General features: G+C 36.5%; 9 protein-coding genes and 1 long non-coding RNA gene across 10 annotated transcripts in view; 4 read left to right on the top strand and 6 right to left on the bottom strand.

Annotated features, from left to right (window-relative positions):
* Window positions 1-2632, bottom strand: part of LOC144441356 (fatty acyl-CoA hydrolase precursor, medium chain-like) — an 8331-nt gene extending 5699 nt beyond the window's left edge. The window contains exon 1 of the mRNA XM_078130912.1: window positions 2261-2632. Within this exon, the coding sequence (XP_077987038.1) occupies window positions 2261-2632 (372 nt within the window). The remainder of the gene's footprint in view (window positions 1-2260) is intronic.
* A 1276-nt stretch (window positions 2633-3908) lies between these two features.
* LOC144441027 (fatty acyl-CoA hydrolase precursor, medium chain-like) lies at window positions 3909-8941 on the bottom strand. The gene is made up of 8 exons (XM_078130539.1): window positions 8565-8941; window positions 7511-7670; window positions 7066-7143; window positions 6785-6903; window positions 6316-6489; window positions 5212-5849; window positions 4544-4731; window positions 3909-4275 (listed from the first exon to the last, which is right to left on the bottom strand). Exons 1-8 carry the CDS (start codon window positions 8934-8936, stop codon window positions 4205-4207), a joined length of 1800 nt encoding a protein of 599 aa, XP_077986665.1. The 5' UTR covers window positions 8937-8941; the 3' UTR covers window positions 3909-4204.
* A 3596-nt stretch (window positions 8942-12537) lies between these two features.
* LOC144441390 (queuine tRNA-ribosyltransferase catalytic subunit 1-like) lies at window positions 12538-16639 on the bottom strand. Its single transcript, XM_078130955.1, has 8 exons — window positions 16409-16639; window positions 15542-15610; window positions 15213-15430; window positions 14696-14811; window positions 14207-14345; window positions 13528-13603; window positions 13099-13293; window positions 12538-12684 (listed from the first exon to the last, which is right to left on the bottom strand). Exons 1-8 carry the CDS (start codon window positions 16637-16639, stop codon window positions 12538-12540), a joined length of 1191 nt encoding a protein of 396 aa, XP_077987081.1.
* A 219-nt stretch (window positions 16640-16858) lies between these two features.
* LOC144440866 (dolichyldiphosphatase 1-like) lies at window positions 16859-27093 on the top strand. Its single transcript, XM_078130300.1, has 8 exons — window positions 16859-16958; window positions 18889-18989; window positions 19222-19306; window positions 19982-20078; window positions 20733-20837; window positions 21626-21716; window positions 22015-22142; window positions 22564-27093. Exons 1-8 carry the CDS (start codon window positions 16859-16861, stop codon window positions 22586-22588), a joined length of 732 nt encoding a protein of 243 aa, XP_077986426.1. The 3' UTR covers window positions 22589-27093.
* Window positions 27094-40898: 13805 nt separating this feature from the next.
* Window positions 40899-41696, bottom strand: LOC144441355 (uncharacterized). The gene has a single exon (XM_078130911.1). It carries the CDS (start codon window positions 41694-41696, stop codon window positions 40899-40901), a length of 798 nt encoding a protein of 265 aa, XP_077987037.1.
* An 8873-nt stretch (window positions 41697-50569) lies between these two features.
* LOC144441354 (uncharacterized) lies at window positions 50570-51133 on the bottom strand. Its single transcript, XM_078130910.1, has one exon. The coding sequence runs from the start codon at window positions 51131-51133 to the stop codon at window positions 50570-50572; it is 564 nt and encodes a 187-aa protein (XP_077987036.1).
* A 4495-nt stretch (window positions 51134-55628) lies between these two features.
* On the top strand, window positions 55629-78823 carry LOC144441110 (uncharacterized). Its single transcript, XR_013481226.1, has 5 exons — window positions 55629-55738; window positions 55893-56135; window positions 74135-74308; window positions 75883-76010; window positions 76587-78823. It is a non-coding gene; the product is annotated as an uncharacterized LOC144441110 (long non-coding RNA).
* An 819-nt stretch (window positions 78824-79642) lies between these two features.
* On the top strand, window positions 79643-86169 carry LOC144441353 (uncharacterized). The gene is made up of 8 exons (XM_078130909.1): window positions 79643-80504; window positions 80629-80684; window positions 81249-81533; window positions 81884-82063; window positions 82510-82796; window positions 83455-83929; window positions 84913-84970; window positions 85388-86169. Exons 1-8 carry the CDS (start codon window positions 79643-79645, stop codon window positions 85711-85713), a joined length of 2529 nt encoding a protein of 842 aa, XP_077987035.1. The 3' UTR covers window positions 85714-86169.
* A 5922-nt stretch (window positions 86170-92091) lies between these two features.
* On the top strand, window positions 92092-92820 carry LOC144441352 (uncharacterized). The gene has a single exon (XM_078130908.1). The coding sequence runs from the start codon at window positions 92092-92094 to the stop codon at window positions 92818-92820; it is 729 nt and encodes a 242-aa protein (XP_077987034.1).
* Window positions 92821-95794: 2974 nt separating this feature from the next.
* LOC144441351 (uncharacterized) lies at window positions 95795-101457 on the bottom strand. The gene is made up of 9 exons (XM_078130907.1): window positions 100596-101457; window positions 100416-100471; window positions 99567-99851; window positions 99037-99216; window positions 98300-98586; window positions 97191-97665; window positions 96685-96751; window positions 96500-96553; window positions 95795-96144 (listed from the first exon to the last, which is right to left on the bottom strand). Exons 1-9 carry the CDS (start codon window positions 101455-101457, stop codon window positions 95795-95797), a joined length of 2616 nt encoding a protein of 871 aa, XP_077987033.1.
* Window positions 101458-107218: the final 5761 nt, after the last annotated feature.

The following is a 107218-nucleotide window of genomic DNA, read 5'->3' as shown; positions in this document are numbered from 1 at the left end:
ATATATATATATATATATATATATATAATGTACATCAACATCTCCTGACGAGTGATTTACTAACTCACGAAACAGGCTTGGAGAGACGATAAACCCTACTTGATTTTCTTCTACCCTACACATATACTCCGCTCTGCGTGCAGACGTATCGAGCACTGTGCTACGGATAAATCTTACCACTGACTTCATATATATATATATATATATATATATATATATATATATATATATATATATATATATATATATATATATATATATATATATTCATATAAATATATAATCAATGCTGAAAAGAGTATATACTGAACAAAAAATCCGGACTGGTCTCGAAATATCGCCACGAAGGCAAATACTCGCTCGCTAACTATAGAAGTAAACTCCTGTAAAGAATAGTTTGGTCCAAAGTGTAAAACCACATTAGCTTTCGATTTCTAGGTGAATGCGTGTGGGATTTTTTTTACAATTAGTCTGGCGGCATCTAGTCTGTCTGCTAGACCTCGGATGTTCTTCCGATATAATACGACACACGACCGAACATCGCTATTGAGGATGGCAAGCCTTCACTGCGAACTTCGTTGGCTTATAATATCGAAAAAAAGCCCGAACGTCAGCAGCAAGACTAGGCGGCATCTTGACCTTCTACCCTATAATATGAGTGATCGTTTGTGTTGGGAATCTGCAAACATCTTTTTTTTACCGAACAAACATTGTATAATCCATACAAAGCACGGATTATTTTCTAGTATGTACACTCGATGGTGGCATTACAGTTGATGACGTAATGATAAACACGTACTGAGAGTGCACATAGGCACAGGCAGTAACACGTCTGTGGCATAGGTAACATTTGGATTACGCTGTCGAACACGTAGACCGGTCATGTCTGGTGTACCAAAGTTGGTTGTCCTTTCCGTGGTGTTATACGCCTCGTTGGTTAATGCCAATGCAGGCGCTGAAAATCCACGAATTGAAACTAAGGCTGGTACAATTTTTGGTAAAGTAGTACAGTTTAGTCATGCAGACACCGACATCAAGCGACCCGTGCATGTCTTCAAGGGTATTCCGTACGCCGAACCTCCAGTTGGAGAATTGAGATTCCACCCAACCGTACCGAAAACATATATATATATATATATATATATATATATATAACGGCTCCTGCGTATCTTACTTGATATTGTGTTATTGTGTTATTTACCGCTCTGTATACCTATGAGCACTGTTTACTCCAGTATAGACATATGAAATATACTGAGTTTATATATATATATATATATATATATATATATATAATTATTTTGTAAGTGTTTGTGGAAAACAATATACGTCAGCCCAATTGTACTGTAAAAGTTGCTATACTTGCATAGATGACTTTGGTCGTGCAAATGAAATGAAATGCATTGTCATTCACTGCAATCAACCCTTGATTTATTTTATCTGTACATCTGTATATGTATGTGTTCATTCATGCATTCCTGTTTGATTTGTAATCAGTTACACTTTGATCGAACATTGAGTGGGATTATGACCTCATACCACTGAAAGAATTAATGATCTGAGTTATACGACGTAGATAAAACTAATCTGATTAAAGTCTGATATAGTTAACTTAGCACAATTTCTTCATTTTCTCGTTTTCCTACGCTTAAATGTTGTTTGCTCTTTTTTTGTTCCGTAAGTGAGTTAACACCTAGTCTTGCTGCTAGAAGTTCGGGCTTAATTTCTTCCGATACGATAAGCGAACAAAGTTGGGGAAGAACACGCGAGGTCTAGCAAGACTAGTGAACGCCTTGTTAGTATAGAAAAAGGCACTCACTCATGGAACAAAAAAGAATGTAGGAAACAGAGGTAAATAAAGATTTCGAGCCAGACTTAATTACGAATCATGGTTGAGAATGGGCGTGGGGGTTTAAAACTTTAGGAAGGAAATCAACATTACCACATGTTAATTGTGTCATGAATAATTAATTATAACGACATCAATATATACCATTCGTATTTTATTCTCTAGGACACCTAAGCACCTTGCCCTCTCAATGTCTCATCTAACGTACGTTCGCTCACAATGCTGAATGCGGTGAAAAGCTACATGTATCATAGTTAGTACCACAGGCACTCAAATCAATGTGTAGGAAAAAAAATTTGTATTGTATGTAAATATTTACGTACATATTTTTTTTTAAATCATACACATTCATTCGAGTGCCTGTGGTAAGTACAATGCCATAATAATTGTGTAACCTGACATTTTACATACCACAGGGATAGGAACATAGACATTGAGATGAAGACAGTCTTCGTCAATCGTCTCATTCAAAGGAAGTACTGGCATTTCTTGCTGTGGACATGCTGGTCGTTGAAATGTAGCGTTGTAATCTCCTTCCCATGATGTTTTCGGTACGGTTGGGTGGAATCTCAATTCTCCAACTGGAGGTTCGGCGTACGGAATACCCTTGAAGACATGCACGGGTCGCTTGATGTCGGTGTCTGCATGACTAAACTGTACTACTTTACCAAAAATTGTACCAGCCTTAGTTTCAATTCGTGGATTTTCAGCGCCTGCATTGGCATTAACCAACGAGGCGTATAACACCACGGAAAGGACAACCAACTTTGGTACACCAGACATGACCGGTCTACGTGTTCGACAGCGTAATCCAAATGTTACCTATGCCACAGACGTGTTACTGCCTGTGCCTATGTGCACTCTCAGTACGTGTTTATCATTACGTCATCAACTGTAATGCCACCATCGAGTGTACATACTAGAAAATAATCCGTGCTTTGTATGGATTATACAATGTTTGTTCGGTAAAAAAAAGATGTTTGCAGATTCCCAACACAAACGATCACTCATATTATAGGGTAGAAGGTCAAGATGCCGCCTAGTCTTGCTGCTGACGTTCGGGCTTTTTTTCGATATTATAAGCCAACGAAGTTCGCAGTGAAGGCTTGCCATCCTCAATAGCGATGTTCGGTCGTGTGTCGTATTATATCGGAAGAACATCCGAGGTCTAGCAGACAGACTAGATGCCGCCAGACTAATTGTAAAAAAAATCCCACACGCATTCACCTAGAAATCGAAAGCTAATGTGGTTTTACACTTTGGACCAAACTATTCTTTACAGGAGTTTACTTCTATAGTTAGCGAGCGAGTATTTGCCTTCGTGGCGATATTTCGAGACCAGTCCGGATTTTTTGTTCAGTATATACTCTTTTCAGCATTGATTATATATTTATATGAATATATATATATATATATATATATATATATATATATATATATATATATATATATATATATATATATATATATATATATTTAGTTGTCTTAAATTGTGATATATATATATATATATATATATATATATATATATATATATATATATATATATACATATTAATTTGAATATCATTTATTTTTTTATTTAATTATGTAAATAAGTCATTTAATATGTGAATTATTATTATAGTTATTATTATTATTAAAGTAGACATAACATTTCATGAACTTCTAACTGGCAAATATCATTAATAAGAAAATGAATTAGTGGCATGTCTTATACAAATTGAAGTGTACGATGATTATTGCCTGAATTCCAAGATTGATACTGTATTCGCATCAACTCATACAAATAATAAATGAAAGCAGACTGAGACCATAATCAGTTTCTAATGTCTTTATTGAAAAAGCACGTCGTTCTACAAGAATGTACAATTAAACGAGATAAGAAACAAGATAGAAAGTGTACACAGTATTGTGTATTTTGTTAAAGGAAAAGTTCAGTAAAGATTATTTCTGCCTTGATCAGTACACTTGATTGATTATCAAGGATCCGGTAGCTATCACGTGACATGAGTTGGGTTAGAAATACCACTTACTCAACAAGTACAAAGAGTGCCAAGACGAAGAAATTGTGATAAAAGTGATATCATTGATATCACCAGAGGTTTTCCCATAAACCCTTGCAGGAAATGTATATGACCCTACATAATATCTAATGCTTCTTCACAAGTTATGAGGTGCTATTTCATCAAAAATATCGTATCTAAGTTGATATCAGTAATGACTGCAATTTTCCATTAAATGATTATCATAGAGTATAGTTGTCTTAAAGTTGCTTCACTCCATTCACTCCCGGCCAGTAGTGCGAATTCTGCCCATTACTTCACTTTGCACCAAGTCTGGAATGAGTGTCTTTTACGGCTCATTTGTCTCCTTAGAGTATTTATGCTCTGAATCCTCAGCACCACAACTGCTCGTGGATGCATCTGTAAGATGAACATTGCAAAGGTGTAAGAATTTGGTGCAAACGGTGCATGTGAATGTTTCCGACTCAGCTCCCACTCTTGCTAGCTACTAATCTAACTAGCCACATCTTCTCACCTCCCACACATGTTAACAAGAGAAAGGTAAAATTAATACATTTATCCAACTGTGACCAAAAGTAAGACGGACATAGCTCCCAATGTATTGTTATGTTCCATTGTTTCTTAAACCCATTCTAATGTCTCCAAAGAAATTACAGAAGGTGCTTACCTAAAGCTTCTACAAGCCCTGGAACATACTTATTCCAGAAAGCACATTCTCTAGCTTTCAAAGCTCTCTTTGTCTGCATACTTGTTGATATATCTTTGTAGTACATTTCTGGTACAGTGAATGCAGGCCATTCAACTGATTTCTCTTCAGATGTTAATTCGGCATTTTCTGATGATAAATTTGGGTTGCTGAAAATATATACAAATATATCAGAAAATATCAAATCATTATATTTCGATGTCAGCTGTTTCATAATATTTCAATTCTAAATTGATCATACAATAATAACATTAATGTAGCGGCAGAATCCAAACTGACATATGGTACTTACAAACGCTTTCTTCATCGCAAACAGGTCTATAGTTTGAGCTGGACATTTTCGAAATCGATAAATTTCTACTCGGTGATTTCATTTTGCGCTTGAGCTTTGCGTTTAGCACGAGTATTGTTCACATACTAGGAACAATGTTTAAAGTAAGAAATATTCTGTACCGAACAAAATATTGAAATATAATAATTATGTCGCCTATAATTTGCTAACTCACGTCACTAATGCATCCCCATCTGAAATCAATCCACAATGTTTTGCAGAGTAAGCCATTTTGTAACATATCACAAACGAAAATCATGTACAATTATAACACCTTATGTAATTTGCTTAGTAATACCCAGTTTTAGCAAAGTTTGTCCAGTATTTCATCATTTGGAGAGACACATCTAGGTCTTCTTGTGGCATTATCCAATCTCCCTTCTCTCTAAAATGGGATCCAAACACGAAGGCTAAATCTTCTGCGTGTGCAGCCTTGGCCCATTCTACTTTAAAGATAGACTTTGCCGGAATATGGGACATTGAATAATAGTATGTCTGCAACCCTGCCTCGGCAAGTCCGCGTGCAAATAGATCGGTTGGGCAAACCACCAATTCATCAGAAAATATCTGCACAAATGGATCGAAATAGTCAGTATTTGGATCGTCTACATGATCCCAGTCGAGGTAGATGATTTTTGCCGCTTCTAATATTTGTGGATGGTCGTTCAACTTGGATCCAAAATACACTGGTGCTGTAGACAGGGCTTCCTCAAATGTACTTCTGTTCAATGATATCGAAGTTTTTTCGAAAGCTTCCGGGTCCACTACCGGCATAATTAACGTCAATTCATCTGCCGTCATGCCAAGCATAGAATCTATCTTGTTTATACGTTTCTCTTGTAAGAGTTTCAATGGCATGTCTGGTAGGAAATTTCCATCGACGAATGGCGAAAATGGTAAAATGACAATCGTCTCGGTAACATTTGCTAACATACCCTGTAGGGAAAAAAACAAATGCTGTGAATATGTTTAAGTATGATGTATGTTAAGCTGTTCTTACACCAATTGGAGGGGGTAGAGTAGTGTGGGAATGGGTGGCAATAGTTGTCATGCAAAAATTAATAATTTTATTACATTGAACGAGTTATGTTCATAACATCTACACGTGTAGGACAACTAATTGTATAGTTTTTTAATACGAATTTTCATGACAGATATATGTGCATTAATTATGTGGACTGCTGTTTCTGACATTTGAACTAGGTTTGGTTGAAATCGGTCTAAGCATCTCAGAGATGTACATACGGAATTAGAACATTTGGGATTAATTGACCATGAAAGCAGAGGTCAAGGTCAAATGTATAAATTAAATTTTCCACGTTTCGTTAGTATAGAGGAAAATATTGTCTGGATCTTGCAGGAACAGCCGACGGAAGACATGGCAAGTAACTCTTATGCTTACCGTCTCTGGGTCCTGTGGTTCTAGAAAGTCTTCCATTGGCGTACTTCTCAGACATTCTAAAAGTTCCTCAGACGTTTCCTTTTCACAGTTTAATAATTTACCTAAACCATGGGCCAATTCGTTGACTCTCTTTTTATCACTCTGGAATTCTGCTTCTGCTAGAGCCGTACCACTCTGCAACCAAACAATTAAAAAGATTGCTGAACAATAGTATAACGCCACAAATCGCACATGGCAACGCAATGCCATCCAACTCCTTTGGATACCAATTAAAAGAGAGAGAGAGAGAGAGAGAGAGAGAGAGAGAGAGAGAGAGAGAGAGAGAGAGAGAGAGAGAGAGAGAGAGAGAGAGAGAGAGAGAGAGAGAGAGAGAGAGAGAGAGAGAGAGAGAGAGAGAGAGAGAGAGAGGGTGCAGCTATAATGATGACTCATCTAATCTACTAGTAATTTACAAGAATATGCTCTTTACCTGCATTATTCCACGTTGGAACAACCCTTCACTTAATGGTGATAACACAAGGAAACTGACGCCCATGGCTCCTGCACTCTCACCAAATATGGTGACTTTCTTTGGATCTCCTCCAAACTCTGAAATAATTTAATAATTCAAAATTATGTTGTTTCCTCATCTACACATACTTAAGGACAGCCCCACCAAAGTAAACTCAAACGATATTTTGCATGATTGTGTATAATTTGTCTACTGAAGGCATAGTTCGCTCAACAAATGAATAATATATATGGACATACCTGCAATGTTGTTCTGCACCCATTTCAAAGCTTCTATTTGATCCAGCATCCCAAAATTACCAGGTATGACAGAATCACCTGAAATATATGGGTTTTACACTTTTATGCTTGTTACTAAGTGATAGCTATCATGATCAACGTTATCTTCATAGCTCATCTTTCAAATAAGAAATGATAATTACTTGAGAGTGAGGAGAGAGAGAGAGAGAGAGAGAGAGACAGACAGACAGACAGACAGACAGACAGACAGACAGACAGACAGACAGACAGACAGACAGACAGACAGACAGACAGGCAGGAAGGCAGACAGACAGACAGACAGACAGACTTCGTGATAGACATACCAAATATTCAAGAATCAATATTCACATGCTCTCATTCAATTCTGACATAAAATGCATGCACAACGTTAACTTTTGTAAATATACTAAAAAGTAGTAACCACCTGTTGACAGGAATCCAAGTGCACCTAATCTGTAGTTAATGGTTACTAAGATGACGTCATTGATAGCAACGAATGGAATGCCATCGTAGTAAGTATCAGCTCCAGAGCCAATGTAGAATGCACCACCATGAATCCATACCATAACGGCTGCATTATCAGGCTGAATTATTAAGGAACAAAAACGGACCGATTATAGATTATAATTGAGTTAAAGTTGTACATAGGGTAGTCTTGAAGTCTTGATTTTAGAGTCTGATCTTCGGAAAGATGAATAAAGCTGAAAGGTGATGACAATACCTCTAGCTGTCCGGGCGCACCAATTTTGCACAGACCACACCACAGGCACTTCAATATATATATATATAACTCGGAGTTTCACGCATATTGCGATCATCAGACACTCTGTGTCGAGTGTCTGATGATCGCAATATGCGTGAAACTCCGAGTTACACCCAAGAAAGAGTTCCAGTACTACCAAAACTATTACGCTCTGCCACTGCGGTATAGAGCACTGTCTTAGCAGATTGATACTCACCGAGTTATATATATATATATATATATATATATATATATATATATATATATATATATATATATATATATATATATATATATATATATATATATATATATATATATATATATATATATATCGGGAAACAAGTGCAGGCGGGTATATCGTAACGATACCGTATAGCAGTAGGACCTAAACTATATATCGGAGTGGTAGTAGGGGTTAAAAAAAACTGAAGGAATTTTTAGGTCATTGACAATTTGCCTTCTACTGTCATTAGAGTTACAAAGCTGTGGACTTAGAAAACAAAGGTATTACGCGGTACAATACAACAGCACCCTATATAAAACTAACGATCCGAACCACAGGTACTCGAATCAATGTGTATGATATATGTATGATTTAAAAAAAAAATATGTATGTAAATAACTTATATACAATACATTTTTTTTCTACACATTGATTCGAGTACCTCTGATCCGAACTATATCACCGTCGGTAATACTTCCGTGATACAACCAAAATTTATTTAATACATACCACAGGGATAGGAACATAGACATTGAGATGAAGACAGTCTTCGTCAATCGTCTCATTCAAAGGTAATAATGGCATTTCTTTCTGTGGACATGCTGGTCGTTGAAATTTAGCGTTGTAATCTCCTTCCCATGATGTTTTCGGTATGGTTGGTTGGAATCTCAATTCTCCAACCGGAGGTTCGGCGTACGGTATGCCCTTGAAGACATGCACGGGTCTCTTGATGTCGGTGTCTGCATGACTAAACTGTACTACTTTACCAAAAATTGTACCAGCCTTAGTTTCAATTCGTGGATTTTCAGCGCCTGCATTGGCATTAACCAACGTGGCGTATAAAAACACGGAAAGAACAGCTAAATTTTTCAATCCGGACATGCCGATGTCGATTGTTCGACAGCTGTATATCGTAATTCAATGTAAAGTGACCTTTGACCTCAGTTCAGTACACTGTTAGTTACTGCAAATATATATAGTGTGGATCACCATGTTCATTAATGACGTGTAACTTATCTCAAAAATGAGGAAAAGGCCAACAGAACGATATCACATGTATATATGGCCTTGATGTGTGAATCCCACAGGGCCTATATATGTGGCAATGAAAGTCATTATATTAATACCTTTTAATTTACACGTTATCAGGACCTTTACAGCTTTTATTATACAAAGCATGGACCAATACACATAGTTGTTGACTGCGTAATGCTCAATAACGATTTGAACTGCACTCAACAAAAATAGCGCTAATGACGATGTAGCACGACTGGTACAGTTCGGGCAACGAGAACCGAAATCGTCTTCCCAGGCGTTTTTGAACAGACAGACAGACAGACAGACAGACAGACAGACAGATAAATGGACGGACACACTCCAAATCACACTCCTGTGATGCGATCATTTTCATTTTTAATAATTTCCATCTACACACCCAAGGAATGAAGTGGAAGAATTTACAACAGGTTGAAGACGTACCATGTTTACATTTTAATAGTAGTAATCTGTTACTTGTAATAGTTGATTTCACCCTATGATTATAGTTTTATAAGCTCTGCTTGAAACTGCAAATTTAATGCATGTATTTTATAACTTTTTTTTCATCTCTTTTATCTTATTGTACAGTGCTTCTGAATTTATAAAAATAGAGGAAGAATCACTTTAGAAATGAAACAGTGTTGATATCCCTGTCACATACCAATGTCTGGCAGGTTTTTATTTTAAGTCATTTACACGTACACACACACACACACACACACACACACACACACACACACACGCTTGCTCATTCTCGGTAACATAAAAAAAACAATCCGAGGACAATCAAAATGCAAATGTCAGATAAAATAAAAAAGGAGAAAGTATACACTGGTTTGTTATTTTGTATATACAATATTTATTTTGAATAAAAGTTGTATTTTGATCTAATAATCTATTATTTCTATTGAATATTAATACTTTTGATCTGTCAAGTTATTAACTGATACATTCCAAATACTCCAATATGCTGGCAGCTTGTCAAACACTTCTGAAGGCATTCTGTTTCCGATAAAAACATTAAGCCAATAGTTAAAAGTGTAGATAGGACATTCTAATTCTACTCACATAGAAATAATAAGCTCACCCTAGAGACTTGTCTTGACGTTACTATCTCAAGAAACTCTCTAGCCCAAAGACTTGTCTTGGTGTTACTATCTCAAGAAGCTCTCTAGCCCTGAGACTTGTCTTGTGTTACTATCTCAAGAAACTATCTAGCTCAGAGACTTGTCTTGACGTTACTATCTCAAGAAATTCTCTAGCCCAGAGACTTGTCTTGACGTTACTATCTCAAGAAGCTCTCTAGCCCAGAGAACTGTCTTGGTGTAACTATTTCAAGAAGCTCTCTAGCCTAAAGACTTGTCATGGTGTTACTATCTCAAGAAACTCTCTAGCTCAGAGACTTGTCTTGGCGTTACTATCTCAAGAAGCTCTCTAGCCCTGAGACTTGTCTTGTGTTACTATCTCAAGAAACTCTCTAGCTCAGAGACTTGTCTTGACGTTACTATCTCAAGAAGCTCTCTAGCCCAGAGACTTGTCTTGACGTTACTATCTCAAGAAGCTCTCTAGCCCTGAGACTGTCTTGGTGTTACTATCTAAAGGAACTCTCTAGCCCAGAGACTTGTCTTGGTGTTACTATCTCAAGAAACTCTCTAGCCCAGAGATTTATCTTGGTGTTACTATCTCAAGAAGCTCTCTAGCCCAGAGACTGTCTTGGTGTTACTATCTCAAGAAATTCTCTAGCCCAGAGACTTGTCTTGACGTTACTATCTCAAGAAGCTCTCTAGCCCAGAGACTGTCTTGGTGTTACTATCTCAAGAAACTCTCTTGCCTAAAGACTTGTCATGGTGTTACTATCTCAAGAAACTCTCTTGCCTAAAGACGTGTCATGGTGTTACTATCTCAAGAAGCTCTCTCGCCTAAAGACTCGTCTTGGTATTACTATCTCAAGAAACTCTCTAGTGTAAAGACTTGTCTTGACGTTACTATCTCAAGAAGCTCTCTAGCGTAAAGACTTGTCTTGGTGTGACTATCTCAAGAAACTCTCTAGCCCAGAGACTTGTCTTGGTGTTTCTATCTCAAGAAACTCTCTAGCCCAGAGACTTGTCTTCCAAGGCAACCCTTTTACCCTTGGTAGCACCGACTTCTGCTTTCAATTTGAAATTACCACCCACAGCTCTGCTAAATTTAAGTGGATCTTATATGTGAACCTGTGATGTAATGATGTCCAAACACGACTCAAATTCACAGGGTAGATTAATTTTGGTTTTAAGAGAGCTTGTTGATGGTAACTTCACATTTAGAAAAATCCCTGCTTCTTTAGAAGATAACACTAAAATATGTGCCTGGGCGCGGCTCATGATACAGCGACTCCTACCATTGGATCATCTACTACTTAGTTGTACAAGTATAATCTTTACAGCCTGAAAGTGGGTTTTGCAGCCCAAGGTTGTGTAGTGTGTACAGATCAGACATTGGGATGGCTAGTAAGCAATACTACCTCTGTTCACAAAACCCACATCTAGCATATAAAGGTTCGATCATACACACCTATGAAATTCTACAATACATTTGAAATGAATACTTTGAACACTCTTGGTGACAACCATCATTTGATTATACAATTATAATAAATCTTGATCAAGACCATATCATAATTTGGGATGATATATATACAATAACATTGTCTGTATAAAGTGTGCCAGGGTGTGATGCAGGAAAAATATTGCTTGGGTAGAGCCACACTGTATGGTGTATCGTATGTGCCACCTCAGTGGCCTGCTTCTATATGGAAGTGGTTGGTCCCTGGGGGTGGTACCAGTGGCCAGCTGTGGTAGGGGTGTGTGGCCAGTGCTGGACACCCCAGGCCCCATTTTAGACCCACTTTGACCAAAAATCAATTTTAGACCATTACAGGTTTCTACATATTCCTTAGGAGGCAACATTTTGGGGCAATTAATGGAAGTTATGATTTGGTAAAGGACAGTGGACCACATTTTAGACCAAGCAAAATAAATTATAATGCAAAGTGGACCCCGTTTTAGACTCTTCAGTTCGAAAAAACAGACCCCATTTTAAACCAAAGGGCTAGAAAACGCACCCCAAATGGCAGCACAAATATGTATACTAAAATAAGGGGAGTAGCCCCCCTGGGTTGGCCCCACTGTGGCGTACATTACAGTATAGGCTAGAGCTGGCAATTTCTCCATAGTAATAAAACTGATATGGTTGTAGGTACTACAAAAAATGTATATGATAATGTACCATATATAAAATGGGTCAGAAAACAGCAGTCTTGATTCAACCAAAGTACTAGTATTTGACTAGAACTGAAAATGTTTCTACATTTATGAGTTAAAATTGGTATAGAAAAATATTACATAATATTTTGAATAATAACCTTTTGGCTAAAACAAGTTGCTGAACTAACTCCCTAGTCTACTTGCTATAAATGAACATTTACTGATGCTAAAGACTCCCTAACCCACTGTGGATAATCCCCATCCGGATATGCAATTTTCATATAATCTTTGATGAACTGAGGGAACCTATCTTCCAATATGCTTTCTCGTATACTGCGCATTAAATTCATCTGCAAGAAAAGACAAAAATTCATGGATTTATTCAATAAGTACAAATAAACACCCTTTAATATTAAAACAAGACTTTTAGTTGTGATTTATAACTTACAACAAAAATTGTGACCATTATTTGGACAAAATAGCTATGAATTCCATTGCATAATAAGTTTTCACTAATTTAAATTGATGTATAATAGAACACTTATGCACACACACAAACAGACACACAAACAAATAAACAAATAAACAAACACAACACAACACACTCTCTGGATGTAAAATGTTGACAAAGTATGCCAGTAACACTGACCAAGAAAGACATATTTTGTACTGTCAGTAAATGACATTCTACAATTTCTTTGGTAGCTATTGTGTGTATGCTCTCTTGAACCCCCCCCCCCCCTCACTTTAACACACACACTCACCTGAAAAGCTATGTTATGTACAGTTAATAAATGACAAGCTACAGTTTCTTGTGTAGCTATTGTATGTAGATATGCTCTGGTGTGTGTTTTACATGTAGAACATTGGCACTTGTCATCTATTGGTCTGTAGTCTCTGGCAAACTGTTTACTTTTCAGATTTATTTGACCAGATAAAAGCAAGGCTGAACCAAATCTCTAAAAACAAAAGGAATAAAAATATCAGGAATTAGATACATTTTGAAATCTGCTGGCTAGAACATTGCTCTGGAGATCGGCACTATAGAAATTTGATTGAATGATTGATTGATTGATTGATGATTGATTGATTGATTGATTGATTGATTGATTGATTGATTGATTGATTGATTGATTGATTGATTGATTGATTGATTGATCTGAATTTAGTGAAGACATAGAAGGGAGACTTACAGCAGTTCTTGTTGGAAAGACACAATCAAACATATCACATCCCAATGCACAACATACAACTAAATCCACAGCATACCTGGAAGATAATAAACAGGAAAACATATCAAATGTAAACGTTAATCAGTATATAAGCACATTAATAACCTCTAACTCAAGGGTATCAATGGGTCATTGTTTAACAGAGTATTGATAGATACAAAGTAATTACTATCATTTTTATGTCTTAGTCTCCCTACATGTTAATTTTCATAGATGATTTTCTAGTAGTTACATCAACTAAATGTTGAGTGGTGAGGTTGTCCCCTTGTTTCCCTAACAATTGGCTCAAACTTAGAAGGTAGGGGTAGACCAAGGGCACATCATATTGCACATATCAACACTGTAACACATATGGACACTCCATTTTATACATTCTATACATATTTTATAGTATACTATCACAAATGTACACACAAACATTGGAATTTTTTTGAAAAGCAGGTAATATGCCAAGTTTTGAATTTCACTGGGTTCCAAACCTGAACTCAATGAAAATTTACAGTTTTACAAGATTTCTGCCTATGTTACCAAGTTTTCTAAACTAGTGCAGAAACATCATTTGGTGGGTGGGTGGGCTCTCATACATGCATGGGCAGACATAATGCATTTGGACTTAGGTTAATGGAATTTGTTTACTTACCCAACACCCATCAAGTACCTCGGTTTTCCTTTCGGTAAAAAATCAGTTGATAAGGTCACCATTCTCCAAAAATGTTCTTTTTCTTCCCCACCACTCAACCCACCTATAGCATAGCCAGGTGTATCTCTTTTCACCATTTCTAGTGAATGAATTGAACACATCATAGAAAGCATTGACTTCTTACGTAGGACCTTATGTAGATGAAAATCCACAATTTGACAGACAGAGCCTGGTGATAATACTTATTGTCATGCTCTTCACTAAAACAATATCCCTAAAGAATTGCAAAAAATTGATGACTTTTAAATGAATTGTTAACCATTTATTATCCCCATGATCACATGAGTTTGAGTATATGTTTGGTATTCCAGTCTTTCACACCCATGTTCTAACTTCATGTACTCATACATTGGCCTTTCCATTTATGGATTCTCACAGAAACTGAACTATATTCCTTTTTGCTTAATATTCCCTCTAAATCATACCTACCCTTTGCACATATCTTTCTTAGTTCGGGCTGCAACCCTCCCTGTACTATTGGAAATAAATTTTGTTCTGTTGGTCTTTTGTGGGCGCCAATACATCTATCCAGCCATCTTATTGACCTGTAGCAATGACAAGACATTAGATATTTACTCAAAATATTCTGTATTTTTGAAACAAGGGATATCACCTATCGGCATCATACATGTACATCTAGTCTTCCCTGCATTTAATGTGGCTTACAGTACTGATTAGTATAACAAGAATGTCAAGTTGACCGTCACATGGGTATACACTGAAATCCTGAATAACAATTATGAGTACTCCCCAAAATTGCAGAAAAGTACTTTGTATGTTTCATGATGATAATATATACATGTAGCCATCACCTTTTCAAAGAACAACAAAGCACACAAGCACTACAGTGCTATTAAATACCTACAGTATATGTTACATATTATGAAGTGGATGCTCCCTTCCTCACCTATTTAAGCCATTTTATGAACGGCCACATCTTACTTACCTATACATAGCTTCTTCTACTCTGGGTCCTGTTGTTGTACTGTGAACCACATCATCTAGCTGCATCATAATGTCAGCCCCTATGCTATTTTGTATTTCAATGGACTTCTCTGGTGTTAAAAGCATTTCAGATCCATCATGTGGTGATTGAAACTTGACACCATCCTCAGTTATCTCTGCTAGTTTCAATAAGGAGACCATCTGAAAACCTCCACTATCCTGTAAATTAATAATCAAATGTCACTAACATCATAGGGATTCAAGGGAAAGATATTTCCAACAGAATTTGAACAAGGAATAATAATGATACATATACTGTGTTTTACTCACAGTTAACAATGCCCTATTCCAATTCATGAATTTGTGAAGTCCTCCTGCTTTATCCAGTAATTCAGGCCCCTGTGAAGAAAACAACATGTATTATTAACTTTACTCATATCAATTAAGTGAATGATACACACTGCACACCTATTTATAAATCATTCACTAAATTAATTAATTATAAATTTATGATTAATATTAATTAATATGTGGTTTATTTAAATATACTTGATTACAAACCATTGTAAAATAAAAGGAATTGTAACAAAATGAGAGAATTTCAGAAAGGTAAATGGGAGTCTGGATTTGCTTGCAGCTAATCTTGCCTGATGTCTGCTGATTACAAGATTGCTAGAACTATAGAACTTAGAAGCGATGACTCCTTATTACCTTGCTCTTTACTCTGTGCACACATGCACATTTTATGTATGTAAGTATGTATGTATGTATGTATGTATGTATGTATGTATGTATGTATGTATGTATGTATGTATGCATGCATGCATGCATGTATGTATGTATGTATGTATATATGTATGTATGTGTATGCATGAATGCATGCACATTGTATACAAATGCATGGATGAATGAATGGATGGATGAATCTTGGAGTAATTATTCTGATGGATGGATAGATAGATGGATGGACGAATGAATGAATGAATGAATGAATGAATGAATGAATGAATGAATGAATGAATGAATGAATGAATGAATGAATGAATGAATGAATGAATGAATGAATGAATGAATGAATGAATACTGGCTAGGGTACACAACAGAAAAAGGAACGAGAAAAAAATTGAATTAATTATCAAAATTGATCAGATGCCCAAGAATTGTACAAGTATGAGTAGAAAACAAAAACATTCTTACTGGTCGCATTCCTAAATGATATGTGTTTCCTAAAATAATTTGGCAGTTCAATTCTTCTAACTGTTTGGTCGTCATTCCTTTCATGGTTCCTTGAGTTCCAACAGGCATAAACACTGGCGTATCTACAATGTGATGTGGTAGTTTTAATTTGCATGTTCGTGCTTTCGTTGTTGAACATTCTGCTAATATTTTCAGAGTCAAAGCATGTGTACTTTTACTGGAAGCGGCCATGTTGTAACCTTTGACCCATATACGCAAGGTGAAAGGTTAACACTAATATCGAGTTGAGTGAAAATATTATATTTTGTTACACTGAAATATATGACATTCGTCTGAAGCCTTTTTTCTTTTGTAAATTTTACAGAAATTTTGAATTTACTGTAGCAATTGGAAAGTTTTATTGAATGTACACTGGAGTTGCGATGTAACAGTCGAACATTTGCTTGCAAGATGGCGTCCTGTCTCGAGACAGGTTGGGACAAACCGGAGTGGGACAATTCGGAAATAAAGTGGAAGGCCGTATCTCTCACACATGTCGAGTATCCTGAAGGTTTGTCAACGTTGACTGATTTGCATCTTTCAGTTGTAGGCTTAGCGAGTAAGGTGTATTATTGCATCATTTTATGGTACTGTTGGTCAGGCTGTCGTTCACTGGACATCACGACAAATTAGAATGACGACCTCTATCGCTGGAAAAAAAATAACAGCTATACTACATCGTAGTCTAGCAGAAACATCCACTATGAACACGCCCCTTGAAAAAAAATGGAAGCACTTTTCTTTGAACTTGTCACTTAAACAGTTTTGTCACAGATATTACAATTTATATTGTATCAAACATGACAACGGTTGTGATAAAATGGTACACGCCCACCTGGCTTATATTATGCATGTTGTTATATGAATGTCGAAAATTGTTCGATCGATCCCAGCAGCGTTAATGGGCAAGATGTTTCATTTATCTACCACAAACATACATTTTAGATTTCAAACTTAATAAAATGGCATTTTGTGGAGAGGAAGATTTAAAATCCGTATAACTGCTGGCAGGTGAATGTGTCCCAGACAATGGTGTGATGACGAGTTGTTGAAGTTCACACTTAAATTCATATTTCCGATCAGAGCAGGTACATCTCCATCAATGTCTGCCTACAGGCCATACAAATTTCCATGTTCACAAGAGACTTTCACGTGATACATACATTGTATATATACATGTACTTCTTTCATACAAACCAATTCAGCAATCAGAAGTATATGGTTGGACTTCTCGGAAACATGCAGACTATTGTCTTTGCTATGATAATAACAACACATAATTATACCTGTGTAATTTTATATACAGTATTTTTAAATGTGAGATAATTTGACAAAGATTTGCAGCATTTGCCTAAGTGGCAACATATACTCATTTCTGTATCACCCAGTTGTGTGTGTGCAACATTCACTTTCAGAATTCTGAGTACCTGAAGTAGAATATTACTTCCTAGGCGCATCAGAAAAAATAACCACAACTTCCGCTCCACACGCTTCACATGCATTATTTAGTATCACGCATGAGAATAAGTCAACCCTCTTCCTCTTGTTCTATTTTGACCCTCTAGCAAAAATTTAAAATCCTATTTTGCAAAAGCAGCCATACAACTTCCATATTACAACTGTATTTTGCATGTGCATTGGATACATGTATGTAGTTTCAGGATTGGGTGTTTTCTTCAAATCAGGTGAAGCACTCTATTCTGTAGCCTCAACCAGCACCATACCAATACAAACTCTTAAGCTTTGAACAGTTTGGCAGTCATAATCTACATGTATGTACGCATGTATGCACACACACACACACACACACACACACACACACACACACACACACACACACACACACACACATACATACACACAGTGACACAAAAAACACACAGTGACAGTGACACTGACAGTGAGTGACACAAACAACACACTCATGCATGCATGCATATATACACATACACGCAGACAGTGACACAAACACAAACACAAACACAAACACAACACACACATGCATGCACACACACCTTTACCTGCATGTTAAGTACTCTTTTCAGGTTCAGATAGTCCTCCAAACTTCTATCATAGGTAGGATGACTCCTGGAGTCATGATAGCTTCTCCATGCTGCTGGATCTGTAAGTGTCATATGGTTGTACTAAATCTACCAGTACTATCAGTCATAGATCCAGTGATACAGGCCAGAGTCAGTATCATTCTACCTTTTAAGCCAATTTGATGTGATGTGCATTATTCCAAAGTTGGCATCTTTAAAGAATCCTACACATTGTGATTGCGTTTTGTTGAAACAGTCCTGTGCCCTTCTGTGTATTTACTGAGAAAAGGCTGTGTGCATGTTGATTGTATTTGAGCAAAATTTTGTTACTACATACTTATTAAAATAATTGTACATATTTTGTAACTCTAAGTTTTGTTTTCTGTTCATTCTTGTTAGGTGATTTCATTGGGAAGATTTTTGCCTACTTCAGTCTTGTCCCAGTTTTTCTATTGGTTTCATTTGCTACTCTTATTGCCTTTCGAAGAGAATTACACACAGTAAGTACCAATCACAATCAGTCAGGCAGTTAGTCAGTCAATCTGTATGTCTCTGTCTATCTCTGTGTCTGTTGGTCAGTTTGATCAGTCAGTCAGTCAACCAACAAATTAATCAATCAATTTTGTGTCATCAAAATGTATTAATCTTTATTTTGAAAATGTGTTATTTGATCCATAACATATAACATGTGAAATGTTCTGTTTCACTTCTCTATATAATGTATGTTTTCAGATTACATTTTTTTGCGGACTTCTTGCAAATGAAGCTGTGAATTGGGTGCTCAAACACATAATCCGACAACCGAGACCATGCAAAGGTAGGTTTACTGAAATAACAAGAGAGGTTCTTAGAAGGGAATATATGATTAAAATTAATATAGATACCAAAAATATGAAAACATCCCTACTTGGCACTATAAAAGCTGTAAGTTGAGAATTTGTTTGTTAATACCATCAACAATATCCTCACGTACTATCAGTTAGTTACTTTTATTTTTATGAAAGACACTACTTGTTACTCTAAGGAGTCATTGTTTTTTAGGAGTACCGTTAAACCAGACATTTTGAAGACACCAGCCTCACATTTGGCTTTAACAACACATTTTCACCAAACACACACAAATATTATTTTAGTAGCAAAATTCCTGCTATATACACATGTACCAAGAAAATGAAGACAACATATCTGCCACTTTAAATTTTGACAAAATATGTGCAGATGATTGGTCTGATGAATGCTCCTAGCCCATAGCAATGTCAGTTCCCTTGCATATACATGCCTGGTAACTATGGAAATATAGTGATGTAACATGTAAATGATGTAACAAAGGACCATACTGTTATATCATTTGCATTTTAAACTTGCATGCCGGTATTAAAAGGAAAGGTATCTGACTTACACCATATCGATGAAAGTACAAAAGTAGTTAACTTTGTTAACTTTTATTAATTGCTACTCATGAAATTTAACTTCTCTTTTGTCTTTATTTTAGGTCATGAAGTAGTCTTTTCTGAGTATGGTATGCCCTCTAGTCATTCCCAATTTATGGGATTTTTTGCAATTTATCTTGTCTTATTTGTATATATAAGGTAAGTGTTGTTGTATGCATTTAACTCAATGTGTTTCTGACCCGATGTTACATGTATTGTGGGCCTGTTTATTTGTTGGCCCTATACTTCATAGTTATGTGTTAAAACTTGGCCAACAATTTCAGTTAAGTACAACAACTATATTAAGCCAATTTTTGAGTCAATTGTGTAATTTTGAAAAAAAACATATGAAAAAATTAGAGTTCTTACTCATAACGTATCGTGAAGTTTATAATATTGCAATGTTGTTTTCAAGTGTTATTTTATACTCAATGTGTTTCTGACTTGATAGTACATGTATGTAAGCCTGTGTATGTTCAACCTATACCTTATAACATCCTCCTTATAACATGCGTTAAAACAAAGCAAACAGTTCTGTTAAGTACAACTATATTATGTCATTTATCGAGTCATTTGTATCATTATGAAAAGAAAAATATGAAACATTAGAGTGTGTATTCATAACTTTATCATAAAGCTTATGGCTGTAACAAGCTAATTAGTATTGATGGGTCTTTTGATTTCAATTTTACTTATTTTGCCCTTTCAGAGATTCCAGCAGATTTCAAAGTCTTTCCTTTCTCTTACACTGGCTGTTTGGGAGATGATGTATCAGTAATTTCAATTTTTACTAATTTTTTTCATTTGTCATAGAATTCAATACACCTGTAGTAGTTCAAGTAGTATTGTTGATATAGCATGGAAACACCTGGTATCAATAAGTGCTCTCTTGACAACTGTGTTAGTCTGTTACAGTAGGTGAGTATACAGTCTATAACTATATGGTACTTGGTGGTTACTATGTTTCATTTTGAAGTATCTGCATACTACTGTGGCAATTGTGGTATCGGCTTACTAAGATATTCACTTGCTAAAACCAGTGCTGTGTGATGTGGTAGATAACTCAATTGGGTGATAACGGCGATTGTGTTGTGCAAACCTAATCATCCTGTGATCAATTATAGTGTAAACATTGGACGTCTCCAAAATGTACACTGCAAGATCACAGAAGTCATAAAAAATGGCACCCTGTTGAGAGTGAATTGAACCATCTATTCAATAACTTATATCAGCATGTCACAACAATAGTTTTAGTTTATGTCTATCTTAGTGTAATAGCCAAAGCTCATTTCTGCTGTCATATACGTCATTCCAACCACAAAAACATACCAAGTAATGTCCAGCAACTATTACAGCCCTCACCTGGTATTTAGTTGGTATGATATCAAAAAGAAATCATTTTGACATAATTTTATGACTCGTGAATATTAAATAAATTCAAAACAAATATTTATGTACACTGAATGTACGGAATCTCCAAATGTATGTTTATTGCAAATTATATAGTTTAGATGATTATTGTTGATTTTGTTTCTGAATTTCCAGATTTTAAACCATAAACAAGGTCTCTCCAAATTGTTTACAGACAGTTACTGTCACTTTATTGTGTTGTCATAAATCACTAAGAAATTATGTCATGGAGTAAAACATACTTTATGAAAGATGTATGCTTGTTAAATAAATTATGACATCTATTGTGTTTTCAGGGTGTATCTTCATTATCATTCAAGTCAACAAGTACTCATGGGTGCAATAGTTGGAGGTCTCCTAGCTATTCCATGGTTTGTTACTACACAGGTGAGTAAAGTTTTTTATACTCCAGAAAAGTGAAAAGTGAAATTTATGCAATGTTGGCTAAAATTCACATTTTCCAGAACAAGTACATATTATGATAAGTCAGATGGCAGTCTGTTGAACAAAATATTGAAAAATGCTCTTGGTAAATACCTCAGTAATCTATGTTTCAGTGTGTTCTACAAAATTAAGGTCTTGTATGGTCCCAGTACTGGTCTCTGTGCCATGGCAGTGTTAACTCCAGCATGGCGTATAATGGATAAATAGTCTAAGTCATGTTAACTGTTGTTCATTTCCCCAGTTGGTGCTGACTCCATTATTTCCTGTAGTGGCATCATGGCCGATATCTGAGAGGTTGATGCTAAGGGACTCTACTCTCATTCCAAATGTGTTGTGGTTTGAATATACATCAGCAAGGACTGAGGCAAGGTGAGTAGATGAAATCTATTGCTATATCTTATTACTATTTCTGTAAACGCACTACATATATTGTTCTGTGCACCAGGAATTAACAATTTGTAGATATCCACTTGAATGTAAACCAAGATATCATCTCTTCAAAAAAAATTCTTTTGAGTCTATTTGTATTTGTACAGGAGATGATTCTCTAGATTAATGAAACATTATGAAAAAAAATATAAAGCCAAGAACATTTCACTGCTGCGGAAATAGAAGAGATTGTTAGTTTTATTGAATGGATTTCAGTATAATTTCTTATAAATGTATATGCTTGCAAAACTAAGAAGATTTAAAAAACTGTCTTTTTCAATTGCTTTTGCTTAAACATCCACAGATTACAATTAATTCAAAATGAAATATTATATTTTCTTAATATTCGTTCCTCCTTTAGAGCAAGACAGCGAAAATTACAGTAAATCTGGAAAGAAATAGAAGAATATTACAAGACAACCATGATTAGAAGATGCAAGAATCTGGTTTTAAAAATGTGTATCATCAGTACATATGAATGTCATTGAAAAGAAATAGAGTGAGTTATAAATCTAGTGATTGGAAAATGTTTGTGATCTGAGATTTGGAATGAAGATGTGAAGATCCACAGACAGGAATTAGATAGGTGAATCTTAAGCCAGGATGAAATTCATGTCAAACATGAATAAGGTATGAATGACATTATAATAAGAATAGTTGGATATGAATGAGCAATATGAATCCAAAGCTATGTTGATAGACATGTCAAACATGAGTAAGCGTTGAAAAGAAAAGAATATCTCTTTTGAGAATGCAATATGAATATGAATATGAAAATGAAAGAGAAAATTGCTGGTCACTTGAGAACGATATCTGCTGGTTACTTTATCAAATGAATCAAAAGAAAATGAATTGAGTAAATCATTGATAATGAGTTGTTTGAAGGGAGCACAACATTGGTGCTGAATGTTTTGTTTAATGAATTGTACAGCCACTTGAGTTTACTTGGTTTCAGAAAATGAATGTCAATATTTTGAAATTAAGTCTTGACCAAGTGTGCTTGGAGATAAGAAGTGTGCTTGGAGATAAGAATGTTATGGAACTCAAATATCTTCATTTCAAAAGGTATTTAACATGATCTCTGAAATCACTACAGGTGTGCTTTGGCATATGGAAACACAATAGACAAACAGCAAAGGGACATACTCCACAAAGGTACAATTTTTTTTTTGGTTTCAGTTTAGTATAATAAGATACCATTCATTCAGTTTAGTTAAAAATCATTGATTGTTAATAAATACAGAGAATAGCCTTCTGACTTGTCAGAATATATTATAACTTAAGTTGCACGCTAAGGGAACAAAGAAAAGGGTACTAGACTGCCAAAGTCCATAACACAATACTCTGAAATGTCCAGTGCAGTTGGTTTAAAGATGTCTTAAACAAATAAGTCTTTTTTGAAGGGCTATGTCGCGCTTCTCTGAGAAGACTCATAAGTGTATATTATGCTGCCTTCCCAAGTCCCGTACTGCAAACGGAAGTCTGAAAATTATCTTTTGATATAAAAAAAATTATGTTACTGTAATATGTCTGCAATATGTCTCTCAACAGAGTTAAAGGCCAATGATTCAATCCCAGGTTTTTGCTTTAGTTGTGTCATAAGGATTAACAGGGATCATTTCTGTGTTCAGGACCAACTTTATCTACAGCTCTATAAAATGACTTTTTCATACCAAAATTTTAATCATAATTCAAATTTGAATAATACAAGTATCTTGTCATGTGAAACTGAAATAAGAAAACAAAGGTTCCTTTCTCATGAAATTTAAAATTTATTGTCAAAGAACGGCACACAAGAAGCTAATGTTTCTTTAAAGAATTTAAAATCATGAAGACATGAATTTTTTTATTGAGATGTTAACAGAATGATGGGCAATTGTAGTTGTGAAGAACTTAAAAGATTTTTGAATATAATAAATACTCTTTGATGATAATATTGATTAAATAATGACTAACTATTTTGAGAATTGTTCAAGTTACAGAAAAGTCTTTGATTACTATAGGTAATATAATTTATTGAATTCATAACATTTTATAAGTTGATAAGACATTCTTTCTTTGATTTCATTTGAGTGTTTTGGTGTTAATATTTGAAAGTAGATGTTATGTAAAATGTAACTTAGTTATCTTGTTGTCAGTCCAGTAACGGTCAGGTAATGATGTGGTGTGTAATAATATAAGTGTAATTTTCATTAGACATTGGCATGGGGAAAGTGTCCAAAAATTCTCTCTTTTTTTCTTGAAAATGTATCCCCCTTTGAACTTATATTGCTAAAAGATCTTAGAATTAATGATTGATGAAGTCACTTTTGTGCCATTAGGATTGCTCTTGCCCAGTCTAAGGAACTACAAGATAATGGGATCTACAGTGAGTTATTTTAAGATTTAACTGAATTCAAATGTTGTCACTTGCCATTGGTTGAGTTGTATTGCTTTGTGCCTTCATGATGTCTTTGAAGTGATGACGTCAACCCTGTATATGCATGTCCCACCTCAGGTGCTCATGGCTCATACCTCGGCAAGGATATTATTTTCAGTTATACTTCTATGTTGGATGAATACTGTTACTGAAATGCATGCATACATATGCAGAGCAGTTTTTGGATGTTTTCAGGAGGGTTACAGGTGCCCCCCCCCCCCCTAGGTTTCTTAAGTCAGGCGCTTATCAGGTTTCTGGATAGGTAGGATTCATCCATGTTTAGACGGATATTGTACACTCTTGACTCCTGAGTTAGAGAAACTTTATAGGGTTTTCCTGCATGTATCGAGAAGTTGAAAAACAGATTTCTGCAGATTAAATATTGTGTTGCCAGATAGTAGATAATCAAGGAGCGTATTGGTCATTAAATGTACAACACCCTTCTCCCCCCCCCCCCCCCCATAAATGAATTTCAAACAGGAGGGCAACTGAAATGTATGTATGTAAGAAGAAATTGAAGCCACTATACATGCAACACAAACTTTCATATACATGCAGTGCAATATTGAAAAGATTTTTGTTATAATTTTTATGTAATTCCCATACCATTAAAGCCTTTAAATTCCATGTGACTTTGGTCAGCCATGTAAGTTAAATTAAAATCTATTTATACGTTAAAATACAATAACTGATCATGTACATGTTTATTTGACATCAACTGCTTGATTTTGATATTATATCCATATACAAACTTCAAGTGCTGTGAATCCATATATTGTAAAGTAAATTGAATTGCATAGAAACATGTCAACATATGTGTGTGCTATTGAGCTTCACCTTTCCCAGTCAATGTTAAGTTTATATACCAGACAAATTTTGTTTGCATTAGTAATACAGCCAAATCTCACAACTTGATAGTTTTATATTGCATGGAAATTTAAACATGTAGATGCCAATTAATTATCACAAGTTTATTTTCAATATGTTTGAATTTGTCTTTTTTGTCAACCATCAATTTGTCACTGACTTGTATGCAGTGCAGGACACATTCAGCTACAGATATGTATTTTTGCATCTAATTTGTATTTTTTCAGAAACAGTTATATGGTTTTGGAGACCTACCCATGTGAAACAATACAGGGTGTAGAAGCCAAGCTGGCTTAATTATGTTCACACTGGCTCATGTTCTGTGGAGTTATACCCTAGCCTGAGAAAAAATAGTTATATTTCACAACCAAGGTAATTTTTCATACCAGAGAACGTTGACGTTTCGACTACCATCGGCAGCCATCTTCAGATGGTAGTTGAAACGTCAACATTCTGTGGTATGAAAAATTACCTTGGTTGTGAAATATAACTATTTTTTCTCAAGATATTGTCCAACCTGATGAAACTATTCACGGATATACCCTAGCCTGTTTGTGCAGCTTCCTCCTTTTATTTCTCATAGCGGCCTTGTGTTCAGAATGTTTAGAAAAGAGTCAGTAAGCCACACCCCAAAAGTCAAACGCTTGTACGTAGACTTTACATCATTACATGTAAATTATTACATGCACACTTCACATGCCTCGTGTTCACACATGTACATTTACATAATGACTTCATTTGATCAACATCATGGTTGTTATTGGATGCCCATTTTCAATTTGTAATTACCATCATTTTCACATTCTCAACACAGGTGGTGGTATTAGAGATAAACAGAGTATCACAAATGCCATAAACAGGCAAGTTATACCCTCAGTAGAACCGTAAATTGTTTTGATACATAGCAGTCTCTTATGTGTGACAGCGTCATGAAATTTTCAAAAGACTAACTGTGGGTTAAAGAAGTGAGAATGTTTAAAATGTTTGTTTAAATGTTTGTAATTATACAGATTTCAAATACTATGAAGTTCTCTTAGGTAATAGTTAGTTTTTTGATGGCCACGTGAAGAACATATTCTTTTAAGTTTTGTTGGTAGTATTCTGTTCATAGATTGGGAAGATGATACTACAACCTGCTATCAGCAGAGTCAGGTAGACACAAACTAAAACTATTGTTACATGTAGTAGACTACTCAAATGGGTGATAGCAATGATTACATAGATATAATCATCCCAGTAATAAAAATAATGTAAACACTGAATGAAATTGAATGTGCAGTCAAGTGAAGGAAACTTGCTATAAGAGAAGCCACCCTACTGTGAGTGTAACTGCATCAACATCCATTGATAGCTTAGATCAATATGTTGCTGCAGTAGTTTTCATTTGTGTCTTTCTTGTTTTGTCGATAGCTTGATTTCCTTAGTACTTATAGCTGACATCAACTGTTTTGTTGTACCAGACAAGTGGAAATATAGAGTCAGTGATCTTTTTCAAAGAAATCATGTGATTTATATGTACAAATCATTGTGGGAGATGGTCAAATTTTGATTTACTTCTGACTTTTCAACTTTTTGATATTTATTGACAAATACATCAATTTTTTAGACATGTCTACTATTTCTGATTGATACTTATTCATTTTGATGAAAAGATTAAATAATTCTCATATTTCTTGAAATAAAAAAAGCATTGATTTTGTGATAGTGTGAGAATTTGATACAGCACTGTTTGTGGTTTCAAGTTAAATAGACCAGTTCATTGACATGTACATAAACCTCAGTGCCTTGTGACAATGGTGTGAATTTGTATCCCCACCAAAGAAATACACACATGTACACATGCTTGTACTTAACACATGTATGCAAACATAACAATAAAGTGTATTTATAATGCACCTGTCCTCTGGAGAGCTCCAGGCACCAACAATTATTACCCCTGGCATGGACCTATAATGGAACAATGGCCTTGTATACTTCCTCAAATCTGTGGGGAGTATATAGTGTATGCAATGTACACTGTGTATCTATCCATCCATCCATCCAAACATTCAGATAGACAGACAACACTTGGTAGCAAAGATACTGTGCAATCTCAAACTCAAACTCAAACGACATCTCAATAAAGGGTAACACACCTGGCTTTATCTTAGCTGTATTACTACAATATGCGATATGTCTGAAAATAAATTTATATTCTTGGCAAATCAGACCTAGAAGAGGCCTGCTGTACACTGGGGTCAGGTGATCTTAGAGACAAAGGAGCTAAATGCATTTTGAAACCATAGTCACAACATTGGTTTTGGCCAGGGTTATAGGTGTTAGCTCCTAATTTTGTTTGTTTCCCAGAAGGCACCACCCCAGCATACAGCAGACTTCTTCAAAGCTAGATTTGCCAATTTCTATAACTCAATTTTAGTTTTGCAATGTAAGGCCTATAATTAGTCCCTGAACCATAAAGAAATGCAGCCAAGATCAAATCAGCCTCCCATTTCACTGACAGATTTGACAATATCTTCAATACTACCATGTACTAGACTATTTTTGAATGCTGCACGGTGTTGGTGAATTGGTATTGAAGATCAAACAATGCCACTTTTATTTGTAAATAGTGAAAGTGTTAGGTCACACTGTAAGATTGTGTAGAAATACATAGTCAAAGTTACTATCAAATATACAAAAAATGTACCTTCATGGTATAAAAAGGAATTGTCTGTATATCTTTAGAAAACACAATCCGTACAGATGTGAATGTTGCATTCAAGTGGTCTTTAACTAACGTGAAGCCGAGTCATGAGTTAGTCGGTTTACTTCATCTTCAAGGAAGATTTTCACAAGATTCCTCTCAGAGCTATGACGAATCTGTTCTATCATTTAATTAAATATTAAAATTCGGTCTCTGAAATTTCTATACGCTATACCATCAAATTTTAACTCAATGAGCACAAACGTGATATCGATTTCCGTTTAACCTTACTAAAGTTCAAGACTTTGACTACTAAGTCACCTAACTCTTCACGAGCAAGAGCTGCAATGAGAGTTTCCTTAATCTCTGATCCCTGTAGCACTGCTTTTCTTTCCCAGAGCAGAAACATCTGATAAATCTGTTCAGTTAGATCTGTAGGGTGTCTGACTTCAATCCTATCGATTTCGGGTTCAGAGATGCCAAGAGTTCTTGCTAGCGATTTCCACTGCGTTGACAAGACTTGCTTGGAGAGAAACCAAAACATCTCAATGTGTTCTACAAGTGTGAGAAAGGGGGAGTAGATTGAGGACAGGAAAGGGACAGAGAACAAATCAGAATTGGAGAAGAAACCACACCACGACTGTATTTGAAAAAAGAAATAGGGCCAAAATGCATCCTTTCTCTCACATGCTTAAATCACTGCCTAAGCTATCAAATAACCACTTTCCCTGAGTTCTAAACACTGCCCGCCTTCTGTGCACAAATACTTGCACTTCATATTCTTTCAGGAAAAGACCTTTTCTTTCTCATATCTTGCTTGCTATAAATTCCATCAATCATGTGTCTGAAAAATATAGTTGTACTCACCACTGCCACTACTCAGAATGTCCGGTAGTACCACTTCAATTTTCTCACTAGTATTGTCACTAACACAAGCAGTGGTATTGTTGTTCGTGTCTGGTTGTTCGTTTGGCTGTAATTCACTCTGAAACAAAAAAAAATGTGTTGTTCAGGTTTTGTCAACAACAGGTAAATTTAAATCACACAGAGTGTTGTTTAGTATCTTTCAAAATATTCTAACTCTTTGAAAGGTAAACATTTTGTTAAAATGACATGGGAAATTAAAATGTAAAATCCATCTGTACTTTTAAAGGGATGGAGGTAAATTACCATTTGGCATTCAAATCCTTTTGGGAAAGACATTTTCTTGTAGAGTCAGGTATTTTGGCACTTGTTGTATTTGCAGCATCTGCATTCTGATGTACATCTGAGGAACAGCAGTACAAGAATTGGGGTCTTGACAAGCAGTTTCAAGCCTAAAGAGAATCTATCATAAAATGTAACTTTTGTGTACACGTTTCTATACCTTTGGAATCCTGAACTGTAGTTCACTTTCGAGTTCTTCACAACGATAGAACTCCATAGTTCCCCTTATAACGGCAGGACCGAATGCACTTTGAACCATTTTTGGAGTGATACACACTATCCAGTGGTTGTCCCTTGATGCGTAAAATGTGTTACTGGTCTTCTTGGTTTCCATAGTGAATGATTTACAGGGATTTACAGAGATTGAGTCACCACTAGTTATCACAATGTCATGACTGTGTGTGACGTCATAATCGTAGTATGATTGGTAGCCTTTATCTTTCCACGTCTGTAGCCTGTCATCAATAGTTCCTCTCTCGATGACGTCAACCAGAAGGGAGCATGGGTCTTTCCTGTGTTGCAGTAGAAGAAAATTCACTATGTACTGTCCGGCTTTGAGGGAGTTTATTTCTTCCTTGAAGTAGTTTGTAACATTCCCTTTCTTTGATGGGGACACCAGCACTGCACCATAGCTGGAGGTAAGAACAATTGATTATTCAATTATAAAATGCAAATAAGTATGCAAAACAGCAGTCACCTGTTAATTAAATCATGGCTGTATTACTGTTCATTAATTCATCCATAAATTCAAGTAAGGTGTTTTGACGTTCGGTAATTTACACACTTGGTACCAGCAAAATTGCCAATGTAATGTACAACTCTGTTACTAAAAATAAGTCTAACTATAAAATGCACTGCATCTACATTCCCTTTTTGTTTCGCATTCATTGTGATTGATAGATGCCTAGTATGATGTATCTAAATGCAATGATAACTTGTAACTTTAACCGAAACATCATATTTTAGCTTCAACATTCAATTTCCATGCATACAATCGAAGCTCACTTATGCTACTCCTCAAACTATATTGTATCAATGGTTTCCTATTTATCCTTCTATGCAAAATCCTGTTATGCTAAGTCATATGTTTCACTTTACTGTCGACGACCATCTTTAAGATACTTACTCGCATAACTGGTCCACATGGAATGTTATGGTGTTTTTATCATCTGTCACTGTCGTCTCAAGCAACTCTGTCACATCCTTCCAATCCTCGTCACTCCCACAATTAGATAAAATCCTAACTTCAAGATCATCGTCATCGTCATCGACCGCGGACCCCGTGTGATGTGCTGGCGATTGTAGACTCATGGTAGCAGGTTCCTTTAAGTCTATTTTCACTCGTTCACCATCGTCTCCACGGAACATAACGAGAGGGCCAAGGGCAATATTGTTATTGGACTCGTCACTTAGCGATCGCAGATTATGTACCTAAAACCAAGAAGAAACCTCATTAAAGATTTACAAAAGTTCAATACAAACTCGTGAATTTCAACACTTTAGTCAAGCGTGTTTTTCAACATGATTACCCAATGGATGAATTTATAGTCCTGGAGTTGTGTCATACTGTCACATTTGAATGTTCTGAACACGAGTACAGTGAGCTCTTCATATACTCAGTAGTGATCAAAGACTGGCCCATCCATCATAATCTGAATGTATATACATGTTAGTAGATAGAACATGAAACAGTTTCTTTCACCTTCGAGAATTACCAGAAGAACGTAAAGCTCTTACCTCAATGGTAGTATTAATATCATCACTAACTGCAGCTGAAGGCATTTCAACTGATACCACATTGTCCTCTGTTGTGTAAGTACCACCTTCTACAGTGACTGCGATCTCCTTTCTCATCGGCTGTGAAACCACTGCATACATGGAACATGTAGTAATCTGAGCCATTGTGTCGTTCCCCATCTAAGAAATAACCACAGGAGCAAGAATAGTTAAATTTTCAAGACTCTGAAAGTGCAAACGACTACTCGGGTCTTCGGAAATATATCTCAAGCAATTACAATATATATTCAGTAGTTCCATCATAATCACAAGGGTCACATCTTGATCACAAAGGTGAGTCTGAATCATGCCAATTTAACAGATTTTAAAATCCACAGCCTTTCCATTTGAAATGATTTTTGGTTTGTTTTATCCTACCTTGGTAGATTCTATATGCTGCCATTCTTTGCCATCCGCACTCTGCAGAAGGACCATATTGCGTGATAAATCACAGGAATTCAAAGAGCATCCCAGATTAACAGGGTTCGTGAACTTTGCTTCAGGCGATGAGATATTGATGACGTCAGATTCCAGTTGTTCGAATTCTCTGAGTTTAGGTCTCACTGTTAACATCTCTACTGACAACTCCATTGACTTTTCCAATGCGTTTGGTGGAATACGCAGCCAGAATTTAGAAGGAAGATAGTACATGTCCTGAAAATAGAGACATGGAAACAAATGTATTCGCGATCGGTTGGTTTTCCTGCACTTCATTGTGATAAGTACATATTAAAGTAAATGGTTAAGGTGTAAATAGATCTGCCTCCTGTGATCCGGAGATCAACTCTCATCTTTTTCATTTTGTGAATAATTGCACAATGTAATATATTATAAAAGCCCCCTCCCCCCCCCCCCCCCAAAGGAACTCTTATCGAGAATGCCTTGAAACATGAGCATTACCATAGATACATTTTTGGCAAGAGTGAAACTAATGATATGAAAGATATTTCGATAATAACTCAAGGCGACAACATAGTAAGTGTGACGTACCTCTGACTCGCCATTGGGAATCAAACGAAGCTTCAACTGTCTGCTGTCTGTACCACAGCCTGGAAAATATAGAAGAAATCGAAAAGTTAGCTTTAATACTGATTACACAAATGAATGTACTATATTGAACTAGTTCATCATCTCTGTTCTGAGTTGAGTACATCTATAATGCTGAGACTAACTGGACACCAGATATGAGAATTCTAGATTATTTCACTCACCTGTTTCACAAGAATCCACATAACACAAACGAGCTCTTTGGTATTGCTTAATAGCTTCTATACCTCTTTGGCACACTTCCATTGGAGGCTCCATTATTGGGTTACCATCTAACGAAAGTGATTGTAGCTTGTGAAGTGAAGTTAGCACTGCATACCTCAAGTATCTGATGGAATTGTCACTTAACTTTAAGACATGAAGCTCTTGTAATCTGCTGATGTCATTTGGAAGTGTCCTCAACCTGTTTTCATCCAGATATAAGTCATTAAGTTCCACCAATGAGAACAGTCCTGATGGGATGTCTTTGATTTGGTTATTTGTAAGACTTAACTTCCGAAGTTTCTTGAGTTTACTGATGTCTTGTGGAATATTGGTAAGTTGGTTTTCATGCATTCGAAGTTCTCTCAAACTGGCAAGTTTAAAGAGTTTGAGAGGTATTTCTTTAATCTGATTAGCTCCTAGATCCAGCTTTGTGAGCTTCTGCAGTTTTCCTATGTTAGATGGAATGTTGCTTAGCCGATTTCCCTTCATATGCAATTCATATAACTGTGTCAATTCAAACAGTCCTCTTGGCATTTCTCTGATTTTGTTGGTTTGGAACCCAAGTTTCTTAAGACTTGTTAGTTTACCAATATCTTGTGGGATGGTGCTGAGTTTATTGCCATTCATGCGCAGGTCTGTCAATGCCACCAAGGAACATATCTCGTGTGTTAATTCCTCGATTTGATTTCCACCAAAGTAGACTCTTTGAAGCTTCTTTAGGTTGCCAATTTCTTCTGGAATGTTAGTGAGTTCATTACCATGCATGTTTAGCTCCTCTAGACCCTTCAACTCACACAATTCCCGTGGAATTTCGTCGATTTGGTTGTCACTGAAAGACAATTTCGAAAGCTTCTCGAGATTACCAATTTCTTTTGGAATATTAGTGAGTTGGTTTCCCTGCATTTGTAGCTCCTCTAGAGTCTTCAATTCAAATAGCTCCAGGGGCATCTCTGTTATTTGGTTGTCATTTAAGAACAACCTACGTAACTTCCTCAGCTGTCCAATTTCTTTTGGAATATTGCTAAGTTGATTTTCTTGTAAGTAGAGCTCCTCCAGTTCTACCAATTCGAACAATTCTGAAGACAGTTCTTCTATTTGATTGCCGCCAAAATACAACTTCCGAAGCTTCTGGACGTTACCAATTCCTTGTGGAATGCGGTTCAGTTTATTCTTATGCATATAAAGCCCTGTCAATTCAGTCAAACCAAACAATCCGTCTGGTATTGCATCGATTTGATTTCCACCACAATACAGTTTCTTCAGGTTTCTCACCTCGCCGATTCCTTGTGGAAGGCTTGTTAGTTGGTTGCTATGCACATCTAGTTCTGTCAGGTCTCTCAAATCAACCAAAGTAGGTGGTAGTTCTTGGATCTGATTGTTTCTTAAGTAGAGCTTCCGTAGTTTCTTCAGTCGACCAATTTCCTTAGGTATAGAGGTGAGCTGATTTTCATGCATCTGCAATTCCGTTAATTCTGTCAACTCGAACAACTTTGGTGGCATCTCTTGTATTTGATTCGATCCTAGGTACAGTTTCTCGAGCTTGGTTAGTCGTGAAATTTCTTGTGGAATATTTGTGATATGATTTTCATTCATATGCAACTGTGTTAATTCAGTCAGTTCAAATAGTGCCTTTGGCAATTCTTTGATGGCATTACTTTTGAGACGTAGTTTCTCTAACTTCTTCAGTTTAGCTACGTTTTGTGGGATTTCTGTCAGTTGATTCCTGTCCATATGAAGTTCACTTAAGTCCGACACTTCAAACAGTTCTTCTGGCATTTCTTGTATTTGATTATCTCCAATAATCAGCTTCTGTAGCTTCTTCAGATTGCCAATATTTTGCGGAATACAGTTTAGGTAATTCCTATGCATGTAAAGTCCAGTAAGTTCCGTCAACTCGAAAAGGTCGGTTGGAATTTCTTTAAGGCGGTTGCTTCCTAAGTACAATTTCTTCAGCTTCTTAAGTTTACCAATATCTTTGGGAATACTTGTGAGTTGATTTTTGTGGAAATGAAGCTCAACTAATTCATTCAATGTGAACAACTCAGCTGGTATTCCTTTGATGTTGTTATTCGAGATACCTAATATCTGAAGCCTTGAGAGTTTAACTATATCTCTCGGAATTTCAGTGAGGTGGTTATTGTGCATATAAAGTTCAGTTAACTCTAGCAATTCAAACAGTGCAGGTGGCATATCTTCGAAGTGATTATTTGTCAAGTCCAAATGTTTCAAATTTTGTAGACATGATATGTCTTCTGGTAAACGCGATAGTCTATTCTTGTTAAGGTATAGACGCCGAAGATTTTGAAATTGACCGATGGCAGGTGGGAGATCTTCCAACTGTTTGTTCCGCAGGTCGATTCGCTCGTCCTTTACATCGAAATTCCCTTCAATGGTAAGCATATCTGGGGAAAACAATACTTTGTCAGAATACTGAAATTGTATGTCTATAAATGTCCTCAATCATCCAGGTATGAAGTTAATAATGTGACTAGATTAACAGTCAGCCTGGAGAAGCGTCCAGAATATAAATTGAAACTGTTGCCACTCAAAATGACAGCTAGTCCAAAAAAAATTGTAATTACTCCATTATTACTTATATTGTACATTTTATTCAGAGAATGGGGTCTATTCATTCGATTAGTCGGACTAAATATTATAGTTTTCATCCACTTGCACATTTGAGCAAATATGGAAACTTCATTTTCAGCAAAATTGTGGTTCAAAAACTATGTTGACTGTAGACAGCAATATATAGGCATTGGGACAATACAATGATATTCACAGTCATATTATGCCAAGCTATTCAAGAGTCGAGGACTGATAATGAACTTAAAAAGATAGTTTGTTTCGAAACAGTAGTTACTGTGGAAAAAGCTGTAAAATTCATGCAAAGTCATTGAAATATTCTGCTTTCATGTTTGTCGTAAAGTGTTGGCATAATCCTTCTATTTATGTCTAGTACAGTTAACGTTTTGTATGGGATATGCACGTAATGTGTTTATGAAGATAACCTCAAATGACCTGTAACACCTGTATCTAATGTGTCATCGATCTGGATACTAGATATCGTCCTAAACGGTGACACTGTAGAGTTATTTATCTGAAGTCATGGTAGCATGACAAAAATCTTACATTGTTGTTGCTGAAGCTGCAACTGGGACTCTGTTCACTGTTTTAGTAGCTTTATTGACTTAATCCTGGACAGTATTGAATCGCCTGTGTGTAAATCTATTTGTTTAGCTTTGTATGCAATCATGGCATAATAAATCCAATCAAATGAGTTTTGGGTACGTACCTTATAATCACCAATCACGATTAAATTGACTTCTAATTAACATGTACGATGTTTAATTATTGGTATTTTGACAATTTTCGAACAAGTAATATTTTAGTTTAGCGATAAAACTGTGACAATGATGACACATTGCCCTGTCTTTTCCATTAGCCCTGGTATAAAGTATCGCTAGAGATAATGCTAAAGCGCATGAAGTACAGGGTCGACCTCTAAACCATTGTTCAGTTTACAAGGTTATCACTGATTACATCACCGACCTCAGATCTATAGTTCAAACTATTATATGTTTCATAAGTCTGTTTGTGAGATGTGATCAAAAGTCTTGCAGAGATGTAATTTAAGAATAGTTGTAGAAAGGTATATCATAACTTTTCAAAGTTGATATGCCAGGCCAAGAAGGTGATTGATATACCCTGCATTTCGGGAAGGGCATTGTACATGTAAATACCCAGTAAATGTTACATCAATTCACTGACTGTCTGCTAGGTTAAAAATCACTAGAGGCAAGTATGCAGATGTTCTATGTAAAATGGTTACACATTTCGTTCTCATACTTATTAACATGACCCTAAATGCACCGCCGCACTATGATAGGCTATGCAAAGAAGAGATGCCGACTACCAACTTCGCATGCCAAAAAACAGCTCCCTGTAAAGACTAAGTAAACGTATAAGGTACATATTAGGTTGATCATATGTTGAATCGATAGATTGACATGATATGATATTAATCTGAACGATTCAAGAACAACACAAGAACACAAAAGCCATTGCCATGACAACAACGGTTGTATAGGCTAATACAAGCATTTGTATTAAATACTTATACGCTACAGTATAATTATTTATATGTGCAATGGTAACCATGCAAATATGAAGACAAGTATTTGATGCAATCCCAATAATCGAATAATGAAATCTGTAATAGGAAATCAATTTCCACTCACACGGACAACAAGTCTGTGACAGGAAAGAACGATACGAATTGAATGAATGATGTTTCTCATATATAACGAAACAATGTACAATTTGAGAGTGCCTGGCACTACAGTCAAAAATTCCACTTTACATGTGAAAACGTATGCCTAAAGTTTGTATTCTGTCCGTGGAGTTCGATTAATTCTATCAGTGGTATGTATACTATCAAACAATATTTAAACTATAGAACAAGTTACCTAATGTTCCAAAACGATGTGGCCTGTTGATGTCGGATAGAAGACTTTGACGCTGGAGTGAACAAGTGTTTCCCTGGCCGAAATGTCACGATGGCGTACGCGCCTTCTTTATATTTACTCCTGGTCGAGGTCCTCACCTTTGTATAGGTGTAACACAATGTGTTATTTTATCATGAGCCTGTTATGTGGGTTCGCAAGCAACGATTTTGTCTTCTTCTGACGATTGTGTATAATTGCTGATGATTTGAATGTCTCAAGTTATTTAACTGTCACAGTCTTGTCTTCCATGTGGGCACATTCAAATTAGAGGGTGGTTCACCGAATTCAAGTTTGATCTTCGTCAATATGTGGAGTTTGATATATGAACAGATAGCGAGACAGTTCCTATGATCTTTGACATCAGAGGACATTGTTCATTATAGATAAAGTCATCTGTGGTTGCTCTGGTTGCTAGGTGTACAGATAATTCTTACTGGTACTAAAGGAGACGTCATTATGTAAGACCTGTGGGTCGGAAGAATGTAGGGGGGGGTCATTCAAAAACTAACAGCTGGGGAGTGAGGGGGTGGGGCTACTCAAAATTTTACATGTTAAAAAAGCATCAGAAAGCAGTCTTTTAGTCCTTAAATTTCAAAAATCTCCAGGGACAGTAAGGGGAACCCCCTCTCGTACTAGCCCCCACTTGGCTCCCTCAAACTTTGAACTAATACCACCTAATTTCAAATTTTACTAGCTACTTTGGGAATAAACTGCATTCATTGTTACCCCCCTCCTCTTGAAATATGCTATATCCATCATGTTATATGGAAATTCAAAATAAAAAGTTTGATAATGTATGTATGCATGTATATGTATGTATGTATGTATGTATGTATGTATGTATGTATGTGTTTGTATGTATGTATGTATGTATGTATGTATGTATGTATGTATGTATGTATGTATGTACGTGCATACGTATGTATGTATATACGTGCATACGTATGCATATGTATACATGTGTGTACGTGTATGTGGTGTTCCAATGGAACAATCAACCTCAATTTGTATAATGTTTGTAACACCATTCATAGTTAATGAGTTATGATTGTAAAATGGTGAGGGGGTTATGAAAAAAATTTGAGTCAAGGAGAGGGGTTACGAAAATATTTCAAGCCAGGTAGGGGTCACTCAAATTTTGTTGATTTTCAAAGCAATTCCTCCGACCGACCCCTCCCCCCCCCCTTTTCCAGGTCGTAAATAATGGCGGCTCCCTAACAAGCAAAATGCAGAAATATATTGAATCAATTATGCAGAAATGTTTCATTTCAAGTCTTCAATTTGCGAACGACCACCGTTTTTCTGAACTTCTGGTCTAATGGATCGAATACTTGTCTGTCTATTGGCCTGTGTAGTGGTCGGTCTGAGGATGTCGATACATACTCCAGAACATTAAATGCTTTAATAAACCAGGAATAGTAGTTGTGGTGGGGTGGGTACTGGGACAAATTTGACAGAGGTGTGTGTCGCCGAGGTTCCAAAACATCTACCCATTTCTAAGGAAATTATAGTTATTTTTCAGCGAAATGCTATGAAGTGATTTTCGGCCCCTGTTGACCATTTATACAAATGACTTCTCGAGGATATTACCATGGAATGACATCAAATGCCATACTATAGACAATTGGCGGGCGTGATTTCAAGTGTTTGTGATTTTGAAAGCCATTTTGTCTGACGAAAACTTTATGCGAAAACGTGAACTTATGTTTCGGGGATTTCCGATTGATGACTGGTTTCAATGGAGAGGCACAATCTCTTCACCTTCCAATGGGAATATCTCCCAGGTTCAAAATATCTCAAAAGTCGTCCGTGTAAGTCGTGTTCCGCCGACAAGAGACTGAGTGTGCATTAGACTGATCTCATGGAATAACTTGCTAAAATGCTGGGCGAGGGTAAGCGTTTTAACTCACGTGACGTTACATGCATTATTCATCGATGGAGGATTGATTTTTGTCGGTATGTGTGTGACTCGCCAAATCACAGGATTGACCCACAAATCAATAGGTATGTAAATAGAGTCTAATTAGATGTTATTCACCAATAAATTTTCTTCGTGCAGCCAAGGAAAATACGAGCGACCTAAGGGGCCTTTGTCATAACGAGTCGATAGACGAGTAGTGACAACCCTTTGCTCACGAGTATTTTCCAGCTGAATGAAGAAAAATATTGGACAATAACATAATTATGCCAGTGCCAGTAATATCACAGAAAATCCGGGGAAAGTAATGACAATTTTGAACGTTTGGAATCATATTTCGAACACAGCAGAACCAGTGACGTAGACATGTGTTCTCGTGGCATAGATGCGTGTTGTTGTCACGTAGAACGACCAGAGTATCATGCGACATTCCATTTTTTTTTTCAACTTCGCTCGTGTAAGGTGTAATATGTATGAAAAATAATCTTATCAAGGGAACTTTGTAATTTTGTGAATATTAAGAGCCAGACGGGTTATCGAATTATTTATTAACACGTACGGTGGTGAGTAAGTTGCACCGTTGCCGCAAAGAGGTCTGGTGTTTATTCGATGCTATACCGGGGTCTGGTGTTTTACGACAATGACGTTCATGCCATTATTTTATTATTCAAATTTATGTTTAAAATTCCTCTCTTCAGACAAAGATATAATATAAGTAAAATGTATAGTTTGTTTTGTTGTTGTTTCAGATGTCTTTATGAAAAATGTTATAATAAATAGAAAATAGCTATGTACGTTGCATCCGTATAAAACAGAAGAATTAATGCATAAAGATGTGAAATCATTTATGAACATACATACACACATACATACATACATACATACATACATACATACATACACACACACATACATACATACATACATACATACATACATACATACATACATACATACATACATACACATGCATGCATGCATGCATATATACATACATACATACATACATACATACATACACACACACACATCCATCCATCCATCCATCCTTCCATCCATCCATCCATCCATCCATCCATCCATCCATACATACATACATACATACATACATACATACATACATACATACACACACACACACATATATGTTTATTTTGGGCCACAAACCCGACTAGTTTGAAAAAAACTATTTTTGTGGTCCAGCCAGAAGTTTAAATTTAATTTTTTTATTTACCGATGTGTTTACTTAACTACTACATTTTCAAGCCACAGAGATAATAATAATAATAATAATAATAATAATAATAATAATATTAATAATAATAATAATAATAATAATAATAATAATAATAATAATAATAATAATTTATTTATAAAGCGTCAGTATCCACAAAAAATGTGATCAAAGACGCTGTAAGCAATTCATACAATACAAATAACAGTTAAAAAGCAGTTTTAAAAAGTAAAGTTTTAACATTGGATTTAAAAGCAGATAAGGTAGGTGACTGACGGATGTTGAGTGGGAGATTATTCCAGAGAGTGGGAGCAGCAACACTAAAAGCACGATCACTATATGTCTTAGTACGTGATCGAATGGGGCAGAGTTTGAACTGATCAGCTGACCTTAAATTACGACGTGGAACGTATAGTTCTATCAAGTCAGAAAGATAAATTGGTCCAAGCCTATGAATGGATTTAAAAATAAGAACTAAAATCTTAAAAACAATACGTTCAGAAACAGGTAACCAATGCAACTGATATAAAATTGGAGTGATGTGAAAGGTGATTTTGGAACGAGTTACAATTCTAGCAGCAATATTTTGAATACGTTGAATACGATTGATTAGGTACTTCGGAAGCCCAAATAAAAGTGAATTACATGAATCTATTCGAAATGTAATGAATGCATGAACTAATTGCTCAGTAGCAGGTTGAGATAAATACTTTTATGTGAACGAAACCGCTGCCTCTTGGGCGGTGCCTCTTCGACCGTGCCGTGAAAGAGGCTGTGGTTTGCGATGATGGCGCATGTGAAATGTGTCAATATTATAAAATACAAACACTCATGCTAATCAAGATGTAACCTTCTTTCCCGTAGCTTATTATAAACTGGCATGGATTCTTCAATTGCTATTTGAAATTCGCGCGGTAACACAGAAATGTCAGCATCATTAGGTTTCCATGGTATCTTCTGTTTAAAACCATCACTTTGTAAGAAGTCACCAAACCAACTTTCATAATCATCGTACGGATCGTCGACCACCATATACTTGGGAATGCTATTGCGATCCCAGTGTAACATACTCTCGTTGAAACACAAGCCAACGGCGTGGCAGTATTTCTCGAACATTCTCGCGGGATCACGTTGAATATCATCTGCATCCACAACAACGATTTGTCTGTCTGTCACGGTCATGTTGATGACGTAATCATACACCTCGCCAAACGCTTTAAAGTTTTTAAAATCGGACGGCCAGGGTTTGTCACAGTTGATGGAAGACTTTTTCGTGACCTTGTACAATGATAAAAACACCTTGACGGGATGACGTATTAGAAACGTGTGTTGATATCCAGTCGGTAGGTACTCCAGTTTGGATGTAACAGTATGCGCCATGTCTTTCAATACCACGTGATTTTCTGGAGGGGTCTCCTTGTCAAGTCTTCGCTTGATATCTTCAAATTTAAAATTAGGCTTGATTGGTATATGCCCGTATAATTGGCTGAGTCTATCCTCACCAAAGTAGTAGGCATCATGATATATTTCGAAGTATGTTTTCACTTCCGGTGAATTTGCCATCACTCGACAAAAAGCTGAGGACAAACTACGTGGTGAAGACCATATGATAATTTTTCTTCTGTCGTCCATGATGTTGAAGTGCAGTTCCGAAATATTGATTCCTGTAAGGGAGGTGCTCTTATTTAAGTCGGCGGTAATCACATGTGTTGCCCGCGGTTGTCAAAAACCGCCCTAGTCTTGCTGCTAGACGTTCGGGCTTTCTTTCACGAGTATAAAGTTGGCGTCAGATTCAGATTCAGATTCAGCTAGCGTCATATTGAGCGTCAGATTCAGCGTCAGATAGCGTCAGATCCGAAGACACCCGACGGACTCAATCAAACATGAAATAATACTGTTGAGACTACAGGGAAATATTCCGCTTCACAGCCTTTTGATTGAAGTTGGAATGTCTCTGCTTGCACAATTTTTATTTGGGAAAAATATGTGAAATAGAGTTGAAATACTTGCAACCGAGACATTGATAGCCCCAAGTTCAGCCACTGCATGTTCGTTGGTTGATACTTTTTGCCAATAATGTACATGGTGTCAGTAAAAGCTAAGTTTACATATGTAATATGTTGTCATTTTTAAAAATTGAATTTAAAATTTAAAAATTGTGCAAGCAGAGACATTCCATCTTCCATCAAAAGGTTGTGAAGCAGAATCTTTCCCTGTAGTCTCAACTGTATTATTTCAGTTTTGATTGAGTCCGTCGGGTGTCTTCGGATCTGACGCTATCTGACGCTGAATCTGACGCTCAATATGACGCTAGCTGAATCTGAATCTGAATCTGACGCCAACTTTATACTCGTCTTTCTTTCGATGCTATAACTATAAGCGAACGTAGTTCGCATGTGAGGGCTTGCCCGAACAGTGTAGAGAATGTCATTTTCAGACCGGACATTCCATTGAGATTACGATAAGCGGTGGGTTGGGCCATATATGCATATATATACTTTAATATATTCAATCTCTGCATGCAGGTGTTGACAAACACATTTATGTCATTACTATGTCTTATCAGTTTATGGTAATTGTGTTTGATGAGTGTGTAGCTCGGATGTTCCATCCTCGATAGCGTTGTTCGGCTGTGTGTCGTATTTTATCGGAAGAACATCCGAGGGCTAGCTGATAGACTAAAACCGCCCGTGCCTGCCCTTGGAATATTCATAGGGTTATTACTATTGTTTCGTGTGAAATTCATGTTAATTTTTGCCAACATATCTCATTGTGTTCCCCATCATCTGAGCAATTAAAAAATATATGTTGGCAATTTTTATTTCAATATTGAGGGTAATTTTTGCAGCAGTTTCATAAATGATGTAAGATCATGGTCTTTCTGTATATTGATGGCAAATTAAAATATGTGAACTGTACGATTGCTTTATATCTGTATACATGTACTTATGGGCATCCTGTAGACTATAAACTTGTAGACAGTTGTATAATTTTGCATTTTAATCACAATATTATAAATTCCGGCTTCTTTATTTGCATATCATTTGCATATTATGTATGATGCTTCCAGTTTATTTGATTTCCTGTATTGTTTGATGTTGGTGATTGCTATTCTTTCAAAAATGTATGCCAACCATGAATTATTTCAGTTACTATGATATGAATACTCTGGTTGGTTTTTATCTTTTAAAGCACTAGTAAGTCCACACCTTGACTATGCTTCCCCAGTGTCTTCCCCACATATATACGAGTAGGGATATTGCATTTTTGGAAAAAGTGCAGCGTCGGTTCACCAGGATGATTCCGCAGCTTGGTGGCTTGAATTATGAGGACAGTTACGCATATTGAAACTGACAACTTTAGAAACTAGATGAATTAGAGCTGATTTGCTTGAAGTGTATAAACTTTTCCATTTACATATTCTCCTTGATCCAGTTGTCTTTTTCAAAGTATCTACTTCGACAACAAGGGGATATAGATTGAAATGATTTAAAGACAGATCCGGATTGGATATACCAAAATATTTTTTCAGTCGACATGTTGTAAACATTTGGAACTGTACAGTTTACCAGAAAGGGTTATTGTCATTACTACACCAATTAAATCATTGTAATTACTTAGCAATTCTTTTAATCCAGATTGGATATACGTAAATATTTTTCCAGTCAATATGTCGTAGACATTTGGAACAGTTTACCAGAAAAGGGTTATTGTGACTACATCAATTAATCATTTTATAGTGTGTATTGATAACACCTCAGAACAGTAAGGGGTCTATAAAAGCCTCAATGGTTTCCTTCCCCATGTACATTCATGGGTACATGCATCGTAAAAAAAATAAAGGCATTCATTTATTGCATAGAACGACCCTTGCCAAATGATATGTCCTTTTGACCAATTTCGGCGTATTGGTGTGGCTTGTTATCAAGTGTACATACACACATTAAAAATATTCCTTTTCAGATCTGGCATCTGGTTTTAATACGTATCTTCACATGTAGTATTGAATCCTGGACAGGTACATTCTACACAGGATATAGAGTCCAAGTTTAGGTCTACACAAAATTTGAAATTTTACCTCTCAATATTAGCATACAAGTTACATAAATTGGACCTCTTGCAAATATTAGATAGAAAAGAAACATCACTCAGTAAAACACCTTTAGAAACATTCAGAATGTTTTACCCCCACTTTGGACCAATTGAGATACTTTCTAGAGCAATGGAAAAAGTCAATATGACAGTTAGTTTAGAACGTTTTTGTTATTTGTTCTGTATGCAGTTCTTCCTCTACGTTCTGTATAAATATCATATTAAAAAGTAAATGAATCGTTGTTAAAGGCATTTCATGAGTGCTTATTAATTTCCCACTTTGCAATGGTGTCAAAATGAGATAGGCTTAGTCATCAAGTTGGCATGTGACTACTTATTCCCAGCAATGAAGGTTATTTGTGTATGAGACGTTTACGTTGAGGATTTGAATGTCAGATTTTCTTTGAGTACTAAAACACGCGGAATGATAGCTAACAATGCAATAAAATTTGATTTAAGATACTATTTTCTGGTGGGTTGGGGTTGGGTGGTACATTATAATCTGTCTCTGCTGTTACTTTCAACCTTTATTCATGACTGACCAAGAGGAAGTTCGTTGCGTAATCGAATGTAAGAGTGCCTTCACGCTGAATAACTAAACTAAATATGCATATATTCATATTGTTCCTTTGAAATATTATAAAAGAAATTCTTCAGATACTGAATTTATCATCTTTATTTTATACTACATTGTCCTTGATCTTGTTTTATTTTAGAATTTCGATGAAATAACGTAATCAAATGTAACAGCGGAGAACACGTCTATTCATGTTGTTCCTTTGAATTGACATGTAACGCCACCCAAATAGCTATACTAGTAGAAACGTAGACAATGCATACGACATAATGGCGCGAGTAGTTTTGAATACAAATAATTGGGTCTATTCACTCGAATGCATAACTTTGTATAGTAACAATTCAATTGATGCTATGCTATTGATCAACAATATTTTTATATCAGATGTAAACTGAATGCCTTCAATAAAGGCAAAACTTTAGATTGCTGTTCCTTCACGCCTTGTCGAAAGAAAAATTCTGCGGTACCAGACATGATATTGCATATCCATTAGTTACTACATCAATAAATAAAACGTAGCTTTGGAACTCATTTTTCATATCCTCTTCTGTAAAAGTTGAGTTTGCTGTATTTTCAACCCACTGTAACTTTCACTAGAGTTTAGTTCACTATACGAAATGTCATATTTGACCATGTCTTTCCACCGTGGTAAATCTTTAGCAGAGGATGTGTAAATGTGGTGAATATGAGACGAAGTGACACCTTTGACTTAATTCACCTCCGGTGACCTCTTTCCTGGGGCTGTGAACAGTCAAAAGTATCACTTTGTCTCGTACTACCCCTTGACAGAGATGGTAGTTAGGTGGGTCACAGGTAGGGTAAAGGTTGGGTAAAGGTGGGTAAATTTGACTTTTCGCATAGTTAACCTCAACTGAATCTCTTCTTTCGTGCCAGTAAAATCAGGCAATGATTTATATTAGTCAGGTCTACCACTCAAGTAGTTGTTTTGTCAACTATTTTTGTCCTTGTTACGACGTCTACTCAAATAAAACCTACCTAAGAGTACCCATTCATTCTCATTCAGGCTACTAGCCTACCATCCACAGACACCACCACGATCTAGGTTAGTGTAATCTGTTCACCTTACGAGATTCGCCAAGTTTTATTACAAAAGGGAGATGGATATATTCACTTGTTTCAAAGATGGTAAATGTAATTTGCTAGTTAAACTTCAGTAATTGTACGTGTATTAATGTCGTACAGCTCGATTTAGTTTTAGTGGAGATTCACGATTAACCCTGGGCTTCGCATCACCGTTTCATAGCTGACCCCCACAGGCTACCTGTTCCGAATATATGCATGAACCCTTTATTGTTTTGATACTGAGAGGTATGGCATGCAAAAATATACATGTACAAGTATACAATGATATTTTCTCTATTTTATCGATTAAGTAATATATCTATTGCGATCAGAAGTGCTTATTTTTAATCAGCTCACACATCCATATAACACCAGAGGATGAGTGCATCCTTAAGTGTGCATTCTTAAGATCTAGCCTAAGTACTGAAAATCACTAAGGGACCGGTCAGTTTCTCGAGCCTGGGGGGGGGGGGGGGGGGGCGGTGGATTCTTAAATCGGGCCGACAAAAAGTCACTGACCCCCCCTATCTGTAAAACCAAACACAGGCTGACCCCCCTATCACTTAATTCTAAAACATAATGACCCCCCCCCCCCCATATATAATATTCACATGACAGGTATTTTTTTATCGTGACTCAGTGTGGACTGCTTGACTGTCTTGCATCTACTTTATAAGCTAGATCCCGGGTTAGCACTATCATATTTATAATTATTGACTACACAGGGTAAATATATTCGAAAAGGAGTTTAATTATAGCATCTTGGCAGTGAAAGGTAGGGAAGCTTGAGAAGGGAATATGTACATCTCTTATTGGGGTCCTAGGGGGTCTCCCCCTAGAAGCCCAGGAGGTTTTTAACTCTGAAAAGTCAATTTTGAGACTATTCAGACATTTTCAGAAAATAATTTCCAAGCTTTACAAGACAGCACCAACATGTAAAATGCAACTACATAAGGTTGAAATATTTTTGAAATATAGTTTTTGATAGGATCTTGACAGTAAGAGGTAGGGGGAAGATCTCTTGACTAGGATGTGTACACCTCATGTGGGAGGGGGGTCCTAGGGGGTCTCCCCCTAGAAGCCTTGGAGGTTTTTAACTCTGAAAAGTCAATTTTGAGACTATTCAGACCCTTTCAGACAATAATTTCCAAGCCTTACAAGACAACACCAACATGTTAAAAGCAACTATATACATAGGGTTGAAATACTTTTGAAATATACTTTGATAGCATCTTGACAGTAAGAGGGGAAGAGCTTGAGACTGGGATATGTCCACCTCATGTGGGGGGTCTGAGGGGGTCTCCCTCTAGAAACCCTGGAGGATTTTTACTCTTAAAGCCAATATTTAGGCTATTCAGACCCTTTCAAGCAATAACTTAATCCATGCTTTACAAGACAGCAAGTATCAGAAACTATTCTTTATAACTTACACTAAGGGTTGAAATATGTTCTTAAAAAGTTTAAATGGCATCATTATATACATGTAGTAAAGGTCAGCACATCTAATGGTAGTATCATTGGTAGGGGAGATTTGGAGTTTAAGGCAATTTTAGACTATCTTGGCAAACGTTTCAGATCTTGAAAAGACAATATCATATCAAATTAGAATAGGGTGAAAATATTTAAGAAAAGTTTAATACCATTATGACAGTGAAAAGGTTGTTGGTGCATCTGATTGTTGGTTGAATGTATGCGTGACCTCTGGGGGTGAGGGAGTCCTAGGGGTTTTTCCCCTGGCAGATCTGGAGTTTTTTGCTTGAGATACTAAGGCAATGTTTAGGTTATTCATAACCTTTGAGGTAATATTTCCAAGCTTCGAAAAGCTAATGTAAAACGTTTTTAAATGAGTTTCTCATATCACATAAAATGGACACGTAACATTAGTATATAGGGGCATTAATATTGCATGTTGTATAATAAAGTCACCGGTATGTTAGAGAACTTTAGGTGGTCATACCTAGTGTATAATAGTAACTGGAATCTGATGAGATGTGGTGATTTGTAGTGTCAATAGCATGACGAGTAGAACAATTTAGATTAACTTCATTTATAAACTATCTATGAAAATTACCATTACGAAACCTTCAAGTTCACTTTTGCCCCAAACTGCAATATAAGCGAAGCATTGATTGTGAAACAGCCAAGTATTTACATGACATGTTCTGTAACTAGTGTGGTAGGTAGGTAATACCGGTACATGATATGTATATGAATATGTATAGTTAGGTTTGAACTAATAAGTAATGTTAATGAATTCATGTAAGAAACAGGGACAAGAACAAATATTGACATGTACCACATTTGAGACAAGGCTATATGCCATTGTAGAAAGGATTTTTTTCTTCCATCACAATCTAAAACACAATGACCCCCCCCTATCCACAATTTTCAAAACAGCATGACCCCCCTACTGCCAATTTCAAAAACAGGGTGACCCCCCCCCCCTACCAATCCACCGCCCCCCCCCCCAGGCCGAAGAAACTGACCGGTCCCTAATTATCACTAATAACTCATTACAATTACAAGCTATACGGTATTATCAAACTTGATGACACATGCACCTTGTTATCATTAATGTATGTACTAAATTACATTTTATTTAAAGTTTACATTCTTAAGATATAACCTAATTACTGCAAAACCACCAATTATGTAAATAACTCATTAATATTGCAAAGGATAACAATAGGGTTGGATAGGTAACTGAATAAACATTCTGCTAATGAACACCTATACATAGTTTATCCACTTGCCTAACCATCTTTGCAATATATATCCTCATTTGGAAGTTGCTATGGGTGTGGCCTTGTTGCTAGGGCCAGGCATATGTAACACTGTCCAATTTTTGTATGTTTATCCACATATGGCCCTTAATTCTATGTTTGCCATTGTAAAATCTTTAAAATGATTGGTCTGCAAGTCTGTTAAAAATTAAAAATAATTTTTTTTAAAGATAGTAAGTTTATGAGTACCTGTTGGTGATACTTTCAATTCATAATCATATTTTAATATTCTGCATGACGTAGAAATGGCAAGTAAAGTCAGAAGGAACATTTGAATTGTTTGTTTTATTGAATTTGCCCAAATTTCAGCGATAAACAAATAATTTTCATTCAGATATGCACTCATGGGTTTCCTAACCCTGGCAAAGAGGGCGTCAATTTAATTTTTTTCATCTAATTGAAGACATTTAGGGTCGTTTGGGTCATGAGAAACAGAATTAAGGCTGCCCTTACATATACCTACCAATTACTGTTATCTTTACCATATACGTAATGTTCTGACTGTTGCTGTGGACATGGTCTTGTTGGTAGGCATATTTGCATACATGTTTTGATATTTTTTTTTGCCTGACTAACCAAAAATGTTGTTATCTTTACAAAATATACTGGCATTGTTGGCTGTTGCTAAGGCCATATCAATGGAAGTTGACTATAATCACGGATTCATGGGTTTTCAATGCCTAACCAATGGTTAAGAATAGGGTCTTGGGGCCAAATTTTATTTTAGCCCCCTCAGACTAATTTTGAAGTTAAAAATTGCCAACATGTATTTTTTTATATGTGGTCCTATAATGAACGTAACCATATATGTTTCATAAAATTAACATACATTTCACACGAAAACCCATATGCCCCTGCACTAGTAGTCACAATAACCCTTTCTGGCAAACAACGATTTAGCAGGCCACAGTGTGAGAATGACTTGTTGACATCTTCTACACCACTTGCACAACGATCACATGGTACTTTTTATTGGAAGAGTGTTTGCATTAAGGCTCCTGGTGTACACCAATCTGACCACAGTCACGTGTAATACGTTTATTCTACAAGTCACCGATACCGGTACCGGTATTTTTTGAATATCATAAATAACTATAATAACATCATTATTTTGTAGTATGATCATTCTAGACTAGAATATCACCATCCTGGAAATGGTGGAAGTTTAAAGTTAATTTTTTTATTTATCGAAGTGTTTGTTTAGCTACTTCATTTTCAAGCCACGGAGATAAATACTTGTATGTGAACGAAACCGCTGCCTCTTGGGCGGTGCCTCTTCGACCGTGCCGTGAAAGAGGCTGTGGTTTGCGATGATGGCGCATGTGAAATGTGTCCATATTATAAAATATACACTCATGCTAATCAAGATGTAACCTTCTTTCCCGTAGCGTATTATCAACTGGCATGGATTCTTCAATTGCTATTTGAAATTCGCGCGGTAACACAGAAATGTCAGCATCATTAGGTTTCCATGGTATCTTCTGTTTAAAACCATCACTTTGTAAGAAGTCACTAAACCAACTTTCATAATCATCGTACGGATCGTCGACCACCATATACTTGGGAATGCTATTGCGTTCCCAGTGTAACATATACTCTCGTTGAAACACAACCCAACGGCGTGGCAGTATTTCTCGAACATTCTCGCGGGATCACGTTGAATATCATCTGCATCCACAAAAACGATTTGTTTGTCTGTCACGGTCATGTTGATGACGTAATCATACAGCTCGCCAATCTCTTTAAAGTTCTAAAATCGGACGGCCAGGGTTTGTCACTGTTGATGGAAGACTTTTTCGTGACCTTGTACAATGATAAAAACACCTTGATGTGATGACGTATTAGAAACGTGTGTTGATATGCAGTCGGTAGGTACTGTAACTTTATACGCCATGTCTTTCATTACCACGTGACTTTCTGGAGGGGTTTCCTTGTCAAGTCTTCGCTTGACATCTTCAAATTTACAGGCTTTATTGGTATATGAAACACAAGCCAACGGCGTGGCAGTATTTCTCGAACATTCTCGCGGGATCACGTTGAATATCATCTGCATCCACAACAACGATTTGTTTGTCTGTCACGGTCTTGTTGATGACGTAATCATACAACTCGCCAAACGCTTTAAAGTTTTTAAAATCGGACGGCCAGGGTTTGTCACAGTTGATGGAAGACTTTTTCGTGACCTTGTACAATGATAAAAACACCTTGACGGGATGACGTATTAGAAACGTATGTTGATATCCAGTCGGTAGGTACTCCAGTTTGGATGTAACAGTATGCGCCATGTCTTTCAATACCACGTGACTTTCTGGAGGGGTCTCCTTGTCAAGTCTTCGCTTGATATCTTCAAATTTACAATTAGGCTTGATTGGTATATGCCCGTATAATTGGCTGAGTCTATCCTCACCAAAGTAGTAGGCCTCATCATATATTTCGAAGTATGTTTTCACTTCCGGTGAATTTGTTATCACTCGACAAAAAGCTGAAGACAAACTACGTGGTGAAGACCATATGATAATGTTTCTTCTGTCCATGATGTTGAAGTGCAGTTCAGAGATGTTGATTCCTGTAAAGGTAAAGTTACCATGAGTGTAGACCCTACCTGATTAATACTTACTAATGACGAGAACCCGGTTTCCTTTTTTATCATGTTATAGTTAATAACAGATCACTCTTTTTCTCGTGACAAGTCACCAAGACTGCACTGAAAGTATGTCGCAAAACAACTAGAATATATGTGAGAGTAAGAGTAAGAAATTTAAAAGTCGTGTTCTCACCAGGCTAGAAAAATTAGTCGTCTCCCCCCCCCCTCCCCCGCCCATCCATATTCATGGATATTCACGGAAACAATACAAACGAATCTAAGTAACATATATGGAGATAGCATAGAGAATCCTATGGCCTTTATAATGTTATACAAATAAATGTGATCTAGCAGGCTCATCAAATTGGATTTTAATGGAAAGCTTTCAGAGTTTTAATCTTTTACAATTTTCTGGGGCGGGGTTGGATATCGCCTCTTTGCTTATCCTAAATCGGTTCTCGATAATAATTATTATAAAAAAACTTCTGTGTACAGTGCGATCAAAACGCCAGCGACTTTAAACGCTGGCTTTATATGTCTAGCTCTAACATATCTTCAATTTGAACTCAAAGTTATGTACTCATCCAAGTTCAAGCATGAGCATTTTACCAACGGCTGTATATCTCTTTGCTTGTCGGTCTGTTGGCTTCTTTATTGCTGGAAAGTTACTCCATAAAATTAAATACTGTAATAAACCCGGGATAGTAGTAGTGGTGGGGTGGGGAGGGGGGGGACAAATTTGAGACCATGGTGTGTCGCCGAGGTTCAAAAACATCTACCCATTTCTAAGGAATGTTATTGTGCAGCGAAATGCTATTAAGTAATTTTCGGCCATTGGCCATTTATACAATGACTTCTCGAGGATATTACCCTGTAATGACATGATACAGACGATTGGCAGGCGTGATTTGATTGTGAATTTGAAAGCCATTTTGGCTGTTAATCGAGAATAGGACACAATTCATGGAACAGGTACCTATCGGAGGAAACATTTATACGAAAACTTATGTTTAGGGGATTTTCGTGTTAAAGTTATTATGACCAATGGAGGAGGTGGAGGGGTACAGTTACCTTCCAATGAGAATATCTCCCAGGCTCAAAATATCTCAAAAGTCGTTCGTGTAAGTCGTGTTCCACCGACCAGGGAAGTGGACGCCTAGATTGATGTCATGGAATAACGCCATCAACGGGGTACACTTTATAATTATGCGTCCTCGTTTGCTAAAAAGCTGGGTGAGGGTAAGCGTTTTAATCCATTAGAGGAACACCCTCAACTCGAGCAGAGGTCTCGCTGACTGGATTAGTTGTATACCTAGGCCTGTTTGTATCATTAGTATCTGAACTGCTTGTTCAGGTATTGTGACCCAACCAACTGACAACAACATCCGTGATCATGGATCTCTATTTTTTGCGAAAACGACTCGGTAGGTGACGCCATACCCCATCCAAGATTTTAAGGGTACTTGTACATTAGGTACATGTTTGAATTGGTTTTAAAATGTCATTCTAAACAGATGACTTGTCATATTTCATCTTAAGCTACCTAATTTGGGATAGATATATCAAAATAAAAAGACTGGGGTGGCCAGACCGAGCATTCATTTATTCACTTTTGCTAGAACACTTCTGCAATTCTGGAACATACAAACACGAATTCATACCGAAATTTTAGACCACTTGTTTTATTTCATCGCATCTATCTATATGTCCATCCATTCATCCATCTCTCCCAATCGTAATCGAAATCGCATATAACAATGTTATATCAAAATATTTCTATAAATGAAATGCAGGAGTTTATACCTCATCCCATTCATGACACACAAAAGGAAATACATTTGCTCAGACAAAACTAAAGGTATTACAGAAAGTCCACGAGAAGAAAGGGGGTCAACAACAAAGCAACACGAACATTGGAATATCATATTATGTTATTGACCATCACACGAGTTTAAGGGTCTTCAAACACATGAGTGGTGGAACGCACAGCCTGAAACACACGACTTGAATGACAGATGAAAGCTATGAAAGATATATATATTATAGAGCTTTCAAATGTTCTTTAGGGGAGGGGAGTCTTAAGACTTCCCTAGATGTGGGAGTCTACATGTGATGAAATATAAGATTTGGCCAAGAAAATGGTATAGAAAATCTTTTATGGAGAAATTGACCAAGAAATTGAATGAACATGGTATAGAATTTGCAGAAATGGCATTTTAGTTTACACCCATTGTTGTGTTGCTGTTACAATATACTGCTGTACCAGCACTGTTGCTGACCTTGTGCATTTTAGTGGTATGTAATTATATGTAATGCTTTAAGTTGGAGCATGTCATCATAGACATCCTTGCTATTTGATGAGTACTATAGTCATGAATATAGACAGGTAGATATGTATATAAAAAGTCGTTGGGGAGGGAATATTGGTATGAGAGTATGTGGCCTTGGTTTAATTGTTTGGATATATTGTTTTGAAGATGTGAAATGTTTCTCCATTAGAATAGGAATAAAATGTAACTGTATAAAACGTAAGCTGATGTTGAAAGGAATTTAATTTATTAATTACTATTGTAGATTCCTTGTCTTACCATGTTTTACCATCGTCACTCTTTACGATAACTTTATCGCGAGGTAGATCCAAGAAGTCAAGTTTAATAGGTGGAAAGCTCGTTTGGTGTGACGAAATGTTGATGACATGGATTTCCAACTGTTCAAAGTCATCCAGATTCGGCCTTGTGCACCACAACTCGATTTCCAGCTCAATTGGACTTTTGACGGTTTTGGGAGAACACATAACCAAAATTTAGAGAGTAGTTTATGCCTCCTCTGTAAATGTCTCATATGAAACTATGATAAGTCAAATAAAAGATGCAGTGTCTTCTAAACAACTAGGGGCTTCGAAAACTGCAATTAATTCTCAAAAATGCGAAAACACTATAGAGGTTAGATAGCAATAAAAAAAAATGTTTTATCCCAACCTGTCAGTTATCAAAAATGCCATAGGTTTTGTGTATTATGAAATTGCAATGCTTCACTACACTGTTCCCCTTTCTTCTATGTGCGACCCACTCCTCTCTTTTCATCAGTGTAAAATTATAACATCTTCGTCCCCATTTGTAGTAAACACAGTCAGAAAATGAGACAGCATCAATTTGAACTTGAGACCCCTTAACACTAGAGGGTTGCACTATCAACAGTATCCCCAGTAATCATCTGATTTGTCAACAAAGACAATGATCCAGCTCCATATAAGCATGTGGTGCGGTTGAAACAGCCAAATTCCATATCACACTTGAACTACAACTGCTGAATTCGCATTCTCATGAGTGAGTTCATCCATGGTCAGGCTGCCAGAAAGCATTCTCCACTATGTGTTAGAAAACACGTAACTTTGAAAGTTAGATTTTTAAGAATATATATATATATATATATATATATATATATATATATATATATATATATATATATATATATATATATATATATATATATATATATATGCAAATGCAAATAATCACACACACACACACACACACACACACATATATATATATATATATATATATATATAACTCGGTGAGTATCAATCTGCTATAAGACAGTGCTCTATACCGCAGTGGCAGAGCGTAATAGTTTGCCCTACAAAACTATATATATATATATATATATATATATATATATATATATATATATATATATATATATATATATTTGTGTGTGTGTGTGTGTGCGTGTGATTATTTGCGTGGTGTCCAGCAATCATTGAACTGATATGTAAAAAAATGTATGTGAAATGGTAGGGGTGTTGCAATAATGGCATGCCAAAATCACAAAACAATGCAAAGTTACGAAATGATTCATTACGAAATGTGTGACTCTCTCTGTCCATTTAGTTTTTCTAATATTTGGCCGTCAATCGAGAACAAATTTAAAAGATCTACCATCAATGCCCTCGCCTCCTTGCCCTACAATTACAGAAGGCTCCCTGTAAACAGTCCACCAATAGTATTCTGATAGTCAAACGATGAGGGTATTTTCAGACTTGCTTCTTCCATTGCGTTATCGTAGAATACTTCGAATTCAATGAAGTATTAAGTCTTTCTATTATTAAGTCCAATAACGGAACATACATCCGTTTATCCCCGGAGGAGGGTTACAGAAATACGTAAGAACGAATAAAGGAGGTCATGTGAGCCAAAAGCACAAAACAGCTTAGAAATAAATATATATAAAGACTACGATGCAAAACAAGAAAATCAAATACCTGGAGCAAATGCTCAAAAAATAATAGGGGGAAAGAATTGCCTCTATTAAAATGAAGGAGTTATAATCTGACAGAATCTGTTTTGTTGATCGTGCAGCTCTGTACGTTCGGTAAGAATATAACAATAGCGGGGAAATATTTTATTTGCAAAGTGAGGCCTGAACTTCGGTGACCCGTGACGACAAAATCCTCCATGGTGACTGTCTACTAGACTGTGGTAAACAAAACCTTCCTGCTATAGTGACGACGACAACATTCAACAACACCAACTCAAAAATCAGAAATGAATAGGTAAGTGAAATAGTGTATTTAGTCTAATTATCGCCAAAAGGTGGTCAAAACTTTAAAGTTATGATGAAATATTTGACTTTAGGCTGTTCGAGTTTGTCTTACACGTATCGTAGATCGTCAGAATCAAAAACATATGCATTTATTTTATTTTCAGCGTGAAAAGAAATGTAACTTAATGCTCGACAAATTCTCGTCTGCGCTAGGAGATATATAATCTGGAAAAAAAAACATTTCGCATGCCCTGCGGAATTTGACGTACGAGAACCTCAGAATTTACTACAACTGAAGTAAAACATTTGTTAGTTTTTTTACTGATAGAAGACCTCGTAATCGACACCACACTGTCAACACCCGGCTGCTACCGATCTCCTCTTCTTTTCTAGCACTCTGACGAACGGTAAGTGAACCATACATATTAAATTGATATATAATGTACTCCTATGCTTGAAATGACAAGGTAGGTGTAAAAGTTACCACACGGCTAGCTGTATAGAAGAAGGAACTAAGCTGTACATTTTCAACAATACAGTTTGCATTAACCCTTGACCCTTGTGGTGATCTTATCATCGATCGTTCACACGGCGCAATGTCAAATTCAAACTGCTTAAGCTCAGTTAAAGTTCTGACTGTCCTATACATTCAAGTTCTAAGATTTTGATATAAAAACTTCAAGCAGCCAAACTCTAATGACCCAGATACGTAATTTCACCACACCTTGTACGTCGACGAGATATCCAGGCTATCGAAATACCGTCCCCATGCTGCATATTGGAAACTCAACCCATAGTTGGAAAGACCAAAAAGCAATATTTATTTGTTCACCTACTTGTTCCCGAGGCTATAACGTCTAACCACGCGGCTATGTAATGAGCGCCCGTTCACTGTGACATATGACACTACGTTACAAAGAAAAATACACCTAGGAATCCGACCGCAGGCTAAGGCTGAGTGTCCTCAACAAGAACGGTATTTGAATAATAATACCTACAGTGTATATTCCATATACTACGTGTACTCAAGGGGAACTTTTAAAATTTTTAAACTATCCATACTACTATAAGGCGTAAAAAAATTGTGTGGTTCCGATTACATTCAATTTTAAAATAGGTAGGGTAGGTAGATTTTTATTATATTTTATTATATTTTTTTCATGTGCGAGTGTCTAGTTCAGGTTTTCCATTGTTTTCCAAATGGCCTCTGTGTTATTTATTTCTTCCTATCAGATGTACAGCCATTACAGATTGGAAGAATAGTTTTATATTTTCTTTTTAAGTTGATGTCAGTTTCCGTACTCACTATTTCTTGCGAGACTTACTGATTTTCGCGATTTTATTATTATTTTTCTCGAATACGTAAAAAAAAGGTTTAGGGTCAGCGTGAAAACTAGGTGGGGGTTGGTAACCGGAACGAAAAACTATTTGGCCAAAAAGAAAATTTTCATGATTTTGTGCACATAACTAATTTGTATCATTTTCTTTTGCAATAGATATCTAAAATAAAAGGCCACATCAATGATTTTGTTAGACCTCATCTGTCATGGTATCATAAATTGAACTAGAAAATGCAAATGATATCTGAGCCACACATCAGTAATGTGTATCATTACACTGCACCAAATGCTGCATATTCAGTACTATGCGAACAAGCATATGTCAGCAATACTTCATGTATGCCAGAAGTATGCTGAAATATTCTTATATCTCTGTATGCTTACGTATGCCAGTGTGAATATTACGGAATATTTCGGAATATTGCATATGCGTAGTATTTTAAAGTGAATATGTTGGGTAAAGTGACATACATATTCATTCTCATATTCCCTAAAGTATTTTGCAAAGAATATTTAGGCAAACCCAATATGGAAGCCTGAATACGCTGGAATAGTATTATGAATAAGAATATGTTTGTACTCATACATATTCTTGTTCGGGATATTTATGTGTGGGAGTGCAAACATTCATGAGTATATGTCCCCTGTTACGAACAATATGTCCAGACGTATTTTTAATAAGAATATGTCATTTATGACTCGTGCACATTCTTGTTCGAGAAGATCATACTGACATTCATATGTGTGTATGTAACGGAGAATACCTATTACATATCCGATATGATACTCTGAACATTCCAGAATTTGTATTGAATCAAATATAGGTATAAAAACTAATTGGCTCATATACCTCACCAGTTTTTTCATATGTCACGTGTAGCATTACATCACATTATTGTCCGGATTGTCTAAGGTTTTTGGTAATGGCAACCACTTAAAGCGAACACATTTGTGTTGGTTGTCCAAGTGGCAACTGTGTATACAGTCTCGGTTACTAAGACTATCCACCACCAGTCTACCCCGGCCAACAAGCGATCCATCAGTGGTGAGCTGAATAGCCGAGAGTAAGTGGAAAACAAAAATGAATTCAAATGAAATGATCGCAATTATTTTTCTTATAAACAGCGCCACCAACGACTGTATGATAAAATCCCAAAGAAATTCAAGGAAATCAAGAAAACATTTCTCCTAGTGTAGCGCCCTCTAGTAATGACTTCAGAAAATAATGTTAGCCCCCTTTCCACATATTCATTTTTTTATCTTTTAAAATGGACATTTGGTGTCAATATAAGTGATGATTTACGGCCATATAGTCTACATTTACCAGACAGCGTCACTCTACGGACACGATCCCAATAGATATTGAGTGCATCACTGTACCTACATGCATACGACCACGAATAGAACTCACGTTATTTTGAAAAACGATTTCCTGATGAATGTTACACACAAAAAAGTAGACTGTAAGATACGTCGTGACGTTCTGCCCTTACCGACCTCCTCTCAAGGAGGGTTTGGCCGATGTGTGAGGGCGTCCCGTCACGGCGTACCTTACAGACTAACAAAAAAGCTGTCGACATAACAAACAGAAGTAGACTGGAAGTATAGGATACAAGTAAAAACAGAAGCATTGTTTTGATTACTTATTGAATACTTGCATTCTCTATACTGCAACCTGTGAGATAAAAGAAATTAACGGGAATGCTGAACTCATGCAAGCGCGACATTGCACAAAATTTCATGACCGGATTATCGATAAAGGTCAAATATTTACGATGGTTACAGAAAATCTTGTCGGGAAATACCCTCTATCTTCTGTGTAGTCTAAGTTTTTAACAATATTAGATTTTTAGATGATACTATCGGATAAAAACTCTTTGTCGTGGAAGGCCAGACCTCAACCTCAAATCTGTGTAAGTCATTCAAAGGGTTCGATTTTTAGACGATACTGTCGAATAAAAACGCTTTGTCGGTCGGGAAAAGCCCTCCCTCATCTGAGTAGTCAGTCAAAAAGATATTCAAAATGTTAGATATTTAGCTGATATTGTCGATAATATTAGATAGAAACGCTTCGTTGTGGGAAGCCCTCTCTCAATATCTTTATCTTTAAGTTTTTTATTAAATGTCCGATTTTAGATTGTTATCATATAAAAATCTCTTTGTCGGGGAAGGCTCTCCCTAATCTTTTATTCAAAATGTTAAACTTTCAGACGAATATAGATATTATCGCAGAAAGTCAAAAAGTGCAATGTTGTAGCTTCAAATTTCGTAATTGTGTCTTTGTGAATATACAAATAGCAATGTGTATATCATTGTAAATAAAAATAGCAATGTGTTACATATATGGTTGTAACAAGGACGACCTATACATTTTATTTATGATAAGCAAAACTGTTTTAATAACTCAATTTTTTTTCATAAAATGTTGACAAATCAAAGAGGAACACTAGGGCCAGGCAACAATAGTGTTCGTTTGATGGGCATATTTTAGAGCAACTGTAATGGTGAAAATATAGAAATTATATCCATCTGTAACAACTATTAAGATCTATCACGAAATTTCGTAGTGTGCATACTAACAATACACAATGTACATTGTGTGCATGACATATATAAGCCGATATTCGGTTAGCAGAATGGACGTCAATGTGATTAGCTTGTGTGTGACACAGACATTGGTTAAACAAGAGAAAATAGAGAATTCAATGTTTATTCCATCTCGTCTTCGTCGTTCATCTACACTTTGGAACTGTTGTCAAGGTCTATGACCGTTGCTTATGCATTTTCACCTAGTTCCCTTATGAGTAACATCACCATGCTCCTCAAGGTCTATAATAAAGAGAAAACAATAAAGGGTGATTGCTAAAATGAATATGATATGTAAATAAGATGGAAATCTTTTGTATATCAAAACATTTGGTATTGACTAGTGCTTAAATTAATATGACATGTAAATAAGATGGCATTCTCTTGTTTATCAAGACATTTGGTATTGACCCGTGCTTGACATGTAAATAAGGTGGCAATCTTTTGTATATCAAGACATTTGGTATTGACCAGTTAAATATAAACTGTTTCAAGTCGAATTGAAAACCATTATGTAACGAATGGTTGTATTAGCGGAAAAGAATGTTTTTAAGCTTTTGACAATTTGAGGAGATGTGCATTGTTCTCAAATCCAGTTGTAGAACAAATGTACTTCTCTATTTTTCTCTTCAGAGTATATTTATACAAGGACTGTAGCAATGTGTGCTATCCACTGGACTGACCTTGAATGTATGTTAGCTCTCTGGAGATATACTATTCCGCACAGTAACATTACCCCATACATTATTAATAGAACCAAGAGATCACTACATTGAAACACACTCATACTGACAGTTAACCTATTCGTGGAGGTCACATATTTGATGCAAATTGCCACTTCAAATAACTACATATACTATGAGGTATGGTAGAATAGAACAACATTATGTGTCTGACAAATACTACCTGACACTTGGTTAAAATTGATGATGGTGATCTGTCAACAGCTTATGTCTGACACAAACACACCACAAAACCCTCTACACTTTATATCCCTATACACAGTACATATTTTACAGGTCTGAGTTGTGTGGCCAAACTATTAGAGATTGCTGACCCTCACACCACAAAACCCTCTTTACTTTTATCCCTACACAGTACATATTTAAAAGGTCTGAGTTGTGTGGCCATCCTTATAGAGATTGTTGACCGTCACACCACAGTACCGCTACACTAAATTATCCCTACACAGTACATATTTAAATGTTCTGAGTTGTGTGGCCAAACTATTAGAGATTGCTGACCCTCACACCACAAAACCCTCTTTACTTTTTATCCCTTCGCAGTACATATTTAAAAGGTCTTAGTTGTGTGGCCATCCTCATAGAGATTGTTGACCCTCACACCACAGTACCTCTAAACTGAATTATTCCTACACATTACATATTTCACAGGTCTGAGTTGTGTGGCCAAACTATTAGAGATTGCTGATATCGCGACCCTCACACCACAAAACCCTCTTTATTGTTTCTCCCTACACAGTACATGTTTTAAAGTTCTGAGTTGTGTGGCCATCCTTATAGAGATTGTTGACCGTCACACCACAGTACCTCTACACTAAATTATTCCTACGCAGTACATACTTTAAAGTTCTGAGTTGTGTGGCCAAAGTATTAGAGATTGCTGACCGTCACACCACAAAACCCTCTTTACTTTCTATCCCTACACAGTACATATTTAAAAGGTCTGAGTTGTGTGGCCATCCTCATGGAGATTGCTGACCGTCACACCACAGTACCTCTACACTAAATTATCCCTACACAGTACCTATTTTAAAGTTCTGAGTTGTGTGGCCAAAGTATTAGAGATTGCTGACCATCACACCACAAAACCCTCTTTACTTTCTATCCCTACACAGTACATATTTAAAAGGTCTGAGTTGTGTGGCCAAACTATTAGAGATTGCTGACCCTCACACCACAAAACCCTCTTTATTGATTCTCCCTACACAGTACATATTTAAAAGGTCTGAGTTGTGTGGCCATCCTCACAGAGGTGTTACCTGTCTTAGATAAATGGATGGCAGTGGACGACAATGGTTTGTCACCAACTTATGTCTAACACAGACTAGCTGAGACTTGGTAAAAAAGGATGACAATGATTTGTCACAGCTTATGTCTGACACAGACTAGCTGAGACTTGGTTAAAATGGATGACATTGATTTGTCACAGCTTTTGTCTGACACAGACTAGCTGAGACTTGGTTAAAATGGATGACAATGATTTGTCACCAGCTTATGTCTGACACAGACTAGCAGGGACTTGGTTAAAATGGATGACAGTGATTTGTCACCAGCTTATGTCTGACACAGACTAGCTGAGACTTGGTTAAAATGGACGACAGTGATTTGTCACCAGCTTATGTCTGACACAGACTAGCTGAGACTTGGTTAAAATGGATGACATTGATTTGTCACAGCTTTTGTCTGACACAGACTAGCTGAGACTTGGTTAAAATGGATGACAATGATTTGTCACCAGCTTATGTCTGACACAGACTAGCTGAGACTTGGTTAAAATGGATGACATTGATTTGTCACAGCTTTTGTCTGACACAGACTAGCTGAGACTTGGTTAAAATGGATGACAATGATTTGTCACCAGCTTATGTCTGACACAGACTAGCTGAGACTTGGTTAAAATGGATGACAGTGATTTGTCACCAGCTTATGTCTGACACAGACTAGCTGAGACTTGGTTAAAATGGATGACAGTGATTTGTCACCAGCTTATGTCTGACACAGACTAGCTGAGACTTGGTTAAAATGGATGACAGCGATTTGTCACCAGCTTATGTCTGACACAGACTAGCTGAGACTTGGTTAAAATGGATGCCAGTGATTTGTCACCAGCTTATGTCTGACACAGACTAGCTGAGACTTGGTTAAAATGGATGACAATGATTTGTCACAGCTTATGTCTGACACAGACTAGCAGGGACTTGGTTAAAATGGATGACAGTGATTTGTCACCAGCTTATGTCTGACACAGACTAGCTGAGACTTGGTTAAAATGGATGACAGTGATTTGTCACCAGCTTATGTCTGACACAGACTAGCTGAGACCTGGTTAAAATGGATGACAGTGATTTGTCACCAGCTTATGTCTGACACAGACTAGCTGAGACCTGGTTAAAATGGATGACAGTGATTTGTCACCAGCTTATGTCTGACACAGACTAGCTGAGACTTGGTTAAAGTGGATGACAGGATTTATGGCAATCGCTGCATCAAAACGAAACGAATTGAAACGAAACAAAAAATAAAAATTTAGGTGATTTTTATATGAACAGTGGCTTAATTCAAATATGTAATTTGTGGTATCAGTTTTTGTCTATTGTAATTCTGTTTGCCAATTAAAACAGCTACAGGGATACTATGAGGTACAATGCAACAGCCATAGTGCACACAATATACAACACAACAACCATCCTCATCACTAGACTGAAACACAGTACCGACCGTTGACCCCTCAGTGAAAGTCACAGCTAGTAACCACCGTTTGCCATTTAAAACAGCTACAGGGATACTATGAGGTACAATGCAACAACCATAGTGCACACAATATACAGCACAACAACCATCCTCATCACTTGACTGAAACACAGTACCGACCGTTGACCCCTCAGTGAAAGTCACAGCTAGTAACCACCGTTTGCCATTTAAAACAGCTACAGGGATACTATGAGGTACAATGCAACAGCCATAGTGCACACAATATACAACACAACAACCATCCTCATCACTAGACTGAAACACAGTACCGACCGTTGACCCCTCAGTGAAAGTCACAGCTAGTAACCACCGTTTGCCATTTAAAACAGCTACAGGGATACGTATATGTTATTTGCCAAATACCGTTCCATATCTTGCTGCGAGAGGTATTTTTTCTGGTATAACGGAGAGCCGGAGGCGAGCCGTTATACCAGAAAAATTACCTCGAGCAGCAAGATGTGGAACAGTATTTGGCAAATAACATACTTATACGTCACCTGCGACTATGAATCCATTTTTGAATGTCTAAAAATGCTGTTTCATGTTAAAATAAAATCACTTCCGCGTTATACTGTCGAGCGTAGTATCATGCACCTCTCTGATAACTGCAATGCGGTTGTTTACATGTCAGCCTTAACTTTATCATCCAATCAGAGTGCGCGTTTGCTCAGTAGTATGACGTAATGTTTACTATTTGCATATCACTCAGCGATTTATTCAAACTTAATAACCATCAGCTGAAAAATGAGTGCGTCTTTGTTTTGCGTACTGTATTCCATTAAATGTACATAAATGTTCGTGATATGCTTTGTTGTTCTAGTTAAGCAAAAATTACACCCTTTGTGGTGGTGATTTTCATATCCTTCATAAATTTAGGAATTCATGTTTACGATCGCGTGACGACCGTGCGTTCGCCGTCACTGGACTTTCACGGTTGTGTGTGGAATTTTTGACTATTTCCCTGTGACATGAAAAGTACAGTTCAAAGACTTGTTACAATGTATAAAACGGTGATATTTTGTTCGATTGACAACAAATTTGGCATTGGAAATGCTGGTTATAGCTCGATCTCTAGTTGTCTGCTAGATTTGTTTACAAGGGGACGTGTAGTGATCACGTGATACAACAAGCAAAAATACGGCTGTTGGTGAAAAATACGCCTGTGTATCTGCAGGGCTCTCGACCAATCAGAATGCGAGATTGGAGACAGGTGACGTATAATATGAGGTACAATGCAACAACCATAGTTCACACAATATACAACACAACAACCATCCTCATCACTAGACTGAAACACAGTACCGACCGTTGACCCCTCAGTGAAAGTCACAGCTAGTAACCACCGTTTGCCATTTAAAACAGCTACAGGGATACTATGAGGTACAATGCAACAACCATAGTGCACACAATATACAGCACAACAACCATCCTCATCACTTGACTGAAACACAGTACCGACCGTTGACCCCTCAGTGAAAGTCACAGCTAGTAACCACCGTTTGCCATTTTAAACAGCTACAGGGATACTATGAGGTACAATGCAACAGCCATAGTGCACACAATATACAGCACAACAACCATCCTCATCACTAGACTGAAACACAGTACCGACCGTTGACCCCTCAGTGAAAGTCACAGCTAGTAACCACCGTTTGTCATTTAAAACAGCTACAGGGATACTATGAGGTACAATGCAACAGCCTTAGTGCACACAATATACAACACAACAACCATCCTCATCACTAGACTGAAACACAGTACCGACCGTTGACCCCTCAGTGAAAGTCACAGCTAGTAACCACCGTTTGCCATTTAAAACAGCTACAGGGATACTATGAGGTACAATGCAACAGCCATAGTGCACACAATATACAACACAACAACCATCCTCATCACTAGACTGAAACACAGTACCGACCGTTGACCCCTCAGTGAAAGTCACAGCTAGTAACCACCGTTTGCCATTTAAAACAGCTACAGGGATACTATGAGGTACAATGCAACAGCCATAGTGCACACAATATACAACACAACAACCATCCTCATCACTAGACTGAAACACAGTACCGACCGTTGACCCCTCAGTGAAAGTCACAGCTAGTAACCACCGTTTGCCATTTAAAACAGCTACAGGGATACTATGAGGTACAATGCAACAGCCATAGTGCACACAATATACAACACAACAACCATCCTCATCACTAGACTGAAACACAGTACCGACCGTTGACCCCTCAGTGAAAGTCACAGCTAGTAACCACCGTTTGCCATTTAAAACAGCTACAGGGATACTATGAGGTACAATGCAACAGCCATAGTGCACACAATATACAACACAACAACCATCCTCATCACTAGACTGAAACACAGTACCGACCGTTGACCCCTCAGTGAAAGTCACAGCTAGTAACCACCGTTTGCCATTTAAAACAGCTACAGGGATACTATGAGGTACAATGCAACAGCCATAGTGCACACAATATACAACACAACAACCATCCTCATCACTAGACTGAAACACAGTACCGACCGTTGACCCCTCAGTGAAAGTCACAGCTAGTAACCACCGTTTGCCATTTAAAACAGCTACAGGGATACTATGAGGTACAATGCAACAGCCATAGTGCACACAATATACAACACAACAACCATCCTCATCACTAGACTGAAACACAGTACCGACCGTTGACCCCTCAGTGAAAGTCACAGCTAGTAACCACCGTTTGCCATTTAAAACAGCTATAGGGATACTATGAGGTACAATGCAACAGCCATAGTGCACACAATATACAACACAACAACCATCCTCATCACTAGACTGAAACACAGTACCGACCGTTGACCCCTCAGTGAAAGTCACAGCTAGTAACCACCGTTTGCCATTTAAAACAGCTACAGGGATACTATGAGGTACAATGCAACAGCTATATAGTGCACACAATATACAACACAACAACCATCCTCATCACTAGACTGAAACACAGTACCGACCGTTGACCCCTCAGTGAAAGTCACAGCTAGTAACCACCGTTTGCCATTTAAAACAGCTACAGGGATACTATGAGGTACAATGCAACAGCCATAGTGCACACAATATACAACACAACAACCATCCTCATCACTAGACTGAAACACAGTACCGACCGTTGACCCCTCAGTGAAAGTCACAGCTAGTAACCACTGTTTGCCATTTAAAACAGCTACAGGGATACTATGAGGTATAATGCAACAGCCATAGTGCACACAATATACAACACAACAACCATCCTCATCACTAGACTGAAACACAGTACCGACCGTTGACCCCTCAGTGAAAGTCACAGCTAGTAACCACCGTTTGCCATATTAAACAGCTACAGGGATACAATGAGGTACAATGCAACAACCATAGTGCACACAATACAACCAAACAACAGAATAAAGTCACATACATTATATTCCTAATGAGTCTTTTGTTTCTGAGACACTGAGACACACTTTTTCAGGTTTTTTCCTTAACAATATTCATATTAAACGCACTTTGTAACTTTTCGCCTGGGACGTTATAGTAATTGTTGGACCATGTAAATAAATAGTATTAACAGTATACAGACCATTGACCTATCTATGTAGGTCATGCAACTCTGTAAAATGGCTACAAAGATGTCCTTCGTATGACCTCGTGATGTAGTTTTATAATAATATCACGATATAGATGACCTTGCCAAAGCACACATCAAGTCCTTCTGCAAAAAAATCTGTTTGAAAAAGTGAAAAGTATAAATCTTTTGACCTATATCTTAATTCGCTCACAAACACACATGCACACAATGTGTATACACATATATATATATATATATATATATATATATATATATATATATATATATATATATATATATATATATATATATATATATATATATATATATATATATATATATACATATATATATGTTGAGGGTAGAAGAAAATCAAGTCGGGTTTTTCGTCTCTACAAGCCTGTTTCGTGAGTAAATCACTCGTCAGGAGATGTTGATGTACATCAACATCTCCTGACGAGTGATTTACTCACGAAACAGGCTTGTAGAGACGAAAAACCCGACTTGATTTTCTTCTACCCTCAACATATACTCCGCTCTGCGTGCAGACGTATCGAGCACTGTACTACGGACAAATCTTACCACTGACTTCCTATATATATATATATATATATATATATATATATATATATATATATATATATATATATATATATTGTGTATAACATACTGCATCTTTGAATTTTGAATTGTCTTCTCTTATGTGTGAGGTTCACGAACAAATGTATACGAGAAAGCTGACGATGCCTGACCGACATATGGCAATATCAGATTTATATATTAGTTGTTATAGTTGTGTTGACATGTGAAATCATGATGCCCTTCTGTCCTGTGTATGTAATTCGAGTTGGAGAAACTGATACTGTGCATATGTATCGTATATGTATTTCTTGTCGGAAAAATGAACTTTGTCACTTACAAGGATATTCCCATTGCTGCCTCCTTTAATGAAGTTAATGTATTCCTGACCCAGGGTTTTCACAAGGTCACATACGTCACATGCTTGTCTGGTCTGTCAGATCACGATTGCTTCGTCAGAGGTTCAGGTTGGCACCCTATAAATGATAAAGTAAAAATAATACAGTGAATATTTCGTTTCAAAACATGACCTTTCTATTGATTACTTGGAGGGAAATGTACAAACAATTCTTTACATTAATCCTCCTTCATTACATTCTTCTAAAAATTATTCGGTTGTGATTAAAATGAAAGATGACCACAAACAATGAATAGTCCTGTGGTGCATTATCTACGGTATCTTATACTCGGGGCCCTCATTCTGATGACTTAGTCCGGGTTGTTTGATAGATACATGTTTTAATGTACACGATCATGCACGTGTGTGGAGTGATGAGATACCCCTAGTCATTGGGTACAAGTTCGATTTCATTTCAGTTGCAGCTACTGTATATTTATATCAGAAATGCTTGTCATCTACCAATGCTAATTGTCCTAGAATGACGTAGACCAAAACACGTCATGATGTATATATAATTTACACTCCTTACGCAAAGTTAATCGCCATTTCAACATTAGACCTACTGACATCTTCATTAATTAAATTATAGACTGTGGTATTTCTATACTGAACTAGACTGGGATTTAAGAAAAATGTTAAAAAGGTAAATAAAATACAAACCAAATACTAAATATTTCGAAAATTGAAAGTGGATGCACAAATCATCGTCCACATATTTTCATTTAAATACCACTGGGTTTGCAGAGAACACCTACATGTATGCAAGCTTGCTTCCAATTGAATTGACCTGTGCTGTAGTTAAGTCACACCAAGGCTATTTACTTCGAACCGCGGGAAATTTTATTTCTCATGTGACATTACCGGGACCAGGGATCGGAGTCAACTCTACTTCGACAGAAGTCATAAAACCTGACATTATAAGCTATTGTTTGGTACTGAGAAAGTCAGATTGAATTACTTGACAAATGCGTTTCCCGCCTTAGGGTATTGTTGAGAATCGTGTCATCAAATGACATCAACATGACTCCGAAAGAGGCGTAACCTACACGCATTCATTTCACCGTGTTCACTAGTGGCTACCAATGATTGGCTGTCGGCCATTCCGAATAGAGAGACATGCAAGATGTCGTGTTTCTGATCGATGTGCAAGCTCATTCACACGTTAGCTTTTCGCGCCAACATTCTGATCGGAACTGAGGATGTACATGCGTTCAACACATTTCATACGCAATCATTTTTAAAAAGACAAACATGAAGTATCAGACCAGCCGCGGCTTTGGTAAAAACATAGAGAAAATGTGTTTACTTTCAATTTATATGGCGATTTCCTGGTGAATGTCATTAGTAAAGAAAGTACAAGTTATACAATTCACAAATTCAAGAGGACTCGACCTTGCACAATTTGATGTTACATACCAATTAACTAATCGAATGCAAAATCACACTCTAGGCTCTGATTTCCATCGTGGTCAATGATAATTGGCAAAGGAATCTGAAGTCTGCAGTCTTTTTTGAGTTTTGGAGCGGGAAGCTAACACATGAATAATTACGGATAGTAACAACGTAAAAGTATTGCATGTGAAATATTAACAATGAGACTATCGTTAGCTACATAGCTGTATAAATACAACTTCATATTTCAGATTATTAAATAACACTTACCAATTTATCACATTTCAATGAATAGGAGATTCTTGTAGACGTTATCTTCAGCATGGTAGGTTTATTTTTTTCCTGCATATGTGTAAAGCACAGTTCGATCAGGCTCGTTCGTTCCAATAGAATGGTAATTTACCTCGATACGCTGGGCGCGCTTCTGAAACGCGCATGCGTTCTTGATTGTTATGTGCGAATATTCATTGAATTGATTAATGAGTTTCCGTGGCTGAATAGAGTGCAGTGAGTGGTAAAAATTCCATTGCACATTGCAAAGCTATCGACTTGCAGAGATGTGTCAAAGGCGTATGAATTTTGTGGACTCGACCAGAATTCAATATAGACATTACAATTCACGCCACTTTTACATGTAATAAACTCCCAAATGAAATGCCCTATCTGTTACTCAGCAGGACTATATTGCCGCGCTCCATAAACCGTTCCTTTTTAATAATAATAATGATAATAATAATAATAATATTATTATTATTAATAATAATAATGATAATAATAATAATAATAATAATAATAATAATGATAATAACTACTACTACTAATTATTATTATTATTATTATTATTATATATATATATATATACTCACCGAGTTATATATATATATATATATATATATATATATATATATATATATATATATATATTATATATATGTGTGTGTGTGTGTGCGCGCGCGCGCGCTCGCATGTGTTTGTACAATTGTGTGTCACGTTTTGCACTGTTTACACACAAGATAAAAGAGTGTCAAGTCTAGAATTTTTTATCAAATGTACTTAGATTCGTAAAAAAACCCACAATAAATTATTTGAAAAACGACCTTTCTACTTCAGATGTATCGAACACATTCCTTTGCTTGGTCTGAGACTTATTTGTGACCTTGTAAGCTATGTGTGTAGGTTCATCAACTTGTCTCTCAACCTATCATCTGCCACAATCCCAAGTGTATGATTATCTTGGTCGATACATTATAAAACGGACTCTTAACGACGGTCCTGTTTTGGTACAAAGCTAAAGACAACAACTTGACAGTTTTAGCTACATAATTGAAACCCTAAACAAGAGATTACGATTGCGTGTTTACACTTCACATTTTCATTGATCGCATCCATGACTGGGAGTACGGGGGCAGGGATCTTTTTTTGAATTCGTAGTCGTACGTAGTCAGTAAATTATGTAATATTATCAATGTCGACCCAATTGGCAAATTGCATGTTATTCCGATTAAGTGGTGTGAATTCTAAGTACGATTCCCTGCTTTCAGGCCTGTCATAAAGTATTTGCCTAACAATACCATAAAATGTGAAAATATTTTGTCAAGTTGAGCTTGTATCAATTAGTTTAACCTACTCTCTTGGATATCAAAGAACTAGCATGCGGTTCGATACAAATTAAGCTACATGAAGGCTCCAAAACTAAGGTGAGCTATGATGTGTCCCCTGTTGAAAAAAAACACTCTAGTTCGCAGCTTGCGTTTTTGCCTTTTCTCCTTTATTGACCATTTTGAACGTTTCTTCATTTTACGCTTTCAAGCTTATTACAAGTGCTAGGGAATTCGAGTTTGTGTTATTTGATAATTGATATGAAGGACGAGAAAGAAACTCCTTAGAGGGGTTTATGTTACTGAGACAGGCAATTAGCACTGTTTTGTTGAAAACGGGGTACACACAAAACAAAATTTATGATGACAACTGTAAAAACAAATTGTAAAAAAATCAAAATTGCCTTGTACAGGAAAATATGAAAAATATGATATAATAATATATGCAGGTGTCAAATTTCATCATAATGTAAACAAACTATCCTTTAATGTTTTTAATGTTACGAGGAATATTAAAGGGACAAACTCGGAAAATTTGGAGTCAATATCTTTATTTTTAACAAAGTTACAACAATATTTCTACAATAAAGAATTGGATGAAAAATAGCCTAAACGACAAACACCAGGTATTTAAAAAAAAACAACGAAGTGCTCATTGACTTCAAATAAACCTGCACTGTAGTTCCTGATCGTTATGCTGTAAAATAGAATGTGACCGAATATAGATACCTAGGATATACAAAGTTTAACTCGCATTTAGGGCGAACACAGATTCCAGTCCTAATAATCATGTTTTGTTTGAAAACAATTATTGTCCATTAAGTTTTGCAGACTGACTTCCATCTTTGAATTTATTTGCATTTTCAACTGCACTGTTCTTACATCGTTTTATTCGACTAACAACAAGAATGTACTGACTAAGCTTTAACTGACTTATTTTTGTTTTATGGGTGGAAATAGAATCATGAGACCGTAAATATATAGATTCTGTGATGAAAGCATAGCATTAGGAATGGTGAATTGTAAATATCATATTTTGATACAATTTCGTTTCCAAAAGTTTAGAAGAGTAAAGATAAAGTCGGGTTTTGTACCTGCTTCCATTGATATCCTAAATATCACAATAGCTGAAGTGCATATTGTAAAAAAATGCTTTGTGCATCTATCGTGTAATTGTTAAATTTGCACACAATTTCATCAGATTTTAAGACATTTTGAGATCTTGATGTGTCCCACACAAAGTCCCCAGTGCAGGGCTTTTAGGCTAGCTAACACCAAAACCAAAACATTTGACAATGGTTATTATATCTGATTGTTAAAACTTTATTACGCATGACACCTTGGGTAAGAGATGTTTTCATGTTGTTGAATACGTGAGTTGGGGTATCGTACACAATATGTTGCAACTAACTATAAAGTTAGCTTCTTTTGATCACATCATCTTATAAATTGGAGATGAATCGATGTCAATACGCATGCGTTCTACGAAACTGGATTGTGTTACACGACTACACTGCAGTTTATCATATACTTTGTACAGAGACCAATGTATAATGATCTATGATCAATCCATTTGTCCATCCATCACTATTCATACTGTTACAAATTAAAGCTAAAGTTTCATGAACAATTATACAAATAGTAGCAGAATTGTCGGCCATTCAATGTAAACTCCCAAGCAATTCATATTGTCGGACCATTTTAAGCGCCGACGAACATTAAAACACAAATTTTGATAAAGAAATGATCTATGTGAAATGTATTGATCGAAACCAAAAAGGCTATAACATATTTATTGTCATACTCCTTTCTTTTGCCGTGTTCTTTTCTTTGCTGTCCACAATCATCATATCCATGTGTCACGGTCTTACCGCTATATCAATGTTGTCCTACATTTGCCAACTTGTAAATTCTTTCACACATCACCACATATAGCTGAATGACCTAAATATCACCAAAGCTATCTGGTAGCAGGGAAGAGAACATGTGTTTTTCTAGACAGTAACCCTTCCTTTCCAAAGGTCAGAAATTCGATTCTGTGTGGTTAATGACATGGTTCCCCATCCATCATTTCTACTATTAAGCTAACAATATCATACTTGTAGATTATTTGTTTACTGATTAATCTACTACAAATAAATTGCCCCAATAATCTTTTTATGTAGGCTTGTGTGGTTTCTAATTTTCTTGCGATCAATTGAAGTCGACACTCTGCATACCTCGACGTTTAATTTGTAAATGGTTATGCTATTCTACATCATTATGATAGTCCCGTCAGTATCTGAATATGCTAGTTTTATGCCAGCACCACATTCAGTCATTTAATCTATTTACGTGTATATTTAGAGGATATCTGTCGAGAAGTTAAAACCAAAGAGCCAAAAACTACAAACAACTACGATGACAATGAGTGAAATTTAAGTTCAAAGTCAATATTGTGTTGCGACCTCACCCCCGGGGGGGGGGCAACTCCATGGGTAACATTACGGGGGGGGGGGCTCCTCAAAAGCATTAAAACCCAAACTGTTGTGATACCACTTTTATGCAAAAAAGGATACCCTTTCTGATACCATTTTAATTCTAAGTACAATCGAACTGTTCGCTGTGACCGTCTCAGTCCACTAGCACTCACTCTGTTGTCTTGTGTTGATGGTGGGACTACAAATCTGATAACCCCATCATCATCATCTATATGTTGATTATGATCATTATGGTCCGGTTCTTGGATTTTTGGATGTTTTGCTGGGGACACACTCGAGTGTCTGGTTATGGTTGCACTTGCAGGAATATTGCATGCTAGCTGTACGTGACTAAAACCAGGGGTTTTCAGGGGAAGGTGGCCCTAGATCTGAAGTGGCATGAACGACGAGAGAAGTTTTTCAAGGAAGAAAAACTGGCTGAAACACATAGTCTAATTTACAGACCCTTTCTGATACCAACACTTCATGAAAAGTATACCCTTTCTGATACCAATCAGCATAAAAAACGACCCCTTTCGCGCGGACCCTCCCCGTATAGCCGTCTATGGGAGTTGCCCGCCCCGAGACCTCACATTTACTCATCTTGGCATTACATCAGTGTAGCATTGATATTATAACTCACTCTTAGTATAAAGCTAGCAAATTCAGTATGGATTAGTTAATCATACTTCTCTTGATGTATTGTTCACGACTTTTGATCATTTCAATGTTAAGCAAATCGGCAAGTCAACCACAGTTTAGTTATATAATTTTCAAAGTTCAGCGACGTTGATGGCTAAAATGGGTCAACGACTTTTGGCGCAATTTTTGTGCTCTAAATTCCTTGAAATTGAGAAGGGCCGCCCAGCCGTCTAAACATGTTTGTTCCAATTACACGGTTTGCGTGGTCGTTCATGCCAGTATGGGGTAATCATACAATAATGCAGCTTAAGTTAAGGTGTCTTTTTTATGTGTAGTCGCGCCAATTTCAACGTATTATCATCGGAACGATAGAACGCTCATGATCTTCGAGAGAATCACAGAGGTATTCATCCTAGTAACTGGTTTGGTAGATATAGCTAAGATGGCACTGTCAATGCTGCCGTGTGCCGATTGCCATATGAAGACATAGAGGAACGAGAGACACGTAGGTAAGTTGACAAAATTCTTTTAGTGAATTGATAAAAAATATTTTGTACCATTGTCATTACATTGTGTATATGTATTCCATAACAGCAGACTGACTGAAAATGTTTGAAATGGTTAATTACACAGAAGTGAAGTTCATACATTGTGTCTCCGTTTTCACGACACTTTTTATGCACATTTCCATGATTGGATTTTATCTAAATCATGTAACATTGACTGAGAAAAATGAAGAACGTATACAATAGAAGTGAGTGACGTGTAACAAAAGTATAGCATACTTTGCTCTTTCGTGACCTTACTCCTGATAGTGCATATGCATGTCTTCTGAATATTCATTAACTGATGTATTAAAGCAAAAACTTGGGAAAAGGCGGGAATACAACATATGTGTATCTGATGTTGAAATCAATCCCGTTAGTAAACTGGCACACTTTATTAATCTAGTGATCTCGTATAACATAGACATGTATGGAATTTGGTGAACATACGCTTTCACTATATTTTAGTTCAATCATCAACCAAGTAGTTAATTACTTGCTTACTTACTTACTTACTTACATACTTACTTATTTGATTAATTAATTAATTATTAATTAATTAACCAATTAATTAACCAATTAATCAATCAATTGTAAAGTCTTTTAAGATGGATGTGTATATATCTGTACGAGTAGGTTGATAGAACTACTAGATGTAGACACAGGAGACAGTGTTTGCTATTTGGAGGTTGTTAAAAGGATCAGTTACACTGTGATGAGGAGGTGGTATATGTGGATGTTTAAGTCATTAGGACCACTTGGTAGTTGAATGTGTATTTTGTGGATACTGAATCGATCAGTCAGTCAATTAATCAATCAATCAATTAGATCAATCAATAGACCAATCTGTTGATCGATTAATTTAATAAACTTAACGAATATTTAAAAAAGTTATCTTAGTTATCTTATAACTTGAAGTCTCAAATTACGAATGTATCAAGGCTTTGGTTTCAATTAATTAATTAATTAATTAATTAATCAATCAATCAATTAATTAATTAATTAATAAAATAATTAATTAAATAATTTGTTTGTTTATTTATATATATATTTTTATAATTCTATTTATTTATTTGAGATGTCGTACAATATTTACGAACACTATAAAAACAAAGAACAAATTCACAAAGTTCCGTAACATTTACAAATCAATTATTTATTTTAGTACATTTTCTCTAAAATTACTAAGACCGGTAAATATGCTGGTATTTTGCAAGATATTGATAAAATAGGTAAAAACGAGTTTTTCCTTTTGTGTGCAATTAAAACGGGTCACTTCAAAAGTGTAGTGTTAACGGTGCTTCCTAGATCCTGGAGGGAAAATGAAACGGAAACCTGGGAACAATATACATTGGGTTAATTAAAAGAGCCGTTTCCCTCGAGATTGAAGGCTTTAAAATACTGATGAAAGATTACTGTAATCTTACTTTACTTCATGTTTATATATATTGTATAAATGTGTTGATTCTTGAACAGGCAATTAACACATACACGGCTATTACATATAGTAATTAGTGTGTTATATATACTATCTGTAGGCTCCACAATGATGGACGATGTTGAAAACACTCAGAAGAGAATTTATCGTCAGCAAATTATACAGATTGAACCTGCTGAATAAGAAGATAGAAGATTCGACCCTAAAAAAATATTGAGAGGAGTTTCGGTACGTCACAGTTATTTACCTTTTTACACCTCTCATCATAAAAATTTAAAACAAAGCATCAGTATTCACAGTTTGTAATCATTCTTTCAAGAAAAAAGAAACGTTTACAAAAATAGCGCGCGTTTTACATGTATTCATTTACTTTGACTGAAAATGCCATGTGTTGACGTGATACTGACTGTGTTGACCTTCATCAGTACTGGTGCGATACAGTTACATCGGATCGGATGACACTGCATGCACTCAGGACTAAATATAGTCACTCCTATTCAATCGACCATGAACATATACAAATAGTTTACATTGTAAGTACGTTCAGTGTGTTTCACAGACATTAGTAGGACTTTTCTATATCACTTTGTTTCGGATAGATACAGTATATTACCAAATAATATGGGTACATTTCTCGCGTAATTGTTGCTGGAAATGTAATTCATATGTTTTAAAATAATTACCTAAAAATCATCACTTAGATAAGTAAGTAAAAGTTGTATTTGTGTAACTTGTTATTGTTTTCCTAATACTAATACTAAAGATAATTAAACTATGGCATCTTTTACTTCGCACAAACTACAGAGATGGTTGACAGTTAATCGGCCAAGAAGAAAATAATATTTTATAAGACAGTGCTATATATGAGTTCTGATGACGACGAATCGGAATGGGAAATTTGGAAGTAACACAAGATGAACTAGATGACATTGTGTAGCAAACGAACAATCAATGAATTGCATGTTAAGGGAGAGTTCATTTTTACGGCTGGAGATGTGCCGGGAATTGTTTGTGTTGTACTGAAACAAACTTTTCCCCTTGTGAGCCCTTCCGAAAGAAGCCCCCACCCCTAAATGAAAACAATTACTATTTTTAAAAAAACAAAAAAAAACAAAAAAACGTTAAAAGCAATCTCCAAGTGTATGTCATGGGGTGTTTATAATTACCGAAGGCGATGGTGTTGAATAGCCAAAGAATACTGGAATATGGTCTTCAACACCTCAATTATTTAGTAATTCAAAAATTATTCTACAGCACAATGTTATTGTCCCAATTTTAACGATATTGTATACATTGTAGATTTGCTGACATAATGATGTACATGACAAATTCTAGCCAAACGTTTTTACTTGAGTTTATTGGGCACTATCCAGTTTTCAATTTATTACACATGCGCGTACGTTTGTATGTGTGTGTGTGTGTGTGTGTGTGTGTAAAGATAAACTATTAATGGAAGGTTATAACCTGCCTCATAATTGTACATAAGTAAATGCACCTTACATAATTGCGGCAAAGCTGAACGAATTTTTTTCTTCAAATTTACAAGGTTAATAACTGCTCCTGGGGCTTAGTTTGATTCGGAGAGGCAAAACTCAATATCGGAATAAGTCAAACCGTCCCACCGATCTGCTTTGTAAAAGTGATGACTTAGCCCACCCCCCCCCCTCCGGCCGTAAAACTGAATTTGCCCTAAAATGCTTTGAACAAATTTAGGTAAAGTTTGAGGGAAGGGAGGGTGTTTTAAAGTGGCACAAGCTGAGTTTGTAAGCATATTACTCAAGTGAAAATACTTTAACAAACCACATTCCAGTGCATTGTTAATATTAATGCATGTCGTTTCCCATGACATTACGATTGTCTTCTGGCATCGTTAGAACAGTTGATTACATAGTACAGATTTCCTGAACATGTTTTTACATCATTACGTATTATAAATGAAATCATCGGATATTTTTTTAAATTATATCATGACAACCATGTTTGAGTTCAGTCAATCACAAGTGGTGGTGGTGGTTAAGTGTGCTTCAGTAAGTACAATACTGCAAAAAATTACACCGAAGTACTTATAAACTCAGCTTGTGCCCTTCAAGTCTAAGGCGAAAACTATTAGTGTTTCCCATATTTTGTCTTCACTCTCTTCAGATTATATTGTTAAATTTATTGTATTGAATTACGTGTAAATGTTTCACTAATTTTCCATAATGTGCATATAGAGATATGGCAATAATGTAAATATCTGACCAAACTGCCAGTGTGTATGTAGTTTTACAAGAGTTTACATAAATCACATGTTGTGCTAGACAACCATGGTGCATTTCACCAAGTTTGCACATTGAGCCAATTTACTAGCTGTAATTCTGGGCATGTCAGTGCCTTTAACTTTGATATTGTTAGTATTGGTATTTTATGTCAGTAACTAAAGAGAAGGAAGGGCTTGTTAATTATTTGTCTATTTTCGAAGAACTTTTGTATTGTTTTTGTGAGAAAAAAAAAACTTAAACTATAAATGAAATTGATCGCTTATTATCGTAGACGATATATTACGGCCGCTAAGAGTTCACTATAGTTAAATGAACTCAATTCTTCAGTATGAAGTTGATCGAGGTCAGTGTCAATGCAACCGAAACATTAATACTATCAAATTATGATAGTTTCAAAATAGCATAGTTCACTCTCATTATCATTTATCATATTATTCTGATTCTTTTGTTTTACCGGCTATTGCTTATGTCTCCTTTGATCATCAAAAGAGGGCGTACAACTATTTGTGAGGAATGAATAACTTGACGAAAAGGAAGTGATTTAAGAGATTGTCGTAGAGGTCGCTGCATTGATGAGCAACTATTTCTTGAATGGGAATTTATGAGTATACACTTGATGTCACAATACAGCATTCGTGTGAATAGATTAGCAAACACAATAGATCAGTTATTCAGAGAAAGGTAGGACCTAGCCGACCCATTCCAATATTCCAATATGATATATATATATATATATCTACCTACATATAAATAGCAAGTGACAACTAGATATAGATAATTGTTTCACATATTTCTTTTCTTCTCTGTTTTGTAATGGTTTAGATAATCACCTCTGGAGTACACTCCTTTAATAAATTATTCTAATTATTAATTAATAACGTGTTTGTGTAATCATTTATGCAAATGTATGCATCGGGTATGAAAGATATTCATATGGGTATGCCTATAGTATTCTCATCAGTTTACGTTAATAATACGTTTACATATTCCCTGAATATGCCCTGATTATGGTTAAAATACGCCCATATTCCTATCAAAAGGCATGTATTCACATCCTATTCATAGGCGTATGCTAAGCTATTCATGGTGAGAATATGCTGTGAATATTATGTGTAAAAGTGGTTCATCTTCTCATCGTTTTTCATGCTATTCTTATGAACATACGTCGACTCCAAATTCTTAGAATACGTGTGCATATGTCTGAATAGTAGGATATGCCACTAGATATTTACTACACATGCAAACGTTTTCGTATGCGAATATGTAGCATTTGGTGTAGTGTTAGCTTGGTAGATATCATTCATTATGCAAATTAGTCCCGTGAAATGCAAGCCACACCCGTCATATGTTGTTGAAAAACGAGTGCCATTATATCATCAATATTATCACCGCAGTTAGTTGGTGGTATATCATCTACATGAACCATAAATTATGCATATTTTCATGCAATATACAATCAACACCCATCATATTTGTACTACAGACATGAGAAGATACATTTTACTTAATATCCATCAAGTTAGATATGATTCATATGATTCTGCGCGTCCATTAGTTACATATCTCCTAGCAACTGCATGGTTATGTGTAATTTCAGACATGAGTGATTCGGGAGAAGACTTGTCGATGTTGAATCTCGGTGAAACACAAATAACAGAGGTTCCATCAGAATTGACTGAAATAACCATACTACAGATGAATGGAAATCAACTACGAAACATTCCGCAAGACATTGGTAAATTGACGAAACTTCAGGAGCTGAATATTGCAAACACTCAAATTACGGAAACGCCACCAGAATTATATAAACTGAAAAACCTAACATCACTAGACATGAGCAATAACCAGCTCAAATGTATTCCAGAGGATATTGGAAATCTTAAGAAACTACAGAAGTTGGATGTCACAGCCAATCAAGTTGAGATAATACCCATTAGATTATTTAAACTGAAGGAACTGAACGAGCTGCACATGGATGACAATACCATTTACATCATCCCGGAAGGCATTGGAAAACTACGTGCCCTAAAGAAGCTTAGTCTTGGGAAAAATAACATCAAAGAACTACCATTAGATATTTTTGACTTGAAAGAACTAACAGAGCTAGATATGCATGAAAACAAACTCACCACAATTCCACAGGATATCTGTAAACTGAAGAAGCTTCGGAGAGTAAACTTTCAGGCCAACCAGATAAAAAACGTGCCGTTAGATCTATTTGCAATGCAAAATCTAACCGAACTGAATATGAGTGGAAATCAGATGAAAATGATACCAAGCAACATAAGCGAAAAATTGCGTGTATTAAGATTGAGTGACAATTCCATCAGGTACTTGAACAACGCTGTGCTCACTCAAGCGAGTAAACTAGAAGAGCTGTCATTGGACGGGAATCCACTAGTTGACCCTCCTATAGCAGTATGCAAAAGAGGTTTGAAAGCTATGATGCAGTATACAGGGGGTAAGTACAATTATGATATCTTGTCAAACTTAGACTTTGATGGAAATAGGCTATCGTATTTCATATCCATATCCTGATCTATACTGTAACATGTATTCTAATTATTCTGTTATTATTGTTTAAGGGGATGATACGATGCGTGTAGTGCGTGTGATGTTAAAGCCAAGTGACTATAAAAAGGTACGTTTTTTTACAAACGCGGTTAAGTATATGTCTAAAAAAATTTATGTGTATTGCACTATCTATATTGCTATGCTCCAGTACTTTCGTCATCACGTGCTCTAAAACCATAGCACTTTACTTCTAAGTCAACATATATAACTTCAAGCATTTCCCTCCTAATACTGTAAGGTTTCTAGAATACCTTGCTCCAATGTACTGCAGGCCTCTTCGAGACCATAATTGTCAACGTCATAGCTCTATCTGTATATCAAGAGGGTGCACAATGCACGGTTGGTAAAAACAAGTGTACTGGGTCTCTAACTTTACAGCATGTAGCTAAAATACAAAATCAACTTCGCTTTTGTGTCCCTTTAAGGATTACAATCCAAACGAGTTTGATTTGTGAAATTACTCAATTTAGAAATGTAACATTAATTTGCATACATGTCTATCTGCCCACTATAGTGTCTATGCGTTTTTGAGGCTACTATCGAAGTTGGTCATGAATTTTAAGAATATAACGGTAATGAAACTTTCAGTTAACTTAAGCTTATTATAGTATTATAATTATTATATCGATAGATGAAGTATGAATTACTCTCTGGATTTTGGTTATGTGTCCATCCAAAAACTGTCAAATGTGAAGCTGAGTTGGAAGTTGAGATATTGAACACAAGACCGAATCTTGATGACTTTGAAGAGTTGGAATCACGCGTCATCAACATTTCATCACACCAAACCAGCTTTCCATCCGTCACACTTGAATACCCACTAGAATTTTTGGATCTATCTCGTGATAATGTCATCGTAAGGAGTATGGATTATTACTATGATGGCATAGTGTGGCATGAATTAAAATCTGCGAAGGTAAGCCACAATTTTTCCCATTTTTTGAGAATAGTTCATATTTCTTAAGATTAATAGTGTTCATATTAATGAAAAAAATAAATATCTTCAAAATTATAATCAGGGAATTTATATTAAAGCAAAGCCACCTATAGGGTGTGACGGGGTGTTCTCATGCATTTGCAGGCCTGTGAGGGCGCAGCAACGTTACATATCTTTCAGAGGTGTCAGGTGCATTGTGGAAACGTATGGGTAGCAAGAGAAATCCCTACCCCTCTCAGACTGCAGATGAATAATCGACACATTTGCGCGTATAGAGTACTAGTCTTTAGTTTCCCATGCCCATCAGGCCATTCACTTTTTTTATATAGATGAGGGATTTCATAACTACTGACATTACTGCGTGTGGCATGTATGCCGTGAAATCTAAACCCCAAAGAACGAACTTTCTGATCACTCCAAGGGCTGGTACTTATACTAGTGATGACAACATGGCATCATTGGAAACAACTACAGGTGCAGTAACTGGTAACATCGACACAACAATGGAGGTAAGTAGGATACATATTCTCATCAAAACGTTTAATCATGTTTCGCCTTCTTCTGTATATATATATATATGTGTGTGTGTGTGTGTGTGTGTGTGTGTGTGTGTGCTCTGAATGTGGTTCTTTGTCTCAGCACAGCAGACTATTGTGCAACAAAATTATGAGATCTCACATACATTACCTCTCGTGGAGATGACGCTTTAACCAAACCCCAACCCCATGCAACCAGTCTTGAAAACCCGATATGGCCTTCTATGGCCTTCAACAAGTCGTGTTCTAGTGTTTCCATCCGCTTCCACCAATGCACGTTGATTTCCCTTGTCCATTTGGTGGTCCCAAAACGTCATTGTCTTAGTTTGTTGTTTTCATTTATTTTGCCTTTTGTGTATAGAACGAAGGAAATTATTGTGAAACCTGACAGTTTCAGTATATGTTACATCTCTTACAAGGTACATGATCTGAGATCATTCCAAGAAAGCATCAGTACTGATAATGACATGTCTGCCAGCTCTGCTGTGATATTTCGTGGAAACGACGGAAAAGAAGGAGCCGTGAACTTGAATGCGCTTGCTTCTGTAAGTCTTCGATCGCCGTCGCCCTCCATATCTGTTGATAGACTCGCGCTTCGGGTTTTATCCAGTAGGAATTATGGTGAAGATTGGGAAGACATTACTGAATCAGTTACACCGACAGTTAAAGACGACATGGTATCTTTCAATATAAAACAACTAAAGGGGTAAGTGAGATTATATCATATGATATTTTAGATACAGGTGTGCAGCAACATAGGCTTTACAATATGTTTCAGTCATGTAGTCATTCATACCCATGTCTATTACGAATATACACCTCATGCATCTGTACAGTTTCGTTATTAATTTACAAACTAATGTAATCTCATTAAATTTTAAATCTTCATGAATCTATCAATATGTATACCAAATTATATGAACATTAAGATGTTGCCTCATATAGTCATGGGATATTTACCAAAACCAAATCGCTCCATTTTAATTTCATTAGAAGATGTGTACCAAGTTCCATTTGAATTGAACGAGCCGTTCTTGAGAAAGTGATGACACAGACAGACAGACAGAAAGACAGACAGACAGACAGACAGACAGACAGACAGACAGACAGACAGACAGACAGACAGACAGACAGATACACAAACACACCACAACATAATTGATGGTAAAACAAAGGTATACTATGATAATTTTCTGAACTCTATTTTAGACAAGTTGTACGTAGCTGCGTATAGAAAAATGGTTTTCCGTTAATTTCTATCAAATGGAATTATAAGACATTTCTATCATATGTAAGACAAACAAAATGCAACTACGACGGGATCCGCCTCACCTTTGCTCTTTTCTTGACTTTCATATTTCCAGTTACGGTGTTGCACATGTCCCATCGTCAAGGATAAGACATGCTGTAACATTCTTCTGCAAAGTATTCAATTGGCTTAGACGAAGAAAACATACCGCGAAAGTTCTTCTTTTGCAACACGAGGTACAGCAGTGTTTACTTCTCGTTGACGTTGTCAGGAGTCTTTACATTCACGAGCAGATAACAAAGTGGAAGGACAATGGCTTCAAGTCTATCCACGAAAATGACGTCCCGTATAGCCAGGATTTAACTATCGCCAATGGTGACGTAATCTCCGTAGAGACCAGCCCGCCTTTCATCATTGAATCAATGATTACAAACACTACGTTTTTTGCATCACGTGATAACCACTTGAAGCCAAAGGTCCGATGTACTAACGAAGAACCGGCACGTGGTGCTAATGACGTGATTGGAGGAACTATGCTATTTTACCTACGAGAAGACCCCATGTCTGAATTGCACTTTTGGGTTTCCAAGGTATCGTATTGTACTCATTCTATGTAGTTTCTTTTGTCAAGTTTTAATAGGAGACCCCGACTTCAAAATAATTATACACTTACATCCTATCAAGCCTGTGTGATTAATAATGAAAGGGAATATTAAAATTATTAAGTTTGGTGAAAGAACTAGTGATCTAAAAATTCTCCAGCATTCTTCTTGGAGAACTTCTCCCATTTCGTCCATTTGGAGAGGCATACATGACTCTGTGTTCTACAGGTGGGATCAACTGGATACTGCAAATAGCGTAGTTGTTGTCGAAAATTGATAAGATATAGGATTCCCATTCAGGACCACTTGGATATATGCCAACTTTACCATGACAGGATTTTAGTATGGTAATCATTGTGTCTTGACTAATCGGATGTCTAGATTTGAAAACAGCCAATATACTGGTATATCTTAATGTGTGTTTCTGTTTACATCAGTGTTCTAGCGTGTACATTTTTAGCTCCACTGTCAGCGGAAGCTGCACGGAGCTTGAGAGTTAGGTTGATTCTCCGTCATCGTCTGTCGTCCGTCATCTGTCCATCAACTTTTATACTTTCATCCCTTCCTCTAAAACTTCACTTTCAATTAACCTGGAATTTGGTGTAGGTGTCAAATAATGAGCAGAGATAGGTTTGTTCAGTACAAGTTGATTGGGTCATGTTTATGTAAATTAGGTCTAAAAATAGAACCTTGTTAAAATGCCTTAAAATCCTCTTCTCCTAAACTACTAGGCCAATTGAGTTGCAATTTCTTGTGTGGATGTCTTGGTATGAGTAGATAGAAGTTTGTTCAAGACAAATTGATTGGATCATCTAAATACAAATTAGGTCTAAAAATACCATTTTTGGTAAAAATACTTTAAAATCTTCTCCAAAACTACCAGGCCAATTGAGTTGAAATTTCTACAAAAAGAACAAAACACCCAGTGGAGCTATTCTGACTGATAGATCGCTTGTTCTTTATTTCTGAAGAATTATGAAGACTCTTCAAGGCGAACAGGGCCACACGAAGGTGAAAGTTCTAGCAGTGGTGAGCATTTGCATATGAACATTTTCATTATGGAGTTGTAGTTCCCGTTCAACATAAATTATATAATCAAGTTTGTGTCGCTAAGTATGTAAGTATGCATGTATGTACATGTATGTATGTAGAAAGAAATGCATATGGAACTTATAAATCAGTCCGTATAAATAGATGTAAAATCCGACGTTTCGAATAAATATTCTTTTTCAAAGGAAAAATCGGCGAGATACAGAAATGTTAGGTTAAAACCTGAAAATATCTGAATGTATGTATGTATGTATGTATGTATGTATGTATGTATGTATGTGCGTACGTACGTACGTACATACATACATACGTACGTATACATGACATAAAATGCGGCAATAGTGTCAAAGATATTACAGTTATTGTGTCTCTATCTTCTCCCATATCTTCTCCTAGAATACACAAGACTTTTCAGATTTCTAGCCAGGAAATTATTGTCTAACCAATGGAAACCCTTAGCAAGCAGGTTGGGGATTGAAGACTTCGAAATCAATCGAATTGAATTCAGGTATCCTAGAGATCTGAATGAACAGATATATCAGATGTTCCGACTTTGGGAAGGAAAACAGTGGCTGAGAGGAGCTGAGCTGATTGACAAACTTTGTTCTGCTCTCGAACAAGAAGGGTTAAGGGCGCGAGCAGAAGAAGTGAGAAACTTCTTAGAGACTGATACCAAATCGCAGACGAAAAAGAAGAAGTCTGGTGTATGCTTAATGATCTGAAATATTCACGTAGATCCTGCTTTTGCATTTCTGTCAGAGCGTAGAAATGAGCAAAACCATTACATACTGGGAAACAAAGTTTACTCACTCAGATGAAAGCCAACGCTATATTTGCCTAAGCTTAGTCTCGTTCGTCTTGGTTTTGGTTGTTGTAGCAGACTGTACCAGGACTTCAATCCTCTTCTGTTCCAACGTCTTTAAATATCGTAATCGTATAGCGACCACCATCGTCCCTTAAAAACAAATTATCATTTTCTCAATTCATGACAGAATTTAGATCTACATTAGCAAGATTAGTTATATGGCCAAGTCATCTGTACATTGTCAGTGGTTTCAACCTACACATCGATGATACAAGTCATCCTGCTGCTACTAGGAAATTCAATGAGATCATAGCCACATATAATCTGACACAATTGGTACACGAATCAACTCACACATTAAAGGACACACACACACACACACACACACACACACACACACACACACACACACACACACACGGGATCTAATTTTGTCAAATTCTCCAACAAGTATCGATAATACTTTCATCAATTTCACCGGACTCTCAGATCACAATCCCGTCCATGCCGATCTTATACTTTGTAAACAATCACTTTCAAGACGTGCGATAACTTGTCGATGTATCTCAACAATCTTGAAGGAAGACTTCACCCATGATTTCATTTCTCTCCCAGATCTCATATCACCACCAACAGACCTCTCATTTTAGCCATGCCCTCATAATCAAGAGAGCGAAGAAGAAATATTACTCAAATTTAATCACTGACAACATGGTCCTCTTAGATCTGTCGGCTGCCTTCGATACCATAGCTCATGATGTACTGAGTTCAAGATTATCCAAGCTTAGTATTACAGGCATTCCAATGGAGTGGTTTTCTTCATACCTCAAAGACAGACAACAGTCCATATCGGTACAAGGCATACTATCAGAAACCCAACATGCAGTGTGGAGTGCCGCAAGGCTATGTGTTTGGGCCACTCTTAGTCTGTCTATATATATCATCATTTGTATGGAAAGCTAATCCAACATCACAATATCAATTTCCGACAAAATGCAGACGACAGACAGGTTAATCAATATATTTCCCAATCAGACACGTCAACTACAGTAACTAAGTTGGAAACTGCTGCACATGGATATCAAAGCATAGATGACCCCTCAAAAAAAAACCCTACAGCTTAATGATGGCAAAACTGAGGTCCTCCTTATCAGGTCTTAGTTCAACAGGCGTCCTCGTCCCATCAACCACATCAACATTGGATCGTGTTCTGTGCGGTTAGTGGATCTAAAATGAAACATTGGTGTAATTGTTACGAGTCACAAACCTAAATTATATCCATTCAGGATATTTTGGTAAATTTTCATTATGAACTCTTACTTGAAGTCTAAAAGCTCAAAATGCTCACATTCACTATCGCTAATTTGCTAGACGACATGTTTGTGAAATGCATTCTGGTTTTAAAACTTTTCAAAAGCGTCTGCAAACACCTTAAAATGACCCTTTTTCAGTCACTTCCCTTCGGATTTACTTCGAGAGTTTTCGGGTATTTCCGGTCCCACCTAGACCACAGGATTTTATGACGTCATAAAGAGACATGGATAGCACGTAGCCTATGGCGAGCGTAGTCACTAGGTGAACAAAACTCAACAGCATTGTGAAAAAATACATTGCTAGTGGTTGTAACAGACATCAGTAAACAAAAACTACACTCTACATGTCTTATTAACCAACATTTACCGATATTTACTCACACTTTCTGACTAATTGGCAGAGTCTGTTGGTATAAATGCTAAAATATGATCTCCCCATATTATGGCAAAATAAATCAAAAACGGCTAGACTAGATATATATAAACACTTGTAATGTCGCGTGTTTCACACTCATTGACTTTTATTTATCTGATTTTTTATTATTTGCCGACAAGAAGCATTACGATACCGTGGTGACGTTTGACGGCATCCCCGGGCCAAGGACGGCATATTTTAGCCCAATCGTACTCGCGTCGCCTTTTGAACAGTGCATTTAACAACAAAGTAAACATATTTCATCTCGAATAAATATACTAGCTATTAGAATACCAATGGGAAACTTCAAGAAGGCGTATCGGGACATGTGCAACAATATATTTGTTGGTCCCATAATACACTAATTGATTCGATTTGCTCCGAGCATATGGAAGTACGCTCCGAGTCATTGCATCATGTACATGTAAATGGAACTGTGACCGACCTAATTTTGTTGTCCATATATAAAATGAGACTGACTTGCAAATTTTTCACAGTTTTCGTCGTGGTCTTGTATTGCCACATGTTTGGCTTGTGAACACAAGTTTACATCTATTATTGTCAAGGGCGTAATACTCTAGTCCGAGTCTGAAACCCATATAAAACCTAGAAACTCGCATTCGGATCGGACAGAACAGAAGTAGGTCTCATCGACTTGTTGGGGACTCGAATTATTGCTTGTTTTTATCACGGTATACAGGTGATTATTATATATCGGTAGAGGGGTAGTGTTGTCAAGTTTTGTGCAGTCACCGCTGCCGGCCGCGGCAGTAAGCTCATACTAGGCCGCCGATCAAAGCTGAAGCAGTGTATGTACAATGTACGTATGGAATCGGGAGAGCACAGCGCACATTCGTGTCGGGTTAAATTTATCCACGTGTTGATGTAATCCATATTTATCAATCAGATATATTGTAAAATTCTTCAAGTCGTACAGAAATAACGTCTCTAAAACAAACCCTGAGAAACGGGACAGGACGTGGCTAGCCAAGTATCTAGTTGCAGGCTTTCTTTCATAACCATGTGCTGGGGTCACGACCTTGATTGCCGACGTCAATATTGTCCAATCGTATTTGATATCATGAACACATCGCGATATTTGATTTGTTGGTTTCCTAAACTGTACACTTCGAATACCTTGATTCGTTACAGAATTCTTCTAATGAATATTAAATAGGCTTGTTGCATTAAATTAAGTGATGTCGCAACAAGGGAAACCATACAAGTTTTCTTCCAGACGAGTTGCTAAAGTCATGTAAATGACAACACTAAACTCACGAAATTTCCTCAATTCTTTACAATTTTATTGCTGATGATATGGCAATCTAATAGCTAGTATATTTATTCAAGATAAATATGTTTACTTTGTTGCTAAATGCGCCGTTCAAAAGAAAGGCGACATCAGTGAGTATAGTCGAGTATAGTGGGCTATAATATGCTGTCGAAGATATTGTAATGCTTCTCCTCGGCAAATAATAAAAAAAATCAGATAAATAAATTGAAACACGCGAGCGACATTACAAGTGTTTATGTATATCTACACTGTAGTCTAGCCGTTTTGATTTATTTTGCCATAATATGGGGAGATCATATTTTAGCATTTATACCAACAGACACTGCCAATTAGTCAGAAAGTGTGAGTAAATATCGGTAAATGTTGGTTAATAAGACATGTAGAGTGTAGTTTTTGTTTACTGATGTCTGTTACAACCACTAGCAATGTATTTTTTCACAATGCTGTTGAGTTTTGTTCACCTAGTGACTACGCTCGCCATAGGCTACGTGCTATCCATGTCTCTTTATGACGTCATAAAATCCCGTGGTCTAGGTGGGACCGGAGATACCCGAAAACTCTCGAAGTAAATCCGAAGGGAAGTGACTGAAAAAGGGTCATTTTAAGGTGTTTGCAGACGCTTTTGAAAAGTTTTAAAACCAGAATGCATTTCACAAACATGTCGTCTAGCAAATTAGCGATAGTGAATGTGAGCATTTTGAATCACCTTTAAACTTTGCACATACAGTGACATTTCGTTACGTAACAACGTAGGCCTTCGACATCTCAACATCGCTATTTCGGAATTGTTTGTACCAGGTACGATTGAAGTGTCAGCAAGTTTTAATATGACGTAATGTGTTAACATTAGAACTTCATCATATGACTTCATTGTTCTGTAAAAGTATAATTATAATATTACACAACTATTTTATGGTCTTTGAGATAAGAACTTTTATTACTAATCTAGGCAAGGTGATTGGATATTGAATCTCAGATGATGTCTTTCATAAGACTTAAGAATACGTCATACTCTAAGAATAGAGATTTATGTAAACTTTGAAATGTATTTAAGTTGGGGTTTAGCCCATTTAAGGAAGGACGGAGTTGGAGATTGGTCATGTAATAAATTCAACCAAGCGGATAGCTTGGCATTCGCTGAACCAGATACGTATGTTTCGTTGTGAGTTATATTCAACGCACTGTCCAAGACGGTACGGTACCTCGTATAATAGATGGTTTGAGAAGAAACTAGTTGACCGGCTATGTCAACCTTATAGTCTTAAATGGAACAGACTGACGATTGGAACAGCAGTGCGAGTGAGTACTTCCCCGTTGAAATTAAATTTCGATAAACTGCACAGTAAGCCGGTCATTAACGTTTCATAACATTTGATGACCATTATAATCTCAAGAAGCACATCTCTTTGACATGTAGATCATTTCTTTTTCACCTCCGAACAATAGGTCACATACGCTAGTATCTTACACAGGAAGTTGTCATAAACTTGTTCGTGCACTTATATCATCGAAAATTGACTACTGCAATGCCCTCCAGTGTGGGCTGCCAGCCAAAGACATTGTCCCCTATCAACATGCCTAAAATGCAGCAGGTAGGATTGTGTCATGTACAAGAAAACAGATCACATCACACCGGTTCTTTCTGATCTTCACTGGCTATCTGTCTTTTACAGGATTCAATACAAAGTACTACTGATCACCTACAATACTACTCATGGTTACATCACTGACTTGATTAACAGTAAACCTACAATTCGTCCACTTCGCTCAAATAACAAACGTTTACTTGATGTACCCCGCTGTAATACAAAATCATATGGTGAGCATGCTTTCTCGCGAGCAGCGCCAGTCTCATGGAACAGTATGCCACTCGAACGTCTTTCTTCGTCAACTGTTGATAAATTCAAGAAGGACATCGACACACCAAATTGTAAGAGTTTTCTCCAACTTTTAAGATTGATCTACTATTGTTCCTGTGCAGCGCCAAAGAACATTATGTCATATTGAATTTATACAAATTCTTCTTGATTGATTGATTGATTGATTGATTGATTGATTGCAAACAATAATAAGAGATTGTTGCGCGTCAACCTATTCACCACTGTAGTTACATTGTAATGGTTCGCCAGCCGTAAAATGTATGTCCAATTCGTCTATGGTTAAACAGGGAACTTAAGGTATTTTCAGACTTTATTTACATCGCGTTGTCGTAGAAAACCTCAACAATAGAGGGTAAATAGCCCCCCCCCCCCCCAAATAAAGGAAATATATATGGCACAGTCGGTTTTATTTTTACAACGCTTTATGTTGGGTAAGTATGTCACTGTTAAGAGGAACAATATATCACCTGTGGCGTGAAGTGAGGCATGACCTTCAGATGCAAGACGTCAATGAGAACTGCGATAAACAAAAAACTCGTAATATAACGAAGACCTCGACGACAGTCCTCAGCACCAACTCAGAAATCAGAAGGAATCTTGAACTGTTGAATAGGTGGGTTAAATACTGTATTTATTGATATAATCGCCAATTAGCAATGGGTCAAAACTTTTAACAACCATATAAGGTTTGCTGTCAATGTCGTGCTGTAAATTCAGGGTCGAAATCGTGTACTCCATTGTCTAACTTTTGTCTGCCATAGGAGAGATATAATCTGATATTGCAATAACTTTATTTATCAGCACTGAAATGTGTCTGTTTTGCAGAGACGATTTCGAACTAAAGATAGCATACCGTCAACACTCTGTCATTATCAAAATTTTCTCAATTCCTTGCCACAACGACAAACAGTAAGTTACATGTCTTTGAAAGTACTGCCAAAATAAAATTGACCTGCTAAGGAACTAACTTAGATGGTTATCAGATGTTAGAAAGCTTGTGTATAAGCTTTACTATTTGCTCACTGTCATCGGTGATAAACCTTGACCTTTGTCGTGATGTCATCACTACCAGTAGTACCAGTGAATTTACCAGCCGATAAACTGCACAATATCAAATTCAAATTTACTGTTCAATTTCTTACATAAATTTTGCGATATACTTTGAGTATGTTTTGCCTTGAGATAAAGAGTGATCTATTATTAGCTATAGCATGATGACTAAGGAAACCGAGCTCTCGTCATTAGTAAGTATTAATCAGGTAGGGTCTACACTCATGGTAACTTTACCTTTACAGGAATCAACATCTCTGAACTGCACTTCAACGTCATGGACAGAAGAAAAATTATCATATGGTCTTCACCACGTAGTTTGTCCTCAGCTTTTTGTCGAGTGATGGCAAATTCACCAGAAGTGAAAACATACTTCGAAATATATTTTGATGCCTACTACTTTGGTGAGGATAGACGCAGCCAAATATACGGGCATATACCAATCAAGCCTAGTTGTAAATTTGAAGATGTCAAGCAAAGACTTGACAAGGAGACCCCTCCAGAAAATCACGTGGTATTGAAAGACATGGCGTATACTGTTACATCCAAACTGGAGTACCTACCGACTGGATATCAACACACGTTTCTAATACGTCATCCCGTCAAGGTGTTTTTGTCAGTGTACAATATCGCGAAAAAGACTCCCATCAACCGTGACAGAACCTGGCCATCCGATTTTACAAACTTTAGAGCCATTGGCGAGTTGTATGATTACGTCATCAACAAAACTTTGACAGATAGACAAATCGTTATTGTGGATGCAGATGATATTCAACGTGATCCCGCGAGAATGTTCGAGAAATACTGCCACGCCGTTGGGTTGTGTTTCAACGAGAGTATGTTACACTGGGATCGCAATAGCATTCCCGAATATATGATGGTCGACGATCCGTATGAAGATTTTGAATGTTGGTATGGGGATGTGCTACAAAGTGATGGATTTAAACAGAATATACCATGGAACGTCAATGACGCTGACATTTCTGTTTTACCGCGCGAATTTCAAATAGCAATGGAAGAATCCATGCCAGTTTATAACATGCTATGGGAGAGAAGATTGCCTCTAGATTAGCATGAGTGTTTGTACATTATATGGACACATTTCACTGTGACGTCGTCGTAAACCACAACGTCTTTTACTGCACCGTCCAATTGCGAGACGCTCCGCCCAGAGGCCGTGAACAACTGACATAAAAAAATGTCGGTTGTAAAAGGCCGTGGTTTCGTCAACTTATAATACAAGTCTTTATCTCTATGGCTTTGTACATCAACACTACAACCAATCAATGTAATTCAGTACATACGTTAACCATAACAAATCGAATATGTCCTATAAAGTTTGCTGATGTATGAATAATTTGCATAATTAAGGAATTTCGGTAATTAGGCTATATCTGAAGACCGCATACTTCAATATGAATACAATTTAGTATGTATGTTAAACATAACAGAGTACATATGTCCTATAAATTTTGTTGATATAGTTTACAGTTTTAATGAAAAATTTGCATAATTAATGATTTTAGGTAACTAGGCTATATCTTAAAATGTAAGCTTCAAATTTCATATAATATGGTACACATATACCAACTATAATAATATGCACCTGTGCTAAGACGTTGTTGATACAACTTTTATCTTTAATGAGTAATTTGAATAACGAACGATATTCAGTAATTAAGCTGTATCATGCACTCTTCAAATTCCTCATAACTTGGCATATATATTAACATATAACTTGGCATATACATTGCATTAACATAAGAAAGCACACTTGTCCAAAAAAAGCCTGTTACCATAGTTTTTTTTTATAGTTTTAATGAACAATTTGCATAATTAGTGATTCCCTTACTCATCACATTCTTTCATTCCTTTCATGTATATGCAAATTAGGTACTCATGATGTTTTGAAAGCCCACATATAATTTATCATCTTCCTTGGTGTTTCGCTTTCCCCAGATATTTTTGGCATTTATTTTCATATAATTTACTAGATATTCAAAGTAAACATTTTATGTTATAATATACTAACAATCGCAAAAACCACGTTACTGTATTGATTAGATGTTGTGTGTTAACCACATAGGAAGACATCTTACCTCTACTACATTAACCTTCTACAAACTTTGGACATTTTCCTTAAATCGAACATATTTGGCATTTACTACATTACAGTTGCAAACTATTTATTCAAAGAAAGCATATTTCCTGTAAATACATTCTTGCAATCAGAAAAAAATGTATTAGTATGCTCCTATGATGCTGAATAAAAATCACAGAAGATACTTAACCCCTACTATCGGTATTTCTAAATGATAGCTTCTAAATTGGTTTTAATGCGGGAAAATCGATAATAGTCCTCAAAACATTCAATGTTTACCTCCTCTTTCTTCTTAACTCATTCAATTTAATAAAAACATTCTTTATGTGTATTAGATGATATTATTTAAAAAAGATTAGAAAGTTTACATGTCATTTTGTGGGAAAATGGTCTGACCTTGCAGAAAAAGGCTATTTAAAGCCTCCAAAATTATCATAAAAGAGTATTTATCATATTTAAAATCTTTTAAGTTATTCCCAACTTCAATTGCCCATCATTCAGTTAACATCTCAAAAAAAATTAATGTCTTAAATTCTTTAAAGAAGCATTAGGTTCTTGTGCATCTTCCTTTCACAATGAATCTTAAATTTCATGAGAAAGGAACCTTTTTCCTATTTCAGTTTTACATGATAAGATACTTGTATTATTCAAATTGGAATTAGGATTAAAATTTTGGTATGAAAAAGTCATCTTATAAAGCTGTAGATAAAGTTGGTCCTGAACACAGAAATGATCCCTTTTAATCCTTATGACACAACTAAAGCAACAACCTGGGATTGAATCATTGGCCTTTAACTCTGTTGAGAGACATAATGCAGACATATTACAGTAACATAATTCTTTTACATCAAAATATAATTTTCAGAGTTCTGTTTGCAGTATGGGACTTTGGAATGCATAATAAACAAAACCTTTCTCAATCTTCATCTATTTGGTCGAATTTCTCAATATATCCTTTTCTCAACAGGTGAACATCCTAGACACTGGTTACTATAACTTTGTTTTTTTTATAATACGAATTGTTTTTCGCTTGCCATTCATGACTTTAATAAATTGTTTATGGCATATGCAAAGCTCTATAAAATGTGCATCGTATAGAAAGAACACGACTATCATGCAACGCCATTGTGTGCTAATAAGTGCATCCAGTGATGACTCATATACAGTTATTCATATCATAATTGTTTATAATCTGTAAAAAGCACATTTTTTGGCCAAATTCTGCCAATGAAAGTGCATCTCATTCGTAAAGGCCTAGTTCGGACTAGAATTGAAGTTAACTTGTGAAAATCAGTTGTCACGAAAATAAGCAATAAGTACAGTCCTAGCTTTTAAAGACATCAAGTAGGTTTTAAGTGTCACAGCAAAAGCTTGGTGAAGATTTTCATTTGAGATTCACTATTAAACATGTAACATTACAGTAGATACTGACATCATAAACTTTGTTTGGTTAAAATCTTGGTAGGTATGAAAAAAAAAGCCAAGCATGGATTTCCGAAAATGTTTTTCTTCATTAAATTTCACCTACGTCTCGGTCTTATAGAGAGACCTTCAGGGATTTAAGAATTGAGAGAATACTTTGAAAGAATGGTACAAAATATAATACAGAACCTGTATGCAACGAGTATAAAAGTGAGGACAGGGAAGGTAAAATTGATTCAACTTTCATTCCCGTAGAATGGCCTGTAGCATGATAAAAATACCACATTTATGCATACTGATACGCAAAAAAATTACCATTATTTTGTGGGTGTCATTTTTTTCTTTCTTTCATTCAATGGCAATCGATTTACTGGAGTTTTAGAAATGACATCTAGTAACATGACAAAAATAATGTACTGGTGGCATTTTGGTTCAGCAGTTGATCGCTTCTGTGAACAATCACATACGTTGGAGAGAGACACTAATGTCTTTAAACAATCCAACCAACTTTTTTGACGTTAATTCAGATCACAAGGCAAACACCGGATTTCTTTTCCTTCACCGGCGAGCTTGATTTAGTCTTCACCGGCGAGTTTGATTTAGTCTTTGTAAAGTTTCTTACTTCTTCTGCTATTTGCCTTAACTCTTCTTCTTCAAGCGCCCAAAGGAGCTTTTCAATTAGCTCACTTCCTTTCAGCAAAAATTTTCCTTCCCAAAGTAAAAGCATTTGGTAAATCTGTTCCGTCAGATCTCTGGGATACCTACATTCAATCCGATCTATTTCTGAATTTTCAACCCCCAACCTGCTCGCTAGGGGTTTCCATTGTGTAGACAATATTACTTTTGATAGGAATCTAAACAGGTCTGTGTGTTCTAAAAGATATAGATACAGCAAAAGACGTTTAATGGGTACTCCTTTATGAAACTATTAATACGTACATACGCACACGTGCACATACATACATACATACATACATACATACATACATACATACATACATACATACATACATACATACACATACATAATCCATACATACATAGTTGTATACCTACATACATACATACATACACACATACACACATACACACATACACATACATACATACATACATACATACATACACACATACACACATACACACATACATACATACATACATACATACATACATACATACATACATACATACATACATACACAGTATTTTCGATGTAAATACTTACCACTGGTAACACTGCTGATTTGTCTCGATAGGAATCTGGACAGGTTTGTGTTTTCTAGAATGAGATATTGACACAAAGAAGTAGTTTAATGCATACCCTTTTAAGATACGATACGATATCTTGGAACACCACTATAAATAACGTGGTTCGTGCAATTAATTTTTGTTTTCAGTTTAAATACTTACCACTGCTACTACTGCTGGTATTGTCATCTTCATACACTTCTGTTTGTTGTGAACGGTCTTCATATTGCTAAGAAAGTAATTAAAGTGTAATGTATATTTATATCTTGTAATTGTATACTGATACTGTAAATGTAGAAATGCCATTGGACAAGAGACGATAATGTAATAATGCAGGAATTGTGTTAAAGCACATTTTGCATTCATCAAAGTAGCTCTGGACAGAATTAGTAGAATGATAATTGCCATGTGACTACGCATTGTTTGGAGCATGTGCTAGCCCTAGTATTACTGTATGGATTTTTGAATTTATTGAATTTTGTTTTCAAAGATGATTTGAACCACAGTGGTTCTTATCACATCTCCTTTCCCCTCTTTCACTACCGTTAGTATCTTATTCCTATGGCCATTTATTGATGAAACTACTAACCTTGATAAGAAGGAGAGGTAGGCGTGAGGGTGTGGTTAGTCGGGAATACAAATATAAATAAGTCCACAATATGTGATACCTTACGAACCAAAAAGTGCAATTCAACCTCGGGCATGACGTTTTCTCGCAGGTAAAATAGCATGGTTCCTCCAATATCGGCACCGTTTGCAGAGTCTTGGTTGGTACATCTGACTTTTGGTTTCAAGTGGTTATCACGTGATGCAAAAAACGTAGTGTTTGTAATCATTGATTCAATGATGAAAGGCGGGCTGGTCTCTACGGAGATTACGTCACCATTGGCGATAGTTAAATCCTGGCTATACGGGACGTCATTTTCGTGGATAGACTTGAAGCCATTGTCCTTCCACTTTGTTATCTGCTCGTGAATGTAAAGACTCCTGACAACGTCAACGAGAAGTAAACACTGCTGTACCTCGTGTTGCAAAAGAAGAACTTTCGCGGTATGTTTTCTTCGTCTAAGCCAATTGAATACTTTGCAGAAGAATGTTACAGCATGTCTTATCCTTGACGATGGGACATGTGCAACACCGTAACTGGAAATATGAAAGTCAAGAAAAGAGCAAAGGTGAGGCGGATCCCGTCGTAGTTGCATTTTGTTTGTCTTACATATGATAGAAATGTCTTATAATTCCATTTGATAGAAATTAACGGAAAACCATTTTTCTATACGCAGCTACGTACAACTTGTCTAAAATAGAGTTCAGAAAATTATCATAGTATACCTTTGTTTTACCATCAATTATGTTGTGGTGTGTTTGTGTATCTGTCTGTCTGTCTGTCTGTCTGTCTGTCTGTCTGTCTGTCTTTCTGTCTGTCTGTCTGTGTCATCACTTTCTCAAGAACGGCTCGTTCAATTCAAATGGAACTTGGTACACATCTTCTAATGAAATTAAAATGGAGCGATTTGGTTTTGGTAAATATCCCATGACTATATGAGGCAACATCTTAATGTTCATATAATTTGGTATACATATTGATAGATTCATGAAGATTTAAAATTTAATGAGATTACATTAGTTTGTAAATTAATAACGAAACTGTACAGATGCATGAGGTGTATATTCGTAATAGACATGGGTATGAATGACTACATGACTGAAACATATTGTAAAGCCTATGTTGCTGCACACCTGTATCTAAAATATCATATGATATAATCTCACTTACCCCTTTAGTTGTTTTATATTGAAAGATACCATGTCGTCTTTAACTGTCGGTGTAACTGATTCAGTAATGTCTTCCCAATCTTCACCATAATTCCTACTGGATAAAACCCGAAGCGCGAGTCTATCAACAGATATGGAGGGCGACGGCGATCGAAGACTTACAGAAGCAAGCGCATTCAAGTTCACGGCTCCTTCTTTTCCGTCGTTTCCACGAAATATCACAGCAGAGCTGGCAGACATGTCATTATCAGTACTGATGCTTTCTTGGAATGATCTCAGATCATGTACCTTGTAAGAGATGTAACATATACTGAAACTGTCAGGTTTCACAATAATTTCCTTCGTTCTATACACAAAAGGCAAAATAAATGAAAACAACAAACTAAGACAATGACGTTTTGGGACCACCAAATGGACAAGGGAAATCAACGTGCATTGGTGGAAGCGGATGGAAACACTAGAACACGACTTGTTGAAGGCCATAGAAGGCCATATCGGGTTTTCAAGACTGGTTGCATGGGGTTGGGGTTTGGTTAAAGCGTCATCTCCACGAGAGGTAATGTATGTGAGATCTCATAATTTTGTTGCACAATAGTCTGCTGTGCTGAGACAAAGAACCACATTCAGAGCACACACACACACACACACACACACACACACACACACACATATATATATATATACAGAAGAAGGCGAAACATGATTAAACGTTTTGATGAGAATATGTATCCTACTTACCTCCATTGTTGTGTCGATGTTACCAGTTACTGCACCTGTAGTTGTTTCCAATGATGCCATGTTGTCATCACTAGTATAAGTACCAGCCCTTGGAGTGATCAGAAAGTTCGTTCTTTGGGGTTTAGATTTCACGGCATACATGCCACACGCAGTAATGTCAGTAGTTATGAAATCCCTCATCTATATAAAAAAAGTGAATGGCCTGATGGGCATGGGAAACTAAAGACTAGTACTCTATACGCGCAAATGTGTCGATTATTCATCTGCAGTCTGAGAGGGGTAGGGATTTCTCTTGCTACCCATACGTTTCCACAATGCACCTGACACCTCTGAAAGATATGTAACGTTGCTGCGCCCTCACAGGCCTGCAAATGCATGAGAACACCCCGTCACACCCTATAGGTGGCTTTGCTTTAATATAAATTCCCTGATTATAATTTTGAAGATATTTATTTTTTTCATTAATATGAACACTATTAATCTTAAGAAATATGAACTATTCTCAAAAAATGGGAAAAATTGTGGCTTACCTTCGCAGATTTTAATTCATGCCACACTATGCCATCATAGTAATAATCCATACTCCTTACGATGACATTATCACGAGATAGATCCAAAAATTCTAGTGGGTATTCAAGTGTGACGGATGGAAAGCTGGTTTGGTGTGATGAAATGTTGATGACGCGTGATTCCAACTCTTCAAAGTCATCAAGATTCGGTCTTGTGTTCAATATCTCAACTTCCAACTCAGCTTCACATTTGACAGTTTTTGGATGGACACATAACCAAAATCCAGAGAGTAATTCATACTTCATCTATCGATATAATAATTATAATACTATAATAAGCTTAAGTTAACTGAAAGTTTCATTACCGTTATATTCTTAAAATTCATGACCAACTTCGATAGTAGCCTCAAAAACGCATAGACACTATAGTGGGCAGATAGACATGTATGCAAATTAATGTTACATTTCTAAATTGAGTAATTTCACAAATCAAACTCGTTTGGATTGTAATCCTTAAAGGGACACAAAAGCGAAGTTGATTTTGTATTTTAGCTACATGCTGTAAAGTTAGAGACCCAGTACACTTGTTTTTACCAACCGTGCATTGTGCACCCTCTTGATATACAGATAGAGCTATGACGTTGACAATTATGGTCTCGAAGAGGCCTGCAGTACATTGGAGCAAGGTATTCTAGAAACCTTACAGTATTAGGAGGGAAATGCTTGAAGTTATATATGTTGACTTAGAAGTAAAGTGCTATGGTTTTAGAGCACGTGATGACGAAAGTACTGGAGCATAGCAATATAGATAGTGCAATACACATAAATTTTTTTAGACATATACTTAACCGCGTTTGTAAAAAAACGTACCTTTTTATAGTCACTTGGCTTTAACATCACACGCACTACACGCATCGTATCATCCCCTTAAACAATAATAACAGAATAATTAGAATACATGTTACAGTATAGATCAGGATATGGATATGAAATACGATAGCCTATTTCCATCAAAGTCTAAGTTTGACAAGATATCATAATTGTACTTACCCCCTGTATACTGCATCATAGCTTTCAAACCTCTTTTGCATACTGCTATAGGAGGGTCAACTAGTGGATTCCCGTCCAATGACAGCTCTTCTAGTTTACTCGCTTGAGTGAGCACAGCGTTGTTCAAGTACCTGATGGAATTGTCACTCAATCTTAATACACGCAATTTTTCGCTTATGTTGCTTGGTATCATTTTCATCTGATTTCCACTCATATTCAGTTCGGTTAGATTTTGCATTGCAAATAGATCTAACGGCACGTTTTTTATCTGGTTGGCCTGAAAGTTTACTCTCCGAAGCTTCTTCAGTTTACAGATATCCTGTGGAATTGTGGTGAGTTTGTTTTCATGCATATCTAGCTCTGTTAGTTCTTTCAAGTCAAAAATATCTAATGGTAGTTCTTTGATGTTATTTTTCCCAAGACTAAGCTTCTTTAGGGCACGTAGTTTTCCAATGCCTTCCGGGATGATGTAAATGGTATTGTCATCCATGTGCAGCTCGTTCAGTTCCTTCAGTTTAAATAATCTAATGGGTATTATCTCAACTTGATTGGCTGTGACATCCAACTTCTGTAGTTTCTTAAGATTTCCAATATCCTCTGGAATACATTTGAGCTGGTTATTGCTCATGTCTAGTGATGTTAGGTTTTTCAGTTTATATAATTCTGGTGGCGTTTCCGTAATTTGAGTGTTTGCAATATTCAGCTCCTGAAGTTTCGTCAATTTACCAATGTCTTGCGGAATGTTTCGTAGTTGATTTCCATTCATCTGTAGTATGGTTATTTCAGTCAATTCTGATGGAACCTCTGTTATTTGTGTTTCACCGAGATTCAACATCGACAAGTCTTCTCCCGAATCACTCATGTCTGAAATTACACATAACCATGCAGTTGCTAGGAGATATGTAACTAATGGACGCGCAGAATCATATGAATCATATCTAACTTGATGGATATTAAGTAAAATGTATCTTCTCATGTCTGTAGTACAAATATGATGGGTGTTGATTGTATATTGCATGAAAATATGCATAATTTATGGTTCATGTAGATGATATACCACCAACTAACTGCGGTGATAATATTGATGATATAATGGCACTCGTTTTTCAACAACATATGACGGGTGTGGCTTGCATTTCACGGGACTAATTTGCATAATGAATGATATCTACCAAGCTAATAATGATACACATTACTGATGTGTGGCTCAGATATCATTTGCATTTTCTAGTTCAATTTATGATACCATGACAGATGAGGTCTAACAAAATCATTGATGTGGCCTTTTATTTTAGATATCTATTGCAAAAGAAAATGATACAAATTAGTTATGTGCACAAAATCATGAAAATTTTCTTTTTGGCCAAATAGTTTTTCGTTCCGGTTACCAACCCCCACCTAGTTTTCACGCTGACCCTAAACCTTTTTTTTACGTATTCGAGAAAAATAATAATAAAATCGCGAAAATCAGTAAGTCTCGCAAGAAATAGTGAGTACGGAAACTGACATCAACTTAAAAAGAAAATATAAAACTATTCTTCCAATCTGTAATGGCTGTACATCTGATAGGAAGAAATAAATAACACAGAGGCCATTTGGAAAACAATGGAAAACCTGAACTAGACACTCGCACATGAAAAAAATATAATAAAATATAATAAAAATCTACCTACCCTACCTATTTTAAAATTGAATGTAATCGGAACCACACAATTTTTTTACGCCTTATAGTAGTATGGATAGTTTAAAAATTTTAAAAGTTCCCCTTGAGTACACGTAGTATATGGAATATACACTGTAGGTATTATTATTCAAATACCGTTCTTGTTGAGGACACTCAGCCTTAGCCTGCGGTCGGATTCCTAGGTGTATTTTTCTTTGTAACGTAGTGTCATATGTCACAGTGAACGGGCGCTCATTACATAGCCGCGTGGTTAGACGTTATAGCCTCGGGAACAAGTAGGTGAACAAATAAATATTGCTTTTTGGTCTTTCCAACTATGGGTTGAGTTTCCAATATGCAGCATGGGGACGGTATTTCGATAGCCTGGATATCTCGTCGACGTACAAGGTGTGGTGAAATTACGTATCTGGGTCATTAGAGTTTGGCTGCTTGAAGTTTTTATATCAAAATCTTAGAACTTGAATGTATAGGACAGTCAGAACTTTAACTGAGCTTAAGCAGTTTGAATTTGACATTGCGCCGTGTGAACGATCGATGATAAGATCACCACAAGGGTCAAGGGTTAATGCAAACTGTATTGTTGAAAATGTACAGCTTAGTTCCTTCTGAGGTATGTAAAGGTGGAAAAATTGTCAAAGTGCTCGATAAAGTGCTCGATCGAGCACTTTGCAAAAAACAGCAAAGTGCGCGTATGGCGCCTCCAAAGACGTGGATGGAAGATCCCGTGTGACAAGATCAGACCAATCTTTTTCCAAAAACAATATATATATATATATATATATATATATATATATATATATATATATATATATATATATATATATATATATATATTACGCTCTGCCACTGCGGTATAGAGCACTGTCTTAGCAATTTGATACTCACCGAGTTATATATATATATATATATATATATATATATATATATATATATATATATATATATATATATATATATATATATATATATATATATATATATATATATATATTCAGCCTAACATGAATCAGGCCTAGTTCAGGGTTGAACATTCACCAAAGTACTGTACTCTATTTACAACAAAGCACAACCAGTCTTGATCAAAGTGTGCCGGGCGTGACCGACGTCAGTATCGTTGTTGAAGTATAGACCGCATATTCAATTACCTTATGAGCGTGTAGGACCCCGGACTCGTGTTGAGAAGGTTGTGGCACAACGTTTTCAGTGAAATTTCCAGGCAATATTACAACTGTAATGGGAAGCTCAATATATGTTTATAGTCAAGTTATGAAATAAAATACTAGTACATTATACAACCGATGTCTGAACGTGTCTCCCAATAAGACATTAGACACGTAATATTTCAAGGCGGAGAGGACGCAAGTAAGCCAGATCACTCAAGACTCTCGAACTCACGAAAATGTACGTTATTTTTAGAAAATGAAATGATGCCGGTTTTGTTCAGGAATTGTGTGTCTGATGGGGTTTCATGTAGTATTCAATAATTTGTTTTAGTAAATCGTCATATTTGCTATTTACCTCAAAACTTGGTTTGACACATTGTTCGACACTCGCTGTTTCGTATCAAAATCGGAAGATTTTGTTAGGTAATTCGCCAGAACACTACCGGACGAGCATGTCGGAAATTTCCCGTATAGATTATTTATATTTTATTGTCCACGACGAGTGTCTGTATGAAAGTATGATAATGTTTGAAAGTTCATAAATTTGGTTTGTGAGCGTCTGTCTCAAAAGTTATTGTGAATTTGGACGACGGGTATTTGTTGAAAGTCCCTAAAATTGTATGTGAGCGAACGTCTGTATCAGTGTCCATGAATTTGGTTGGTGTCTGCCATGAAAGTATCTGTATTTGGACTAAGTCACATAGGATGGAATAAAATGTATGATTTGCGTATTTCAAATGAATGTGATTGGATATCAATGTTTATGGAGCGTGCTGTTATCGGCGATATCCAATCAGACACATACATGGAAGGTAGTTAGAAAGAATTTATTTGCTCCAATTCTCCTACATGGCGTCAGAAATCGGTTGATATCTTTGACCGATTGTAACAACGACACGGTTTATCTGAAGTTTATTAAATGTTTGCCGAGTAAAACGGAAACGGTCGGTTGAAAGTTCACGTTGTCGTACGGTTGTGTCCCGGGTGTTGTGTGTTCTGTTGCAAACCTTGTCTATACCTCGCGGTGGGTGGACTTGCGCGATCACAGAAACAAGTGTTATTTTACCCCTTTCATATACAATTGGCTAAAACACGTCAATATCATCGATATTATGGACATTTTATTGTATTTTGATGGAAACATTCTGATACATATCTCGGGAAACTAGTGCCTGTGGTTGGGACTATACTTCAGAATCTGCAATCTACTCAGTAAACAAGGACTAGCCTATTTTAGAGCGGGAAATATATATATATCAATCGTAACGTCTTGAAATAAATTTGAATCTTTATCCATTATCCATCTTTCAGTATAATCACCTATGTGCTTATTTTCATTCTAATCCTAGAAGTAGTAGAAAAAGAATATGGTGCAAAATCATCATAGTGTCATAACATTGTTGGTGACTTACACGAGGTAGAACGCGCCTTCGGGGACATATTTATTCTGTAAAATCTGTAAAATTTCTCCTCTCTCTGAAATGACAAAATAAATGTGGGGGTCATTGTGTTTGTTTTTAAACAAACCGACACCCCTTTCTTTTCCCCGGATCGTAGATGGTTAACACAGGATTTGGCAGCCATGCTGGATTCTAAAAAGCTAAGTTTGATAATATGCACTTTATTTTTGGGATGCATTCCATGTTAACTTGCGATGTACTTTATATTAAGACATACTATAGTCGTTCCCACTTATCACAACCCTGCCTATGAGCTTCCACGACGTACCTTTCTCGTATAAATCATTTCCTATCGCTATTTCTCGAACGGTCGTCATCTGCATTTCTTATTTTTATTAATGATATGCAATCCAGTTCACGAAGTGACGGTTATTACTGCTCCATGAACGTCGGCGTCACACTACGCTAATTGTAGCATTATGAAGTCACTTCCTCTGGACCGAACCAAACTATAACCGATGGCTAATATTATTATTTCCCACATTGGATATAATTTCTGAGCGAACAGGAATTGCATAAGGGACGATATTGAAATTGGTGATTGTCTAGGAATGAAAAAAAAATTCAGTAAACAGTAATGTAGTGATGGTTTACTTGAGATCTGGCGAAGTCATGGATTATTTCTTGTCGTTGTTTTCAGTCAAGAAGTTGGCAGTACCAAGTATATGGAATTTACAAAACAGTAAGCTTAGTAACGGGTTATTTATAGATTTCTATCAAAATATTAACAGCAATGAAGCGTTAATTAAAATTGTTCACACGAATGTTTTCGAACTTATGTTTTCGATAGCAATATTTTTTGTCATCTATTAACGATCTGATAATACTGAAAGAAGTGAATCTATTCAATAGAAATATACTGAACATGATATAAACTTACACCCAGACTTTATTTTCGTGTTCAACGATCAAGAAAAATCTTCGCTCTCGCATCTAGACACACATTTAAAAACCCCACACGTACACACCAAGAAATTCAGTTTTCCTTTATACTATTTCTTGCCATGTTACAAATGTCACTGCCATTAAATCTCCAGTATGAAGTCTGTGACGCACGCCGAACAAAATGTTTCTTCTTCCTGAAATATTCGAAGTTTTCGACTGTATGGGAGTGCGTTATTTGACGTCTTCGGACAGCTGTCAAAATGGAGGCTAGAATTGAGACTGGGCGTTGGAGGCGCCATACGCGCACTTCGCTGTTTTTAGCAAAGTGCTCGATCGAGCACTTTACCGAGCACTTTACCACTTTTGGTACCTTTAGATACCTGAAGGCTGGCGGGTTTCTACGGAGATTACGTCACCATTGGCGATAGTTAAATCCCGGCTATACTGGACGTCCTTTTCGTAGAAAGAACTGAAGCCCTTGTTCTTCCATGTCTTTATCTGCTTGTGAATGTCACGACTCCTGACAACGTCAACTAGAAGTGAACACAGCTGTTGCTCGTGTTGCAAAAGAAGAACTTTCGCGGTATGTTTTCTTCGTCTAAGCCAATTGAATATCTTCGTGAAGAAAGGCACTGTTTGTGTTGTCTTTGACGTTGGAACATGTACGGAACCAAAACTGAAAGAATCAAAGTTTTCAAATTCTTATTCAACAAGTATATAACAGTGTGCTAGGTATGGATATGGATATGGATACATGCACGAACGACTGTACGGGTGAACACTGCTGTACAAAAATTGTTCATGCACGCATGTGTCAACAACGAAGATTGAATGATGCAATCCCACTTACCAACTTAAGAATCTAGCTTTGAAAGATACGGTGTCATTTTCATCTCTGAGTGTCGATGCAACTGATTCAGTAATATCTTCCCAATGGACACCATTATTTGTGCTGGATAATATTCGAAGTTCAATTCTGTCACCAGTCACAGACCGAGGTGGCGGTGTTGATTGGAGGCTTACAGAAGCGGGTTCATTCAATTGTAAATTTTGGTTACTTCCATCGTCTCCGTGAAATATTACGGCAGAGCTAGCAGACATATTATGATCAGTATTGATGTTCTCCTGTGCAGATCTCAGATCGTGTACCTTGTGAGAGATGCAACATTCATTCAATCCACGAGAACAAAAGGATCAACAACAAAGCATTGGATATCATATTAGGTTTGGGACCATCAAACGAGTTTGAGGATCTTCAAACATGTGTGGCAGAACGAACAACTTGAAACACACGACTTGAATGACAGATGAAAGTTATATATATGCTAGAGCTTTCAAATGCTCTCTAGGGAGGATCTTCTTCACTATATGTGGTAGTCTATATGTTATGGAATATAAGAAAAGTGTATAGAAAATCTTTTATGGGGATCT

The sequence above is a fragment of the Glandiceps talaboti genome, chromosome 10, assembly GCF_964340395.1.
Source record: "Glandiceps talaboti chromosome 10, keGlaTala1.1, whole genome shotgun sequence".
In the NCBI taxonomy this organism is placed as follows: Eukaryota; Metazoa; Hemichordata; class Enteropneusta; family Spengelidae; genus Glandiceps; species Glandiceps talaboti.
This window is presented reverse-complemented; position numbering and strand designations above follow the sequence as displayed.

Coding starts and splice junctions, on each gene's coding strand:
- LOC144441027 (XM_078130539.1), bottom strand. CDS start 8,936: ATGTCCGGATTGAAAAATTTAGCTGTTCTTTCCGTGTTTTTATACGCC. Junction 7,671..8,564: donor TCTATGTTCCTATCCCTGTG/GTATGTATTAAA, acceptor TTAATAATTCAG/CCTGATAATGCAGCCGTTAT. Junction 6,490..6,784: donor TCCAACGTGGAATAATGCAG/GTAAAGAGCATA, acceptor GTTTGGTTGCAG/AGTGGTACGGCTCTAGCAGA.
- LOC144441390 (XM_078130955.1), bottom strand. CDS start 16,639: ATGGCCGCTTCCAGTAAAAGTACACATGCTTTGACTCTGAAAATATTA. Junction 15,431..15,541: donor GGAATAGGGCATTGTTAACT/GTGAGTAAAACA, acceptor ATTAATTTACAG/GATAGTGGAGGTTTTCAGAT. Junction 12,685..13,098: donor TACATAACATAGCTTTTCAG/GTGAGTGTGTGT, acceptor CTTTTCTTGCAG/ATGAATTTAATGCGCAGTAT.
- LOC144440866 (XM_078130300.1), top strand. CDS start 16,859: ATGGCGTCCTGTCTCGAGACAGGTTGGGACAAACCGGAGTGGGACAAT. Junction 16,959..18,888: donor ACATGTCGAGTATCCTGAAG/GTTTGTCAACGT, acceptor CATTCTTGTTAG/GTGATTTCATTGGGAAGATT. Junction 21,717..22,014: donor CATGGTTTGTTACTACACAG/GTGAGTAAAGTT, acceptor TCATTTCCCCAG/TTGGTGCTGACTCCATTATT.
- LOC144441355 (XM_078130911.1), bottom strand. CDS start 41,696: ATGGACGACAGAAGAAAAATTATCATATGGTCTTCACCACGTAGTTTG.
- LOC144441354 (XM_078130910.1), bottom strand. CDS start 51,133: ATGGACAGAAGAAACATTATCATATGGTCTTCACCACGTAGTTTGTCT.
- LOC144441353 (XM_078130909.1), top strand. CDS start 79,643: ATGAGTGATTCGGGAGAAGACTTGTCGATGTTGAATCTCGGTGAAACA. Junction 83,930..84,912: donor TGCACTTTTGGGTTTCCAAG/GTATCGTATTGT, acceptor TTATTTCTGAAG/AATTATGAAGACTCTTCAAG. Junction 84,971..85,387: donor AGGTGAAAGTTCTAGCAGTG/GTGAGCATTTGC, acceptor ATCTTCTCCTAG/AATACACAAGACTTTTCAGA.
- LOC144441352 (XM_078130908.1), top strand. CDS start 92,092: ATGGCAAATTCACCAGAAGTGAAAACATACTTCGAAATATATTTTGAT.
- LOC144441351 (XM_078130907.1), bottom strand. CDS start 101,457: ATGAGTGATTCGGGAGAAGACTTGTCGATGTTGAATCTCGGTGAAACA. Junction 100,472..100,595: donor TATGATGCAGTATACAGGGG/GTAAGTACAATT, acceptor TTATTGTTTAAG/GGGATGATACGATGCGTGTA. Junction 99,852..100,415: donor AGCCAAGTGACTATAAAAAG/GTACGTTTTTTT, acceptor TTATATCGATAG/ATGAAGTATGAATTACTCTC.